Source organism: Vanacampus margaritifer, chromosome 3, assembly GCF_051991255.1.
Source record: "Vanacampus margaritifer isolate UIUO_Vmar chromosome 3, RoL_Vmar_1.0, whole genome shotgun sequence".
In the NCBI taxonomy this organism is placed as follows: domain Eukaryota; kingdom Metazoa; phylum Chordata; class Actinopteri; order Syngnathiformes; family Syngnathidae; genus Vanacampus; species Vanacampus margaritifer.
The window spans coordinates 11,179,139-11,315,145 of record NC_135434.1 but is presented as its reverse complement, the minus strand read 5'-3'; the positions used below and the strand labels follow the sequence as shown (position 1 = coordinate 11,315,145).

The following is a 136,007-nucleotide window of genomic DNA, read 5'->3' as shown; positions in this document are numbered from 1 at the left end:
CCTCAAGGTTCCCTTCTCGGACCCCATACTCTTGTATTTGAGAATGTTGCTGTTTAGTATTGTAAGTATGCAGATGGCATGAGTGTTTGAATAATAATTTACTAGTCAATTTAACAAATTAGGTGGTAGCTAGTTAGGCTTGGGTAGGTGCTCAAAGCATTTCTTGTATTGGGACATGGGGAAGTTATGCCCAGTATTGTTTATTTTGTCAACGAAAACTAAACAGAAATATTTTCGTCAACACACATTTTTCACTGAACTAAGACTAGAATAGACTAAAACCCTTAATAACTGGGAATAAATAGTGTCGACAAATGAAGATTAGATGAAAATGTACTTCAAAAACTGAACTAAAACCTATCGACATTTTAGTTGATGAACAAAAACTAGACAAAAGTTACATGATTTTGTAAACTCTTGTCTCTGCTTATCTGTCACTGTGAAATTGTCATGTGACACACAGTGACACCCCCCCCCCCCCCCTTTCAGATCTGCAGCTAGCGAGTGCAACATTCTCAAACACGTGGGACACACAGGAGGTGGAGTCACGGTAAATGGTAAAAAAAAAAGAAGGGTAAATTATAGTTATAATGTAACATTAATACAACGGCTATAACGTTCCAACAATAATGTTAAGCCGAACGCTGACTAATGCTAGCTAACTTACTAGCTCGTAGCATGAAAGCACAGTAGCCACTGTAATTGTGTGTGAAGTTGTTTTTCATCAAAAAGATGAGAGAAAATTTTATGTGAAATAGTTTTAGATCTGAAATTTCCAACGTTATCTGCTGACAAAAATATATATACAGGGCTAAAATGATTGTCCCGACTAAAACTAGACTAAAATGTTGCCAGTTTTTGTGGACTAAAACTGGACAAATAACAATGTTTTCATGGACTAAAATAGAGACTAAAATGCTAGATTTCTAGTCAACTAAACGTTCACTTAATAAAAACAGGTTGAGGTTGACTAACTACCGTATGTTAAAAACTAACAAGAGTGAATGAAACTGGACTAAGACTGAGACAAAATTTGAAAAGGGCGGCTAAAATTCACACTAATGCCCATTTTTATCAACTGGGCTCCATACCCCAAAAATAAAGAAAACTGAAATGATGAGCAATAGTTTTCTTTATCTCCACAATTCAGTGCTACTTAATTCACACTCATTGTACATTTAAAGTAATTATCTTCAAACGTGTAATTAAATTCCAAGCAATTTCTTCACTTTATAGAGTCTTTAAGTGTTATGGAACCATTATACTGTATAGTTAGATGTGACATTACAGTATTGATTTATGAGGCTGGGAAATGGCTGTTAGTGTTTACTAGTCTCACACATACTATTGCTTCATCCTCAAGTGAAAAAAAAAAAGATTCATGGTGATCTAGTAGTGGTTACTTAGTACATCTGTCTCAGAATTGTGAACTTTGGGAAGTCCTGTTCGATTTAAGGCCATCACCACGAATAAAATAAGCAGTATAGAAAATGGATGAAATAAAACTTACAAGACTTTCTGTACACATATTACAATATTCCCGCCGAGTCTGTTGCTCCTGTATCAGGTATTCAGGAGAAGCTGCAAAACAAATGCATTTGCTGTGGTTTTTCCTAAACAAATCTACACTTCAACACAAAAATTGAGATCATTTGTGATGGACCGCTAATGTTTTCCACATTTTGCTCCCTTCTGTAAATATTTGTAAAGGTCATATTGCGATTTTTATTTTCACACTAGGCTTTTTGTTCGAGCGTATGTACACACATAAACAGACACGTGAGTGAGCGCACACACAAAATGAAAACACATGTTTCCATTTCAGCGGTTCTCATAGAAAAACGGCGTTGCTATTACGAGTCGACTGGATTGAACTCATCTGTGTTTTCCCAGCTCGAAGCTCACTTTGGCTTAGCGTCAAACTGTCGCGGTCGCATTCTTTTGCGGAAGATTCTGGACACGATTGGCGGACAGCTTGAGTTATCCCAACATTTTATGTATATTTCCTCAAATCTATCGCTCCATCAGAAAACACTTAGAGCGAACACTTTGGGTTGTTTTTGGACATCCCACATGAAAAGGGCAGACGTTTCAGTGATAAATATTGCGAGGTTGACGCGCCTGTCAGCATGTAATAAACCATTTGGGCTGCTGAAATCTCACTTTGTGGATTCAAAGACGTCCATTGTCAGTTAAGCCTGTCGCATTCCTCACCGGGTTTTGACGTGTGAACGCCGCTAAAAGAGACGAATCTCCAGGTCAAGATGGATTTGTTGAGAGCCGACGATTCCTGACGGTCTCTCAGCAACATTCTGGCTCCTTTTTCTCTCCCAGGGACTCCGCGGACCACCTAGAATTTCTGGAAAGCCCCCTGCCTACCTATCGCATCCTTTACAAACACGTGTCATTCAGCTCAGAATGAATATCTTTCACTCTTTTGCACTCCGAAGAATGAATTCTGACTGCTGTTGTATAGGAAGGAAATAGTTTGACAGGAAAAATATTTACATCTCGACAGCTTTAGTAATGGAGACATCCAACGGACTCCCTGTTGTGTTGGACTTGAAAAGCGGACCAGAATATGTTTTGCCTGTATGCCAGCTTTCTGCAGTGTATTTTTTTTAAGGCCATTGCATAATGAACTTTTCATTGATGTGTCTGTGTTGTAAACGGCAGCATTGAAGAGCACTAATTAGACCAACAAGTGGGAATGTGTCTTTTTGCACATCATCACTATTCACAATAAATATAGCCCGAGGCGACATAGGTGCATTTCCAATAATTAAGGCAGTTTTACCTTAAAAGTGCACCAAGCATTGCCAGGGAATTTATATTTAATAGGTGAAGTCCAATTTTCTTTGTATAATATTTGAAAGGGCCACACTCAACAGGAAAAAAGTAAACTAATGGGGAAAAAAAAGTCTTGCAATGAAAGTCTTAATGCTATGAAAAAAGTTGTATTATTAAAGGGGATATTTAATTGTTTGAATACAAATAGTTAGGTCTTGTATGTGGGAAATTAAACCGCCAAGTAAACCCTTTGGATCCGTTGCACTATAAACCAAGTGTAACATGATGGCTTGGTGACTGAAGTGCTGACTACACTAGTGAAAATGCTGCTTTTACTTGCTACATTGATCCTCAAACTAGCCGCTCGCCTAGTTGATTTCAACTACTTTGTTCCAACTACTACTCTAAGTGATTGAGAAGAAAAAATCATGCAAATTGTATTTTACAAAAATAAAATAACATTTAGTTCATTTTAATTTTTGTCTTTTTTGGGGTAAAACGATACAAATAATACAAAAAATATATAATAATAATAATAATAATAATTCCTTATTCAACAATGAAAAAAATATAAAACCTAATTTGGGCCTTTTCATATTATTCTTGTAAAATTGCTTTTTTTCCCCCTTTTTTTCCCTCATATATTTTCAACCTTATTCTGTCTTTACTATTAAAGTTTTTTTTTGTTTTCATTGCCAGTGTGGCTTTTGCACCTAATATAGAATAAAAGTCGATTTAAGTTTAAAATCTAGAATGTCCTACTTATGCTAAAGCAGTACCTTTAAAAGTCAAGACTCCATTTCTTTTACAAGATTTTGTGTAACTCAGCTATGGATATGCATCCCCTCACCCCCTCTTGAATTTTATGGTTCTTTCCGTCGTACCCCCGAGGTGCACGTCGTCTCAGCATCCAATCCCCATTTCACTTTTTAACACTCCATGTCCGAAATGGGATATGTCACTTCCCCTCTGTAAATCTGAGTGGAACACTGGCTACCCCTGGAAACACATGTTTTACCTTTGCAGAGCTGATGACGGTTCGAGCCGCTCACTCATCATAACATGTTGCCCCGTGACATTCAAGCGCACGGGAATGCAATTTTTCATGGACAAAACCACGTTGACACACACTTGCCGCGCAACAGCTTTCAAGTCAGCAGGAGCAGAATCATGTGTGAGGGCAACAGGTTTGAGATGGCGCCCCGTTGTGAGACTGTGAAATGTTATTATTTAGTGCTTGGCCAGTGGTCTGCGACAACATGAAGGTCAGATTTGGGGCCTATCTAAGGCCTCGCTTAACTCATTCACTGCCATTGACGGCTATAGACGTCAAAAATTCATTTGAACAATTTCTATTAGTTTCACATATTTTTCCACTTTTGTTAACAAGAGTATGAAAACCTAGATTTTTTTATTGTACATTTAGAACAGATATAAAATTTGTGATTAATCGTGAGTTAACTATTGAAGTCATGCGATTAATTACAATTTAAAAAATGTATCGTCTGATGACCCTCATTTTTAATAATCTTTTCGTTTTTCTTAATTAGGGGCATCAGGCGATTAAAATTTTTAATTGTAATTAATCACATGACTTCACTAGTTAACTCAAGATTAATCACGAATTTTACATCTGTTCCAAATGTACAATAAAATTTTTTCGTAGGTTTTCATATAGTAATAATAATATACAGAAAAAAAAAAACTGATTCCTAACACGAATACTCACTAAAGTCACTAAACAAATAGCTATACATGATTGAAAATTGATATTACTCAGACGTTTACAGCTTCAACTTGGTGAAAGTCATTGTGGGAGTATTCAAATCATCTGAGGAAGTGACAAAGTGACATCATCCTTTTCAGCGCATTAACTACTCGTGTGTCCATAAACGGCAAGAGGAAGGAGAGAGATTTGTGTTTTCAAGCTGGAAGTACAGTAAATATTTTCAGTTTGTGTCAGCTAAAAACAAGAATATTACATGTTTTTTGCTTCAAATGGTGGACCAAGTCAAGGTCTTGTGCGAACAAATGGTAAATTGCCATAAAATGTTTTTCATAGGCCGCTGTCATAATCCAACCAAAGCACTTATTTTCTGGAAAACGCAACATGGCGCTTTGTTTCAATGTTTTCAAGAGATTTTTTTTAAAAAGAATGAATGGGTGGATGGAGTATATTTCTAACCTTCCAGAAGTCGGCACAACACGTGGCTTAATTAGGAAGTAGGAACTCACAGTCCCGAACTTTCAAGATAACCGAAATGAGAGCTCAGTACAGCCGAGCTGAACCTTTAACAAGCCAACAAAGACCAAATCGATGCTCGCAGCAGAAAGTGTGGACGCGTAAAGAATGTGTCAATCACGCCGCTGGCGAGCTGTTCTTGCGCGAGGGTGAACAAAATCACTTTTTTTTTTTTTTTTTTACTTGAAATGTGCATTAAACTTGTTTTGATTTGCGTGGAAGTTAGGCTTCAGTGAGAGTTGGAATTCAGTCAGAGATGCCGGCTTTATTTCAAAATATTGTATTTGTCAGCTTTTTTTTTTTTTTTGTAGGCATCGTAGCCGGTTTAGTGGATATTTAAGTGTTTGGTGAACTTTGTTTTCAATTTTATGTACCTGTTTGAAATGGTGTCAACTACTCTATCCGAACTTTTGTCGCTATTGATTGTAACAGGACCTCATTTCATAATATAGAGAGTCGTCGAGTTACGGCTGAATTCTGTTCCTTCAAATCCCTTTAAAATGGCATGATTACTGTGGGAAATTAACGGAAAAGGTGTTACGGCTGAGACACGGGCGCCGTGAAGTCGAAACGACGTAGGTACTTCCTGTAACTCCACTTACCTTGAACATACTGACCATTTTTGGTCAAGTGACTTTGCTCAACTTTTCTATCGTGTGTGTGTGTGTGTGTGTGCATGTTTGTGTATGTGTGTGCATTCGGGGTCAGTGTTGCAGCACTGAAAGCAATATGTTGGCTGTTTCATTTCCCTACAGCACAATTAATGATTTTCCCGCCACGAGTCAGGATTATACATCAGAGAGCAGACAACCTGTGATAACCGCCTTATCTCGTACACACCGCCTTGTCAATAAACTCTATTGGCATATTTTCATTGATCAGTTGGAGGCCACTGTGTCCCGATAACAAGGGCTGCTACGGACACTATGGATTTCAAGATGAGACAAGCAAGGACCTGTGAGTCCTAAATGAGGACGTCTACAGTGATCGCAAAAGATGCACACAAAAAAAGATGATTTTCCCCAAACATTTTCGAGTTCTCATTAAGTGGTGACGCTCGTACGTATTTCCGCAAAATCCCATCTTGGGGAGTGCAACTGCATCAATGCTGATGTGACTGCATGGCCTCGAACACCTGGTGAGTGTCCTAGAAAAGACAGAAAACACCATTTTGTTCTGAACTGGGGATACTGTGGCCTCTTTCTGGGAAGACAGAAGGAATCTTATTGTGCACTCACACAACTCAACGATAGACGTATTATCGTTGTTTCTTTGTACATTGTCTAGAGATGGTTATTGACTCGGATGGATGGATGGATGGATAGATGGAGAGATAGATAGATAGATAGATAGATAGAAATTAATGATAGCAACATATCCGCTAACTAGATAGAAAGATAGACACAAATAATAACACAATATCAGTGTCCTAGCTAGCTACCTTGCTAGCTAACTGGCCAGCTAGCCGGCTAGCCAGATAGATAGATAGATAGATCTTGGTGGATCTGCATAATGTATATATTACCGGATAGCCGATAGCCCATACGCGCCCGTGCAAGCCGTTGAAGCCACAGGGCGGCCATCTTACTCCTCCCATCTCACGAGCAGACCACTGTATAAACTATACGTATACGTACAGATTAGACATAACATATACAGCTTGTAGGGTCTAAGTATAGGACCAGGGGGCTTAGGTGGGGGGGTGGTTGTTCAAGTGGTCAATATTTATTTAACAAGTGGATGATATGTGCTGCTTTGAACACCCCTCTTTTTCTTTTATAGCTCAGTTCATTAGACATAATATTAGATTTGGCAGAGGCATCTTTTGTTGAATTGCAGGTATAATTCGTTAATAAAAAACTACGGCTTCAAAAGTCTTGGCCTATCGACTATCCAGTAGGTCTGTCTGTCTGTCTGTCCGCCCGTCCGTGTTTTTAGTTTTGTGTGGAGAAGAGGGACTTGCTCACCTCAGTTAATTCTACTAAACAGGTTAGCCTTGGATCAGTCCAAAGGGTTCAAGTGTGGAAAATCAGTGTTTTATTCATTTATTTATTTTTCATAGAATACCGTATAGGAGGTTCGGTCGCACTAAGGATTGACACATCCACTGGAAGCTTTTTACAGTGACACGGAAAGTAGAGCGTGCACTCTTCTAGACCTCGCATTACCTCCATTGCAACAGAGACGCCAGATACAGTGAAAAGACAATACGAGTGGGGTGTAATTGAGATCACTGGAAGGAAAAGTCGTATTCCCTGGATGGAGCGTATCATCTGAAGTAAAAGAGTAGTTTGTGGTCTACAGAGAGAGCGAGTTCTCCCCCAAAGGAGCTTATTATCCACATATAGACACATCACTTTCCTTCAACGACATGGCGCGCTGGCTACGGTAGAGCGCACACACACACACACACACACACACATTCACATCCAGTGAAAGCAGACTCACGGCAGTTTTCAGCACTCTGCTAATCTAAGATGATGAAGTGTCAATGGTCCTCTGTTGTGTAAAACGTGCGCGCGCGCGCGTATGATGGTACCCATTCTTAGCACTTTTTTTTTTTTGGTCCATTTACTGACAGGCTTCAAATGGACCTCAAACGACTTCCGTTGGAATGTCGGATGCAAACTTTTTTATAGTCCCTTCCGGGAAGGATGTCGGGACCAATGACCTCGACCACGACCTCTGCGGCCAAGCCGAGGGCGAAGCAGGTTCTTTCCAAAGTCTGTACTTTCTTAGATGGTGGAAATGATTTTTCCATATGGATGGTTACAACATCGTTTTGACAGTCATTCAAGATGCCCTTGGTTTGTGTTTTCTCTCTAAAAAAAAACCTAATTTAAACGTTCACATTGACTGTGATTTGCAGATTTCAGCAAATCTTTCTTTTGCATAGGAAATAAGAGTTTCTATTACCCACGCAACAGGTGGAAATGTTCAGTGTAAATAATGATGATGAAAGGATTTATTCAGAGTTGTTTTAAAAAAAAAATCCAAGGTATCAAAACACAGAAGGGATTTAAAACGCATTTTTACATAAGTGCTGGCATATAAACACATCAAGCCATGGAAACTTCACTACAGTTGCGCAAGTGGAAGAATATCAGTACTGTATTCACCTCAAATCAAGAACCTTGTTTGAACTTATGACATCAGGTCTGAGTGCGTTTTTCACAAAAGATGACTTACCTTTGCAGAATAACGACACATCCTTGAAAAGCAGTAATTAAATATGCGAGGCAGCTTTTGCGCAAGTGGATTCTGAAACCACATTTCCAATTTAATTTCTATCAGGATGGGCTTGGTCTGTGGTCTGGAAGCCCAAAAATGTGAAAGCCAGGATGCAGTCTGGTAAGAACGTGTCTTTGAGGACATGACTTGTGGTCTGGAAGGGCACAAGCTTGAGAGCCGAGGCTTCACTTTGTAAGAATGTTAAGCGCTTAGCTTGAAGTCAAGGAAGGATAAAAGTTTAAGACCATTGAAGAACTTCTCTTTAAGGTTTGGCGTGGGAAGTTTTTGAAGGTTAATGTTTGGGAATGGGTTCAATCTGTACAAACACACAAGGATTGACTGTTGGACTGAAAAGACAAAGGTTTGCGACTAATGATTTAAGATACAAGTTTAAGAGCAAAGATTTAGTCTCTTGGAACTCAATTTTAAGAATTTGGTCTGTAGGCTGGAAGTTCACAAGTTTGAGAGCAAGGCTTCATTCTGTAAGAACTTAAAGGACTTGGATTGGTGGACTGGAAGACCACAAGGGTGAGGTTCAGCCATTTTGAATTTGTCTTCAAGGACTTGGCATCAAAAACACAAAACAACATAGAGGAAGATACACTGGGGTCCAATTAGGAAAGAGGGTGCAATTTGTTGCTGGACAGATGCCGACTTCAGTGGTGCCTTTTACAAAAGCAACCAACCTCCAACTGCTTGGATTGAGACTTGCAAAAATAATACAGTAAGCAAATCTTTCCATTGATAAGTTGATAGCGTCCCAAGGTTTGGGGCACTATTTTCATGCCCAGTGCAAGTCCGGCGCAAAATGCAGTCTTGCTGGTGGAGGTGGAGTTTTCATTCTTTTGGTATTTTGGTATTCGGTTAGAAATAAGCATTTTACTTGGTTGTGGGAGTGGACACAGTTGGCTTGATTCTGTTGAAGAAAATAATCTTTTTCTCCGCGTGTTCGTTTTCTTAGTAGTGAGAATGTTGGTTATCCGAATGCAGGCTGGAGATCGATGAGCAGTCACTTCGAAGCTTTTATTTCTACAGAATATTCCGGGCACAAATGAGATCCAGACAATTGCTGCAGCCTTCTCATTAGCGCGAAGTTACAGCGGACTCACAACATTCTTATACTATTTTGAAGGGTGGTATCATAAAACCCCCAAACCCCCAAGAAACAGCCCCCAGCGTTCACCAGACATGAGATAAGACTTTTACAGCATTCTTCAATACACATTGACTACGACCACAGGCAAATGTTCTATTGAGGAAATAAGTAAATTAAAACAGTTCTGACTAAATCTGGGCAGAAGACCGTTTTCAATTCCCAGCCAATGGAAGCAGCTCCCCTCATTCCCAGGAGAGGTGCGCAGTCTACGTCATTTTTGGATCCCCTTGCAGACGATGTCAAGTTGGCCGGTGCAAAGTGGACATGTGAAGACCAACGTTCACCCTTAATTATGCGTCTGTATGCGGCAAACCCCAACACTCACATCACTTGTGCCGCCGTTAGGGGTGTGCTTGATTCCTATATATTGAATTATGATTAAAACATGACGACATCAACCACTCATCGCAGAGGAGCGCAGAATCGTTCTACCTGCACTGGATCAATTCCACCAAAATTGTGTTACACAACCTGCGCCCAAATTTAGACCTGGTCTAAAGTCTCGTCAAGTCATAGAAATTACCCTATCATAGTGCTGTCTGTCAAATTCCCAAACATGGTAAATTTGACTTTTCCCAGCACAAAATGAAGATGTGTCCGTTTTTATGCACAGCGTACGTCTGTCAACGAAAATGGGAGCCTTGGAGTGACAAACAACATTTCAAGTTGGGTCTTCTCATGAAAATCTTCCATATGCTGTAATGTATCCACCTATGAACCTCTGTTAAGATGGAAACATTTCCCTTTGGAAGAGGACAGCATGAATATTTTCCTTTTGGAGCGGATACCACGGTCAGCGATGTTGAGTGGTCTCTGCACATTGTCCTGTTCCAAGAGGAAAATATTCCATTCTAACACCTCCATAAACGGGTGTAGAAAAGATTTGAAGGGACAATCACTGCCTCCCCGTGCTCTTCACTTGATTAAGCAACTCACAAAGCATAGAGTGAGTGAAAGTACCGTTTTCAATTCCCCAAAGACCTTCACTGTTTCCCCTTTCTTGTGTTTTGAACGTCTCCAGTCTGCTCGGTTTAGTTTGGCCATCAGTCTCAATTAAGCAACCCTCTCCACTTGTTTCACTGGAAATGCGGCATAGTTAATTGGCACTAGCCCGGGACTACAGGATTACATTACGCTAAGTAGCACAAGATAGAAATAAATGAAGTGAAAAGCCCGTTATTGAAAGTCGGAGATTCAAATCTTCGAGGCTGTTGGATCCATTATTACAATGGGGGGAAAAAAAGAAAGAAAAAAAAACACTTTATGTGACTTCCTGGGCTAAACATGCAGTAATGGTGCACATAAACCAAGGATTAAGGACCAGGGCTGGGTTTGGACTGTTTGTGATTATACCCCACGCAGTCAGCACAGCCATAACGTGTTAAAACACTTCATTGAGGGTTGCCAAGGACGCCCTGGTTTCCATCATGTGCAGTCATTTAGGCTTTTTAATGCCAAGCTATAAAACAATCGCATAAACTCCGTCATTTTAAAGGCTGATACAATTAGCTCCGTGGAGGTCCTAAATATTGAAGTAAGAACCCTTCTCGTTTTATTACTGTCAGCTTATTTCAGTGGTAACCTTAAAATTAAAGCTACATAATGATGAGTCACGAAGGGTGATGTAAGTCAGATCGATATTGTGCAGAGCTGAGGGCGAAACAATATTCAGCATTTGAAACATTAGTCCTCAGTACGGTACTTTGTACCATAGTAAGGTTAAAAGTGAGCGTAAGTGAGGTTTTTCTTCATATTGTAAATACATCAGCCAAACTTTCTCAGCTCCAATTAAAGTGACGCAGAATAATAACATTTATTCTTCTCTTTTGTCACATAGCAGATAAATAATAGAGTAAATGTGAATTGCTTTCTGGGGAAGAAATAAGGGCAAAATCAATGGGACTATTAAAATGTAGGGAATGAGCATTATTTAGTGGAAGACGTGAACATTAGTCAGCCGCCCTTTGGGAACGAAGCCAGATGATATCACCGAGCGTCGCGTCGGCATCGCCATTATAAAGCGTCGGGAGATCATTGGTGGATTTCTGTTTGTATTGCTGCAAGATTGAGAGCTCTCATTTCCGACATCATTATTACATTTTTGTGTTTACATTTTGTCAGAACATCGTATGTGAGATAAGCAAAGCGGACACGCACGCCTCTGTAGAAGTTGGGATTTTGTCTGTCACTATAACTTTCTGTAAACTTTATTTTCTCGTTTTATGATTTAGTAGAACTTTATACCTCATACCAACAAATAACCTATGTACCATGTTCTAAAAGGGGAAATACAGCAATTGTAAAAAGAAAAAGAACAACTTACAAACAAGGAAAAAACAATAGTAGGAGGGAAAAAAATACAATTACAAATTTACTCATCCACCCAAATGTTATGTATCTGTTATTTAAAAAAAAAAAATAATACGTCGAATTACCATTGTGTAGCTGGCAAATACATTTTAATATATTCACAAATATTATGTATGGAAATTTAATTAAATATATTTCGCGTATTTGCAACTACATTCAAACATACTTGCAAATATGCTCCAACAGGCTTTTAGGCTAATTTCGAAAAACTTTTTATTGGCCTACATTATACCAATACATTAGAAAGTTAAGTACGTTTTAATTAGACATTGTTTATCCATAATTTTGACAAGTTATTATGTTTACAGTGCATGATTGCCATTTGGCATCCCCCCCCCCCCCCTATAATGCCACAGGGTATGAACATGGGTAAGCATCGAGCCTACAAATGCGTTCCAACTTACTAGCATTTTCCTGTCTTAAACATTTACTCCACATTGGCAATTCCGCGCTTCCGTTTAAAAACGAGCTTCCTGTTGACCTACCTGATAACACAACAACAAGCTTTACATCTTAAGCTTTAATTATAAATGTGCCTACCCGAGATAATCATGCACCACCTTTATAAAAGCGTATTTAACTGTAAACTCTGTCATCACTCTGCTAACAACCATATTCTCGCTCGCTCGCTCACACACACACACACACACACACACACAAACACACACACACACTCCTCCTCTCCGCCGCATTCCAAGTGGGTCAGTAAATTTAATATTCTGCTTCTAGTGGCTCTCTGGTCTTCTCCGTCCTTGACCCTGGTTCTACTGGTGGTCACCTCTAACTGGGGGGGGAAGGTCGGCCTGACTGGCATATTTATAACTGCACATAATGACGTGATGACAACCAGTGGTTTACTGAAGCGGATTAGGTAATTAGGTAGGCCTAATGAAGGTTTAGTTAATAAAGTGAATTGAACGGGACAAGCACTGTGTCAAGGAACCACAGTAGTTATATATTTTACTGTAAATCTTAACGTAGGTATGGACCGAGCTCCATAAAGTGAGAAAATGCATATGTTTATTTGAATGGCTTTGCTAGGGTCGATTGACATCCTATATTTGTGTATGAAGCCTCTGCCGAGAGAATGACAGCAGATGAAAGAAGAAGCCATGGACAGAAAGTAATCGAAGAGTTTCCCTCGGAGAGCGAGAACGAGCACCCGTTCACCCGAGTTCAAGTGGAACGCTAAGTAACTCTGATGCACTCCTCTAGTTCATGGTGTTATCTTCTTTTATTATGGCGAGAGAGAGATTAGTCATTATCATTATCCTCAATCTGTATGAAAATTACATCTATTATATTACCATGGATGCTGTATATCTACTAACTTTATCTGCAGATTCATAATGAAAGTTTATTTTATTGCTCGTATTTTTGCAAACATTCACTGCCATTGACGGCTATAAACGTCAAAAAATCATTTGAACTATTTCTATGAATTTAACATTTTTTTCCACTTTTGTTAAGAGTATGAAAACCTAGATTTTTTTTATTATTATTGTACATTAAGAACAGATATGAAATTTGTGATTAATCACGAGTTAACTAGCGAAGTCACGCGATTAGTTAGGATTAAAAACTTTAATCGCCTGACGCCCCAAATTTTTTATAATCTTTTTTTTTTTTTTAATTAAAAAAAAAAATAATTATAATCTTTTTTTTTGTAATTTTTTATAATCTTTTCTTTTTTTTTAATTCATTCACTGCCTTTGGCGGCTATGAACGTCTAAAATTAATTTTAACTATTTCTATGAGTTAAAAAAAAATCCCCACTTTTTAACAAAAGTATGAAAACCTAGATTTTTTTTTATTGTACATTAAGAACAGATATGAAAGCCACGCGATTAGTTACGATTAAAAACTTTAATCGCCTGACGCCCCAAATTTTTTATAATCTTTTTTTTTTTTTAATTTAAAAAAAATAATAATTATAATCTTTTTTTTTGTAATTTTTTATAATCTTTTCTTTTTTTTTAATTCATTCACTGCCTTGGCGGCTATGAACGTCTAAAATTAATTTTAACTATTTCTATGAGTTAAAAAAAAAATCCCCACTTTTTAACAAAAGTATGAAAACCTAGATTTTTTTTTATTGTACATTTAGAACAGATATAAAATTTGTGATTAATCATGAGTTAACTAGTGAAGTCATGCGATTAATTACAATTTTAAAAAAAATCTAATCGCCTCTTGCACCTAATTTTTAATAATCTTTTTTGTTTTAAATGAATTTATGGCAGTGAATGAGTTCAACTTTTTTTCAGGGCGAATTTTGCCTTCATTCTTTTAGTTTTCCAACTTATCTTTTCATCTGTCCTTTTCTCTGCAGCGTTGTCACTGGAGCTATATTTAGACTCTCATCAAGTAATGCGGTAGCTCAAGTGGACCCTGAACACTGTGTAATAATTCACTTTCTTTTTCTCCTTATATTGTATTTTGCCTATTCAACCTAAAGTCATTGCCATCAAATGAATGAGCTCAACAAGCAATAAGAGGCTTATCACAATGACATACCAGCTCTAGATCAATGTGAAGTCTTTGCCCTGCAGTTGATCAATTATCAATAATAATTTTCTCATCCTGTTACAACAACAACTTTCTCCTTTTTCTTTTTGCCTTCGCGGCTTTTGATTTATGCTTTTAATATTTTTGATTTAAAATAGATGGACGCTTGTGTTATTATGGTGGTGATGGAAAGAAATATTGTCACGATTAATTTTCCTTTTCGGTTTTAATTAGTTTACTTTTCAGTCCCATCGATCATTAGTGCTGGAAATGAAATACAGTGTTGAATGGGCGAGAGAGCGAGCGAGCGAGAGAGAGCGAGAGAGAGCGAGAGAGAGAAAGCTCTCGCTATGTTTTACACTTCACTTTCAAAGAGAAATAAATGTTAGCTACATTATTCATGAAGTTTTCCATAACTTTAATCGGATTTTCTGTATTAAGTCTCGCGTTTGCTGACAATATCTCAGTTCACAAAGCCTGGCCATTTCTTTCATTTCTGCAAATGTGCGGATGCATTAACAGAGTTGCCGCTGATATTGTGGCATATTTCATTGTGTTTAAGAGAAAAGGATGCAGAATGTAATATTGGCTTGCTTTTTTTGGGGATCTGCTCGCGGCACTGGCATCACTTCTTCTCAATCCTGTGATGCCTCGAGTGACACTAAACTATGAAATAAGAACAACACCATCCAAAAATGTGACCCGAGCAGTCATCAACAATCAGAACAAGACGAACACACCAAAAGAACTATTGTAAGAATTTGCCTCAAAGGTCAAATCAATTGAGAAGTGCCAACTGTTAAAGTTATATTACATTTATATTTTCATTTCAAATGACGTGTATGTTTGGATGCATCTCAAGTGTGTGAAATTTTCCAAATGTCCAAATGAAGAGTCGAACCTTCCCCATAGTGATGTGATGAACAGATGACGAGCCCTCAGCGTCTCGTCATAAAAGATGAGCTGTAAGATTAGCAATTAAAATTAATGGACGACTCAGCTGACACCGAGAGGATCTTTTCCATCGGAGTTGTTACGTCTTGTCCAAACCTTCCGCAAATTTGAAACAAAATGTAATGCACAGCAATCACCATCAACTTATACGACACAACCCTTAAAATGATACAATTCCGGTGATCGTTTCTTATAATTGTGGATGTTTAAATTGATGGATATGCCAAGTAGCAATTGTATTTGAGATCTATTACGGGAATGTCCAAATGAAGTCATAAAAATTATAATTAAACAAGTGGTTATTATTACATGCCATTACACTTGAAGCGCTAGCGAAAGGAAAGCCAAGCTAATTGGGCTTATACGGCCCTTAAGCGTTTATTTTTCTTCTTCATTTCATCTTATCATTATGAAGGGGAATGAATATTTGCTTTTTTTTTTATTATTTGATTAACGCTGCTGTCCGGCGTTTTTCCGTTGCTGTTTGTAAACACAACATTGAAAAAAATGGCGACAGCAGCCAACTAACAACGAGCGTGAAACCAGCCCACCAATTAGGAGCGGGGTTCGAACGGCAACATTTGCATATGCCACTTTCCTCCATGGCTTGGCTGGAAAGAAAAAGTTGAGTCTCCAACCAGAAATCCAGAAGTCTCGGAGAGGCCAAAACAAATCATTTGGACGACACCTTTAAGTCAAGTAAAAAAAAAAATCTTTATCATAATAATGAATAATAATTATTCTTTAAAAGTTAGATTCATATAGCAACTTTCCGAACACCCAAGGACGCTCCTTTTGTTTTGGCTTAGTTTCACAAGTGCAAATGAGCCGCCAGTTCAAACTATGAAAAGCTCACTTGTGCATGCGTTGAATATTCCGCGCAACACGTCTATCGGCGTGTGAATAAATGTGTCAAAACATGCAAAGCGATGACCAGCATCTTTAGCACATATGCTGCAGTGACGCGTGACTACTTCTTTTTTTTTTTCTTAATCAACATTAGAGGATAAAGTGATGTTGATCCTCAGTCGCCAGCAGTGCTCTTTGGGCAGCCTCTGTGTGTTGAAGCAGATATTTGTAGTGGCGTCACATTCTCTGGTAATCCTCCTCTGGATTGTCTGCGGATCGTCATGGCTCAGCCCTGAAGGTCATCATGTGACGAGCATCGGTAAAAGGCGCTGTGACCTGCCGCAAAACCACCTCACACCTGAGGAAGTATCTGCCTGTGCTTGTAAATTGAAGTGAACCAACAGCACGCCTAATTGGGAGAAAACCTTCATATGAACTACTGCAGTGATACTTGAAGTGGTGGTATGCGGGCTCCCTCTAGTGGTATGTGAAAGAATTACTTCCTGGGTACAGTTCAGTTGTATTTAACTTTGAAGTAGAATGCAATTCATCTTTAACTCTTTCACTGCCACTGACGTTTAAAGACGTCAAGTAAAAACCTACGGATCACTGCCAATGACGTCAAAAGACGTCATCCAATGATTTTTTATTTTTTTTTGGAAACGGGTAGAGGAAACCCTTCCGCATGTCTGGTGAAAGTTTCCAGTCTGTCTGTTGTGCCTAATGACTATTTTTGGCCCCTAGAGGGCAGCGATGACTCTCTTTTGACAAGATCGGGTGGGCGTCAGTAGAGGCGGAGCTAGAGCGTCGAGCAGGAGATGAGAATGGAAGACAAAGGAAAAATGGCGGCCGGTCGCGAGGAGCTCACGCCCGAGCCGTTTTTTTCAAAGACCAAAAGCATCGCTGAAAGAGCACATTGTTGACGACGATGATCATCATCGATGATGAAGATGAGGGTGGTGACTCCGTGGTTGAGAAGCATTGACGCGGCAGTAGAAGACGTTAGATGGAGCTAGATGGAGGAGGGAACGGGCAATGGCGAGCGTTTGCAAGCAGCTCTACACTTCCAAGACGAAAGGCATCGACCAACGCTAAAATAGTACATTGATGACGACGGTGATCATCCTCGATGATGATGAAGATGAATCCGAGCTAGACGGCGAAATTGGAACCGCTGACGCGGCGGCTATGACGGTGTCGTAACGCGGAACACAACCGAGCACGCACAGGCGGACGTTCGATCGGACGACGGAGAGTGCCCCGAGTCCAATGCATATTCATCGGAGGAGTGTGTACAGTCTGCTACTTGCTTTTTATTCCCCGGAAAAAAAGGCCGTCAAGAAAGTGTAACGTCTGCACGCGAAACGGACCAATGTGAAAGTGAAAGTAAACTGTTGTGCGAGTCCTGGCGTCTCCTTGCACGCAGGAGAGCGTTACAAAAGGAAAAACTGTATTTGAAACATCCACATAATTGTAAGTAGTACCACAGTTGCACACATTTGTAAATAGTTTGCGAAATTGTTTTGTCAAATTGTTACACTGTTGAATGGAAATAAACGTATTTTGCAATCAAAAAACACTTTTTCATTGTTGGTGAAAGCGTTTTACAGAAGTAAAGCACTATTTAGGTGTTTGTGGCATCATTCATGGACAAAAAGAAGTGTACAATTCACGAGAGTGCATGAAATAACATCGTTTCACAAAAAGCTCTTTTTCTCCGTTTTTTGTTTCAAAAGAGAGAATTTCGGTGAAAGTAACCATTTTCTATTGTTGATTACTGAAGAACGGAATAAGGTAGAAACAAACTTTTTTTTCTGATGAAAGCTGAGAGTCCAATCTTTCATTTGGTAGTATGTGTGTTTCCATAGTCCAAACACAACATTTTCTGTGGACCTTGAAAGATCACTCTACTACTAGTACTAGTGGCCGGAAACGGGGCTGATGTGTGAAACCCGGAAGTCGGAAGTCCTTGGCATCTAACCCATTGTCACCAAAATTTATAAGTATAGACGTGTGAAAATCATAGTCTGAAAATATTAGATGATGATGAAGTACAAAAACGTACTGTGGTACAATGTGCATTACTGCCACCTACTGGACTGGAGTGGCATTACATTTAGTATTGAATGAGTCTTCAAACTTTCCACCAGTGGGCAGTATTAGGTGGGTTGTGGTGGGGTGTGTGTCTTTTAATTATACTACAAAAATAATTTAAAAAAATGTGTAAATCTAACGAAGTTTTGTTTTGGGGAAGCAATTGGGTTTACATGTGAAATTATTAACTCATTCACTGCCATTGATGGCTATAGACGTAAAAAATTCATTTGAACTATTTCTATTAGTTTAACATGTTTTCCCACTTTTGTTAACAAGAGTATAAAAACCTAGAAAACAAAATTTGGGGTACATTTAGAACAGATACAAAATTTGTGATTAATCGTGAGTTTTTTGTTTTGTTTTTTAGTTGATCAGGGGCAGACAAAACTAGTTTTACTTCTTTCCGTCCCCTTTCAGTCTTTTGCTTCACTTTGAATTTGAATATTGCTTTTTATTGTCTTTTTTCTTTTAAAAATTAATGAAATAAATCAATTGACTGAGTTAACAAGAGAAGTCATGCAATTAATTATGATTACAAATTTTAATTGCATGACGCCCCTAATTAAAAAAAAAAATTAATAAAAAGAAAGAAGAAAAGATTATTAAGAATTAGGAGCGTCAGGCGATTACATTTTTCCGTAATTAATCGCATGACTTCACTAGTTAACTCACGATTAATCACAAATTTTATATCTGTTCTAAATGTACAATAATTTTTTTTTTTAACTCTTGTTAACAAAAGTGGAAAAAAAATGTAACAAATAGAAATAGTTCAAATTAATTTTTGATGTTTATAGCCGTCAATGCCAGTGAAAAAGTTGTAATTTTTGTGATTAGGTGTAGCCTACCGTTAGAAAACGAATGAATATGGGGCTGTTGTACTCATCGTTTTAGTTGGGTTACAAAACTACTAATGTACCCTTCACATATAAATAATAAAATAAATAATATACAGTACTCAAACATGTCCACTACACTCTATATAAGTATCAATTTGTATATATTTTCCCAACGTGTACGCTTTATGGGCCATTTTTCCCTCTTTGCAAAAGTTTGTACGTACAAACTTTGCATACTCACAAACACGTCATATAAAGCTTCCATTTTGGTCCTGCTACATTCTTGTCGGTTTTCCTTCTCCCCCCACAACGTTCCCTCACTTCCTCCCGCCATCCTATGCTGACATGCGACACGCCAAATAAATCATACAATCCGACCTTGAATCCCATCCTGACGAGTGCGAGCGGGCCTGTAAAATATATTCCGCTTATCGCCTATTTCTGGCCCACCACCTCGCAATAAATACGAGGTTGGCAAAGTTGATATGGCCCGGGGCTCCCCCCGCCCCACCCTCTCGCAAATATCTATTCATAAAGAAGGGCTGCATAATTGTGTGATTTATGACCTTTTCACACCACTGGAGCGATTAAGTGAAGACGTCATTGGGAGCTGTCAATCACAATGCTTGGAAAGAAAACAGCACGCGGCTTTAAAAAGACTTGAGAACGACGCCTTCAAAGGAAAACCTTGACGTGTCCTTTCGGGAATGGCGTCGGCTGTAACGACGCACCTGACGGAAAGGCCACCGCCACCGTTGATGTGCTCCTGCGTTATGATCCTAACTTTACAGTCAACCCCCGTTTATTGCAGGGATACTTTCGACATGCTTCTACAACACTGAAAATCCTCAATATAGAGTGCGCCAATGAAAATCACACCACAGTAGACAATGTTTTATTCAAAAATATATTGAAATGTAAACCAATTAAAATACAGCAACTGCAAGGAATAATTAGAATTATGATAACAGGGGAGAGAAAAATAACGCAAATGAATGATGACTTTAGAGAAGTTAATCGCATCAATTATATTCCCAGCATGATCATTTTTCTTTCATGATAAGAACTGGATTGTTAATTTATTTCCTATATGCAAAATCATCTTTTTGTTACATGAGCAGATGTAATCAAGTGCAAGATGAGTAGCTCCGTTATTAAAAGTTGTCTGTCGCAATAATGAATTCTTCTTGAAGAGTGATCAGTCATTTGACTTTTTATGAGTTTCAATTTGCCGGCAGTCTTTTTTCCATATTTTTCATTGAACGCAGCCACTAAACGGAACATTTAACACAAGGCAAGGTACAACAAAATGATGCACAACATGTAAGTACAACAAGCTTACAACTGCTATTACACTACGGGGAAACACAAACAGCAATAAAACAGGTATTTAGCTACAATACAATGCCCTGCCGTGGCCTGGGGGCCCTGGGGGCGGTGCTTGCCTTGCCGGGCCGAGGTCAACGTCTCCCCTCTTTGGTGGAGGTTTTCATGCATGCCAGATCCACCACACCAGCATCTACTGAAATTCTAACATAATTTGCTTCTCCCTCTGGTCGCTGAATCAGTGGAGGCTTTGGTTTGTGGATCTCACTGGGCTTCTTCTATCCTTCCTTCCTTTCTTTAGTCTTTCCTCTGGTCTCTTGAGGTCTCCCCAATGTGTTGGAATTTAGTTTCTGGGGTTGGTGAAATATTCTGGTGGTTGGTGCTGAATTTCACTTGGTTTCATCTTCTTTTCTTTGATCCTTCCTCTGGTCTCCTGACAGCTTCACAACTCAGGCGGGACTCTGAAGTATCCGGTTAAGGTGACGGGTATGGGATTTCAGGTGACTTAATGAGCACAAACCCACAAGCGCGCACACGGACACACACGCACAAAAAGAGCAATGATGATGACATGTTGACTCGGAAATACAGAGGTCTCAAAAGGAAAAAAAATGTTCAAAATTCATTTTTACTGGGCTGGCAGTGAATGAGTTAATTTATTTCCATTTATTTTAGAAAGCCCTTGGGATGAATCCATCCCCAAGAAATAGCTCGGACTTAAAAAAAAAAGAAAAAAAAAGAAAGGTTGGTGACCCCTTTTATAAAATGTCCGGTTTTGTTGTCTTTGGCTAATTTAGTAAACCATACGTCAGTTCTAATCTACAGCCCACATTCCACCGTCAAAAGAGTTTGTCTGTGTCATTAATCCGAGGGACAGAAAAGTCACTTAATTAGCCATGTTCATGTGTCTGTTTTTGAATAAATTTACCTGAAGCAATTTACCTCAAGCGATGTCTTCTCTTCGACTGACTTTTCATAATTCAAACTACGGCAGTCGTGAATAAAAGTAAAATCCTCATTCAAGCCACTAACCCTTTTTTCTCAATCCCTCTTCCTTCCTTCAAAAGACATGGAGGAGTTTGTTTTTGCGATGAGAATGTGACACAATTGTAGAAATGTTCATAGAAAATACTGTACTGCAAAAGAAAAAAAGGTCTGTGCCTGTGTGAGTGTGAGCTGTGGCTAACAGCAGCTCTTGCATTAGTGTGCTCATTTACTCTTCTCACGGCTCTCCTTTCCCAACATGCAAATATACAGTAAAAACCTATTTGAAAAATCTGCAATACGAGAATGACGAAGTGCGATATAGCGTGGGAAACATCTTGAGATCAAACTACGATTCGCAGCCAATGTAAAGATTGGGTGCGAGCCGTTTGTCTTTATTGGCTTCTCTGTGGAGACGCACCTGCATCTCCACAGATCCCAGCAGGAAGAACAACTTGACGCTAATTGGCTCATCATGTCGAGTGTCTCCGTGCATAAAGTGTCGCTTCGGAGGCTCCGAAAGGGCGCCACATTTTAGGAACAAGATTGAAGAGGATGGCTTCCTGTGTCATTTGGGGGACAAAAAAAAAAAAATGTTAGCATGTTCCAATCCTGCCCGGGAGAAGAAGCACTTGTGCCCTCTTCTTATTTTAATCAAGCCTTCCCTCACCTCCCCAAAAGAAGATTAGCGTGAAGTCAAATTGCATGAAATCATCAAGACAAGGCTGGGGCCCAACCGGGTCCATCACCCCACCCCCCCCCCCCCCTTCACACACACACCTCCCTCATTTTGGTCCTGTGGGCTCACTGGCTTTCAGTCTAATTAGCAGAGATAATGGAGGGTGACGCTAAATGGCGCTGATGGGGACCAGCAGAAGGTTATTAGGTGTCCTCATTAGTGGCCAAGCAAAGTGAAAGGCGCTTTAAAGTCTTATTCTGATCCTGATGGATGGGCGGCGGTCCCCCACAAGTCCGTCTTAGGAGACCTGCAAATCTGCACCGTGGACAGCATGTGCGTGTGTGGCACATGCAAAGACATAATTATGATGGAGTGTCTGTCTATTAGCTGGAATCTTGGCTGATGAGCATTTGATTTAATGGCGGAAACAAACGCCAACACATGCTCCCGATCAACAATACGGGACGTTTTTTTATGTGCTAAATCATTAGTAGGGCGTCGGCTGCTGATGTCGGCCATACAGCAGGAAGTTTGTGGTCGCACGACTGTCATCTATCATTCATTTAGCAGATGTCAGTTTTAGTTGTTGCCAGGCAGAATTTGGGGCGTACGATCGTAACCAATAAAATGGTCATGCCCACACGGCTGATTTGAATGACACATGTCGGGGTTGACACTGAATCACTGCTCGGAATTCAATATACTGCTAAATACATAATAGGGAAAAGAAAAACGTCACCGATTGATGGCCAAATTTTCTGCTTCATGTTTGTCCTTTATTGTATTATTGTACAATTTCCAATTATATACTATAATTATTACTGGTTTATAAATACTGTGTATGGTATTATTTGTATTAAAAAAAAGAAGCAAATTCTTAAAATGTTGTTTTTATTTTTTCCACTAAGTATTCTTTTTATTTTTTATACTATATGCCAGGCACATGAAAAATACAGTAGGGATGTAACGATATGCTAACATCACAATAAGATATTATCACGCTATCATGGGGAGGATAACAATCAAATAAAAAAGACCACAATATTGTAAAAAAAAAAAAAAGCTTATGATATTTTGGGGACACAATATTATGTTTTTGTGCATAATAACTGTAGTGACAAAGAGCTACTGTCCACCATCTTGAATGACTCTGTAAACACAAACAGCGCACCGTGTGTGTTCTGATTGGCTCAATGGCGCAAAGTATCGTGGAAGCGGGCAAAAAGTCGTTTTTTGACGGAGATGTGCTGCTTTTAATATTGTTAAAATGACGCATTGTGGCAATTTTAATACGGAGGTATTGCCGGCCCATTATTGTTCCATTACTAGTATATAGTGGTTTCATTCATCACGCGATTAAGGACAACTTATTTTATTGCTTCTTTAGACGTTAACAGCAGTTTACTTCCTTTGTTACACTTTTGTGACCTTTAAAAATATTAAAAATGTAATGAAGTAGTCAAAGTAGTAAATGAATACCAAAAGTAGTAAATATGGACTGTTATAAATGTCACGATTCAAAGTTAAAGGGAAATACTGTATACAATTTATTGTTTTAACAATAAAAATAGTTCATTCTTTTTTTACCCTGGTTTGACTGAGAAATATTGCAATGTCATGAAAACATTGCCTCTAAAGATTCTAAAGGTTTTATGATATTTACAATTAATCCTATGGAAGCGTGGAACTCGCCGATGCGGAATAAACATTTTTAACTGGAAAATACGTCCAAACGTATTTGCAAATTTGTTTACTGAGTACGTATTTAAATACGTTCGCAAGGATGCTTAAACATATTTGCAAGTATGTTTAAAACATATTTACAAATATGTGTTAAAGTATTTACAAGTAATTTAGTAAGTATAAACATATTTGCTAGTATGCATTTGCAAGTATGTTTGAATTTACTTAAACATTTATATATATATATTATTATTATTTATTTTTCTTTTTTTTTCTAAAAACAGTATCAATAGTGGACCGATCCACTTTATGGGTCAATTTGACCCAACTTTCTGGGTTGTTTTATACAAAATGACCAAATTTTATGACCCAAGTAAAGGATCCGACCAATATTTACGAGTTGTTTTACACTAGAAAAAACATTTTTTGACTCAAAGTTGGGTCAAGTAGAGGATCGGTCGATAGTTGGGTTATTTTTGACCCACCTTTTTTTAGAGTGTGTTTAACTCATTTATGAAAATATGTAAATGTATATGCAAGTATGTTCAAATGTATTTGCCAGTCAGCAATGTTTACTCCATATTGGCAATTCCACGCTTCCGTCCAATCCTGAAGCAATATACTTCTCTAAGCTATATTCCAATTATATTCAAAATACTCAATTCCCTAGAATGAACTGAGTTTGATGTGTGGCAACAGAGTGAATAAAACAACAGGCATGTCATGTTTTTCAGTTTTATTGTATTACTCATAGATGCTCAGACACGTGTATATACAAATACAGATCTTTTTTTCTCGGCTTTTTTCGTGGTTTATATACTGTAAAAGAGCAGGTTTTGGAAATCTTGCTCCACTGATGACAAAGTGAGCGCAGGGTACAAAGAGGAAGGACAGCGTGTGATGCGGTGGACGCGACACAATCACCACAAGACAAACATGAACGAGGGCCACGGAACCTGGAACCACGATACGCCGGTCGCGGCGCGGGTCCTTACTCAGGAGCGACATCTCGGCCTACGCTAGATAGGGGCGGCGGCTTGTTCAAAAGGGGAGGAGACGTGAAGGGCCCTGTTTTGTTGACGTGTCAAAGCACAATGGTGGAGAGCGTCTAAGGCATGGGAAACACTCTCGGCTGCCAAAAAGAGCATCGTCGCTTCCCATTCACGGCGGCAGCACCACATGAGGAAACACACACACCAAACTCAAAAGGGCTCGTACATGTTTTCGCCACACTGACAAACCTCCGCACGTATGCGCTCCTCCCAGCAAGTACATGGGATGAATCATCAGATTTCTCCAAAAAAAAAAAGAACGACAACATGGCCGAGCCCCACTGCAACTACACAACAACGTTTGGTGTTTTTGTACAGCACTTTTGTTATCTCGTCACTACAAGGCTTGATGACATCACTCGGATCGGAGATGCAAAGCAAAATGCACGACGTGAATGTGAGCTAAAAAATCTAACACACCGTAAAGAAAACAAGCAAAAACAAACAGAAAAATAAATCCCAAACTTTTTAAAAAGTTTTTTTTTTTCTTACATGTCATTAAGTTCATGCGCATGCCACACATCGTGAAAACGGCAAGTTTCTTCCAGATTACGTCCAGTTCTTTCTCTCATGCTTTCTCACACTGAAGGCCAAAAAAAGAAAAAAGAAAAAAAAAGGTGTCCAAAGGAAATCAAGTCCGAAAGATCCTCACGTGAAGAGGTGGCGAATGTTGTCGTCTGTCCACTGGCACGCGTGTACAGCTCCGACTTTTCACGTATGAGCTCGTGAGGCATTGAGGATCTCGGCGCACAAAAAGCTTGAAAGCGCTCAGCAAAACCCAGAGATATTACCATGTTCTTTTTTTCTTCTATTTTTCTTAGAAAAGACATAAGAACCAAATTAATACCTTAATATCAAACACTATTTACAACAAGGAGTCTTCCCTAATAATAATAGTTTTAATCATCATCATAACAGTAATAATTATACAGTTTTAACAATGTTTTTTTTTGTTATTATTTTTTTATTTTATTTACTTTTGTCCTCCAGAAGGTACAAAACAGATGCTATAACCTACCAATACACGTATGATGGTTGACTACCTCAGGATACACAGTATCCAGTTTTGGAGTTGATCCTCATTTCCCAGGTTAGGCTGTGGTATACAATAAAAAAAAAAATGCTAGCAAACAAACCAAAGAAAAAAAAAAGCAGGCAGTAATATTGGTAATCACAAAAGAGGGTCAACTTGAAGCTGGTTTTCTCATAAGAATGACAATAATGTCCGTTTTGACATTAGTACCTCATTTAATGGCGGTTGCTAGCACGCATTGTTAGCATAGCAAATAAAATAAAAAAATCTTTGATAGGGCAAACACACGTGAAAAATAAAAACAAGCAAACATGAAACAGTGCATGTCTTTTGTTTGAACATGTATGAGGGCCACAGGGAAGAAAAAAAAGTGAAACTGAGAATAAAGTCATAACACTGGTCTGCATTAAAAAATAAACAAGAATGACTTAAAGGGCTTCAAAGAACATAACATACTGTATTAGACCACTCGATAAAATTTTACCTCATTATTTATTAGGGGTGTGAATTCATAGGTCACGATTCGATTAGATACCGATTAATCATTATACGAATCTATAAGTCGATTATTGCGATTTATAAAAAATACTAATCAGTAGTGATAGACAAAAGAAGCTTCATGAAACACTTGTGATATTGTTTGACTTCTCTAGATGGCACTCTTGGTTGAAATGGACCAGCTAGCTAGCTAGCGAAACGGCTAACCAGACAGACAAATAAAGCTTTATGAAGCACCTGTGATATTTTTTTGCTCTTCTAGATGGCACTCTTGGTTTAAAAGCTAACCTCAAGTAAGATGTTTTGTTGAATATTTCCATCAAAAATGTATGTTTAAAAATCCATTTGGCCGCTTTCTGAGCTTTAGTTGCAAGCTGGAGGCAGATTTTAGTGGGCAAGCATTCTTGGTTTAAATTGCAGGTTTTTCAGCTTTGTTTTGACATAATAACAATCAGGTATTATATTATATTATTATTATTAGAGTTTACACCAATCTGATCAGCGGGATCAGACAATATTTAGCATTTTATGCAAAATCGGTGAGGTCCTAATTTACCCGATCGATTAATGATGTCATTGATCGGCTTCACAAAATAAGACATAACAATGTTCTATTTCATATTTATCAAACATTTTAGAAGATTCCTCCCTTGCATTTCAATTGATGTCAATTAACATATATGATTATCCCTCCAAGCAACGGCGGCAGTTGACTGTATGGTAAATAGATAAATAGTTTTTAAAATATCCTTGCATAAAGCATTGTTATTATTATTATTATACTACATAAAAAAACAGGAGCATATAGAGAAAAATGAATGAGGCATTTTGTTTCTACATTTGAAAGAGCCTTAGAAAATGTTGTTGGCTATCTTGTTTATTTATTTATTTTTTATTATGCAGACCAGTGTAATATTGGGGGGGGGGGGGTAATTTAAGTAGTTAAGAACGTTGTATCGTTAAGCAAAAAAATAAAAAAATCTCTAAGGAAAAGTTACACTATTAGGAGAATTAAATCAGATTTTGTTTTTTAAATCAGACCAATGTCATAAAATTAAAGTCCCCCCCCCCCCCCCATGGTTTTCACTTTCTTTAGAAATAATGACTTGATTCTCATAGTACTTTCGTTCTTTTCCGTGTGGCCCTAACACACGCACGTCTCTACTTTGAAGAATGAGCGACTCAAAACTGAATTCGCAAAAGAGTGTGATGGATTTGTATCGATTTATTCGTTTCACGCCGGGCACACGTATCAATTCTTCTACCTTGAGCTACCTCACGTCCGAATACTCTCCCTCCGGATTCCATTTCCGTCACTCACCACTTCCCTCAAACAGCAAGGTCACCGGTGCCTTAACCCCCGCCCCCCCACCGCCCCCACCCCCCACACACACACAAATGAAATCTACACCCCTTCTCCTGAGACCCCCCCTTTCTTCAAGCCCTGTGCCGTCTATTTTTAATAGCAGAAATAACCCCCTTTGCCGCAACATGCCTGTCATTTTGAACCTCATTAAAGAGTCACTTAAACCAGTAACAGAAGAGCCGACGGTGGACATCTACTTTTTTTTTGTGGGGGGGGGGTTCTGTTTAGCACATGACAGGAAGTCACTTTTGGGAGATTTTAAACACCCAGTGACCGTGTTATTGATTTAAGTGCTATCTCTATAAAGCCAAAAGGACAGAACGACCGCACATGGCTTCGAACGAGGCAATGCGTCAGCGCTGTGTAACTGCAGGTCGGCTCATTTCGAAGCCGCTGACTAATATTTGACCCATTACCACCGGCGAGGTAAAAAGGCTCCTTTTTTTTAAGCTTCTAACAATGTCAAATCTTTGGATTTGGATTATGGATGCCAGCGTTAAGTGGATGGAGCAAAGAGAAGAGTCCTTTGTCCAGCTCAGTAAACACAAAATGAGCGTGACTGTTGCCGTGAAATTGCGACTCCTAAAAGACATCGATCCCGCATCGAGTGGCGCGGCCCGCAAAGTGCCCGCAAGGAGTACGCAGGAAAACACAACAACCTTTTGGCTTTCACCAGGGATGGGCTTGATAATCAATGAGTTGATTCATTAACAACTAAGATTGTTAATGAATCATAACGATGGATTTTTCTGTGCATGAAAACTGGATCATGCTGTAAAGTAAATTTTATAAAAAAAGAAAAAGAAAAAAGAAGTGATTACTAATTTCCCCCCTTTGTCAATCATGGGAATTTTGTCAAATGCCCACCCCTGGTCACGTATGTACAGTAACTTATCCTCCTTTAAATTTGGGGAAACAACTGGACATCATTAGGTTAAGGTGCAGGCTGAGTACATTTTGTGTCCAGTGCTTTGGCTCCCAAACTGCCAGTTGTTTTCCTTCATCTTCATGTTTTTGACCTGATGGGTCAAACTTTATGCACAAAGCAGAACACGAAGCCAACACAACGGAGAGAGAATTCCCACATGGTTATGTACAGTCCTTCCTAAGAGTCTACAGTCTTCACTTTCCTACTCTGTAAACGCTGCTACTGAACACAACATGGTAAGAACAACAAAACACTGAACAGATTGTTGAGTGTGTGAGTGTGTGTGTGTGCGTGCGTGCGTGTGTGTGTATTGCATTTGTGTGTGCTAAACAATGTCAAGCGCTGTAACAGGAAAGTAAGAATCGCTAAGTGTCAGAAAAAAAAACAGATTTGGCATCTTAGGTTTGCGAGGGTGGGGGTTGTCTCTCCCGCTTTTTCTTCCCCACTCACAAACGGCGAGCAACTTCAAACTTGGGGAAAAACAAAAATTCAGGGATTCCTTGCGAAGCCTGCTGGGATGCCCCAATCAAGCAAAACAAGCCCCGCCCTCAAATCCCGCCCCTTTTCCCTGCAACCTCGGGCAGATTCAGGCCACACTGGGTGTAAAGTGCCCCTCCGGGACAGGTGGGGGCGCTATAAGGTGAAGAGCGCCGCCAGGCAGAGCAGCAGCGAAGCCACAAGCGGACTGGATGCGGGCGGGTGCGCTGCGGCGTTTGTCTCCTCGCTCCGGGAGGGCTCGGCGGGTTCATGGCTCGTGTCGTCTACACGGCGGGGAACAAAAGGAAGCCATCTTACATTCCAATATTAACAATATTTGCACTTTTAAAAATGAAAGCCTTCAGTTGTTTGCCATGTTAAGTGGGAGTCTAACAATAATCAAGGATTACTGGCTCAGGTTAACAACTTTATTAGACATTTTGGATTAGTGGATTCTGAGTTGCCATATGAACTTGGGTTGCTATGTCTTACTAGTGTATTGGTACCTTCACTTAGGAATTGCATTTGTTGTGCGACTAAGTTCATAACGAGACGAGTAGGGACCGGCCAGCGGATAGCAAAAATCTGCATATAATTGACACACTGAATCAAGCCCCCCAAGTAAATAAATACATAAATAAACTCTAGCCAAAAGATCCACACACACAAAAAAAAAAACACATAATAAAATAAAAATCCACAAATAGGTAAAATCCGCAGGTGCCGAACCTCAAGTCCACTCTAAAATCGGTTGGGTAGAAAAAATTCCCCAATTTGGGTAAAATGGACTGATTTACTACTTTTGTGCCACACAACCGAGCTAATTAGGTCATTTTGTGTTAAACAACCCCCCAATAATAATAATTGTTTTTTTTTTTTTTTTTACAAAATAACCCAATTTTGTATAAAACCCCAAATAATTATTTTGTAGAAAATAACCCCAAAGAATCGGGTAATTTGTGCAAAACAACCCAGAAAATTGGGTCATTTTGTGTTAAACTAAAAAAAAAAAGAGGTTACTTTGTATAAAACAACCAAAAAAATTGGGTAATTTCGTGTTAAACAACCCTAAAATTGGGTTATTTTGTATTAAAACCCCCAAACAATTATTTGTATGAAATGTCCCAAAGAATCGGGTCATTTTGTGCAAAACAACGCAGAAAATTGGATCATTTTGTGTTAAACAACTCTTTAAAAAAAGGGGGGAAAAAAGGGCTTATTTTGTATTAAAAAAAAACCAAATTGGGTCATTTTGTGCAAAACAATCCAGAAAATTAGGTTACTTATATAAAACAACCCCCACAAAATATTTTTGTATGAAACAACCAAAATATTGGGTCATTTTGTGTGAAATAACCCATAAAATTGGATTGTTTTATACAAAACAAAATTGAGTCAAATTGACCCAGGTAGTGGATCAGCCCATTTTTGACCCAGTGTATGCGGGGGTCCACTGTAATCTTGTATAAGACCCAAAAAAACAAAAAATTTAGTCAAGAGTTTTTAAGAAAGCATAATAAGATAATTTGTTACAAAAATTGCATGTAGTCAAACTATATAAAGTGTAGTTTTCATGTGTTGGATATGTACCTAAAGGGGCGTGGCCTAATGAGTGACATCAGAAGCTCGAATCGGTTATTCTGCATGTTAGCATCTGGATACGAGTTGTGACGGACAGCAGCTCTCCGTGAGTCTTTTCATTTTGTATTTGTGTCTTTGATTGTTTTTTTGCTGAAGAAATTGCATGTGGCTCTCCTTGCCCACATATGAGGGCATTACAGTACCTTAATGACTTCATTTTTTTTTTCACGTCAAGCGGTGGTTTATTGCATCTAACTCGAATTTTGGTTCGCAACTTACAGAAACTTTTTTTTTTTTTTTTTACCGACCAAGAGTCAGCTTACAGCTTTTGCATTCATAAGTCAAGGTACCACTGAGCGTAGTTTGTTATTTTCCGAGGTGGGCACCTTCTATGAGCAGGGAAAGGAGCAGGACCATGCAAAGGGGCAAAGCAGACATAACAAAGCTCGTGCACTGCAGGGGTGGCCAGGCACTGTTTTGCTGATGTTTTTGAAGCAAGCACAGCAGATGACTGAGGCATGCAAAGTGTAGACAGCAGACGCAGGCGCGACAGCGGGGCGGGCGAGAGGCAGGCCAGGCGCAAAGAGAGGAAGGTAGGGCGTCAATAATGTCAAAGGCCTTTGCACGCCTGCACGCTGTCTTTCACATGTCAATATGCGATGCAATTATAAACCAAAGTCAGGATAACCTGTCGTGACGACTGCAGCTGCTTGTGTGTCCCGACATAAGAACGCAGGCTCATGAGTACACAAACGGAACCAATGAACAAGTTTGAATGTGTTAAATGAATGACAGTATATTTACAGTCGAGTTTCCAGATAAATACAATAAAATGCAAAAGCATTAAATGTGATCATGGTGGACATGCAGCTGGCGGTGGACATGTTTCATTCTCACAAGTATATACAATATCAGGGGTGTAAATGCTGCACAATTGGTTTGATTGATGACCTTTTGTTTCCGTTTTGCAGCAATTAGCATTAGAATATAGCTAAGTTTCATCATTATTCACCAATCTGTTTAAAACACTGGGGGGGGGGGGGAAGCTTGATGGCCCTGGTTGAGCTCTTATATTCTGCTGCCACCTGCTGGCCGTTTTTGTAATAACTACCATTGCTTCATGCGTTCTCTTCGGTTCTGGGGCTGCATCAAAGCCAAGTATGCACTAGCATTAAAACCCCCACAAAAAACGTATAAATACGTGTTTGGGAGGATGGTGATATTTCAAATAAAATGTATTTATACGTGTTTGGGAGCAAATGAGTTAATATTGGCACCTTTGAACATTGGACATTGGTTTCTGGTTAAAACATGGAAATGATATGTTCTCAACCAAATTATATTTGGGAAGAATAATTACCGTTTTACACCCCAAATAAACAAACAATTTGTCGAAACAGAGGTGCTTGTATGGGTCTATGTTGGACTTGGGGGGAGATCATGCGGGGGGATGTGAGAAGATCAGACAGCGTGGCAAGAACAAGGCATGTGGACAGACGTATGAAGAGAGTAAAAAAAAGAAGCAGGAAGCCATACTAACCTCGTGGTTCTAACGTATTGTCTACTTTGTCGTTTACATCAAAAACACGGTCATGTACACCTATAGTTCTCACACAGCTGTCTACAAACACAAGACAGGGAGAATGAAATCATCATCATTAGAGGTAAATACGCCACGTAGACATTTGAAGCCCCCCTCTCAGCCCGGATAGTCAACACGTCAAGCAACAAAGCTCATGGCAACATTCAGATGAAGAGCTGTCCTCATAGTTTGTTTGTTTGTTTTGAAATCAAACATATTCTTAGCGAGTAGCAGCAGTTTGGAGACAAATGAGAGCGGCGGGTCGGTACAGCGGGCAAAAAGCTTCGTCGTGAAGTCGTGAGACGACATTGAGTGCTTTTGTTTTCAACACGCCAGCTGCGCACTTCAACAGGTTCCATTTACAAACTTACTTGATGGTCGGACGAAAACTTTCAGCTTCAGGCAGGTTTTCTTCCCGTTCTCAGCGACGGTGGAGGCTGAAAAACAAAACATATGCAAATTGGATGAGGGGGATTCATGGAGTACATGATGCATCGCACGCACCGCAAAAAAAAGAAGAAAATGGAACATTTGGAGAATAGGATCATGTATACCATGTCAAAATTAAGTTCCTCTACAAAGACGTAAACACAGGTACGTTTGCATGTGCCTAATATACTGTATATATTTATTAAATCATGACTACTTTCATAACATCGTGTAAACGTATCATTCTTGTATTGGAAAATAAAAACAAAACATCTCTGAACATGTCATCTTTATTTAATTCTTGTGAATTCTTGAAAAATGATGGTGTATTTTGTCCAAAGTAATTAATGAAAACATAATTAATTAATTAATCAAATCTTCTTTAAAAAACCCCCGAAGTAAATTCTTCAAAAAGTAAGACTTAATTCTTGAAAAATCCTCATTTAACTCTGAAAATTATTCATTATTCTCTGACAACTAGAATGTTGCTCTTGGAAAATTAAAACTTTTTGTCTCGTAAAATAAAAATCAATTATTGGAAAATTTGGACTATTCTTTAAAAATATCAACTCCTTTCTAAAAAAAAAAGTAAAACCAGGTAAAGGTATTGGTCCGATACCAGCCTAATTTTTAGGTATCGGGTACTCGTGGAGGCCACCATCATTTTAGGCAAAAATACTGTGACATGGATTAAGTAGTGGAGTAGTTTGTTTTGAGGCAGTTTGACACATCGGCAAATCATCATGTGCATCAGTTAAAGATAAATGTAATTATATATGTCAAAATTCCTATAGATATCAAAACTTATTTAACATCACTATTAAAAATGTTGAAAATGAAAAAAAATCATTGGAATTTTAAATTGTTTATATTTTTAACAAATAAATCATACAGAACTATTTTCTGAGAAGTACAATATTTGTTTTTCTCAATTTTTTTATTTTATTCTTATAAAAAATAACTTAAAATGACTGAAAATTCAACCTTTAATTCAAATTTTTTTATTTTTATTTTTTATAACTCAGAATGACAATTTTACTCTTAAAAAAATGTAGCCATCTTATGAAAATTACTGTTTTATTCTTGTAAAATTACAACTCTATTTTTCATGTTTTACTCAATTTGTGTAATTTTGTTGTATATTATTTGTATTATTTGAGTGTGCAATATATCAAATCATCTCTTCAAATGGATTTTTGGTTAATCATCATCTAGAAAGGTGTGCTTTGACCACTGTTCCATTCCATTGTTGACATTATAGACTAACATTTAAATCAGGATACTACAGCATCAATAACATTTTAGATAAAAAATTCTTGTGTTGGAGCTCATGTGCATCTAATGTTGTGTCTTCTGAGTATACATACAAAATGTGCACTCACAGAAAGTGTACAGTGTGCCACATGTGTCCTGTAAGGCAAGAGAGTGCTCTTAAAACCCCTTGTGCGACTACAACGCGCATGCTGGTTCGCCACTAATGGTCATGTAGTGAGGCACCAGGTGTTGTCTCCTGTAAGACGAGGGTGGGGGTCAAACACATGTCAGCGGGAGTGCGGGGGGGGAGCACGACGTGTGCATCCATCACGGTGAGCGCTTTAAAAATACACACGCCTGTCTTGAGTCAAGACCTCGCGTTTAAACACAAAACAAGAGTTGTGTGTCTTCACGCTGCGCTTCTGCATGTACTTTTACAGCTCGCCGTGAGAACGCTTGATGTTGTGTGCCGATCAAGCCGCAGCTGGAGCAACGAGGCATTGAGAAAGTTTCCGAAGGCCACCATTTGGGATCTGTCATCTCTTCCACGGTGAACCTTCACCTCGGCCCTCCCTTCTCTCCCGAGCTCTCTCACCTGTGTCCCCGTCTCCTTTCGACCGTCACCATCCACACTTCTCACCAGTGCTGCCACATTTAACTTGAAAAAGTGACTTTACTCATGACTTGATTTTAAAAGTACTTAGTTACATTCCGCAGACATCGACATGGTTACGTAGAAAGTTACTTGATGAAACAAGTCTTTCTGATAATGCCTTCTCTTTTTCATAATTATATCAAATATATTGCATGTGTCCATAAATTGCTGTCCACCCTGTCATTATTGGGTAACATTTTTTTTCTTAAAGAAACCCTCTAAAGTTTTTATACTCAGAATTTTGTCTTTTTCTATGGAGACTGACATCTTCCTAACTGAACTCTGTTGCTATGTGAATGTTGCACCATGTGCTTATTATTAGCAACATGTCCACCCTGTCATGGTCCATTCTGTCAGCAAGCTCACACATTTTGCTGTTTGCATGTACAATATCTAATTTGAAATTTGAGAGCTTGACCAAAGTGCATACACTAAAATTTACATAAGTCTGAATCCATCTTATAGAGTTTTTGATCTTATTGACTAACATTCTGTATGTATGTGGCAGTCTGCAATGTGCTACATTTACTGCTGGTCCAAATGACTGATTTGGCTTTGGCGGAGGTAGTTACAGTACACTCTGCTTTTATCTCTCCTGCAGCAGTAATTTTCAGTTCCCATTGCTTAGGGACTAGGAGTAAAAACCTGCTGCTGACTTGCATTTTCTAAACGAATATAAGTTCCTGAAGACGTTTTCCTATCAAATGCCCACTTGTTAATTTTTGTTCCTCTAAATTTCCACAGCTCATCAAGCCTCCATCTTGCCGGCGTTTTTCCTCTCGAGCGCCCTGTTAGCGTTAATGTTGCCGCTACATCAGCTTTTATCTATTCCTCGGTCACGTGTCAGCGTGCACGGGAGGTGACTGGAGATCACAGAAGAGAGCCCTTATCATTATTATTTCGCTACACACTAATGAACCTTGGCCATCCTCGCTTTTTGTCCTTATCTTCTACTAATATATTTGATGCATACATGGAGCACACACTTACGCACACACACAGCCTCCAGATGTCTTATCTTCATCATCCTAACCATCGTTGTGGGCAGATCTGAGCCCCGGCCATCGACACGAGCTACTTAGTGACGGCAGCTGGTCGTGAGGGAAGTGCGGCTGTCACGAGAAAAGGCAAAGAGCGCGTGGAGGGGTCTCTGTCGTGATGACAGTGAAGCCAAGCTGCTGGCATATTTAGACATTTGTTCACAGCCGCACATGCTCTTCAGCCAATAAGTTTGGAAAACATTACATGAGCTACAAGAGGGATCTTTTTAACGATGCATGCATGGACGTCGAAGTCGCCCACGCTGCAAAAACTGTTTACAGGTGCGATTAGATACTGTGAATACAATTAGAAAACAGTAAAAAAAAAAATATATAATAATAATAATAATGATAATAATTATAATCATTTTAATAATAATCTATTTAAGTAGTTCAATTCAAAACATGAAAAAATAACTTTTGAATTTTGTATATTCAACCACATGTTATCACATGCATAATCTTACAATGGCTGACAGAATCAAAAATGGCCATTCATTTCATACAATTTTAAGGAAAAATGCTACAATGCAATACATAGATCTTTCTTTAAAATGATCTGTTATTGTGTTTTGGGGAAAGATTTATGTATTAAATGTACTATTGGTATCGGTTGAGTCCACGTGCTGGAATCGGTCTGGGGAAAAAAAATGGTAACAAACATCCTTAGTATTTATTTGTTAAATAATGAAGTGCAAGTGTACCTAATGTAGTGGCCAAACACTGTTTATAGGGATTAGCCACTTTTGGAATTTGGCTTTGAAAAGTCCGGCAGCTCAGTTTGAATGTGCCGATGTCTGGGATGTTCCACATGACTGAGGTGTGTTGTTGCTTCTACAAAGGAAAGATGAAGTTACGACTACATGCTTGTCTTGTTAGCAAAGCCTCAATCTCTGATGAGGATCCCTCCGCCCTGGCCCATGCGACCGCATGCCTGCGCCTGTTTATTTTGGATTAACATGCTGCGTAGGGCCGGCTTATTGTTCTTGTACGCTCTAACATCAACAACTACTATTCTGGTTCCCATCAGGCCCGCAAGCCTCCTCCATCAATCCACCAGAATGATCAGAGGGGCGGCTATGAGAAATAGTGTCCCAGAGATGGGCAGTAGAAAAGGGAGGAGGGTGCGAGGATATTTGGTGGGTCAGGACGCCGGGTCAGGTTACTTCTTCAAGCCCTGTCCCATAGTAATGGCCGATCCCTGCAGTACATTGCATTATGCATCAGCATTAAGGCAAATGGAATGAAGCAGAATCCAATTACGGCAAAACAAACAGGTGGGCTCAATGCGGCTTAGGTGCTGTATTGTTTCAGTCACACACACAGCCAAACCTTATTGCAACTGTAATGTTATCTGCAAAACACATTTCCTTGACCATTCCGTTCACAGATACGTTTTTTGCGGTGTACGGAAAATATTGTTTATATTCAAAATTCATGCTAGGGTAGAATGGTGGACGAGTGGTTAGCATATCTGCTTCAATGAAACCTAAAAAAAATGAAGACAAAATTTTTTTCTAATGCAGGGATGTGATTTGACCAAAGTGAAATTATCTGAAAATTTAGCCGGGGGTCTGGGGGCCGCTGGCACCCAGCTAGGTCCAGGGCAGTGCCCTGGTGGGGGGACAAGGGGGGAGGAGCCCCCCGGAGCTCATGGGTTTTCCGTGTTTTTAAGTACAAAACAACAGCATAAATTTTCAATGTATATTGAACCATCCCATATAAAATGGCAGTCTTAGTCAACTCAAAATCAGTCACATTCAAAAACATTGGACTGCCTTTGCTTTTAAAAACTATCACTGAGAATATCATCATATCTAACTAATGTGATTACTAAGTTAACACATAAATAATGTTGAAGAGTTCAAATTTCATGAACAAATAATTGTATCATGACCAAATGAAAAGTAACTCATATTAGAGCATACCACAAATGTCTGTTATAGCAGAAGATGTTATCTGTCGGAGTCATGTGCATACACAATGAACTACTACTACTACTAAAAAATAAATAAATAAACAAATCAATTAATAATAATAATAATAAAAAAAAAAATCTGATTTTTTTTTGGGGGGGGAGATAAAAAAAGCGGAATTCCGCGAATTAGCGGAAAAATCACATCCCTGCTAATGTCAAGTTGTGGGGTTGATATCAGCCCTGCAAGTCATTTTACATGGTCCGTGAAGGCTTGACATTTCTTTTTAAAATTAGTTATCCGTCATAAAAATGATAATATTCAAAAGCAGGGGCAATTATGTAATATGATGTGCTGATAATTAGGGGTCTCACAGACCATATTAAGTGTAAGTGCCATACGCACTGGCCACAAACAAGAGTGTGTAAACAAATCCATTGCAGCTCATTAAAGCATTATAAACTTCAAGTTTGGCATTTGAATATTACACCGGCTGTGATAGTGATGAGGATGATGATCAGCGTCGACATTTACATGCAGAATTCACATTGAACATCTGCTGTTCTTCAATGTGCAGCATTAACGATAACGGACCTCCATATTGAAATGAGGAGGAGGCACACATCCAATCTGCTTTCCCTTTCATTTTATTTCCTGCATTGCATTACAAATATGGGTGCAGTTTGGGTACTACTGTTTGATATATTGCTTGATTCAACTTTTTTCTTTTTTTTTTTGAAATAGGATTTTAGTCAAAACCCCAGCTAAACCAACACGATGTTCTAATGTAGTAAAAGTAGGGGGTGTCAGGCGATTAAATATTTTTAATCGTAATTAATCACATGACCTCAATAGTTAACTCACATTTAATCGCAAATTTTACATCTGTTCTAAATGTACAATAAAATGTACAAAGGTTTCTTACTCGTGTTAACATCAAAATGGAAAAAAAATGTTAAACTAATAGAAATATGGCTGTATCTTTTAGTCATTGATACAATAATTTCATAATAATTCATTAGTTGGTCATTTTTCTGCCACTAGATGGCATAATTGCATTTGTAAGACTTTGGTGACAGCTCAGTGCATTTTTCTTTTCATATTAAGAGCTATCTAATCTTGAACATGAAGTAGCTTGTGAAATTCTGCACATTTTTAAAATTGTAAAATACAACTTGACCCCAGGGTCCACAAATATAGGCATTATTATTGAATTAATTACTGCTAAATGTTGACATGAACGTGCCTGCTGCGTTGCGACTGGAATGACCTCAGTACCGGTTTCCCAAGTAAGGGGCAGTCATTAATCGCACGTTAAAGGAACTTTAAATTAACACAAAATTAATTAAAAGATATTGTGAATGAAAACTTCTCCTCATAGAACTACTGATACTGATCATTATTACTTGCAGATATCTTGTACACAATGTCTTGCTTGTGATGTCTTGTCAGCATAGTGCGGGTTAAACAGAACATTGTGGATTCCAGTACAGAACATTCCAAACCGGGTAGCACTGCCAGCTTTCTGGTGAAAGGAACGTCGCGTTGGTTTTGGCTTTGCGAAAATGCATTTGTGTTTGGGAACAGCAGATTCCAGGAGTCTGGGCTTAAATAAACCAGCATCCAAAAGAGAGGGTGACATTGATATATACACACAAAATGTTGCTTTGGAGACCCTGTTATGTGAACATTTCCATTTACTAATGAGACATTTGCAAACTTTGTCTCCGGGCGTGGAAAAAATAAAGAGCGGACTTAAAAAGTTACAAGGCAGGCAGGCATTCGGAGATGACTTTTAGATAATGCATCCAGTGTCAACGATAGCAGCTACATAACAATAAATAGAGGAACAACAATAAAAACTACAGATCATCACTGAGAATCTACATGCATGCTTGTGCTTGTCTGCAAGCTGTGCCAGAGTGAGAAGATGGAAGAGCATCCACAGCGCCGAGGCCCATTAAGCAGATGCTACTGCGGTGAGCGCGCGTTAGGAAAGAAATGATGAAGTAGGGAAACAGAAGGACTTGGATACACGCAGCTGTGGAGATATGTCCCAATTTCCCGGCATCTTCTAGCATCCGGCCTATGTAAGCCATTATTACTATCATAAGTCATTACATAGGCAAGTATTGCCAAGGTGAAGAGGTCACATCAATGGAGGTCGCCTCGGCAAACTAAACACTACATATTTCATTTGTGGAGTTTATGTATGATTGTTTACTTCCTGGTTGTCATTGTCGAATTATTTACTTGCACATGCGTATTCTGATTAATATTGTGTCTGTGGGATATGATTTAAGCAGCAAAATCCAACGGCTTTGATCCATCTTTAAGGGACGTCCATTTTGTCACTTGCTGTTGACTGAAAATGACATCACAGTTACGCAGGGCTCAGGAAACGACCAATCACGGCTCATCTGTTTTCTGAGTTTGGTCATGTGACGACGTTTGCAAGCTGAGCCCTGATTGGTCGTTACATGAGCTTTGAGCAACTGCGATGTCATTTTCAGTCGACAGCAAGTGGCAAAATGGCCGCTCCCAGAGATGGATAAAAACTGGTGGATTTTGCTGCTTAATTCAAATTCTGCAAACACAATATTAATAATCAGAATGCCGTTGTTTGGACTAGTGGGCTGCAAATATATATATATATTTTTTTACTTGAGTTCTCTTTAAGTATAAACACATATTGGACGACAGTCCCCCAAAAATGAGCTACACAGATTAAATCCGAATTGGACAGTAAATCAAGCCTTAGTGACATCTGACGCAATTAGCCCAAACTGAGGTCAAAGGTCTACTGGTTGTAATTTCAACCGATTTTCCTCACCCATAATTGCGTATAACTGTTTTATTTAGCCTCCACAACAACAAAATGACGTGTTGGATTATAAATCTAAACAGGATCTAGAGTTGCATCAACACGTTCACGTCTTCATATTCAAATCACAATAAACTGTTGATTTACGGACGCGAGGTGGAGTTAAGTTTTTTAAAGCCGCCCCACTATAATAAATCACAGTACATAATGTTTCATTGCTGCACTTAGTCTATCTCCTAGAATCATAATATTGTTGTTATGGCCAACGCTAAAAGTGCAAGCCTGTGTGAGTGTGCATAAATAAGCATAATGACAGAAGAGGAAGGGGGGTGAATCAACAATTGCATGGAAAATAACCAATTAAGTGTAATAGGTAATTATCAGTACGGGTCACAGGTCAGCATGTCCTTGTCTTCATGATGGTGAATCATGATCAGCTTCAAAACACCACCAGTTGAAGCATGAATAATCGCAATCGGCAAAGACGGACACACGTAGTGAATCAGTCCTCACCTGCATCGGATCACCTTTCGTATGATGAGCACCTGCATAATATAATGAGGTCCGATACACTTTGCTTGATATTTAATGTCCTCTTGTGTAAAAATCTTCCTGTTCCCTATTATTTACGTGTACATTTATTGGCCAATAAGGTTTTGATTACAAGGGATGTGTGATGAAAATGGAGGACGTGAACTTGATGTGCTGTAAAAAATGGAGTAGCACCAAAAGCAGTGCGAGGTCTGCCCATCTATCAGGATTACAATAATGCATTCTAGACAGCGTGTGGCTACTACCCCTGCATTCATGTGCGTGGAAAATGCGCTCATGCATTCGCATGCGTACGTGCGTGAAGGTCCGAGGCACGTAACGCCATGTTGTCAGGTGACTTGTGGATGCCGGTGACAGGCTTGATTCTTCATATAGACAGATGAGAGGGCCGTGTTATGACGGCACCCATATGCATCCTTGTGCCGCCAATGGAACGGCGCCAGCTCTTTGTCACCATTAGTCAACCTCCCACAGTGCTAACAAAACCGACTCTGGACGCCGACCCCCTATTTAATTTGTCCATAAAAGCCACGTACATTCCTGCTTTGGCTGTGGTGTGTCTCTCTGATCTTTGTAGTAAGAGATGCCAGAGGAAGCCTCGCAGTATGAAATAAAAATTGATGCTTGATGAAATATTGAATACGAATGCTGAGGGATGCTTTCACCCAGCCGCAAAAATTCATTGACTGATGACAAGCACGGTGAACATTGTGGTTAGCATGTCTGCTCACAGTTCTGAGGTTCTGGGTTCAAACCTTGGCTCCAGGTTTCCTATGTTGATATTGCGTGTTCTCTCCCACATTCCAAAACATGGACGTTAGATTAACTAAATACTATAGCTGTCAAACGATTACATTTCTTGATCAGGTTAATCACATTAAAAAGGCTTTTTATCGTTTTTTTGCATGCCAAATTTAAAGAGCACCTGTTATGTGATATTTATTTTGACATTTAAAGGTGCACTGTGCCGTTTAAATAGGTAATATTAAAGCTTTTTCTACATCATGCATGCTCCACCAATGCCCAGATGAGTACGAAGAGCCCTGACTGTTTTACTATGACTGCACCTATCAGCTTTTATAGTAGAGTGTGCGGACCCGCAGTTTCTTGGGGAGGGGAGGGGTGAAGTTTTTCTTACCTCATTTGAAGTCATGTCTCATGTCTTCGTTTGTCAACTGCGGCTGTCGCTTTAAGATCGTACTCGCACGCGCACCATGAACGAGCCTAGCACAGATGCTGCAGTTACGCTTTGGGCCAGAGGTGGCAGTCATGAGTAAAAAAGTGACAAACTGCATAAAGATCCTTTAATGTTATGAGGACGTCTTCAAAAAATTGTATCCACTGCACACACTCATCCTCCTCTTTTTCTAATAAGTTAATTACTTGCATTATTTAAAATGGGAAAAAAATGACCCCAATAGTTCGACATGAGCAAATATTCTGAATGTAATTCGCAAACATTTATTAAATGCTTGAATGCATGTAGTTATGTTTATTGCTCAAACTCAACCTGTGCTAGCTTTAACAAAACCATCCGCTGTCAGCTAAAGGATAATCTGCGGTCAAAATTAATAGTGTGATTAATCTGCGTTAATAACTGATTAATGGGATCATTCTTTGTGATAAATGAACTAGTTAACACTTTAACTTTGACAGTACTACAAAATACTACAAAATGTCCGTGACTGAATGGTTGCGTGTCTTTATGTGCCCTGCAATTGGCTGACCTGGAATAAGGCATGGGTCGATTACCGGTTTGACGGTTAGTTTTAAAAAGTTAAGGTTTCTATAACCGCTAATACTGGCTGTCACAGCAAGAGCATTCTTAACGTACAATTTATAATCGAGGTTTTCAACAGATATCATTCCACTTAGCAGGTCTTTGAGAATTACCACACGAGCACATCAAGTAGCCCATCCAGTCAGCTTCCTTATCTTTTGCGATGAGCTGATATTGGATGGATCTGCCCTCTTTCAGATTAAAATACCTCAAATGCAAGATGGTGTCCATAATATGAAAAAACATGCTTGCATCAGCATTCTGGGAGATGGCTTTCACTTAAACCGCCGCAGCCCTGTGATCCCTGGACCTGAGAAGTGCTCCTGCTGTCCTCGCTTATCTCCACTGTCTGTCCAAGAAACTCACTCACTCCTCACTCTTAATGCGAGCTTTTGCTGAATTGCTTATGTATGCGCTCAGCGCTAGGTTTGAAATCCCCGTGTTGATTCTGACACACATTGACAAAAACCCACCGCAGAAGCCAAGATGCTTTTGCAGGAAGGGGATTCGACGAAAAGCTCTTAAAAAAGCACATTTGAAATGGACTACTTTTTTTATGTGTGGGTTTCGCAACTAACATTTAATGTTTAGCCCCAACATTTTGCATGGGACCTCAGTGTCCAATAAAGCTCCAATAAAAAGGATTTACAGGGGGAAATTCCGAGGTAGACCACAATCTGTTAGGGGCTGTTGGTTGATGTCAGATTTGTTCGTCCTGTATTTCGTAACATGTCACTTGTCTAATTATTCCAGTTCAGTATCCGTACGATATGCTAATAAAAATTCCTAACGGTGACAAGACACTGATATTAAACAAAACTGAAGAATGATGACTTCCATCTGAGCACATTCCCGCCGTCCCGCTCATGCTGATGAATCTCTTTCGGTTAGCAGAGCAGAGAACGCCGCCTCGTCTTATTTAATTTCTTCAGATGCAACAAAAATCACCTCTCGACCCGCAGTAAACTGGAGGGGCGAAAACATCATTAAGCGGCGCTTTCTGCACATAAATATGATGTGATGTCTTAATACTAATCTACAAACAAGAAAGCTAATCAATCATGCCCCTGACGATTCATTTTTCATCTTGCTTTCCCTCAGCCTCCGAGTTTTATTAGAGATGAGGAACGGCCGATATAACTGTTTATGCATGCATGAATTATATGTATACCATTAAGGCCAATTTTAAATAAATACATACCGGTGGGAAATATGGGGGAAAGAGTGATTGGCAAAACACCCTAAAGAGAATTTCGAAATAATACATGCAACGTGTGAATCCTTTAAATGATATACTGCTCCCCATCATGTACATGGTCCCAGTATTTATGAATAATCTAGGCGTTCAAGGATAGTGACCTCGGTCTCAGGACACATTGGCATTTGTGTCTGGTGCAGGTGTGCAGTATAGCCTACTTGGGTGGCTAATGATGCATACAATTTTCTCTGTTAGCTACGCAACACCACACTACACTATGCACTAGCACAGTGAAGGCAATTGTGCTACAAGGTCACCGTCTAACTGCTGAGTCTGTGTTGAGCTGCACCGCCCGTCAACACTTTACACAATGCAAATGTGATGTTGTCTTTATTTGCGGAGCCAAGGCAACGTTATATATTGCAGTGATTGGATTTATTTTCACCGTAATTACTTTTCCTGCAGGGAAGTAAAAGCCAATTTATTTGCCCTAATTATAAACAACTTGTTCAAGCATTACACTTGGATGACTGATACGTAGATATGTTGTTTTTTTTAAGGGAATTGATGAATGGATGGATCTCATCTGAGTTTGGGTACTCTCACTGTTTTCTGTTGTGAAACCCCACAGGGATCATGTTTAGGGCCCCATTTTTTATATTATTCATTTTTCCAGTTTGAGTAGTTTAATTGATCGGTTGGGCCACGGCGGGCTAGCGGACATTATTTCTGTCTCACAAATGTGTTTTGATGCTCAGTCTGGCCTCTCTGTGTGGAGTTGGCATGATCACCCTGCGTTTCCATCAAGAGTGATTATGTATTATTTTGATGATTGTCTGGATGTTTGCCAAATTGGCAGAATTTTGCAAAAACTACACAGTCAATTCCCCTGCAATTTTGCAGATGGATCACACAGGACAGACTCAATGAATGTATTTGTACTTTTTGATGCTACAGCCCACATGCATCGGGGTCGTGTTGGGCTGTGACGACCCAAATCCAGAAAATGGAGCTGCAGCAACAGGGTCAGACTGGCACGCAATGGTCATGCATGTCATAAATGTAACAACTCACCAAGATAGACTTGCAATAACTATTTCCACTACGTACATTCACACACAGACAGTCATGGAGTAAGAAAAAAAAGTAGCAATTTGTTGTTCAGCACCTGTATATTTTTGCCAAACGTTTAACCCTTCATTACCCAACTCAAGTCTTTACATACTTTATTAATTGACTTGCCGTTGCTATTTCTCTTTTGTGAGTAATTATTCTGGTACCAATTAATCCTCCTTGGACCAACCTTATATAGCTGATCACATTACAACGGGCTTCTTGTTTGTTTCAGAAATGAAGAGTTTAATTACAGAACTCAACATGACGCCGCGACATTAAATCTGCAACATTTACCCCCCAGTCAGAGCTCTTAGGAGTGGCTAGCAAAAATCCATCTGCTTAGAAAGGCATTTGGGTAATGTGGCATTTTATATACAAACCTGACTTCATGTCTGTTTACCTCACTAGACTGATACAGACATTGAATAATGAGATTTCAATATAGAATCCAAACACAGGGGTAACTTCAACTTTCAATGTTAACTTTAGTAGTTATGACACTACAAATCAGCAAAGCTACTGGCAAATAAAGAGCAATGATATCACATCTTAGCATGAATAAAAGGTATAAGGTTGGCAAAACATTTAGTTATTCTAGTTGAATTTGTGATGAATGTATAACATATTTCTGAGTTTTGTCACCTGTTATTTGCAGTTTAGCAACAGTTGGCTCAAACGCTCCCTTGTTAATACAATGAACCAAGCATGTTAAGCACGCTGCTCACACAGGAAATGGAGAGTGTCCTGAAACAATATTTAACACTCCGATGACCATAAAGCAAAGCCACCAGACCTGTTGGTGGCACACAAACAAGATTAGCGAAAGATTTTCCGCAGCTGTGGCATTCAGTTTTGCTCTTTTAAAAGGATTAGAGATAAAAGATTAGGGATAATCAAGTCTGAGCCGCTGTTTTTTTTCTCTCTCATGTTTTTCCACCATCTTAACTCCTGAATATTCACAATAACGGCATATTAAACACAAACGTAACCTGAGAGAATAGTTGTAATTAGGTTGCCCGTCTAGTGCTTTAATTTAACTGCCTCAGTTGAATACTTGTATTTATCACTGGATTATTAGAACTGCGTTGGAATACAAAGATGCAGCCTACTGCAGTGATGAGAAGAGAAACACTGCCTGATGGTCGTGATGATGATGATGGTGGAGAACGAAACAAACACAGCAGATGAATGAATGGTACGAGTGTAGCTGGCGTAATGCAACTACCCCTCTATCTTCCTTCAGTTCTACAAAATGTCCACCAAAGAGACAGCCCAATCTGTCAGCAGCCGTCCCGCCTGCTTTTTATGGACATTGGAGTTGGACACAATGGCGGTGGGAAATCACATGTCAGACGACTTCATGGTAGATGACTTTAATATCCGCCGTGCTAGCCAGAGAGGCTGTATGCTAGAATCATTCAATAGCCAATGAAGCCTCGGGCCACTAAACCAATACGCCGTGCAACAGCCGATTGCATGTGTTCCATGGAAGGCTTGTCGGTCGCTGGGTAATTTAATCTGGCCCTCAGGACAAGCATCTCTCAGCAGTAAAAAATAAACGTTACAAGTAGCGACATGAGCAAGTGGAGGAGTTGCGTAACCCCCCGCTAACCCCTATCGAGCTCTCGACCTCCTCTCATCTTCATTAGAATGACGCTGAGTGTAATTCGGGTCTAAATGACAAGGAGCATATTGCAAATTTTGATAAAGACAAATAGTCACATGAGTGCAAGCCCATATTTTCCTGATAGTGATTCAGCACAGTAACAACAGCAAACTTTGCGAGTGTCCCATTAAGGTGTGGTGGAGCAGGACGAGGGAAAATGTGAAAAGAAATCTGGATAAAAATCTAGGGTTATGCTTCGGTTAACCGCGCCATAAAAAGTTGCCAATCGAGAAAACACATCTTCGCACTCAAAGCCCAACTTAGATGACCCTTTCTGTGCTGTCGCTTGGGGAGCAAACACAATAAAAGGTTCACAAGCAAACTCATATTACAGTGTTAGCCAAAACTTTTAACGGCCCAGCGACTGGACAATTTGGAATTTGACCAACATTTTTTGGGGAGGTTTGAATCATCAACATACTGCAGCATTAGAGCATTGACTCTTGACTCTCGAAGCAAGGTGACGGTAATACACACCAAAAGTTTCCCAATAAATGACAGAAGGAGAAGACACAAGCCTGTTCTAAAAGAGCGAACTGAATGACTTCCCCACACAGAAATCTACAGTCCTTTACCTGCTAGTCCCAGGAGGCTATATAGCCATTATTGTAACTTGTTGTCAAGTAAAAAGTAGAATATTTTATTGATTCAACACTGGTTAACTATTACACTTTTATGATATATTTTATGTTAAAACCATGAGGACTTGCCTATGTAATTTGTTATACTAGTTATCGGCCTAGTTTGAAGAGCGCTTTATGTTGAAGTAGTTTTTAGCTCATTCTAGCAATGAAAAAAGTTAATGAAGGTTTTAAAATTACTGTTTGGTTCTGGTTCATTCAGTTTCAATTAGGGGTGTTTGAGTACTGATACTAGGTATCGGTATCGGGCCAAAACACGGCCTTATTTCCAGGTATCGTACTTGTGACGCTGCTTGTCAGGAACTAGAAATTTGGAGACTAAAAATTGCCATAAACTCATTCATTCCCAGCCATTTTCACTGAAGCAACCACATTTGCTCCTGGCTGTTTTATTGTATTTTGACTGATTTTGCAAGGCCCACAGAATATTGTGTTCTATTTTGTATTTTTTTAATCTTCTTATGTATAACCGTTTTAACTGCCTGTTGGCTTTTAAGTGTTTGTATTTTATTTGTTTGTAAAGCACCTTGTGATGTGTTGCTTGAAAGGTGCTATAGAAATAAAATTATTAATACTATTATTATTATTATTATTGCTATAAAAACATGGAACCTACCAAAAGAAAGATTACAGACTCTTCTGTCATCAGGAAAAAAAGTACATTTCTATCTGTTTCCGTTTTTGCAGAAATTAATATAGCTAAGTTTCATCATTATTCACAAATCTGTTTAAAACTGTGGGGATATTAAAAAAAAAATCAACATGGCCCTGGTTGATCTCGCTGGCCATTTTTGTAATAACTACCTTTGCTTCAGTCGTTCTCTTCAGTTCAGAGGCTGCATCAAAGCCTTCTGTATGCTCTAGCATAAAAAAAACATATTAACACGTTGGGACCATGGTAATATTTAAAATTTTTGGGAGTTAAAAAACGTTTTTGGGAGTTAATTTCATACAATTTTACAAAATATGCTATATTGGGGTATATAGGTCTTTAACAATTATCACTTAGTGCTTTTTTCTTTTCGGAAATTGTATGCATCAAACAAAAGTACTAGTTGTATATGTACCTGGTATCAGTGACTTTCCAAGCGTTGGGTGTTGCGCATCTTTACTATATATATATATATGTGTGTGTGTGTGTGTGTGTGTGTGTGTGTGTGTCTCACAGTAACTCAGTATGCTCTGAAAACGCACACAAAAAAAGATCACTACTATAAACGTCAGATTTCTGCAATATAGTGAGAATTTCTGTGACCAATAAATGCGTTCCAAAATATAAATCTGTGATACAGCAGACTGATGAAACACAATATAAAGTTTAGTGTTCCTCCAAGGAATCCTATTAGGATTATAATACCAAGAAGGTTTTGTTGCAAATGTGTAGGGCATGGATTTGAGAAGAATACATAAAATGTTGGTGTTGCTTCAGGATATAAATTGCTAATTTCCCAGTAATGCATCATTTAGCGATGATGCAAATTAGTATTGTTCATCCCAAGCAGAGGTCTGCCATTCTAGCCATGTTATGTTTGAGTGTTCAGTTAATTTTGCCTGCAGAGAAACTTGTTTTTCCTCATTAGCGCAAAAAGTGCACAAACCTTAAAACTTTTCCTCCAAATAGCTGAATCAATAATGCATAAAGCAAACATGAAACTAATGGCCCCCATTCCAGAACATAAATGTGCCATCAATTTTCAAGTTCGGTATTAAACTTGTCATATGGCGGCGACTGCGCCCACTTCTCCATCTCCCAAGAGAAACGAGTCTTTTGTGGGAGGACTTCCCTCAATCATCTTTTTTTGCTCATTAAGACATTGCAAGTACCTGAACTATATCTTACATGAACAGACTTTTTACATTAAAAGTAGATACTAACATTTATATAAAATATGTTTCTATATACAGGTGCATCTCAATAAACTATAATATGCTGGGAAACAATTATTTAGAGTATATTCATATTTTGCCACTGTCCATTCACTAGTCAAATGCAGTGGACTGATTTGTCTTTTATCCAAGAAAATTTCCTCCTTCCATGTTTTTAACTACTTCTCGTGTGGAAAGTTTCAAAGAGAAAATCAACTGGTTTAATTTCATTATGGTAAAAATCCCTTTGAATATCACAGTAAGGGGCAATTCTAAATGTGCAAACTATCACTGATTCATTTTATTCAACATACCATATGCCATTAAGGATGTATTAAAGGATTGAAGTTCATTTCGACTTTTCTGAACCCTGCAGCCATTCCTCCTGACACAGATGAGCCTCAGAGGTTTCGGTGGCTTTAAGCACCCTTCAACTCGAGATAACCTCAAAGTGACTCGCTTCTAATGCTAAGACGCAGACAAGTGAACATTTAACATGAGATGAAGAGGAGCATGATGGAGGGTATTCCTTTTGAAGACTCCAGGATAATGCAGCTGGAGAATCGAGCAATAACTTTCGAGCTGGGCTCATTATGACCCCCACACCCTCTGAATGCCTTTGCCATTTTAGGGGAAAGTTTTCCACGAAAGTGTCGACCTCAGCGCCTGGTGTGAAAACACGGCTGACGGATTGTGTTCTTGTGCTTCAGGTATTTTTCATTTGTTTCACACTAAAATGATACTATAAACATTACTTGGATATATTTATAGTTTTATTACAGCAAAAGTTGGATTGCTGGAACAGATTAATTTTATTTCAATGATTTATTAGGGGGAGCAAATGAATTCTAATTCCCTACAAACTCCTAGAGTACACTGTGTCTTACATTTTAGTGCATGCTTTATAAGAAATAAAATCATAACGTAAGTATTCATTTTGTTTCATGTATGCAAGTTTATGTGCAATTTTTCCATAGAATTTAACAAATTACCACAGGTGTAAGCAGCACATGCGCCTCTTACATTAGGATTGCAAAATCGAATGAACAATACTGAGCTCTAAAAAAAAAAAAAAGATTGCAATGGGGTGGTAAGAATCTCGTTTGTTCTCTCTCTTTCTCTATTTTTTGGTACACTACTGTTGCAGGTTGTAATGTGGTCGGAAAGTTTTGAGATTAGATTGTATTTTTTTAGGGGTGTCAGGCTATTACATTTTTTAATTGTAATTAATCGCATGACCTCAATACCCACGATTAATCATAAATTTTATATCTGTTCTAAATGTACAATAAAAAGTTTTCATACTCTTGTTAACATAAAAGTGGATTTTTTTTTAAACTAATAGATGGCTGCATCTTTTAGTCATTGATACAGTAATTTCATAATTCATAAAATTGAGTAAAAATTAAAAAGATGTACTGTACTGTGTGATATTGATTTGTGTTGAGGTCATTTTTCTGCCACTAGATGGCATAATTGTATTTGTAAGACGTTAGTGACAGCTCAGTGCATTTTTCTTTTTATGGTAAGAGCTAATCTAATCTTTAGCATGAAGTAACTTGCGAAATTCTGCACATTTTTAAATTTGTAAAATGCAACTTATACGCATTATTTAAATTTATTACTGCTATATTTTGATGTGGACAGGTCTGACTGGAATATATAATATAATAAATATTATATTATGGAATGAATACTTACAGATGTAGTAATATTCTCTTCCGGGTCTGAACTCGAAGCCCAAAGAGAACGGGGTGAAGAGCTGAAACTTCTCTGAGAACTTCAGCGGCCCGTTGGGCGAGTGCGGCCGGTTGCACTCCCAGCGCTTGAAGCCCTTGAAGGTGTGATCGCACGTACTGTAGCCGTCGTAGTTGACCATGTAGAGGACGTAGCGTTCCGTCCTCTCCTCGGGCACTGAGTCCGCATAATGCGGACAGTAGACATCCAGGTAGTCATTTATGCACACGTCGATGTGATAGTCCCCACGATGGAATCTAGAACACAGAGCAAAAAAAATGTCACATTGATGAAACAGAAGCCTGAACAGTCCCTCAAATTATAAGGGACGAAATTGATAGAATTTAGCACACATGCAGAGTGCAAGCTTGACGCTCTCTGCACGCTGTCAGTGTGGCGTTGAAATTTACTGGCAGCCGGCTCTCATCTTCAAGCTTCAATAAATTTCTTTACGCGAGTTTGTTTATATCTATAAATCTGTCATTGCGGCGCATACTTGCACACACATCTGCACATGGAGAGAGCAATCAAGTGTGGGAAAAAAAATGTTTCTCCACAGAAGAAAAAGCACTTGAAAATCTTTGCAGAGCGAAGGACAAACGCAGACATGGTACAAAAGATCACGGGGGTCCAGATGAGAAATGTCATGATGAGAAAAACAACGCGCCCGGTCCCTGATGGCCGTGCGAGAAGAGGCCACATGGGGGTCAGAGGGCTTTGATACATACCGATTCATCAGATGTCGACAACAAACCTAAACACGCGCTCAACACACCTCATCTGCTGATGACAGATTAGCTCCCACATCTGCGGAATGCCCAAAATTAGAGCACAATTGCCGTGAGGGTCTGCAGCGGCCCAGCTTCAGGGTCACTGAGAAACGCCTGTAAGAAATGCTTGCATGACTTTTAACACTCTCTTCAAGCGCTCTACTCAATGTGGCAGTTCCAGCCACAAAATTGCACATGGACACTCATATGCACAGCTGGTGCCAGTGACTCATTTTGCCCGCAAATCCTGCCGGAGAGGCAGCTGGACCACCGATAATAATTTGGGAAATATCGCAAATCTGTCATGTCCAACTTCAAACGACAATTGTGGATTTGCAGAAAATGGTAGGGCCGAGTGCATACTTAGAGGAGATGGTTGCAAGCTCGTAAACAATTGTGGTCCAAACAGACAAGAGCCTGAATGATGAATGGCTTGATTTGGGGGAGAATAGAAATGGAAAAAAAAAATTTAATTTGTAAAATAAATCAAATAATACTGTAAAATCCCATGAGTAACACCCATTTTTTTATGCAGAAAAAATTATCCTGAGTTTCCCCCAGTACTTTATGCCGATGAATAATTATCACCGCATGTTGCTGGGCCAGAGTGCGCACTCCCTTCCCCCGTTGACAAACAACAAATAGGATTCAGAGTAGGGCTGCACGATATTGGAAAAACATGTGATATGCGATATTGTTGTTGAATACTGTATTTGCGATATTGCTATTATTCCGATATTTAAAATGTACCTAAAGAAATATTTTTTTTATTATCTAATGAAAAGCATAACAGTTTTTTTCATGTGGCAAAATAAGCAAGCTCAATGTATTCTTAGGTGTAATTATTCTCAATAATGTTCATTGGATGGTGATTGTCCAAATTCAGATAAAAGCATACAATTCCATATTTAACTTATTGCATGTCTTTGCAATATGCATATTACATTGGCCAATATCGCGATATTGAAATGTTTTCGATATATTACTCCGCTCTAATTCAGAGCATGTTGTTAGTCGTCCACAACCCTCCCCATCGACGAATAGGATTCGGAACATGTCGATTGTCGTCCCTCCTAACGCCCTGGCCCACACCCCTCGCTGACGAGTATTTTCCCGGGCCAAATTTTATTCCCAGTCCATCCCTGACGACCAGGCTTAGCAACATCCCAAATCAAGGAGAAGTATTATACAGGGACTTACTTACTTACTTTGACGTTTACCAGTACCTAGGGCTTGTAAAAAAAAAAAAAGATGACTAACTGATTTATAGCACATTTCATACCGTCATAATACTGCAATAATTGCAATATGCTGCACATACTGTTAAATTAAAAGTGATGTACATCATTTAAAATCAGTTGCAAACTAAGTAAAAGAGATTTAAAAGCAAAGTATAGAAGAAGTAAAAAAAAAAGATTGATTGCCGAAAAAACGATTTTAACATTCTTTTGAAAGACCTTAATCATAGGTAAGGGAAAAGAGCATAGTTTTAAAACTAGCTTTAAAAGCATTTACATTTTGCTTTGAATCTTTATTCAAACATGTCCAAAAAAAAAAGAAGCTTCTTAAGGGTAATTTTGAGGGGGCGTATTACACGGGTACGTGTTATTCGTAGGATTTTACGGTTTATAAGGTAACGGTAGAGAGCATGCAGCATCATTTCTTAATTGAATGGATGTTTTCACTTACCAACAAGAGACATTGGCTTTTTGTCAAGCTAGAAGTTTACTCCATTACTTTTCAATCTGATTGGCCTATAATGGATGTGACAGGCAGAACCACCATCTAAACACAGTTATTTTTTAAGCCCTTGCCCTTTTCCCAATTAGTTTCTATTCACTCTTTCCTTGATGGATTTGTGAAACAAACCATCTGGCATGTCGGCTTAGATCTAGTCCGTAAAACTGGACCAAACTTTTAATTGAAAACTGCAGGGTTTCCTCGAGAACCCCAAAAAGTATGAGGGCTCAGGATTAACATATATAAATCGCGGTGAACTCTTTCTCTGTTCCTTCTTAAAACTGTCAAACAAAGCACGCAGATATTTTGTGTGATCCTCTTCTATCCCCGTTGTGCGATTCCTTTCTCACTTTATATGCTCTCTATTCAACTCTCTGTAGTTGCGTCATGGCGGAGTTTGGAGTTGCGACTCGAGGATGGATTTTGTCGGATCAAGTCGCTGCATATGTACTGGAATGCTGATCCGGCGTCTGCTGCACTACGAATCCACAAAGTGGCAATCCCAACACACATCACACAAAGGTTTTTAAGCTCACATAGCAATTCCGGCAATCTGCTTGGAGCGCCTTCGCTTGTCACTTCGTTTGAGTCGGTATAATTGAATGATTAATGTCACAATAAAGTGGCAAATGTACACACAGCCATTTCCCATTACAGTGTGCATCTGTGTCAGCTGGCTTTACTTTGTATACTCATTTATATGGATGTGTGAGCATGAACAAGCATGTTGCCCCTCCGAACCCCACCCCCCACCCCCGCCTATGTTTACTCTTGCAGGGTAAATACCGTTGTGAAGCGTTTACAAGCAAAGCATCAAGCAGCTCATCTGTAACATCTCATTTAAAACATGTTTGCTGAGGTCCAGGAAAAGCCATGCTTTTCTCTTTTAAAATGATTTTAAAATGTCACTGACTTAATGGTTACATCCTTTTCCATCAGCCTGCGTGTATGTGTTGGAGAGGAGATAGAGAATATGTGAATGTGTGTATATTATGTATGTGTGATGTATGTTTCAACTGCCCTTCTCTTCAAGCCTCAGCATTCACAATGGTGGCGACTGGCCATGACTGTAAATGAAGCCGAGCTTGTTTGGCTTGGTGAGCATGTAAACTCAGACACAAAAGATATCTGTAATGTAGCACAAACATTCAAGAAACACATTTCCAATTCCAGGCACACTTGTGTGCCTGTGTGAGGTTTGTGCTAGCATTGCAGGGCGCTTGGCAAAGGAGCAGCAGTGCTGGCACCAAGTGAGAAACGGTAAGGAACAAGGAGGGATGAAGGATTTGGTTCCAAAAAAGTGAAAACTTACAAAGAGGAAACAACTAGCAGTTTCAACTTAAGCTTCCAGTGAATCTTTTATATGACCTGACATGAGAATGAGGATATCCTGTGTTAGCCAAGGAGACTCATTTTACTAGTGAGCTACCAACAAGTAGTTTATTTCACATTCTATCGGCTCGCCACACCCGACTCACTAAACACTAGAAGTCACAATGTTCTGTCCAATCACCGATCTGTTCAAAAGTGTGACTTGCCGATCCCTATTTTTGCCGACCCATGACAAGCAACGTACACCTTCAATGTTCCAATCTTGTTTTATTGTGAAACATAGAACAACATCAACAACTGTGACACAACAAAAATGGTTTGTTTTCACTGCACATGAAGTAATTCTCTCAAATAAAAATTAAACGCCTATTAAGTCATCTCAGAAGACGAGGACAATGGCAGGCCTCTGAGGAGGGAGATGAGATCGGTGGACAAGATCGGATTTAGTTTGAGAGATCGGCCAATCACCAATGACCCAAAATTATGGAAATCGAGGCCACTTGATCACGGCCTATTGATTGGTGCACCCCTATTAGAAATACTACCTCGTTTTACAAATGGTTTGCTGCCGTTGTCCGACTATTCTCCAACTGATTGTTTTTCCTGATCACGTCATGTTTGAACAAACGTTTGTTGGCCCACAGAATTCCTGGAGCAAAATCATTTGCCAGAACCAGATAGTCCGACGGAAACAAACTAAGAAAATTAGCATGAAAATTAGCAACACCTGAATTAAATATGATATGTTTATATTCCACTCCAGCATCCAGTGTCCACAGGGTCCATTCCAGTTTGGTTAGCAAATCTGCCTCACAGTTCTGGGGTTCTGTGTTGGAATCTCTGCTATGGAGTTCCTATATTAAGTTTCATGTACTCCCCAGGGTTGCCCACAAAATAGATGGCGATTCACTGTTGCAATTGAAAGAGTATTCTGTATTAAATTTAACATCCAAATGAGAAAAAAAAGAGGCATCATCAGCTGGATCTGTGCCTTGTGCTAGTGATGGCATCTTCAATCGCCTGCGACTTTTCTTAGTATTCTGTCAACTGGATCTCGGCAGGGAGAGGAACAAAATGGACATGTTCAAATATACATCAACATCTGTATGAGATGCGCCAGCAGAATTCAAATGAAGTGTGGCAGGTAAGATGACTGAAATGGAGGCAGGGGAGATATGCTGTAGTAACACCAACGAGCTGGGGGAGCTCTAGAAGTTTTGTGAGTATCTTTGATTAAAAAAAACTGGAAATGCAGTTGCGGAAATTCTCAGACGTTTTTGAAATTACTTCTGTCAATGAACTGAGGTAAATCAATCTATATTCTGTCACTTTTTATTTTGTTCGTGAAGCGGTGGTACACCCTGGACTGGTGCATGTCTGTTTCTCTCTGTCTGTGTCTCATCCTCTCCCTCTCTCCTAAAAGTTAATATTAATTTTTTTAACATATACTATTCTGAGTGACTAAGACATTTAGCGTTGGATAATGTGAAAATGTGAAATTTGTAATTCGGTGAATCTCTCACAGTGATACTGAAAGCTGGCGAAACGAAGCTGCCCAGATGGAGTTGTTGTGGAATAACTAAGCCCCAAACACACTTGACCAAGCCATTACAATCACTTTTCCATTTTCTAATACACTTCCTCACAATTGACTTTTTTTTCCCCTTTTGTTTCTTTTTTTGTGCAAAGACATGGAGAAGCAAGTCAAGGGAGGCTTTCTGGCACAAACACAGGTAATTAAGGAACGGAGTTAAATGGTAGGCTAATTGTAAAATGGTGATAATAACATGTCTCTGTTATGGTGCAGCTGTCTCAGAAGGCTGCGAGTCGCCAGTCAGCCAGGCGAATTAGCCCAGACATGGTAGCTTAGGGGGTCCAAAATCCGTCACAAACTGATACCAATAACACTCCAACATAAGGGCTCAAGAGTTGTCCACACACACACATGCAAACAAGAGCCTAAATTTGGAAAGAACACGGGGCAGCGTGACTCGCCATCACAGTCTTTGATTGGCTCATTTCCATTTCAATTACACACTCCGGTGACACCGCAGCGAGACAAACGCACACCTATGTACACACACACGCCTTTCCCCGCTCGCACGCTGTAATGAACTCCCATCAGGCACCTTTTGAGACTGTAAAGTGGTCCAAGTCCTCCAAATCAAATGAACAATTGGGATCGAATAGCAATTTTTTGCTAAAAGGTGCAGTCCAGTAGGAGTGTCAAGATGGGATTACAGTACTCCTCCACTATATACAGGGTCATTATTGGCATCCCTGCTATCACATATATTTTGTGGAATGCTATCTTTCAGTCTTTTGCTGAAATTCCCCAAATATCTCCTATGTGTGTAGCATACGCTGTGGCGACCCCTGACAGAGAAAAGCTGAAAGTCACTTATGAAAGTCACGTTATATTAAACCGGTCAGCAATCATTAAATAAAAAACAATTAGGCAGTGTATCGATACCTCTGTCGTTACTTTGCTGTTGGCTTCTGACACCGCCCGAGAACGAAGGGAGTTTGCAAACTTGGACGCGAGACCAGAGAGGAAGCCTGCTAGGTTAGCTTAGCGCAAGCTAGCTAGTAACCTACGACAGACACAATATGGATGGATGAGACGGATAGATTTAAAACTTGGTCAAAAGCGCAAAAACATCCTTGGTTCTGCCGTTGGCAAGTGTACAGCAATGGAACCTGGATGTTAAAGTAAGTTATTTTAACCTAAAAAAGAAAACTGTAGATTGTCGTAGGTACGGTAAGTGCATTCCATTTTACTGTGATTAAATTGGACTTTTCACTTTTTCGACTATGATGTGTATTTTTTCTTTCAGAACAAACTACACTAGGAATTTCCTCTCCTTGGTTGCTGAGACGTCCCGGTTATATCGCAGAATTCACAATGCATGCCAAGGCCACACAAACACAAAAAAGCTGTCATGTTGACCTCATGTGTGGCCAGCAAAGGAAATGTACACAGACCAAAATGCTTTTTTTCTTTTTCTTTTTTTTACTGCAAACAATTCATACTGCATGACAGCCTCTCGCGTGAGCGATATCTCTTCACTGAGCCCAACAGGTCTTTGCAGCTACCAACGTTTTCCTTTTATTATTCAATTTTTACGCCTACCTGAGTTCTTCGCTTCACCTGCTTTGCGCGTGACCTCGATTTAGATCTATTTAAATGACCCCACCTCTCCCTGGTCAAATTCATATATCTGATTTTCAATTCTATATCCTCTGGCACTATTTTGTTTGCCTGATAAATCAAATCACAAGCCAAGAAAGTAGAAAAGCGTGAGGACCATAACAAGGAAAAAAAGGTGCAATGGTTTTTCTCCAAACTTTTTAGTGTGTATCTTGTTGAGTGTTTGTATGCTTGGGAGCCTGCGCGTTTGTGACGTGAAGGATCATTTGTTGATTTTGGTCCAGAGGGAAAATATGTCAAGAGGGGATGAACTCTGACTGAACCCGGATTTGGATTACCCCTGCAAAATCTATCCAGGATCTCTCAACACATTTTGTATGCTGCAGATGCACAGCACAAACACTTTGTGGTCGTTTGTGCAGATGTCTAATTACGCATCGCCAGTGTGATAGAAGAGAAGCCATGACAGATCGTGCACATCAATCTGTTCTAGCATGGTGGTCTAACAGATTTGGGAGTTGGAAATTATTTTTCCCATAGGAAATAATGTGCAATACAGTGAAAAGTGTTTAGCATATCTGCCTCACAGTCAGGAGATCCGGGTTCAAATCTCAGACTTGTCAGTGTATAGTTTGCATGTTCTTCTTGTGTTTGCAGGATTTTCTATGGATACTCCAGCTTCCTTGATTAAAAGCATCTCAATTTTCATTTGTGCGAATGATTGACTTTACGTGCCTGGTGTTTGACTGACGACCAGTCCAACGAGGACCCATCCCTCATTCTGACCCAAGGGTTATGAAAAATTGATGGTTTAAATAACTTACTAGGCATAGAAAATTACCACAAAAAAAAGACTGCAGGAGATGACTTGTCAGTGTCAGATTTTGTTTGCCTTAAGTATCTGTGGCTCGTATCGGCAGCCTCAACTAATACCAATACTTTAAAATAAGGCTAGCATCAGTCCAATATTGATACCTGGTGTCGGTACTCGCCCATCCCTAGAATTTTCATAATTTTAGAACGTTCTCATACAAGTGTAAAATATGTGATATAGGTATTGGTGCCGATATCAGGCTTATTTTAAGGTATCGGTACTAGCGACGGTGGCAGGAACCAGTATTAGTCGCCCCCTTGTGGCCGTTTTACAATCAGGAACCCAAAATTAGAATTGAAAATTGCCAGTAAATTCATGCAACTTAAAGGAAAAATGCTATATTGGGATATATGGGTATTTTGGTATTGGTGACTACTCCTTGTACAGGTACTTGGTATTGATCTAAAACGTATTATTGAACATCCCTATTCGTAGTAAAACAAAAACAATACAACACTGTTGTAACTTTTAGAATGGTGTTTGACTACTTTGAATGTGAGTCAGCTCAAATCACGCAACTTTTGGTGTTTTTCTCATGTTAGTCTCCTCTTAACAACCCACATGTTGAAGCTGCTCCATTTTTGGAATATGCCAAAAGTTAAAGCAAAACACACATACACATTCATTTGCATGTAATGGCAATTTAAAATAGTGTTTGACTTAAAAAGGTTATTTTCCCCCCACAAATAATTTCTAGCTCAAGGGTGTTCAACTGTATTATATTTCTTTGAGATTGTAGCTTTCCAAAAAAAAGCTCTTCAACCCTATGTGATGTTCATCTTGTTACGTCTAATGGCAGGAGACTGTAATGAAGAGCAAGGAGAAGGTGAGGAGCAGATAACTGCATGCAATATTTCCTCTCCGCAATAATCTTTGCTGTTAAATTAAATTCCTCTCACCAGCTCAACATTTCTGCAAGTCTCTTTCCTTCAACAGCTCAGAGATGGAAAACATGTTTTTCCGTCCTTTTTGTCCAAAGGACCGACAAGAAATTACAATACCACCCTCTGTAGTAGTCATATAAAAGTCCATAACATAAAACAGACTTTCTGGACTCGTCTATCACACCAAACGGCGCTTGGGCTCAGACAGGTTTCCGTGGGAGATAACAGCAATGAGAGGAAATGAATATTACAAAGGGTATGATGACATTTCTGCAACAAAGTCTGTCAGGGAGAAAAGAATTACAGGCACTCTTACCGGTTGTAGACAAGTTGATGGTTTGACCAGATGGCCGAAACCCAAATACTGGTCCCAAACTCACACAGCGCAACAGTATTTTGAATTAACTGCACTATCGATCACATTGGATTGGCAGGAATCCTGCTGTGTCACCTCACAAATCCACCTTGAAATAGTTTATATAGATGCAACTGAAAAAAATGAAGGTCACCAGAGTCCTTTCAAGGTATACAGATGTCAGGTAGGGGTATAAGGTTTTTCCGTATGAATAAGGCAGAGTACAGACTCTTGAATTCGTCAAGTACAGACTTTTAGAACATATGCGAGAACGTTCTTCCTACGAACATAAGTGTCCCGATGCATTCTTGGTTTAAGCTAGCTGGCAAGAACAACCTCTGGGGATGTGGTCTTGGTTTAATTGTACTATCAACTGGAACAGTACTTGGGCCACAACTGATGACGTTTCACAAGATCACAACAGCTAAGAACGCCAAGAGAGAAACAGTTTCTTCCTTGGTTTTTTCATTGTTTGTGTCCTGTCTTGTTTCAGGTTGTAAGTCTATCCCCATTTGTTTGTTTGTTATTCGAAAGCACCTTATTTTCTTATTACATTTTTGTAATTAAATATTTTTTTTAGAGCACACCTGCCTTGCCTCCCTGTATCCTTGCATTTGGGTAACTAACTCCGCCATATGAACCATGACAATCCTGACAAATTCAGATTTTGATGCGACCCTTGGAACGGAACTCAGCCGTAAACCGACGACTCACTGTATAGGTGTCTGACTGCAGGTGTTTGATTATACAGAAAATAACCGCTGCGAGGTCCCTATTGTTTTTGTAGGAATTATTATTATTATTATTATTATTATTATTATTATTATTATTGCTATTATGATTATTATTATTATTGCTATTATGATTATTATTATTATTGCTATTATGATTATTATTATTATTATTGCTATTATGATTATTATTATTATTATTACCATTACTATTATTATTATTAGTTTATATAGCTCATATTTTAACAAATTCCTCCTACAATATGTATTTGGTCGACTTCAAAATGTGGATGTTGCATCTAAAGACGTTTAAGATGCACAGTTATTGTAAGCTTTTCATTTTGTTGCACGCTGTTGCCGTGGCAAATGATTTTGTTTTTCAGAGTCTAAACCTAGGCGAATACTCGTGAAATTTAGCACACACACTAGGCCTGGTAAAAACATGATTACTTTAGAGGTTAATCTTTTCCCATGTGCCAGTACCCCAACGTTCAAGCAACGTGTTCTTTCACAAATGATTTCTGTTCACTAAATGAATACTAAGAAAGTATGTTCAAATAATTTGAACAATAATCATTTCTGTGATTGACAATGACACAAGCTTAACTTATCGTTACAGTCTACGTGCATCGGGGCCACATGGGTGTAGTGCCACATGAGACCCAGCAGATGGTGATGCACATGCAAAGTTGGCGTGGAACAGCATGGTTTTGGATGATTTATGATTTGTAATCAAATGAATCATACAGACACGTTTCAGATGGTTTGGCCTTGGCATAAATCTGTAAGGAGACCTCGGAAAGCTCCGAGGTATCAAAGTACTGGAACAAAGCAGTCGTGGCAGGAGCACTAAAGTCATAGGCCTAGCATGCATGAGCGTCGCTTGTTACACGAGTTGACAGATGCATTCCTGCTTGGCTAACAGGCCGATAGGTTTACGGTCTCAGCGGGAGTTTGGTAAGAAGACACACAGACTTAAACTGTATCGTATATTACCGCTAATGTGGATGCACACGCAGGCGGAAAAATGTCTCGGATGCTTTTAAACGGAGACGTGTTTTCTTGGTTATTGCACGTATACGTCGTAAAGAGATGCTTGCGCATCATGGTGCATTTTACTGGGTACATGTGGTGTTGCTTTATTGGGGGGTGGGTAAGCTGAGAGCAGGTGGTCAAGCCAGTATAATATAGTGTCTGTCAGCAAAGAGAGGCACCTTCTCATGCATTCCTTCATCCCGCTCACTTTCATCAAGCCTTCTCCTCTTGCTCCCTTCACTCTTGTCACCAGCCTGCAACCGCAACCCGCCATCGCCCTGCCCACCACCGTCACCCTCAACTGTGATCTTAACGATATTCATTTCTGCCATTTATGTCTGTCAGTGCTCATTTCGCCCCAGGGAGACAATGAATTAAGAGCAGCGACAGACAAGTTCTTGCTCTGTTCTTCTCGGCGCTCGGGCGAGTGTTTGATGTCGTCCGCATCAGCATGCCGTGGCTCAAATCTAAATCAGAGATGTGGAAAAGAATGAAAGAGAGACAAATACTTCCACTGAGCTCTAGCACTCTGCCAAACAACCATTTTTATGGGTGTGATGTGTGGAGACTGTATACAGTATGGAACACTGTGTGTGGGGGGGGGGGATTTGTGTGTGTAAAAGGATTTCTTTATGTCTCCGCCCGTCACCAAGGGAGTCTTGGGAAAAATGACACATCCCCCCCACAACATCCTGTCAGCCCCTGGGGCCATCCTCGTGAATTATAGCCTCCCCAAACCCACTTCAATGCCTCCGTAAATACTGTACACTGTGTACTGGGACGAGAGAAGAAGTGTGTTCATTGTATGCATGCTCACAAGCAGTCCATTAGTGTCAATTAATAGTCAATTGCATTGGAGACAAATTGGCTATTAGTCATTCTTTCATAGCCAGAAAGAATAGCACTGAAATGGTCTTCTACTAGGGGGGCACGGGAGGGGGGATACTATACTGATGTAGAAAGCTCTCTCAATATGTTGCCTGGAGAGCAAGCTTGTATTGAAATTGGCAGTTACACATATCTACTGGAACAATGTAGTGACTAAATTAATAGTCACTTAAGTGGATGAAGCTGTCACACTTTAGAGGAGGGTTGGGCGAGAACAATACCAGCTATCAGTATCAGTACTAGCGATGGCAGCCAACTTTACGACCCGGAACTAGACATTAGAAGAATAGAAAATTGCCACTCATTTCATGCAATTTAAGGAAAATGCTGTATTGAGATACTGTATATAGGTTTTTCTTTAAAATGATCCTTAATCGGTTTTAGGGGGATTTTTTAAGTAAAAATTTACTAGTGGTATCGGCACTGAGTCTCGGTGACTACTCAAGAGTTAGGTAAACATCCTGGTACAGGTACTGAAAAAAAAAAGTGGTATCGAGCGAACACCCATAGATATCACTATACTAGATTGTGCAGGATTGTACTCGATTGTACTTAATGGAATGTCCAGTGACGCAACTAAGTACCCGCTCTAGACCTTCAAAAATAGCCTCTTCCAAAGTGGAGAAAGTGGTCAAACTCATTGTCTTTTGAATTGATGTGTTCGGATTGTGAAGTGCTGCACTCGTATTAATAATACAGGAGAGCGACTAAGTAGACTTACATCATCTGTGCAGTATGAATCTCTCTCTCGCTCACTAGTTTTGCCTGAAAGATACTTTGTATATATAGGGTCTGTCTACAGTGCTCTGTTAAGGCACCTTTCTTGTAGAAGTTGTCTCAGATCAAAATGTGGAGAGCTAAAAAAAAAAAAAAAAAAAAGCCTTTATAATATTCTGATAAAATAATTTAAAAAAACTAATAAAAAATAATAACAATACTACTACTGCTACTACTAATAATAATGAATTGTGGTAAAGAAAGTCAACAACAACCGACTTTGGTCAACAATAACGCACACTCACACTTTTCACGTATGCACTGACATATATTGGGATCCCCTTAACCATAGACTTTACTTGCTCGCGGACAAAGACACTCTGACCTTCAAGGTAGGTTGCCATGGAGCTGGTTCTGGATGTTATAATGTCACAGCTTTCATAAAACCATGACCCTTTCACAGTTCACAAACTGCCGCCAGTATACTAGGGTGAGGCTCGCACACTCAAAAAGAGAGCTAAACGATCATTAAAATGTGTACGGATACTTTAGTCGCAGAATTCGTGTTGAATGAAGAGCTGCCCCAACGAGAGGATTGGATAAATACAAATGAAAAGAAGGTAATCAGCTCTTTCACTGTTTTTTCTAAAAGAAGAAGAGAGGTTACAATTTATATTTTTATCACACACATGCCAATTACTGCAGCGAAATACATTCACAGTAGAATCTCGTTCCAGTACGCACTTTTGTTAGGATTCCAAAACAATTTTTCCAATAGGAAATAATGGAAATAGAAATAATATATTCCACATATTAAACAAACTAAACGAAATAAAACTACAAACAAAAACGCAAATGCATGACCATGAGCGAATACTTGTCCAACTGTTGTCTGAAATCTAAATTGTAAGCATTCAACTTCAATCGTGTATTCAACTTGAGATGTTTCCACTGCAAATTGGAGAAAAGCGCCCACTGAAAATGACTACCTGGCAAGATCTACAGCTATTATTTCCGAGTTTAGTTTTCCCGAGCCATTGGCTTGTCTGCTGCCATCCAGTGATGATAATATTTTACAACATCATGTCACGCTAAGCCTCCTATTATCTGCTAAACTGCACATCGTCTCGGTCGGAGCATAGTTTACGCAGTTTGGTAGGCAGGGTTGACGTGCCCATCACATGAGATAAAAAACAGCAGTATTTCCTGATAGCTGTCCGCCCACCAGCTTTCAAAGTCTGAAATATGTCCCTCCCAAAAATAACGAATAATGGATAGTTTCATCAGAAGTAGGAGAGTGCTATCACAATCAGGTTACACAGGCGGCTATCATCTCGCTAGACAGATTTGAAGTGGACAGTTTTCACCAAAGAAGAGAGAGGATTGGGCACATTTTAGGATTGTTTTGAGATAGTTTAGGAGATAGCACAGATGTCCTCCCTAACAACTGCTTTGTGGTACATATCTGAGTCTTGGGTTAGCCATATAATGAATCTGATTCTGATTATTGTTATACAATAATCAGAATCAGATTCATTGGCCAAGTATGTAAAAACTACAGCTGTCAAATTTAAAGCATTAACTTTAGAGATTAATTTAAATATATATGGAGATAAAAAAAAAAAAAAAAGTTTACCTAATTTTATATACTTACTGTGACAGCTGAACTTTGCTCACTTTGCAGCCAAATTTAGAGAGTCACTGGCACGAAGAGAGAAGACTCTGTTTGGATAATTTGTTCCACAGTTCAAGGATTAAAGAAAGGTATTAGAAGTCTTTGAAATCAAAATATACCTTGTATTTGATTATTTAACATTATTACCAAGATTCCAATATTTTACTCATGTTAAAAAATCTGTTGCAAGCTTCGCGCTTAATTATGGAAGACTGTGAGATTAATTAGTTCAAAAATATAATCACATGACAGCACTAGGAATTTCAAATTCACAACACGTGCGGAAAATAAAAATGACCAACAGAGGGAGACAGAACGGGAAGCCTGGCGGTTCACTAATTAGCGCCCTGACTTTCTTAGATTGAAAAAAGGAAACAGAGTAGGGTGTGAAATGTGTAGAATAAGTCTAAGTAAATACAAAGTTGAGTCACTGGTCACAACATAATTGCGATTGTGGAATTGCGTAGCATCATTCTGTATCTAATATTTATATAATTTAGCTGTGTAAGCGGGGCAAAAATAATAGACAGAACGCTCAGTAATTACACAACAAGCAACAAAAACAATAAAACTTCAACCATTATTGAACTTTATAATTTCCAAGTGTCTAGAATTTCAAATCTCATTCAAATGTGAAGGTACACTTAATGACGTGCCTTGTAAGTATTTATAATGGGAATAACTTTGACGTTTTGTTGGGTAATGCAGAATGCACACACACAAAAAAAATAAAAAAGATGAATATTTTAAAGGCTTCAGTCTGCTTGGCTTCCTGCTTTATAACACCCTGTCCGACTAAGTGCGTCTGCATATATTTAATGACTGTTAATGCACACATGCACGTGTCTTTGCGGAGATATATGGAGGCAGGAAGACATAGTGAGGCCGCTCAAGATGACAAGGCGAAAGCTGTAACTCCAGACGGGACAGCAAAGCTTTTGTCAGTGGTGATCCCATACCTCATGCCTGTCAAAAAGTTATGTGTGCCTTTAGCTCCAGCACGCTAGATGTACAATGTGTCTGTGGAGACTGGGAGTCTGTATTAACGCAGCAGCATGCATGTGTGTGTGTGTGTGCGTGCTTGGTATGAACATAGCATCTTACAGGACCTTCTGGGTCAGCCTCCCATGGAGAAGCTGTCAAGGTCCCAGGCGGAGGGTTAAGTGGTGTGTCGGGTGCTTTGACTGCATGTCTTATTGCGGACAGTGCCTGCATTCTACAGGGCAGCAAAGGTCACTTGATAATATAGACACGGGCATGTATACACTCAAAAACATACACGTACATGCAATTCTTGATGCATACATATAGGGATGTTCATCACATGCATGTGTATTTCACTCAAGTTCATTTGCACGGTTCAGGGCCAGTTTGCAGTTATCCTTGTGCTGCTCTCACTATGGTTGTCTTATATGCATGAGGCCTTGCCTCATGTTTGTGTTTATTGTACAGACAGGCCTTGGATGCTTTGTTAAGACTTTGTTGGGTTACAGAAGTTAAGCAGCAAAAAAAAAAAAAAAGCAGTATTCTCACTGCACCATGACTAAATTGGTAACAATAATTCAATACTAAACCAATAAAAGGAAGCTCGCTGAAAAAGACACCCTTATGTCAACAGCATTTTTGCCGACCTTAACTTGAATAAGGTGAATTTGAAAGTAAGAATAACTAGATTAAGACGTGGCGGTTCCTGGAGTCACAAGCAGACAACCAAGAATGCACACACTGCAAAAAATGAGCTTAAAAAAGAAGAAAAACAATGAAATGAGGAATATATTACTTACTTTATGCAAAGTCATCTGCCAATAGGATAGGAACATTTGACTTGGCAAAATGTATTTAAACATCGCTAGCCTCAGAAAACCCTACGATGTGTTTTGGGGTTTCTTATTTTAAGCTAAATTTACTCATAACCAGTAATAAAATCACAAAAGCAAGTTGAATACCTTCTTAAGATTTTCAAGGGGAGAAATCTAAAACTGTAATGCAGACAAGCACATTTTGCCCTGATTTGACTGCTATTTAATCTTGGTTAGATTGTAGTACTAGCAAAATTGAGGGGCCAATACTAGCGAGTGGTTGACTTGGCTTCCTTTAATGCAGCTGGAATGGGATCAATTGTCAATCATCATGCGACCTATCCAAGCAAAATGAAAATGTTGGATGGACTTCTGAAACGAGGAAAATTCATGTTTCATGACATGAAGTTCAGTCTTACATGTTGTTGGTGACATGTAAAATGGGTAGGGAATACCAAGTATTGGGATCCAGTCAATACCAAGCCTTAATTCAGGGTATTGGTATTCGTGATGGCGGACGATATCAGTACTGGGCCCCCCCTTGTGGTCATTTAGCGACTAGAAATTAGAAGAATAGAACATTGCCGTTAATTAATTTTTAGGAAAGAAATATATTGGTATGTATAGATTTTCTTTCAAATTATCTGTCATTGGATTTTTTTATTTGTTTTATTTTATGCGTCAAAAGTACGACTGGTATTGGTCTGAAAAAAAGTGGGCTTAAATGGGCTATGAATTGAATAATCAATAATCAACACCATGATGGTAAACATTCAAGTCAAGACATTGAAGTACATCTTACAATATACACCACACATTCTACAAATATTGTAAAAGATATAACCATTTTATAAGATCATCAATTAGATAAAAAGGACTTTATGCTGTATGAGATTCAATGGTTACAATACAGGTAAGTGGCTCTTTTGCCGTCCAGTGTCCCCGAGGGGGCGTTCCCATGAGGGCTGTGACGTCACGTGCGAAAGGTCAATAGCGATGATATTTATTGGAGGGGAATATTGACACTAGTTAGCTCAGAGACAACAGCAAAAATCAACTCCGCTCGTGGGACAGCTTCGTTGAAGAGAAACAAGCGCTAGGCTACAATTAATTTCAACAACTACATTCAATTTAAGGTAAAATGGTGAACTGTACCTTTAATCATTTGTTTTTATTTTATTCTATGCTGGTCTGTCAAATAGTGTCATTGTAAAGTTGGTCCATAGCGGAACAAAAGAGAAAAAAAAACGGGGGCTGCTGATCTATAGCATGGTAGGCACAACCCTTTTTACTGATGGAAATCAAAACATGCATTTTGAGCAAATAGTTTGGATTAAATTATTTTAATGTTCTTTAAAAAAGTACTTATTGTACGCGCAAACCAGAAAATGTGGTCTTTAGAAAGTAATTTGCAATGTTGACAAAATGTAGTAGTTTTGGGGAAATCCTGCAGAGTCATGTCATGTTGTGCTTCTCTCTAAAAAAAAAAAAAAGAAGCTTGCCATCACTTTTGCAGTCTAGAGGCTAAATGTTTTGGGGCGAACTTCACATGCACATTTAAGGCTTTGATCCCAAATCAGCCGTGTTTAAAAAAAACACTTTTGCCTTACAGGAGTTCTGTCATCTTAGTAGAGATTTGTGTCATGTCAAACTTGCTGCTGAGAGTCAGCCATGCACCATTTTAAGCATAAACAGTGACAGGGGGCGGGTGGTGAGTTTACATATAAATGTTCATAATGCAGGTACATATATATGTGATTATCTGCTACTAACTAGGAGCGTCATTGTCTTCCTCTTAAAGGAATGGAGCAATACATATCTACACTTCTGCCTGATGCTATTTGTATGTTCAAAGAAAAATGCCACTGATCGCAAAAAATACCTGACACAAAACGAACGGCAGCTGGAGCATAAATTAAAGCTCATTCTTCACATTTTTGTTTGCTAGTTCATAGTCATAAAACAATCAAATGAAAACCAGTAAGCACAGCAAGAGTGTCTTCTTATGCGGCTTGACAACGTATTGTTATGCTCCGGAGCAAACTACTGGTTGTTCATCTGTTTGTAACTTCGAAACCGCATAAACCGCCAGAAACCAAGAGTCAAATGCAGTCAACTAAAAAAAGCTATCCAATCTTGTACTAGAAACAGAAAGTGACACCCACACTAACACATATGAAATCAGTCCCTCCAAAAATTGTCTGATAATTGAATCGCTTGGTTCTCCATTCAAACTAATTGACCCGGTTCAATTTTCCCTTCGGAGTAAGACAGTTTTTTGTGGCTCTGAAACAAGGTCTGCGGGTCACGTCCGTGCGGGCCACAAGTTTACGCGCTCATCACACTTCCAACTGTGAGTTCATGAACCTTTGAACTCGCCAGGCAGGGCAGGAAATTGACACAAGAAGCTCCTGGAAAGAAAATGAAATATCAACAAGAGGAAGGATTTGCTATATTAGCCGATAATTGTGGTCCCTGTTTATTCATGAGCTCGAGCCGGGTTGGGCAAACAGAGAGATGTGCACACCCTCACAAAAGGGAGGTGGGGGTGCGGTGCGGTGCGGTGCGGTGCGGTGCGGAGCGGGGGGTTATGAAAGCACGTGTTGACACGCTCCGGACAGGTTTTGGGACTTTTACCAACATGTGTGATCTAAAGTTAGAGCACTTGGAGAATGCCGTCCATCCTTTTAGTTCATCCATCCTCGGACACTGTCTCGGACCCAGCTGTCTCCTTCATCTCATCCTTTGACCTGAGCTGTCTGCCACTGCTTGCTCGCAGCATTTACTGCAAAACATGTTCACTACTACAAGAATTTGGACTACTATATTAGTAAGCATTCAAGTTTTCGCTGTTGTTGTTTTTCTAAAGCTTTAAAGCAAAAACACAATTGACAAATTACAGTGCTGTCCTAATCCAGCAAATGCCTAAATTGGCGATGCAACCTGATTTTGTTAGTAAATTGGAATGTGTTGCAGTCTATTATCAACCTACACTGATGCAGTAGTAAAGTCGAAATTACAGAAAATATATGCATGAAAAAGAATCAAATGGAAAAACTTCCAAGAATGGTGGTAAAGTGTGTTCTTCAAATGTGGTGTCTCATCCGGGAGAAGTGCTCAATGACTGACTGGTTCTGAAATTGGACACTTTTTCTTTTTAAAGATTGATTAAATCCTCCTCATGGTGCTCTGAGCAACTAAGCTACATATTTGCACGGTGTCGTGGGATTGCTGAAATATAACTCAACATATTACCCAGCCTTGGAGTCAATTCATTTATTTAAGGTCGGGAATCAAAATTTTTTTTTAGCACTTCCGAGTGAGTTGTAATTTTCTAGGTTGCATTAATAGTCTACAGCTGGACTTGCCAATCATCTGAATAATTAGCTTGTCCATCACTTCATCTTTGCGTGTCTCTCTCATCACTTTCTCGGCCAGTGTGTTGAAAGACGATGCGCCTGGCATTGATGTCCCTATCAGGACACAGCAGGGGCCCCTTCAACAGGAGCAGCCAAAGATATGCATTTGTGTCGAAGATGTTTCATTCAGAGGTGTGCTTCACCCCACCTCCTTAAAAATGTCATGGGTCAATTCAAACTCAATTAATTCCATGCACTAATCCCTCTTCATCCCTTTCACCTGCATGCTTGACACTTTCCCAACACCACACAGCTGCTGAGCGCTTCCGTCATATCTTCGACTTGTTATTCTTCGGAAAACGCAGCCTTCAAGCGGCCAGATAAACACGCCGATTCCCATAAATACTGCTGACCTTTTGTTTCCCTTCCAGGCAAAAGAAACATCAGGCGGTGTTTTTTTATTTAGTTTTTTTTGCACTTCAGGATAAAGACGACATTATCCAAGACAAAGCTTTTATTGCCGCCATGAAAACAAAACATCATATTTCAAAGAAAAGCAAGGGTGTGACGGAAAGAAATGTGATTATAAAGAGGGAGCGAGCCATGAGGTAAGAGAATGAAAATCGTGCTGCTATCTGCATGGCCATCTCTGAAGTTCAGCACATCAGCATGTGGCATAGGGAGTGCGTGTGGATAAAGGGCTCCGGTTCGATATCAGTTTCAGACTTTTCAGGTTGTGGTTCTGTTCATTTCAAACAGGCTCGAAGGACAAGTTATGGAGGCACGGAAAGCGAGAGCGAGGAAAACCACAGAGTGAAATCTTGTTTAAGCAAATCTGACACTAGACAATGGATGAAAGTGACGCCAGAAGCAATCAGCGTCTGGCTAAATACTACCAATGATGAAGCTCGCTGACTCGGGATGTTAACAGCCCTTTTCACCGCGCAAACACCACAGTCCATCACCAGATGAAATGAAATTTAATAAGGAATATTTGAAGAGGAGACGTTATGAATAAACATCAGAGAACATCTTTGGCTGGAGAAGATTATTTATGAGCAGAATGCTGCTCGCTCAGGGAGTGGAGCGGCACCTGGGATTTGGTGAAAGGAATTGTGGGAAATATGTCCACATGCCTCTTGGTCACAGTTGGTTGGACATAAATTAAACCAGCGGGCCGGTGAGCAAATAAACATGCGTAATAAGTTAAACAAATGAGTGAAAACACATCACCAAGTGCCGTCCAGTTGATTGACTTTCATCATCATAGACTCCAAGGGCACCCAAAATATCCGACAAAAAACAACGGGCTTACATGTTGGTCTTGGCCGTGGCGCGTGCTCTTGCATAAAACATCAAGCACCTTAAGTGCTCCTGTTGTAATCATAGCAGCCCCCGCATCGCCATCATCTCCGCCTCCGTACAAGTGACTGAAAATCCATTTAGGACGTCCAGAACAAAAAGCATTTCTTAATCAATAGACAAGCACGTTAGGGCTGTTTGCTGCCGTGGACACACTCTTAGGCAGGGTAGGATGATGGGAGTGATGCCGTGGATGGATGATGGTCAGTAAATAATAGCATTTGCTACCCTTTAGTGAGTCAAAGCACATATTTCACATAAGAAAAAGCTCCTAGCGCACCCCCAAACAAATATAATCTCAAATGTACTTACTCAGTGGGTGCGTATCATGACTTACTGAGTTGTATGAATAGCAACAGGCGTACTGAAGACAGGTTAATTGAACCTTTTGCATATAGTGGAAGGGCATTTAACTATCCTGCCCATCACAAAACTCACTGACATGATAGACGAACAAAGATAAAATAATTTAGGGATAGACTCAAAACCGGCCTGGCCGATTATCGGCGCTGTTATTGGGCATTTTGACAAATTGAAAGAAAGAAATGTAAAAGTTCAAGATTTCAGGTAGTTTTAAATTTTAGAAAAATAAATATCTACTGTTGAAAACTATACAGAGCTATGGTATATACTTTTTTAAGTTGCCATTCAACTTTTTAAGACGTACTGATAACCTCAGGAGCTCCCTGAACATTTTATTAGAAATTTAAAAGGACGTCTATTGTCTAAGATTTAAAACAAAACTTCTACTATTTTGAAAAGTCTAAAAAGTTGTTCAACAAACATGCTTTAAGACATTACAACAAAGAATAGATAAATGAATATTGGCTCCAAATATCGGTTATGGACTAATAATCGGCATCGGTATCGGCCCTGAAAAAACATTGTTCTATCTCTGCAGTAGTTGTAATAAATAAATGATCACTTCTGAACAAATTAAAATAACTTGGATAATCTCTCACAGTACACCATAATGTTCCATCATTGTGCAATCTAAATCCGGTTTTTGGTCTGGTTCACCTCTACTGTCCTTGGTCTGGGCAGTCTTCCATGTCAAAATAGTATTAGGTCAGCAATCGACAATGGCGGAAGACCGATGTTTAACCCACCAATTACCTTGATTAGTAGACTGAGGGCAGCAAGAAAAAGCGGTCTGTGGCAACAAAGTGGAACTTTCGGCATAGAATGCTGCTTGAGCCCATAGTAAACAATTGTTAGCATGTGTTTACCATTGTTTCGAATCTGCCCAACTAACGAGCCATCAGCAACACGATGGAATTGTTTTTGTGAAGACAGTTTTTAAATTGGCTACTGCAATGGCTCTCATTAGAATGTGTAAATTTACCCAATGAAAGTCCTGGGAGTGTACGTCCACACCACAAACAATGTTCAAACATGCATGAAGGTCCGGCTTAATCAAGTGCTTTTTGTTGTGTGCGTGTTTGCTAGCGCGCATGTGATCGAAAACCACTAAAAACCGTTGAGGGATGCCCCAGGGAGCGATCCTTCATGAGCCATCAACCGGACCGACAGGCAAAACTGTGCATACACATCCACACACTTACAAGCACTCGTGAAGCCAAAGTGGTTCCCTAATGAACCCTTGTCAGAACAAAGGTTAGAAAGGAAGGAAGAAAGGATGTAAAAAGGAGAGTGGAGGTAAGAATGGAAGGTAGAGGAATGGAGAATGCTGCGATCCTCCCCGGACCGCTTTGGCCTTGAGATCGATCGCTTATCACTGTCACCTAATCTGCCCATCTCTCCCTCCCTACCCCCCCGGCTCTCTTCCGTTCTTCCTCAATGCCCCTCTCGTCGTCTCTCTCTCTCTCCGATGCAGAGAGGTGTGGAGAAAATGAAGGGCAGACAGAGATATAGGGAGACAGAATGATGGAGTGCGCACCTCTCATGAATAGGATTAGAGAGGAGAAAGAGGGAGAGGAAGTGGAGATGGAGTAAAAAGCAAAGGCAAATAAAGACCAACAGAAAGTGAAGTGGAATGACTGAGGGAAACAGGGTGTGTGGAGGGGTTCGTCGGCAAAGGGTGCAGCCTACCTATAAATCTACAGTAAATCTGTCAGAGGCACAACAGCAGACGTTGAAGATACGAGACCAAAATAATAAAAAAAAGATGATGTAGGCTCGTGTTTAGAAATATTCCACAAAGCAATTGATGTTCAGTTATAATATTTCCCTAAAACCCCATAACATGGTGGTAAAAAAAAATCCTATGGAAACTGAATCAGCCAGTTTTGCTTCTAAAATTGTCATCATCTCAAAACCAAACAGTTTTAATTCATTCATTAATTTTTTTTATTACTCATATTTTCCCCCACCCCCAAAAAATTAAAATAGATTTTAAAAGTCTAAAAAAAAATGGGAGGAAATATCCTGGGGAAAAAACATTAAAGCCCAAAATGTCAGATAGATAGTAGATAATAGAAGCCAGCTGCAGTTTTAAGTTGTAATATTACCAATCACCAGTAGATGGCAGACAGGTCTAAGTTGTGTTTTCACCGGGTCTACAACATTATATACTACAAAATGAGTAGGCCTAAAAAAAAAAAAAAAATTGACGAGTGAGTTGATTTTTGTGAAAATAAATAAATACTGTGGAGTAAATTTTTATCTAAACAGAGTCTATTTGGTCCCACTCTAAACAGAATAAAATTTAAACTTGGAAGTTTCCCATCCAGGTGAATGTTTAAAATAGCTTTTGTTGTTTATTAACTAGCGGTGGCTTTGTTATGTGATAACGTACCTGTGTTATCGCAACTCTAGCACGGTTAGCTACCATTGGGAGTACAATTTGAAAAATGATTAAGTGCTTCCTGCCTATTTAGGTCAGACTAATTGGACAGGTTCAGCTGGCCACGAATGGTGAAGTCCCAAATCAGGGAAAGGAATCAAAGGGTGAGAGAGACGCCAAGCGCATCAGCCATCCCCAACAAACTGCCCTGAGAGCATATCGTAGTCTTACACCATGTAAGACACAAAGAGCATCAAATGCCACAGCTGTGGTCTTTTGAGTAGCCACAGCACAGCAGGTGAAAACTATCACTGCCTTACTATGACTACACGCCCGCGTGCTTCCTCCAAGATCGCTTCCTCCCAGCTTGTTGTTTGGCGCCACACAAGAGATGAAGTGGAGGAAACGAAACAGATGCATGGGGGGTGGGGTGGGGGGGGGATTACCTCATACATAAAGGACAGCACAGTGCAGAAACAGCCATCCACTGGCTACAACTAAAGTCTGTTACTCATCTAGGAGCTTGTGCAGGATAAACTGAATCACGGAGATAGAAAGAATTATTTGGTGGTCCACTGTATTTCCCCAAGGATCACTTTTAAACAATAAAGGGCAGATTACAGTGAGAAGAAAAGACTAGATGACGTTCGGAATGTGATGAAAGCTCCTGTGTGGTGCCTTTGCTCACTTTAAGGCACCAAATTAACACTGAACACCTGACCCCCTTCAGGGTGGGAGCATGGGATGACATAATGGGGAGAAAAGTGATGATGATTCAAAGGGCCCACGACTGACAAGGACCCAAGAATAAGTATTATCAATTTGCAGCACTGAAGCAGCGGGGGCCAAAAATCGTCTGGCAAAGCCATAAAATGTACCAAATTTCTTCTGAAACTTCAATCAGTTGAAACTTGTACCTCAGCAGAGCTCAGTTCAGCAAAGAATTAACTCTCTTTGGCTTTTTCTCTTTGCTACTAGACAGTTAGCAGGAAGGAATGACTATGTTCTGTTTTTTTTTTATGTCTGTTGCTTTGTTCCTGTACTTCTCACTTCTCTCCAATATTTTAGGGTCTGTATTTGTGACTCTTATTTTGTCATATAAGCCTTTATTCTGTCATATAGACTTGTGCATTGGCCTGAATAACACTTGTCAGTACGTTGAGGTTTCGTAGCCGATGTTTTCTCTCAACACGCCAAAGTTTCCTATCCCTACTCTTCCGTTCTATTCTGTTCTGTTCTCTCCATGTGTTTCAGGTTGCTTCCATGCATCCAATCCTGCTCTCTCAATCGAGGTTTCTCACTCAAGGTTTCTCCGTCAAGTGTTTGCTTTGAGGCCATCTGAATCCAGCCCTGTTCTCTGTTGTTACTTTGTATTTTTTTTATATAAAGACTCTTGTTTCCCAAATCCCGTCTATGTTTTGGACCAAATTCTGCACCTCAAAAGCCTTTGTTTTTTTCTTTATAAATGTACTGCCTACATTGTGACTCCTCAACAGCTCATTTGCAAGCACATAATTCAGCTTTGTTACATATTTTTCCGCAGCTGTGAAAAACGACCTTCCAATCGTTACATCTACCCATATAATTGAAAATCGAAATATCTGGCCACCCACAAATACAGCGCAGTTAAGTGGTGCATCTGCAAGGAGATTTGCAAGAGGAGAAACACGCACACTTTAGTCTAAAAGCAGTGCATGCACTCACTCAGTGCATCTTAAGCATCAGCGTTCATTAAATTTGTGGTCTTGATTAAGTGCAATGACAGCGGCAGGCGAGATGTGTCCTCGTCTAATTACCTTGCCGAGCTCATGACCTCAATCTAGGCGGTCTGGTCATTAACAAACATGTGTGACATTTTCTTTTGTGACCATATTTTAAACTCAACGTTCATTTTCAAGGGTTGTCGTCCTATTTTCCAATACAGTACAGTATATAGTACAATCATCAAAGCTCAGTTAAAAGGCAAATGTCATCTACAAGAAATTACAGTTTCCCCAAAATGTAATGAATTAAAGGTACAAACCTCCACTGGGCCCATTATACATCAGTCTGTCTTTTTTTTTTTATTATTATCCTGCTAATACAATGACAAAGATAAGAATAATCACGGTTAAATAGCATTATGTGCTAATCTGTGTTGTGGCAATAGATGAATAAACACAAGCTTGACGGGAGGAGCATGAGTAAATGTTGACATTGATAATTTTTTAATTGTGGCATCATTAAATGAAGGCTTTATTCGTGCCGCCAGACACATCGCTAATCAACTTGTAGGATGCCACAGAATCACACCAATACGCACAATATATTTGTGGGATTATAAATCTATTTCTTAACTGATTCCGCATCACATAATGGATAAATCTCATTTTAATTTTTTTTCGCCCCCAATAGTTGACAGCTCATGCGTGGTGGTGGTGGAATTGACATTAATGCCAATAGAGCACAGTCAGTCATAAGCGCAACCAGAAGTCATGGTAATAAATGTACGTGTTAAATGCTAACACAACACATCTGTGCTACATCACGTCTTGGAACGAGTGCACAGCAAAGTTCATATAAGCGAGGCAAATAATGCTTTGAACAGTCTTGTTCACGCCAACACTCGCGCTCATACAGACCCGGGTAAAGTACGGCTCGGGGGCCACATCCGTACCGCCCGCAGTCTCTAATAGGCCCTCACAGTGGCCATTAAGCCAAAATAACATGTAAGACTTTTGTTTTGAAAAATGTGCTTTTATTTTATGTGCACGTGTGGACTTGTACACGCGAGGTTGCGAATAAGAGCTACGACTTGCGTCTGCAGTGTTGCCAACCTAGCGACGTTTTCACTCTTATTTACCGAAATGTACGACCCCTCCAGCAACTATTTTTAAGAGACAGCAAGAGTCAAATGATAATGTTCCAGGTGGAATTTAGATTAAATCGACGCAACTAAATACCAATCAACAAGAAGTCAAACTAATGAATGTGCGGTTTAAATGAACACGTTTTAGAATGAGAGTGTGAGAAAGTTCATGTAAAGGAGTGCACATAACTTTGATCAGTTTTTTTTTGTATCAAAATGTGTCCTGGCCGGTCCACCAGTGTAACAGACCACTAAAGTAGATGAGGTGCTAAGACAACAAAGAGATGTCGTACTCTTTATTACATTCAGTGTATCTTCATTTTGAAGCTGTTATTTTAAAGTCAAATTTAATACATATTGTTGGTTTAAAAAGGTGGAAAATGAACAGTTGTGTGCTTATTGCCGCAGAGGGACAGGACAGAATGACAGACAGCTGAAACTGTCTTTTATTGCATACCTCATAAAGTCCCTCACATGTGTTTGACTTGTTTCGACATGTCTGCTTTGGGGAAGTCTGCGGTGTTGATCCGTGTAAAACACGCATGACACAGCTCCTGTTTTCCCATCCCTTATAAACAGGAATGAGGGAGGGAAAAAGAGATGAGGGCGACAGAGAGGAAAACAGACAAGTATCCTTTTGGGGTTGGCGGGGGGTGTTGGGTTGTGGCACCACCACCATCTGCATCATCCATCTAATCTTTGGCTCGTCGCGTTCAATCCATCCTTGGCTCCTCTTAAGCCCCCAGCAGCCTCCAGGAACGCTACGTGATAATCTGTTAGCTTGTTGTGTTGTGTGACAAGCGGGCACAAACATTTGGGCAGGAAACCTGCAGTTTTATTTACAAACTCATCCAGATGAGGTTTGGAGCGATGTCGTAGACAAGACACTGTGTTGAAGTGAGTGTGACTGCTTTTGCATTTGAGCAGCCAAGAGAATTGGAAAGCAATCAGACACAAAAATGAAATGCTACACTTAGCTACTTTTAGAAATTGCCAAGAAATCTGGCAATATTTACCTGCACGTTTTTCTTTTTTTTCCCCGTTTTGTATTCTGTAGAAAAATAAGACCTATTATTCAGATACATCCCCCAATCTGGATAACTGACAGACAGAACAGAGAAGGGCTGGCTGTGAACTTTTTCATAAAGCTGGAGCATTCAAATGCATGAATTTCTTGCCAGTGATTATTAATGAAGGAAAAGCCTGGATTGGCCCCTGATAACTGAATGCAGAAATCCTACTTCCACTTGCTTTCCTTGTCCCAATCCTTCAACTTCTTTTACATTTTCATCTGTCACATCACACATCATTTGACTTTTTTTTGCTCCAGTGTTTAGCGGCTAGCAGGACTAGCTAGCAGCGCTCAAGTGCCCCATATATAGACTGGCCAGAATCATCGGATTACTTTTCAAAGGATGGCAAAATTGCTGCTGTGGTTCTGGAGTCCATTCATTTCATAGACCAGAATCTATGGGGCAAAATTTTTCTAAAATCCCAATACTGTTTCTAGAGGAAAGTAGTGTGTTGCTACCTAAAATCAATTTGATTTTAAGGGCAAATAAACAATAATCTAAAAATTAAAACCATTTTTTTGTTCGGCATTAAGTGGAAATGTGTTTTTTGTCTTCTGCATTTTTATGTTCTTCAATCAAGCAAAAAAATATTATTTTTATTTTTATTTAAATACTTGATTATTCAATTAAATTTTCGGTATCCTCATACCAAAATAGTCGATAGCTGCAGCCCAACTATGTAAAACTCCCATCGCCATTATACAAGAAAATACAGAAATGTTTTTACTTAATATTTGTATTCATGCTCAGCTATTTTCTAGTGTTCTCCTTCCGCCTCCCTTTCCCCCCGCAAAATTGGTTTAGATTGGGTTTAAGGAGAGGGATTAGCAAAAACTGTCTGCAATGTTTGCTTATGGTGCAAAGGACTAACAGGGACTGGTAGGTTTACACTCTTGCACCGTTGCCATTCACCTATATGTGTGCAGTGCATTACAAAAAGACACACCAACGCATACACTTGAATGAGTGAGTCACTGAGCCCCACAGTTTTGGACTAAATCAGCATAATCCCTTCACACTCTATTAATCAAGAAAAGGCTGTTGTGTCACACACACATTATTTTCACCTTGTGTGATTTGCCAATTTTAGCGTTGCTGAACAAACTCAAACAAAATGACATACATACTCTACAAGGGTCTATTCTTGTGAGTGTATGCGTGTGCATTAGACCCTTTTTGGTTCATGCTACTGAAAGCAACCTATGGTGCAGGGAGGGATATTACAGTATGAATGTCCTTGTTTACGCTGAACAGCAACAGAGCTCGGCATTATTGAAACATTCAATATCTCTCAGTGACCTTCTCCACAGAGATGATCGTGAGGCCCACACTCGAGAATTTAATGAAGAAATTAAACTTTTGAACACTGGTTGCCCACATTATTGGCACCCTATGAGAGGACTGCAACAAGCTGGCTGAACTGTGCAGTATGTGTCAGCCACATCACTCCTCACTTTGCCTATTACAGCTCAAATACCCCAGCTTGAGCATGTGCCAGGTGCTTTCTCATGAAAAAAAGCATTCAAAGATACTTTGTGAACTTTTCAGCAAGGCTGGTGTGCACTGAGATTTTAGGTTTTGTGGGCTGCATGAGGCTCAATTATTTGGGAAGGGTAGTATACAAAAGAAGTGGACGATGTCAATGTGCTGTCACCTCAATGGTTTGTGGATGAGAGGGTGGCGATCCTCCAATTCATGCTGCTGTGGAACAACTTCAAACATATACTTAAAAAAAATTCTAAAAAGCTGGACAGCTGGGCTTGCACTGTACAATTTTAGGACTATTGTTTTCAAATTCCTCTCACTGTCCAAGTAAATCATTTGCGATGAAACGTTAAACGTACCACCCGAAGTCTTCTCACTGAGAGCCACGACAATGCATGTTTGGTGCTGTTCTACTCAAGTCCTGCAGATGCCGCTAGTGAACATTTCAAACTTTGGCCGACTGCCAGGCCAGCACAATTCAAGAAGAAGACAAAGACAGACTTCTGAGTGGGCCAACTTAGAATCGTTGGGTGTACCCTGCTTCTCACCCAGTCAGCTGCGATTGGTTCTAGCCCACCCGCGACACTTGGAGAATAATTATCTAAATTGGATGGATGGATGAAAGACTGCATATTTATTTAATTTCCATTAGAATAAGCTACAGAAATGATTGACAGAGTGTTTTTAAGAAGAGGAAGATCTGATCACAGATGTTCACCAAACATTGCATTCTCATAACAGGTGTGAATTTAGGAACAGTGACCACTTGTGTGCGGACCACCCAAGGTCCGTGCAGGGTCAACAGGAACAAAAGAGAACGAAAGCTTTCAAATCTTTGCGGACAAAAGTCCAATCGGCTTTAATGGCTTTCACAAGCTTTACGATGGACTGACAACAAAGCCAATTAAAAGTGGTGTGACTGAGCGCAAATCCACTCATGGTGGAGCAAAGTAGGGTGACAAATGCCGGCATCAAACCCTTCGAAAACATGCAGAGACAAAGTTATCACATGAGCTCCCCAAGGTAACTTTCCGGCTTTCATTAAATGTTTATCACCATTGAGTGACTGCGGAGGAACAATGGAGGGCCAGAGCGCTGTGGAAGCAATTTTGCTTACAACGCTTCTCCGGCAAAGCATTTACTTACTCTACCAGTTCTGCGTCCAGCGGCATCATATTACTTCATATGGCAAATTCTAAACTCATAGATACAGTACGTATAGTGAAGACTGGCATTCCACTTGTAGTTTACTAGCTGTCTGTACGTGACACTTCACAAAATTATTTTATACATTTTCCACAACAAATGCTCATTTGTAGGGATGTTTGATACCAGTTTTTTTTTTCAGACCGATACCTGCACAAGTATTCACTCTGAGTACTCACTTACACGAGTATTTCCTCTCGTTTTTTCAATTAACACAATGACAAAAAATTGTGACCTCTCTGACACAGATAATTTGTCGATGTGTCAAACTACTGCAGGTTAGAGCAAACTACTGCAGAAGAGGAGTTATTTAATCTTCAATTATTTTATTTATTTATTTTTGCCTTAATCGATGAATGGTATCAGCAGTTAACTCATTAACTGTCATTGATGACTATTGACCTGAAAGATCGGCTGAAATTAAGTCAAATTGCTAATTCAGGACGCTAAAAAAACTGACTTAATTATGCTGATTATACGGTGCCTGTTGCCAAAGTATAGTGGTGGCTCCAGTGTTACTGGCTTTAGCGTTAGCGGCTAGCAGCTAGCCGGTAATCAAGTGCCTAATAGAGCCTGCCGAGAACAGTTGCCATTCCTATTCCTAATGATCACTTTTTAACACACCAGGTTTGCTCAGATGAGTTGCTTTAGCCGGCTGATCCCTATTAAGGCTCTAACATCGCTTTACCTCATATACCAAAATCGACGGAGACTATTCTAGAGAGGGGAGACAGTTTCAATTTAAGTAATCTAAAAATTAAAACAAAGTAATCTAAAAACTCAAATTGGAAATGTGTTTTTTGTCTTCTGTATTTCAAATTTTTCTATTTTTATTTTTAGCAGAATACTTGATTATTCAATACATTTTTCAGTAGGATATCCAAATATCAAATATTTAATAGCTGTATTGTTTATCATCGCGTGTACGCCAATTAGTCATCCCTCCCGAATGGGCGGGGCTCCCAGGCTGCGTTTGTCAGCGGTCCAGAGCAGACTGGAGCAATCTAAAGCTGGTGTGACCAGGAATCCACCCCTGCACTGCTGCTGAGCATTTGATCAGCTTTGATACGCAGCCCAGTGGGCGAAGAGCCACCACGGGGGGAAGGACACGGCAATCAGTGAAATACATGCACCGCAAGGCCAGATCGCATAAGTACACATTTATGTGCTCACGGGCCGCAAGAAGTCATATAAATGAAAACGGACTGATACAGTGAGTGGGCAGAAAAATAAATACTGAGTTAGTGGGAGCACAAACCAAGACAGATAAATAAAATAAGCAAGGGAGGAGGATGGGCAAGGTAGGAGAGAGACCTTGTATTATTCCCCCACCCTCACTCGGGCAGGTGTGTATGTAGTTTTTCGAGACCCCACTTGTAAGTCAGCGCCAGCAGGCAGGGAGCACAGCAGTGTGGGAAGGAGAGGGGTGTCAGCTAATCTGGCCATGATTGATGGGAGACTCCAAAACTGATCAAACTTTAAATCCGCACAGGTTTATGTAACAACACAGGGACCCTTCATGTTGAAAAACACAAGCAGTGGATGAGATTTCTTGGAAGGCCGAACCACACTATTGAGTGCTCTTCATTAAGTATTTGACTCATTCTCTTGATCAAATGTTTGGATTCTTGTTAACTCTTAATATTACGTTATTCAGATGGCAGAATCTCTGAATGTTCTTAAAAACATCTGTACCAGTGGCATAGAATACAATAGGGGAAATGTCAGGCATATTGAGCTGAATACTGCTGCATGGTTGGACATTTGCATGGTTGCTGATTTTGCCAACGAACGTTATTCTTCAACAATCCCACTCAATTGAAAGTTTTCTCAATGATCAACTAATGGATTATCATGCCCATCCCTCGGGTCCATAATGATGAGGACACATCTGGTGGTGAATTACATGAATCCCAGGACTACACTGCAATACGTTGTCAAGTACTCAACTGTTAAGAGTCTCTAAATATGTTAGTCGATTCCCATAGATCATTTTCCCCATTTGAACCCACCAAAATCTGGTTAACCCGAGACTGCTCCCTATTTCAACTAACTGACCTTGTAAATTGCTTGAAAAACATAAACAGTGACGGCCATTATATCATCACGTGTGCACGTTTGAAGCTATTTAGACTTAAGAGTTATTGGAAACTGTCAAGTGTACGCCAAAAGGTATTCTTCTCGTTTTTTTAAGACTAATGGCCAACATAACAGTGGCCAGATGTGGCGCATTGGCTTGACTATCAGCTCACACTACCAGTGGAAACGAAAAAGCAAGCAAAGTCTTCTTTCCAACAGGACATTAAACTGCACGTTTTATTTCAACAATCACACAAAAAAAAAAAGCTAAATCAGCGTAGGTCAGCTTTTACTACTCATGGTTCAAATGTAACCTGGGTAACAACTTAGCACACAAATATACCCTTCCTGGGCTATAAAAGTGGTCCTCATAAATGCTGATGTCAACTCTAAGAAGACACAATTTTCCCATGCTTAGTCATTAACACGATCTTTACTTTTAGTTTACTAAAATGTTACAGTTGTAGCTTTACATTTCTGGGTCACACAAGCGTCATTTAAACATCCGACATTGTGATAATTGAAGTTAACTCAAACGAGTTGAACCCAAATATAGCTTGGAATGGGTTTCAGGCAGACTACTACCTACTTGGCTTGTGGAAGCAAAATAAGAAATGCAAATATAATAACCAAATAACCTACCTTTAATCACATCCACAGCCAGAAATTGTCATAGTAATTTGTTTTCCTGAATAATGAAGTCAAGACATTTTGAAACAATGACCAAGCTGAAGCTATTATTTGTTCAGGTGAGGACACCAGGTTGAGTGGGAAACGTGATTCTCGTCACATGCGGCCGCCGCGCAATCTTCCAAACATTTGCTAGAGACGGTTTTCTTGGGACATTTTTTTACAAGTGACATTATGCAGGAATGTCTTTGTTGCCAGTTAAACTAAATTGAGATTCCCACATACGGACATTCAGGAACAACAGAGCTCCTCTTTCCTCCTTTCCCAATTAAAACTTTTACGGGTTGGCACACAACAAGGAGGCAAACGCAAATCCCAAAAGGCGCCTAAACAAATCTTTGGTCGGTCCCTACAGCCAAGAAGCCTGCGTTCGGCTCCAAATAAAAAGTGAGCGACATTGACATTCCGCACAAGCGTTGTTGATGGGGAAACCTTGGCGTGTTCTGCTCTGCTGGGCTGTAATTCTAATGAGAAGCTATTTCTCCAGGACAGACTGTCATTCCTGGAGTGTTTTACAGCAATTCAACTAATTCAAATTGAGTTTGGTAGGGGAAAAGCAGCGCTGTATTCAGAATGCAAGCATACAAACGTGTTGACAAGGCAAACAAACTGACGACCTGCTCATCATGGGATGCTGAATGGCAGAATAACAACCATCCAGGACTGGAATGTGAGCAAAGTGTCCCACTTGTGGTACAATGAGTCACAGGAGTTGAACTACTTATCTACCGCCCTCTATTATTAGCACCAGATTTGGCAAATCCTGGTCCAAAAAGTGAAAACTTTGCCACAGTTTGGCTTTAGGCACATGTGCTTCTACTCAACAGCTTGTTGAACTGTGGCAGGGTTTGTACTCTCTGGACCTGGATTTGTCAAATCTAACTAACACTGATAAGAGTACACCAACTACTTTTCTGGTCCTTTTTTTGCAAGCGTTTTTTTTTGTTTTGTTTTTACCAAAATGGTAATACTTTGTTTTCAAATAAATGCACTGGTAGGCCATGTTCATATGGAAATAAGACGGAATAAGAAGCCAATTTGATATAAACGTAGTCCCAGCTGATCGACCAAGATGGTTGTTGGCAGGACATAATGTTCTCCATCTCCACTTGTTGCTAATGTTGGTAGATTTTTTTTTTGTGTGTGAGTGACACTGGAGGTAATGTGTGTGAAGTGTCTTGCCCAAAGACACAACGACACATGACTCGGGGGAGAGCGTGGATTGAACAGTCAACCTTCCGGTTACTGGACAACCATCTCTACAACCTAAGCCACGGCCGCCACAAGATTAGATTATTTCTGACGGTATACTAACCGTGAGTAAAACTGCTACGGTATCACGGTATTCAAATTACAGCTCTAAAAATACATTTTTATGTTTTTTTTTCTCTCATTGAACACAATCTATTTTATTTTTAAACAAACTATAGGATATTTGGTACAGAAGAAATGTGTACCATGTTAAGGTTAAATCAATTAATAAATGTTAACTTTCTTCTTCTGTTTTAATTCTTCCTAAATCACAGTAGATGAGCTATTTTTAGAGCAGACTTGTGGACTACTCATGTTGTCTTTTGGGCTAACTAGTACCTCCTGGCACAATTTTTACAAGACAATGCACATTAATCAACAGAGCATTTGTTTGCACAGTGTCTTTAATATTGCTCCATCCATATGCCAGCTGACAACAGACTCTTCACAAGTCAATTGCAGGCTATATATAATAATCAACCATCTACGATCACATTCACACCTAAGGACAGCTCATAGTCTTCAATTAACTCCACTCTGAAAATAAATAATAAATATATTTGTATGCATATCGAAAGTGTGGAGAGGCTTTCATCAAAACCCCTGATTGGTTCTCGTCAGCTTCCTTCCTGCTCTCAACTTCGGTCCTGGTGCAATCAAAGTAATTACCAAAAACCTCTATCTCGCCCCTTGGGACAGGAACGAGAGCAAACGCTATCAGGCCAGAACCCACATGCACATGCACACACACACAGAGGAGTAATACTGTCCAATTTATGCTCACGTTCCCTCACCGGCCAGTGAGTGACAGTCTGCTGACGGGCTAATTAGAATCTGATTCACCCATTTAATGGGGGGAAAAAGGAGATGGAGATATAGTAGCTGGGAGACAGTTATTCAGTTTTCATTTACACTTGCAGTTTCTTTGGGTGTGTTGCACCTTTAATCGAATTGCTTTCAAAATTAAATTACACATGACTAGAAGCGAAAGTGTACACATTCAAACAGCCCCATCCCAGATTCTATACCATCGAAAGTCCTGAACTTCCACGCCTAACAGATATGTTGTTTCACTCACAAACTGTTTTGTGTTTCTCTATCCGATTGTGATTGGACACAGTCATTTCATTTAGTCACTGGGGAATTCCAGTTCGTGGTTCTGATGAAGTTCGAAATCATTTCCAGAGAAAACCCGCTAACCTCTAACATGCAAAGACATGAGAATTTTTTTGTTATCACTGCAAGGATTTCTTAAACCTACATGTGAAGTGGCTGTGAAAACGTAATTTAGTTATATCACAGGAATGGATGAGATGAAGCTGCTATGGATAATATGTATTAAGCAACGCATGAACCAACCCTGTCACAGTTGATGGTTTAATTGTTAATCCTGACTGGATTTAAAAAGATCCATATTGTCATAGCAGATTATGCAAAACAGTGCCAATGTGTTTCAAGCAGTGAGTGAGGCAGCGCTTTTCACTAGAAGGATGAGATGGAAAAATAATACAAGCTTTGAAGTGGCTCAACCATGCTGCGTTTTTGGGTCCAAAAGGCTTAAACCAATGAATGATCCCTATGTGACAACAACTCTAAAACATATTTGTACTTGTTAGAAAAATCACCTGAGCACTGCCGATTTTTTTTTTTAAAGGATCTGTGAAAAGATGTCAGATATCTGCTTATAAGGTGGCCATCATTACAAGACGATTGTACAATCTTTGAAGAAATAAGTCAGAATCAGATCAAGGATACCGTTTTTTTTAAATGAATTACAATAGTCAAAATGAGCAAATCTGCAAATTCTTATTATGGCTTAATATTGCATAAAATGTGCATATAGATAGTGTGCCACAAGCTTCACCCTATTGCTCAGAAGTGCAATTGGCTTTTAAAACACTGATAACTACCAATGAGATGTGGTCAACTTTGTGGTAAGCCACACATCCATAATATAATGTCTATTGATAAGTACGGTATCGTTTGTACAAGGAATACACACAGCTCAACATACTGTACAATAGACCTTTTCATACTGTATATTATAACAACATACAATATATATGGAAATGAATGAGTATTCTGGAAATCAAATCATCAGAGTCAGCTCACAAAAGTAGGGTGTTGCGCAAAACTATGCATTTTTACAAAATTAAATCTAGAGATAAACTGTTTGTTTTTTTCAGGACAAATACTGATTATTAGTAGTTGTGAGGCTGATAACCGATATTTGGAGCCAATATTCACTTTCACTAAAAGGGAAAATATTGTAATTAAAATTCAGCCGGTAATCGGTCCATCTCTAATTAAAATAGTTTTGGGTACTTCAAAAAGCTTGATTTTTGTTATTGATAAGGATTTCATTGCAAAATATTATAATATCTTAATCATATCCATGTTTTCTGCCTTGATCAGTGGAGGAAATATTGTTATGAATTTAATGAAAAGCCTAACTTTTTCTTTTTTTTTTTCTACTAAGTTGTCCAAAAGAACACCTCGAACAATTTCATTTCTCAGCTTTGTTAGCATTCAAGACAAGCTGGAAACCGGAGCAGTCTGCTCTCAAGGACCAACTCGCAGCTCGTCCTCAGTAAGTTGATGGAGCGTTCACCTTATGCCTCATTGCGCCCAGTCATAGTAGCATTGCAGAGGATACAGCATATGGGAGAAAATAAATAAACAAATATCCCAAGTGTCCTCTCACCATCTCGCCAGTATGTCGACTCACTGCCGGGGGCTGTTTACTCCACCAGCTCGCTCAAACGCACACATGCGTACATTCAGCAGGTCAGGCAGCCAGTGGGCTGCTGTGTTGCGGATCTGCCACTGTGCATCATCAAGTTGGATCAAGCAGCACCCAGATGCCCGGAGTGCAGGCTGTCCGCATGCGCCGCATCTCGAAGAAATCTGTCACACTCGTCTGCCTTTTCATGTCGACTCGCCTTCTCTTTCACTCGCTCTAGCTATGCGCACCTCAAACAATGTGCACCTTCTTTGTCATGCCCTCCGGCGTGCTGTCAGGTCTGCCTCATGCTGCCAAGACGACTAATACGATATCCAAATACACACAACAGAGCTGCTAGGCCAGCTGGAAGCCACGTTGGCTCTTTGGTGCGCGGCGTGGACGGGTAACTAGGCAGTTGTGTCCTTGGGGCAGCTGATTAGTCACTAACTGACAAGAGGTCTTGCATGTGTGTTAGTGGCACATGACAGGTGTGCAGTTCTTTCCTCGTTACTAGCCGGGACTTCATCACTGCTTCAATGCGTTCTTGTAGATTCAAGAATACGACTTGAGACCAGGCAGTATAGCTCAACTCCAACTTTGAAACCTGCCCCAAGCGGCACGCTGGATTCAAGTCACAACTCTGAAAGGGGAACGGTAGATAAAGTAATTGGCATGAGTGTGTTTGCAGTAAACAAGAACAAGAGCTGGCAGGCTATTACTCAGGAATGCACCATGCTCTCATCTTTAATTGTCTTCAGGTCAATCAAGACCTCCTCAAAACACTAACTTGGGACATCTGAGGAAGGTATGTGCTTGGTGGATGTGCAAAAATAGATGGGACACTGAAATCCAAACATTTTCAATGCAAACAACACTGAAAATAAGATTTGGTATTGAAAAAAACAACGTCATTGCTGGATGCCCTTTCTCTCACAACTAAGGTTATTATAGTTAATGACAAGTAACAAAATAACTACAAGTAAAACTGATGTTTCTGTTGAAGTAATTTTTAGAAGTTTTGAACCTAACTGCTTGAGACCATTAACCCTGATGAAAAACCAACATTCAGTACATTTGAAAACACTCGCAAGCCTTTGACTTTTGCCATGAGCTTAATCGATTGTGTTGGCGTATAAAAGCAAACTGTCTGAACTGTACATAGGGTTTTTTTTTCTGGTGCCTCTGCAGTTAGCATCTCCTTAACAAGATGCTCTCATTTGATCTATTTTAGCAACATGCTACGTGCTGTCAGCCAAACACTCACCACTCTTTTCTTTCCTGTCCTCCCATCCTTGTCATGCCGCTTGATGATCCTGAATTTATGGGTGGTACGTGATTATGTCAATCTTGAGATATGTTCCAATCTCTACCCACTTAGAATGTCTTCCTTCCCATCTTGTCTGCCGCATGCCAGCAACACAATTTCATCAATACATGACACACTACGGAGACTATTTTGTGACTCCTTTGAAAATTGCCGTTTGTGTTGATAAACTGCTGCTTTCAGGGTAAAACTTCCCCATGCCGTTGGAGTCCGGCTCCTATCCACAACGACTCCCTCAGGCTAGACGAGATGGAAAACACACAGAGGGATCTCGCGGAAGCTCACTCATACATACAAGATGGGTTTTCCTCTGATCTCAGAGCTTGTGGTGCCCCACTCGAGTTTGCTTACTCTCAGTTTGGATTATAGAAACATTGAGAGCTACTGTAACAAAAACACGTACAAATACAGACACATCAACAAAACCGCATATCTGAGCCATGTGTTGACATTTTCTTGGCGAGATGCTGATCGTGTTTGCTTTGGAACACAAACACTTGAAATTATTGGTTTGTTGCTGTCGAGTGATGCAGAATACCTGATATGGATGCTCGATACCTGAAGACGGTACAAGAAAATGGGAAACTAATCAAGGAGGCCTTCATTCAAAATGCTCGCCCTCCTTCCAACATTCCTCCTGAGCCTTTACCGTTTTATTCTGACTTATGCATCATATTTGGGTACTTTACGAGATCTCATCTTACGAGATTTGTGTTGCATCAGTAAGGTAGTTGATAGAGAAATGTAGTGTACGTATGTACGTATTATCTACATTTTTGTAAATATGACCTGTGACTCAATATCTGACCTCGCCTTGGGAGCTTTGAACTTGACTGATTCATACATCACAAATGGATCATGTGATTGTACCGCTTTGTTACAAGTTCTACATCAGTCGGTTCACATTTCTTTGCCCTGCGAGGTTGAGGACTTGACAAATCCAACTCTGGTCTCGCAGAACTTGGCCTTATTCAAATTTCTATTGCTACATTTCCAAAATAGTTTTCTAAATGTTTGAAAGTCTTACAGTTAACTCTTTGACTGCCAAAAACGTTAAATAACGTTTAGTAAAATCCTATGGAGGAGTGCCAAAGACGTTAAAAGACGTTTGTTTCAAAACAGAGGTGAAACTAACCATTTTCTATTGTTGATTACTGAAAAACGGAATAAGGTAGAAACAAACTTTTTGTTCTGATGAAAGATGAGAGTCCAATCTTTCATTTGGTAGTATGTGTGTTTCCATAGTCCAAACACAACATTTTCTGTGGACCTTGAAAGATCAGTCAAAATGCTTAAATCAGCTGGCACTGGCGACAACCCGTTTCTGAAAACGTCTGGCAGTGAAAGAGTTCAGAGTCAACCGTAAAAAACACAAACTTGGAGGTTAAACTTTGGGGCAAAGGGCAGAATTTAAGCATCTTGTAAAGACGTTAGCCCAGTTGTGCTTTTTCTTAAGCTTCTTTCACATTTAGTACACAGCTCAGTTTACGCAATGATCCTCAAGAATGTTACAAGTGTAATTAAATTGATCACATATATATTTCAGTTAATGGAGGTTTTATGATGGCATCAGTTGGATCACAGAATAAATTATTTAAATGTTAATTTTCTATAGGAATTTTTTTTTCCTGAAAAGAGGCTCAATGTACTGTACGCTAAATGAGTTAGTTTTCATAGTAAATGAAACCAAAGTCTACAAATCAGTGCATTTCCCTCTTGTACTTTGAAGGGAAATCAAAGAAGAAAAGAAAATAAATTCATAGCTGGTCCTGGTTGCTAGGCTACTCCATGTCCAAGCAACACACAACTGTTCTGCAAGCTATTTTATTTACTCAATTACCCACCCCCTTTCCCTTTTTGTATTATGTTCAGATTCTGTGTACCTGTTTATTGAAGTATTATTTTATCCCTTGCTGTCTGAGAAGCACAGAGAAGGCCAACATTAGAAGAGGGTGGAAATTTAAAGCTATGAAAGAAAAGGAAAGAAAGGAAGTTTTCTTTATTTCGCCCCACCTTTTTTCTCCTACAATATCAGTATTTATTTTCTCTGCCAGCTTTCTTTCCTCATCTGTCTCCACTCCCCCTCCCCTCTGGTCACCTACAGCCCCTCCTCACTGTATATTATTCTGTCTGACAGCAGCACCAAGGGGCTAGTGTGGGGAAGGGGGTGGGGCAGTTAAAGAGAGCAGTGGTGGCCATTAGCCATGCACCTCTTATCTGCCACAGGCTGGAAGGATGAATGAGGAAGAGGAGGATGATGTAGTGTGGCTGATCCGAGATTATCTCGCTTGCATGTTTCCTCCCCTGTTCCTTTATGTTTCGTTTTGTCCTTTCCCTGCATGTTCCTAATGGTTTCCTAATGGCAGCTTGCAGGCATCACACACCCTGCCATTTATTACCATCTAGACAGAAACACCGTGTGGATGCGTGTGCATGTGAAACTACAGTTTGAAAGATAGCAAAGACAATAAAAAGCAGATGAGACTCATTTAGATTGTGCGCACACATGTTGCATTCCATTAGCTTAGTAAATAAGATGAGACTTAGTTTATCTTAACACCGCAGGCTATATTAGGTGCAGAATTACAATCTTCTTCTTTCCTTCAACTCTCTTAAAAGGTGATGACAAACATACAGCTTGACAACAAATTGTCAATATTGCATTGCTACTTGTTAATGGTAATCTTGGTCTGTGTCTGATCAAGTAAAGTAAACGTAGATAAAGCTTAGTCTGCATACTACTGTAAAAGTTGCTGCAGAGGACCCCAAACGTAGACGTTGATCCGGATCCAGACCCAGACCTAATATTAGATCCTGACAAAAAACTTGTCATTTAACCAGGCCAACATTTTGGCATTTGTCAATGCTGTAGTAAATGTGAATGCACAGGAAATTCAAACACAAATACAATCACTACAACTCTTAAATCTGTTGGAATGATAGTTATTCATCTTAACTATACATTCTGGACAGTTTCCACATTGTGGGAAAGGTTCACAAGGAAAGATCCATAAAGGCATGGTTGGATGGGTTTGGTGTAGAAGCACTCTGACCAAAAAAACACCAACTGGGATGTAGCAGAACAGAGGTTCATTCAGCAGACCATGTGTATAAGAGCCAGTGACACCCGGAAGACAACCCCTGAGAAACTTCTCGTGTGGACACAAAGATTCAGAGAGACAAGACACTGGCGATTATCCAAGACGCGTAGAACAATAATTACATATGTAACTGCCGCTCCAGTTCGTCCCTCCCGACCGCCCGACAAGGTGCTTAACAGCAAAGAATGACTAAAACCAGCAAAGTCACGAGGAATCCCAGAGGCAAACCTTATTGAGAAGCCTCAGAAGCGCCAAAGACCATGCCCAGAGGATGGGAAGTGGCAAAATCCTGTTGTTTTAAGCCCAACGGTTCAACATCAAGAACCACTGAACTTTCATATGCTCTTTGGGACGAACAAAGGCAAACTCCCCCTGTCAGGCAGAATATTATATCTCTTCCCAGATTCTCAAGCACAGGATTTCCTGTGCTTGAATAGTGTCCAGTGCCACAATGCTTTTGTTCACATGGTGTATCTCCTCAAAAGACGCTGATTGGTGCAGTCATCCATGAGCGTATCAGTTTGAAACTTAGCAAGATGGATTGGTGCGATAACATGGCTGTATTACGTCACCAAGTCAAACAAACACAATAGTGGTCACATCATTTGTCAGAGGGTGGGACAAAATGGGGTTGTAACATGGGTTCTGTTCAACAGAAGATTCACAAAAAGCTAATGTGCAATCTTTGCCTAGAGCAGGAATTGACCATATGATCCCAGTGTTGACAGCTCCTAACAGCACATCATCCTTTTAGTCTATTTTCAGATGAGAAAAAGCAAGTTAGTCGAGGAAGAAAAAGGTGACAAGAATGAGGTGACAAAAAAAAGGTAAGGCGAGTCTGCAGGGAAACCGCAGGAAGAAAGTTGAGAAGGAAGACGGGATGAAAAGAGACAGGGTGTCAGACAATGGAGGTAAATGGAGAAGCTGGCTCATCGTCACAATGCACGCTTCAAACGCATTGCTCCAAAGGTTGGGAACGCTGCAGCAGTGAGATTGGAAACTTAACCTGTATCTTCAAAACACAAGGCAACACTGCTATGCACACCTCAGCAAGGAATACGAAAAAGGGCAAGACAAAGAGGAAGGGCAAAGGCAACTATGATGGGGTGTGTGATGGAATGAAATGGGGCATGCAGATCAAGTGTGCTGTTGTTATGTTAAAGTTTCTTTAGTTGTGTCAGCTCCTCACATTGACCGTCTAATCCCCATCTTCTCTTTCAGCTTTAATTCACTTAACATGGCAGAGATGAGACAAAAGAGCTGATAGGTGAGATAATGGAGCTGACTCACGGCCCAGCTATACCAGGCGTAGAAATTGATCCGGCGCTGTACATCCTCTTAAACCCGAACGCACACAGACGGATGCTGGTGGCGGGGAGAGATGAGGATTGAGAGGATAATGAATCTGCTTCTGACCCCGTCCACTTATGATGCCCCTGTCCATTACCCAAATGGACACCACTCTCTCCTATTGATCACAGCCCTGTCTTGTTCGCTTCTCAATTGCTCTTGTCGTTTCTCATCTTGTTACCTCTTTGCTCATCTGCATCAGTCCACTGATGGCTTTGTGGGCCATTCATGGGACAATATATCAGGGGCAATGCCGGCGATTATCAGCACAGAGACCAACTAAGCACACACTTCTCGACCCTAAAAAGCAAGAATGTGCTCATTCGGACCTCCTAAAGATGTGGACGATGGCTGTCCAGTTGGCACACGTCCTCTAGCTATGCGCCACCTTTTCACCCAAAAAGGTTGTGGGCGAGTGTCCGACTGAGGAGTTATGAGATCAGTAATAGAACCTCCCACTTCTGTCGAGGTCCTCAGCCTTCCCAATGTCCCATCAGCCATGAAAATGTCAGCCATGATGTAGAGGGGCTGGAGCAGGTTTATGACATCATCAGTGAGCTGCCACCGCAGAGATATTGCACACTGAGCTCAGGCCTGTCCGATCTATCCAAAAGGTCTTGAGTCATGCAAACACTCCCAAATTGTGGGGAACGGGACGTGTTCGTCAAACCTTCATTCTTCCTCAAGCAGAAGGAAACACTTCAGGAACGCAAGCAGAACGGGTAGAGGTTTCAACTCAATCAGAAAGTTACACTTGGAAAACCAAACAGCAAACCTAGCAGTGCGTGGCGGTGAAGGCAGAGGGACACTGGATATATGCATTTTTGTCTGGTGTTTCTTCTGCCACTTACATGTGCCACTTCATAGTGCCAACTCAAGCAAACTAAGGCTGTATTCGGGCCATTCGTAGGGGGAATAATGCAATTGCTTATCGAGACACTGAAAACTATTCATAAAGAGGAATGTGCCCACAGACACTTGAACATACAAACAAAGAAATCCACAGACGTACACATAGAGCCCAATTTCCAAACATCTGGTTCTCTCCACTATATCTGCAGTACAAAAAGAGGCTGAGCTTTTGGAAAAGCTGTTTCACTTGCTGTCAAGGGATTAACCTAAAGGCATGTTCACACAACAAGGACTAAAATCCCTAAGGAGATTCGATTTATAGTTTCCTTGTGTGTCTTACAAATGAGGTTGTTATTTCACACTGTACAAAAACCTTGTATGCACGTATTGGAATTTGAGGAAGCACACTCGAATAGACATTTGACTTCATTTCCTTGATTGACTTTGGGAAAAAAATTACTTAATGAATAGTCACTTTTTATTAAATTATTTTGGATCGCTCTCTAATTGTTCTGAAGTCTTCTTAGAGTGCCAGTTAAATTAGTGTGACCAGACATCCCGCTTTAACTGAGACAGTCACGGTTTTAAGTCTCCTGGCAGATTTCACCGGCCCCATTGTTTTTGTCCCGGCTTTTACGAATGTCCTGTCCTGGTGTCACAATATTTTTTTTGTTTTTTTTAGTCCAGTTACCAAGCCAATTGTTTGGGCCATGTGTGTGTGTCAATCACACAGTTGTCATAGAGATTCATATGACAAGTCCAATTACATCGAATCACTAACAGGCATATTTTTATTAAATATATTATATTTCGAACCACTTCCTGCTTCTGTGTCTAAGAATCATGGAAAATGTAGTCCTACTAGCCTAATGCTGCGGTCGCTGGTCTGACCTAACACAAGCTGAGCTTCTCTGGCCTATTTCCAATGTTACAATGCGGGACCGGTTCAAGGTAAATGTCACCACCAGCTTCCAATAGCTGCCGAGACTAAGCAAAAAAGGTTGGATAGTGGCGAGTACATTGCTTGTTTAGCGCTGCTGAACTGTCAATTACGATAGCAAATTTGTTATGAATAGTTACTGGTGAGAATGTATTGTGTATTTTCAGCAGATTTGTTGTGCCCCCGTTTTTAGAAAATCTGGTCGCTGTAAGTCTGATTAATGTTGTGTTAAGGAATTGTGCATTGTGGATGTAGTTCAACCTCCAATAGTTGATGTCATGTTCTTCTTCAGAGCCAACCTATTGAGATGAGATGTGTTTGTGGAATGTCTTGTGGCACTGCAATTACGGAGTGCGTCATTTGTGCACAGAACTTGCACAGATGCAGTGGCGCTCATGTTATATGTAAAGTAAATTTGTGTGAGAACACGCTGCACCGTAATACTTGAATGCCTGAGAGGAACTGCAGGTGGAGGAATAATGATGGATGGAGACTGGAGAGATTAAAAGGAAGAAGAGGGCAGACAGAGATGAGATCAAGCAGGGAGAGCGCAAGGGAGCAGGCAGTGGGGGAGGAGTAAAAAGAACGTTATGTGGATAGTGGTAAATGATAGGGTATAACTAAATGAGGGTATGTAATTTGGGATGTTTAGTAATTATACCAGTTTGACGGAGGTCTGTCAAATCTACCCAATTGCTTGATCCCCCTTGTGCTCCAACGCCTGCTTCTTCGCCAGCATCCTCATGTTTTCCACATTTAGCCCTCTTCTCAATCCGTCTGCCCCTCCCGCCCATTCCTAGGGTTTTAAATGCTCCAGTCTGCAAGCATCCATCAGAAAGTTTTACTAGCTGCACGTCCCGTCTACCCACCTCTTCCATTCGACAATCCTGATACTTTGGTGGGAAGTGCACATAGATGTTTTGTCGTTGCTAGCCAGGACTATGAAGTGCATTTATATGTCGCTGGAAGGTTTGCCAAAGAGTTGACTGTGAAAGAGTGTGTGATCATGCAGTGATTTATTTTACCCCAAAAGCATATTAGTCAGAGGCGTGAATGTGTGCAAGAGACCAAAAACTGAAGCAACAACTGCTTCAAGGAGGACTGGTTGGAAATCTGTGCAAAAAGGAAATGTTACTTTTTTCTCAAACATCAATATCACACACTGAGTTGATAAAACCCACATTAAGCCAGGCAGGAAACCGGCAATAAAACACGACACATGGAAACAGTCAGGCTCCCGCAACTTCACAGTCGAACATAAGCTCTTGGATGAGTGTAAACCGTGATGATTAAAGCCGAAACTGAAAATAAAAGTAGGGTTGGGATTTATTGAGACATAAAGATGGAGGAATATTGCATGAAATCGCAAGTTTAATTTTCTTGGATCCAAATAACATCAGATGTCATTGAGCAACGGGCACATGAAAATATAAAATCTAGTCTCCTGTTTTCTTTTGTTTTCTTTTGTTATTCCAATCAAACACAGTGGAAGAATTGAAATGGCCTAATAGTCCCTACTGGAATCATAACAGGATAAGATCATATTTCTCCGTAGTTGATGCCAATTGCTAGCTCAAGAGCACCTCTTCTGGTTGCAGTTGAGTACTGCACTCCATTTCAATAAAATGACTTGAACAGACTCAGTTATCAAAAATCTGTTCCAGACAATAGACGGAATACTTAAATGATCACTAACCCTAAAAACACAGTTGTGGAATAGAGTGTGTGCTGTTCTGGTGTAGGTTAAACCATCCCTTTATTACAAAAGCACCATTTTTTTTTTCTTTTAACAACTGCAAAAATAGAAGACGTATGCATTATGCTTCCCAGTTCTATCTGACTGCCCAAGGTCCCTGACCGTGTATGAACCCTGACCTTGTCACATTCAAATGAGTTTGACAGGGGGTTGGGTGGAATCTAGGGGCTTCAATTTTACATGGAAGAGGTGACAGAGAGCTCGATCTGCAGACAAAAGCCTCACTTGTGATGGGTGTCTGCAGGTCACGATCGGTCACAGCGGGTCAGGGTTCAGCCCTATAGCCTAACCTTCTTTCTGTTGTTGGCCTTCTTCTCTTCCTCTCCTCTAGCCATCTGTCTTTCTAAATGGTGGGGAAGATCCAAGGAACAATGACGGTCATCTGCTGGCCCCCATCGTCTCAACAGTAAAGGATGCATACTTAACCGGGAGCCAAGAGGCCCCTTTTTGATACTTTGTCTATTTTCTATTTTACTTTTCACATTCCCTTTATTACAACCACATTTTATTTTAATCTGGTGTGGTTTCTTTGACCTTTTCCACACAGTTATCTAGGGACTGAACTCACTCCTAAAATCTCGATTCGCCAATTGCAGAGATGTCAGCAAACAAATTCTGGTTGGATTCATAACTTAATATAACGTGTTTGCTTTAAAATGAATCAAAATTTACCTGAATAGTACATGAAGAAGACTTTATCTACAATATACAGTGTCCAAAGCGTTTTACAAAGGCCAACAATCAATTATTTGAATAATCAGACGCATTGCTGACAAATTGTTCTAACTACAGAAGAGTTGGCTTACCTGAAGTAGAATTTCGCATTATTGTGGCCAACAGTAATATCTGTTGGTGGATGGGTTGGTCTGCATGCTACATGGTACACTAGCTAGTTGCGGAGACCATAAATGGTAAATGAATGGACTGCTTTTTCATCAATTTCTCATCTACACTATATGGTGCCCAAAGCGCTTTACAAAGCTTCACATTCACAGATTCACACATACATTCATACAACAATACTTGGCTGCTGTTATGCAGGATGCTGCCAGGTCCCCTGGGAACAAATTAGGGTTCAGTGTCTTGCTCAAGGACACTTCAACGTGGTCAAAAGGGCAGAGGATCAAACTGACAACTTCCCAGTTGGGAGACGACCACTCTACCACCATGTCACCCCGTAGATTTATTAGCAATAGAGCAAGCCACATGTTAGGCTACAGCAAGTTCATTAGTAATAGAATTCTTTAGCAATTTTGATGCAAATTTGTTGGGACTTGCTCATCACGGCAGCCGCTTAGTGAAGGATCGATGTATTGATATTTATGCCGATGGCCGCTTGCCTGAAATGTACGAGTTTTGCTTCGTTTTTCTAAAAGATTGCGTAGCCTTTCAAAATGTTGCATTGTTGGCGTTTGAACTAAAAACTATGAAGAAAAAAATCCCCAGAATCAACATGCGCATTTTGTGTTTGCTTTACGTCAAATCACCAGAGAAAATTGTCAGAGCATTGTCAAAAGAACATGAGGTATGAGTTACTCACGCAAAAGTTACCACGTAAACAAAATGCCGGTTCCGATGACGTCACACTATCTGATCCAAGTATGCAAATTATGATTGTCTTATACTTGCCATGCCCACTTGAACGAATGTCCGAATTACCACTCGTTGTAAGATGCTGCACCTCGGCCTAATTTCCTACAGCCCCTATTGCTGCTCTCCATCCCACCACTGTCTGCTTTCATTCATTGACTATATTCTAGGTCCTTCAATCTAGAGGGCCTCATAGGCCTCCTTCTCCAGCTGGCACTACAAGCTAACCCTTGCCAGAGCAAAACAGCTCCAATGCTTAACTGTGCACAAAGACACTGCGACATATTCAAGAAGATATGCGGCATACAAAATGACGGCCTTGTTCTCCTTTCAAATAGAGGTTAAAGTGAAGCCTTCCCCCCTGTTCTCCACTTGGCCCTCCATTTTGTGCTCGTCTGACCCGTCGAGTCCTTCCTGTCACACCTTAGCGAGGGGGCTCTCGCTAAACAGTAGCGGCCGATCCGGGTCCAAATGTGATTAATTTGCCGCATTCACTGCAGTTGTTGTGCTCACACAATAGAAATGGACTGTCGGGGAGTCCATTAAAAGCCTGACGAGCCAGAGGGCCCCCATCCCAGGCACTTGGCAACGAGCAGGGGGTCACTGGCTGCCATCAAGTTGTTTTAAAGTGTGTGAAAGGGGTACGTACTTTGGTTTTTGAGCACCAGGTGAAACAATATTTTGTTAGCCCAGCACTTCAGAATATTGCACTCTTAAACTTCATAAGAAAAGGTGCATTCTATGGCCCAGCATGAGCCATCAAGTCCTGATGGAATCAATCATCAATCATGTAATCCCAAAACAGGAAAATAAGTAGCAACGCAACACCAGAAAATACTTTAATTGGTAACATTTGAATCTCCAACGCAATTGACTCAAAAGTTTAACCTTTGAAGATACCACTAGGAAGGAGTGTTTTTAAAATGTTACAAATTAACAGTCAAATAATAACTATAATTCATTTTTAGGCTCAAGATGAGACTTTATATTATATGACTAAAAGCTTCACTGCTTGTTCTCTCTCTCCGACTGACTCATTTGCCGGAAAGAGTGGTGTAACAATGTGATAATTAGCACTGATTGATGTAGCATATTAATCAGAGCACTGAATTATGCTACTCTGGCTACTCTGAAGGTGAATGATGTTACTGACCCAAGCAAGCTTGTGAGCTCATAGAAAATAAAACGCATGAACAAACCCAGAGTGGACGGAAAAAACAATGTTGTTTTATTAGAAGTTGGAAAATAAATTATCGTTATGTGTTGAAATAAAAGGTCAACAGAAGTCAACACTAAACAACATCGGCAGCTCCTGCGAGGCAATCGTTTGAAGCCTGCAGACCAAAAAATACCTGTTGGCTTTTTTGTCTCTGCCTTGGAGGATTTTATAAACATAGGGGAGCGGACCCAACAAATAAGTTAGTTATTATTAGGTCACCAATTGATGACTAAGTTAAATGCTTTTAGCTGTTTGATTAATTTGTGCCAAACTAATTTATGTTGGAATAAGATCTAAACTGTGCTTAGCAAGGTGTTGAAAAGCAATTTGTTTGTATTACAGTATATTGGGGCTGCAACTGGCGATTATTTCAGTAATAAATATTTTTTTCAATTAATCGATGAATCTGATTTTTTAAAATATGTTTTAATTTCCATCCCTTTATTCAAAATCAGTATTTTTTTTCACCAATTTTTATTTTATTTTTATGATTTTATCAGTTTGGTCGATATCACAAAATTGACTAAAATATTGATCATTGATTTCCAAAGTTATAGCAGATGTTTGTCTTATGTCTTATTTTGATTCAACACAATGATAATCAGTCCGCTTTCATTGAGGACTAAAGAAATCTGAGAATATTTACTGTCGAGAGACAAAAATTCTGAGGATTTGGGCAATTGTAAGTCTCTAACTGATTAATAGATTAGCAAAATTAATTAACGATTAATTTGATTATCGATTTGCTGTCGATTAATCATTACCGTGACCTCTACAGTATATTTTTTACTTCAGTAGAAGACAATTATTTCTGTTTGGTAAAGCACTAACAAGAAAAAGTCGATAGTGTAAAATATTTTTGTTATTACTGATATAGAGAGCAATATTTCCTGTAGCCTGTGAGGAATACAATAAAATTCTAAGCACAGACAGGAACATGAAGAAAGTTTGCTCATCAATTTTCTTTGGTAAAACATAGACACATTCTCAATTGAGGTTTGCACACAGCAGCCCCGATCCACCATGTAGTGGATATGACTAAAAATCAATCATGTTCTTGCTTTGAAATATAACAATAATCCCTCAAAGGATTAGTGGAAAAAGGCAAACAATTAAGCACTGAAAATAAATCTCAACAGATGTGGCTGGCTGAAGCTAAACCAATCACATTGCAGACTACAATAAAAATATCTGCCATAGATGTGGCATAAGAACTATGTAAGCTATGCATGACATTTTCTGAATGGCTCAAATGGTATTTAGGGGGGATTCTTACGTAAGTTACATCGACTCAAACCAGGTGCATTTAGTCATTCTTTTTCATTTCACAGGCATGTTTGCAGCCTATCATTAGGGTTTGAGAATATAAAGCTGACAAAACGACGTTGGGAAAAGTCTGCCCATTGTAGACTTGTCCATCACGGCTGAAAGTTTACACCGCGGCTGTAGAAGAAAGCGGAGAAGATTACAGGGTGCAATTGTGCAGCTACTGAATGGCGCTTACCATATCAGAGTGAACGCGCTGTGTGGGCAAACAGAAACAAGCATACATTCACGCTGTTTTCCTTCAAAAAATAGATTCTCTGCATTTTTGCCTGCATGAATGACTGCGTAAACAGCATTGTGTTGGTGTTGACACATTGTTAAGCACATAAGCCGCACTTGCAGCAACCAAAGGGGTCAATTATCCATCATTGTTTCTAACAGTGAGACATATCCAAACCACTGCAACCAAGTGTCACATCTCCGTCCAGCTAATGAGAGGTAAAGGCTTTATCTTTCCACGACCATACATTGGCGACACAATAAAGTCGTGGACTAAACCCTTTATTTTTATTCTGTCGCTCTCTGCCTGTTTCTCCAGCAGAAAGAAACCTTGTGAAAGTACTGCACAGTCTCTGAGGCTTGCAAACCCCTGCGAGGGCGCCCGGTCCGGCAACAAGCCCAGCCTGGGGGCTCCCCACCTGGGGCTGTAGGCTTTCAATGCTCCCCTTATGGGACCGCAAAATGTGCTGGAAGAAGGCCGCGGGGGGACAAACCCGGTAACTTTTAAAACTACAGGGAGGATTTAAGAGGTGAGCGTGGTAGAGAGACATTTGTTTCCCATGTGGGTGAACAGTGATCGCTGGGCAGGATTCCTAATATGCAAATGAGAGCAAGTGAATAAGGCTGATTTCATTATCAGAATGGACTTTAGGCAGTACTTAAAAGGACTACCACTTTGAGATATGCATAGGGACTACTCTGTAGGAGTGTGTGTGCGAGTACAATGGCATAAAACAAGGGTTCTGAACCAGTCTGTGAAATTCTTTGGCAAACAAGGAGAACATTGAAAACAAGTTGACTGCATTATGTTGAGATCAGAGGTTATGTTAGTTGGCATATGCCAGCTTCTGACCATTTAATTACACACATGTCCGACGATAATTTACACCGCCAGCCGCCCCGTCTGTTGAATGATACAGTAGTGACCAACAGTCACTCAGTTTGTCTGGAAGATCGGGACCCAGCTGTACATTTCGGCCTTCGAAATAAAAAGGCCAAGTATGCCCGCATTTGCTTTTGATAATGCATTTTTGTACAAGTGGTACTATAACTTTAACTTTAAAATAGCTCAAAGTCTTTGGTTGATACTACTATATTAAAGCCACTATTAGGCAGCGTTACCTTGAAAAAGTTACTTTACTGATTACTTGCTTCAAAAGAAACTAAAAGTAAGTAATAAGGAAATTATGAGGTACTGACCACCCTGCTTAACATAAAAATGAATAATTGGACTTTTGTTTTTAACAATGACTTTTAAGAACTGTTTGTTTTTATTAAAAGTAAAATAAAGACCATAACTTTTTGACTTAACAGTTATAAAAAATTTTTTTTAAAAAAATCATTAACCTTTTCAGGAATTCCATTTATTAGTAAAATAAAGATCTTATTTACTTGACATATCAAATAGCAGTTAAGAAAATGGATGGATGGATGTTATAATGGCAAAACTTAACATTTAAATTATATTTATGTCTATAAATAGAATGATTAAATTTGTGGACCTCCTGCAGTCACAATCTTTTGTGACTATGATTTTTTGTGGGGGGGACAGTGTTATTGAAGCTACAATAACACTGTCGACTGAACAGCGACATCTTGAAAATGTGAATCCATGCAGATGTGAGTCTCAATGCGCTGAAAATTCACTTCCTCAGATGTGAATATGAATTTGAATACTTACACAATGTCTTTCATTAAGTTCAATACCAGAATTTTCCTTTCTTACGTGTTCTTTAATGAATAGCTATTTGTTTAGTGACTTTAGTGATAGTGTTAGGAATCAGGTGTCCTCCTGTATTTTATTATCAATCATTAGTTTTCAATAAAATATGTGCGTGTCGAGGCCTTGTAAGAACCCATTATGGGACAGGTGGGACTACTACTGTACAGTTGCAATGACTGGGCGCCTATCTGGCTTCATCCCCCATGTGATAAACACACAGTACATTAGAACCCTGCCTGACTGAACTGAGCTCAGATTTACTCTATGGAATACAGACCCACCAACAGAAAAAGGTCAAACTCCTCAATATTAACAGCTGAGTCAGGTCGCCATGCTGATTACGCTACAATAACCATTTTACACGCCCTTGAATACATGCTCTCCATGCCTACCACCCCCGCCCACACAAATTTCACACTACCCTTCCTCACACGTCCATTTGGAATTAAAACCCACCCTGAGAGCGAGCCCTGTCGGCGCCCCATCCAGACATACATAAACACATTCTCACACAACCCTCCACAATCACGAGCCTTTATGAGGGTCTTAGTATACACCCAAAGCCCTCAGAGACCTCCGGTCCCCACGCGAAAGCACACCCGTGGAAATAAATGTTATGGTACAACGTGAGAAAATGGTACACAAAGCGCGCACGCAAATCGGCGACGAGCAGAAAAGCAAAACTCCACTAACGCTCCAAGAATGCCGTGGGTTTACGTTGGGGACTTGACCTAACCTCAAGCCTTGACCCGCTTTCTCAATTTCTTCATGCTATGGCAGATCAGGGCTAGATTAGATTAAAATCTACACTGCTTTAGCCCTCAGAGTCCTGTAACCTTTAACTCCCCGGTCCAAAAATGAAATAAAAAAAGCTTTGTTCTGACCAAGCGTCAGCAAAAAGCAGTGTGGGTGGGAAAAGAAAAGGCTTGAGACAATGCTGTGTCTGACCACAGAGAGAAAACAACTGAATATGTGGAATGTTTAAGGCTGGGATAAATGTGTAAAGACTACAAAAAGCAAGACTATTACATGGGGTTAAAACTATAAATAAAGAGCCTCTAGTGAAAATATTTTTCTGCCGTAGTGGAGTGAAGTTGTATTACTGTTATTAAATGACACCTAGAGTGGCTGAAGGCTCCAGCGCTGCCTTTCTACTGCACTGAATCTCATTCTAATCCCCTCTAATGATGTAGCGCTAAACGTCTGGCTTTGACGCCGACAGCGCCTTACACGAGCCTGGTCTTGTGTTCTATTATGTCCTAGAGCCTGCCTTTCCATAATGGAATATGGATAGAAACATAACACAACTAAAGTGTGTAACTGCTAAGCAATCACTGATTAGTAGGGAGGAAAATTGTGGGAAAGCTAACGGAAACAAAGAAAAACTGTACACCTAGCTAACAGTAAAAGTAGTCCTGTTTACTTTACTTGACTTTTCACGGCCATGATCAAATCTTAAACATCTGCTAAGAATTCTCCTCACACCTTCGTCCACTAGCGTGTGCGTTATGGCCGCCTGTGCTGATTCAGAGTCTTTGACAGTTCTTCCGGATAAATCAGTGTTAATTGTGAGTCTGACTGCTGTTCCAAACACCGCCAAACAACATCTCTGTGAATAAATCACATTTACCACCATGAAACACTGCTTACCCGCCCCGATCCGGGAGCATGAAAAATGAGCGGTAGGCACAAAAGAGGCGAGTGGTGACTGATCTCCTCCCAAGTCTCATATCAGCTCATGCTGTGATTTGGGGCATCCCTTAGTGACGGATGAGAGCGCCGTAGAGACGCTATGTCATCTCGGCCACAGAGGAAGTTGCAGGTCTGATAAAGAGGTTGATGGCGGTAGAGTGTAAAAAAGTAGAATGGGGTCACAAAGTCGACACTCTGCATCTTTGTCAAGCCATAATCTCTTGTATTAGATCACTGTGTGTATCTCATTAAGTGGTCAGTGTGAGTATACCAGTTAATGATACAAGGAATTACGTTTAGAGATACAGCAATATGTTTGTTTTTTCAGGGTCAATATGAAACCAATTATTAGTAGTCAAGAAAGCCAATAATAACCAATAATACAGGCCGATATTCATTTTCAGTAAAAGGGAAAATATAAGCGTTGAAATTTAAAACAAAAATCCCACATTAAATATTAAATCAAGTTTGCCAAAATTTCTTTATAACTGAAAAGTGAAACTTTTGACTATTTCTGTAACCAAAAAGTGCAGAGAGTTCCCATGGTCAGCAGCAACTTTTATTAAGTTATCTGAAATTTTTGTAGTTCCCTAAAGTTATCGGCTATCAGATGTTTTTTTTAAAGGCACAATATAGGCACTAATAAGCGGAATAACAATAAATAGTTAAGTTCCAGACACACACGCAAGAGGTGAAAATCTGCAATATAGAGACAAGAAGAAGAAAAAAATATATATATATAAATAAAAGTAGAGTACTCATCCTGGTATCGGTCTGAATAAAAATTGGTATTGAATATCCCTAATTTAAACACAAAAAAAGTTACAAGAATGAACACAATAATGGAATTTTAAAAATCAAAACATTTCTTTGGGAAAAAAATAACCAGCCCAAGGCGGCATGGTGGCTGACTGGTTAGCACGTCCACCTCCCAGTGCAGAGGACGTGAGATCGAGTCCGGGCTTCGGCCTTCCTGGGAGAGTTTGCATGTTCTCCCCGTGCTTGTGTGGGTTTTCTCCGGGTACTCCGGTTTCCTCCCACATTCCAAAGACATGCATGTCAGGTTTGAACATTGAACACTCCAAGTTGTCCATAGGTGTGATTGCAAGTGCAGATGGTTGTTTGTCTCTGTGTGCCCTGCGATTGGCTGGCAACCAGTTCAGGGTGTACCCTGTCTACTGCCCAAAGCCAGCTGGGATAGGCTCCAGCGCCCCTTGTGAGGACTAAGTGGTTAAGAAAATGGATGGATGGATAACCAGCACATTGAAATTTTATTTTTTTTTTTTAAAACACATCTAAAAATTTCTTTAAAACATTTCTTTAAAACATTTTTTTTTATGTATTCATACATACTTTTAAAAAAATTGTAAATTTTTCAACAAAAAATCTGCGATATAGTGAGACCTCAATGAGTGAATCCTGAATTAATAGGTGGTTTTCAAACATGGCTCATATGGATGCACATGACCTCTGCAAGACCCCATTAGGCAAATACAGGGTCAGGTCATCGGCAATATGCTGCATGAAGAACACACAATATGAACAGGTGATAAAAGCCTGCGGCTGAATAATAGTCCTCTGCAGGTTTGACTCACCGTCTAATTTTCCTTTCAAATTAATCATTGTGGATGACATCATTAAGTTGAGTGGGACAGGAGCAGAGCGTCTTATTTATCAGAGTGACTGTAATAAACACCTGCATGCTCCCTGACAAAAAACTGCATTTCACTCAACAGGCAGTCAGTCAAAATGTTGTGTTTCGAACTGGGGCTAAAGCAGATTTTCAAAGGCTAAAGCGCTCAAAGCCTAAAGGGGAAGAGGATCATTTTCAGCAATCGGTTAGCTCATTTTATTCCCAACTGTAACAGAGATAGAGTGAGCCAAGGAGCCCCAGGATACGCCACAGTGTGATTCATGATGGTTTAAAAAAATAACAACAAAAACATTGCAGCGTCATCACAGCTGGAGTGAGGAGAAGATACTGTAAAACAAGACAAGTCACTGCTTAGGCTGTACTAACTACAGTATACCACACTAGATTCAGAAAACTTGGGATGTTTGATAGCACTTTTTTCAGACAGATACCAGTACTCAACTTTTGAGTTGTCACCAATACAGATAGTAAGTACAAATACCACTGGCACTTTTGATAAAAAATACAGTGCCAAAAAACAATGCCAGAAAATTTTAAAGAAAAACATATAAGTCCAAATATAGCATTTTCCTTAAATTGCATGAAATTGATGGCAATTTTCTATTCTTCAAATTTCTGAACAAGTATCGATACCTTGAAATAGGGCCGAATATCAGTACACGCCCATCCCTACATAAAACATTAAAGCATCCTATTTACTCGTCATACAATCTTCCTTTCAAATGTGCACACACATCCAATCGAATTACACTGGAATCACTTAAGTCAAACATAACAATAGGGATGTCCAAGTCACTTCATTTTGACTTTCTGCTGATCAGAGTCCTGATATAGAACCTCTTAATGCAATGCCATGTCATGAAGAATTAAAATTGTCAGAATTTTTTTTTACATTTTTTATATGGCAGCAAATAAAACAGCGGTTCAAATCAAGTAAAGAACTGAAATAAAATGACTTAAAATATTTTTCAGCCACTACCGATCAGTTGGAAATCGCGTGATCTGCCCCGATTTCTTATCATATCAATCGGATCGGGACAACCCTTATACCTTAGGCCATAGAATTAAAAAATCAACTAAAACCTTCACACATTACTCAGGAGTTCAAATCACAGTTAGAGATTATATCAATTTTTTTTTTTTACAAGAAGTGAGTCATTTGAGGCTGATGCTTTTTACAGTCTGACAGTTAAGATTTATTTTTGCATGCTCAGGTTCTATGATGACAACAGTTTGGTTGGTTGGTTGGTCAGAGGTTTTGCTACAACATGCATGCTTGTCCTTCCTTCTGTCAAAATGTGTATTATTTTTGCTTCATTGAAAACAAAAATCATTAAATGGGCCAGATTGATCGTCACGAAGAGCGAGCTAGCAGATAAAAAAGGTTGCTGCACTTTTGTCATGCTCAAATCTGCATCAGATTTGAATTACTGATTATTATTTGAATTTGCCTGCCCCTGATTAGTTGCTTATGCACATTCCACCTTCTGGTTGCTAAGGTAACCCCTTTTGTATGCTTCCTATCAGTTGGTAAACAGCAGCTTTTTGCGATGTATTTCGCGCATGCTGCTGGATTTCACGATTCCTTGTCATCACTTCTGAGCCTCAGTTTAATATTTGAAAGGAGAGAGAGCGCGATCCTGTTATCTCCTCTCCACTATCTGACCTCCATACAGAATCAGGAACCAGTCATAAAGCACAAGGCCCAGAGAGAGTAGAGGTTCCCGGGTTAGCCTTTCCACCCCCACAAGGACCCTCCAACCAGAGTCCCCTGGCAGGAATAAAAAGCAGGAGACAGATGAAAGAGTGGATGACTGCCCCCTACGATCCCCATCCTGTCTTCTCCATCACCCTCCCGCAGGAAAATTTAATAAAGTCCACATACCATGAGCCACACAGGACAGAGAGAAGGGAACACATGAAAGAAATAGATGGCAAGATTGAGCGAGGAGGCGATAGAGGGCAGGCAGTGATGACTGACCCTCTCCCACCGAGTCATCTTAAACCTTCGCAAGTGTCACTGAACCCCGGAGGAAGGATGAAAACAACAAACATGAACAATGCCACTCACGTCCGCACATACAAACACAAACATTAACACAGCTTCTGAACTTGGGTGCAGGGGTGAATCAAAATAGGCCATGTTGGCATAACAATGCCCTCAGACAGATATGTGCAAACACACACGCCATAACATTAACATGTGTCCTCTTTCATAGATGATTACTCCCAGCAGGAGGATGGGGAGAGCGCCAGGGAGGGGGAGGGGGACATAATTCCCAACAGACTTTAACATTACTATCAAACAAAACAGAGGGACAAGTTGATACGTTAGGGTCGAAGTAAATCAGAAGCATTAGGGGATAGCACAAAAAAAAGATGTGTGAAGATGTGTCACTGTTGTTTAATGTGTGTGCAATCAGTTTGTGTCTTACTAAATGTTCACCAACAGATGGTGTCTAATCTATGGAGCCCCCTACCCAACAACCCCCACCTTTTTCCCTCCACCTCCTTAAAGCACAGCAGGAGCTAAGGACCCACTTATTAAGCACAAATGAACTTCCTCTTTCAAAACAACAACACGGACTCTGAGCTGACCCGCTATTAACACATTAGACCAAATCCAAGTTGCACAGGTTAGTTGACATCTGATTAATGACCACCTACTACTGGAAGGTAGCATTTAAAATTCGAAATATGAAATGTATTTGCACATAAAAGGGTGTTCATGTATCTTATAATGCATAAATTGATTTGAAGTGGCTAGCGATGAGCACAACTTCCAGCATGCATGCTAATGTAGGTCTGACCGGGGCATGACTCACAGTTTCAAACATGTCAAAAGTCTGCTAAGAAAACATAATCCGTGCTTGCATTTTTCTTTGGAGGTATAACAAAGAAAATCATGTTTTATTTATGAGTTTTTAGAAAATCCGCCTACGACCTAAATCAAATGCAATTCAATAAAGGGTCAATTTTTAGATGCTGCTCACACATAAACACCAAAATTCAACATGAATACTTCCTACCATAAAAGCATTGCAGACAATACACGGAGACTTCCATTTTTGAGCTAAGTGGCTGTCTGAAATGCATTTATATATTCTTTTTGATTGTTTGGCCTGATGTTTCATAACACTGTCATCTTCAAAAAACAAGTTCAAAAAAGTATGCAAAACTAATATGGGATGTAGCAAAAAATGGAGGTAGTGAATGGAGGTGATTCCAAAGCCAGAGTTCAGCAGTTAAATCACTCCTCTCCAGACTTAATTAAGTTGCCTTGGGTGACTTTTCTCAGGAGTTGAATTAGTGAAATACATTTTGTCATGAAATTGCTGCCACATCCAATCTGTCACAAAATGAGGAACAGCATTTTTCGCTTCTAAGGTCAAATTAGCCTGAATGAGCAAGCGAGAGCTGAACGAAAAAAACTTTCTTTGAGCACAATCTATTTTGACACTGTCCACACAGGTATCCTAATGTGTGTAAAGCTGTGCAAGTCGTGTCCATGCTGAGGCTGCTGTGAAGTTCAGCAAGATCGAACATTAGTCTTCATACATGTCCACAGTTTGGAGCTGCCACTCTCTAATCAAGCACATGGACTATATTATAATAATATATGGCTCAAGGCTAGAAATAAATGGTTTTGCATCGCAGTGTGCGAATCAGAATTTGTATTTTGCAAGCTATTTTAACACATTGTATAGCAAAACTGAGAATCAAACACCTAGACAACCCTCAAAAGAAAGTAGAAGACAAAAACACCAAGATGGGCCTAAAAAGTTTTGCTGTGCTCACGCTACTTACCACGGAGGGAAGCTCGGTGCGACTTGCTCAGAAGCAGCTAGCTAGCAACACCTTTGGCTGGCTAGTAGTGCGCCTAGATGTGTTGTGGAGTCGCTCCTCCATCAGACAGTCAGTAATCATCATGGCAGCAAATAAACTACATTTTCGACAAGTGTCATACTCACGAAGGGACGACGAGAAAAGACGGAGAAGCCAGTGCTGTGCTAACCTAAGATTGATATAGCTTTGTGGCTATATATTTGTGTTTGAAAATGACCTTCTCTAGCTTTGAGTAAAAGGAATTCATGGCCACTCTGGAAGGAACTCATTGTGTTCTACATCATGAATTGTGATGTGTGTATTTTTGCTCTTTTGTTCTTACCGTCGACTGTTATAACCGCTTCAAAATTCAGGCCAACTAGGCGAGCACTTTACCCAATTAAAGCCTCCTTTAGCCCGCCCCCAGCACATCTGCCAGCATCTGATCTGGAGACACGGGTCATTTGTCATTAGAGAGAACACGAGGAAATAGTGAACCCAGCAAGGGAGCAGCACAATGGCCCTGACAACCCTCCATGCTGTTTCACACAACCACTCAATGTAGTCGGGCAGGCGATCAGGGATAGAGCTTGACTGATACAGCTTTTTATTTTTTAACCTAGCACAAGGCTCATGATACTGCTTTGTTGCGACGTGAGTACAGTGTCTCTTTGGCATGATTCTGTCTTCAGACTTTTTGTGGGATTTTGTACCAGACTCTGAAGAGATGATGTTAACGTAAAGGCCTATTCATAGCCATATGGGTATCTTGACACACCTCCAACCAAGCCTCCGCATTGAGAATGAGAACATTCCCAGCCTCATTACAAGCCATCTCAAGGATGAAGAGGCAAAGAGTGGGAAGAGGGCGACTGTAAATGCATTTTCAATCTCTTAACTTTCTCACCTTGCTGCATTACATCTTTGCTGTGATGAGAGCAAGCTCGCATGGACAAGTAAACTGATTAAATTCACAAAGGGTGGCGGCCGAGGTTAGACCGGATAGACTTTTTTTTTTTTTTAGGGGAGCGGCGAAAAGTTGCATGGGGACAAAGAGAGAGTGTAACAAAAACAAGTGAAAGGTTGAAAGAACGAAAAAAGGCTGGTTTATTTTTTGAGATTGTAACAATAGTTTGCAATGATAATTTTACACATACATCCTTTTTGTACAGCGCTCATCATCATTAGGGTTGCAGGTGTGTTGGAGTCTTTCTTAGTTGACTTGAAGTACACCCTGGACTGGTTGTTAGCCATCCAAAGCTGCCCAATCCAAATTTGTCAGTACTTAGTTTATGAAAGGGGAAGTCAACCCAAAACAGTTTCTTTACACTGATATGTTCCATGAAGCCGCTCCAGTCTAAACACGGCATTCTGATTACTGTTGCGCTTGTGGAATTTGAGTTAAGCAGCAAAATCCACCCATCTCATTTTGCCACTTGCTGTCGAATGAAGACGACATCACTGTTGCTCAGAGCTTGGGTAACAACCAATCATGGCTCAACTGTTTAGTGAGTTTTTTCATGTGACATTTGCAAGGTGAGTTGTGATTGGCCCTTAGTTACTGTGATGTCATTTTCAGTCGACAGCAAGTGGTAAAAATGTCCGCCCCCTCAGTTGGATAAAAAATGGGTCAATTTTCCACTTAATTCATAATGTATAAATGCAATATTAATCAGAATACCGTGTTTAGACTAGTGGAGCTACATGGAACATATTGTAAAGATATGTTTTGTGTTGTCTAGGCGTTTAAAACAAAATAAAATCGATTGGCTTTTGTCTTGACGGTGCAATGACTTTTCATCAAAACAAACAAATCAAGCAGTGAGTTGTGGACCAACCAATAAATATGGCATATACCACGCTTTCATTGAATGATGATTGATTGATAGGTTCAATGATACCGTACCATGAGATAACGACGCAATATATCTCAATATTGATATTTGACCCACCCTATATTTATGTCTAGCTGACTACAACTGTGGAACTACTGGGTGTGCTTGTATTTTATCCCAGCATACATGCAGATACTGTATCGATTCTTACTGTGAGGGCTCAGCAGTGGTGGAGGGGTATTAAATAAAAGAAAGAGTGGGGGGTTAGGGGGGGCAAGAAAATCTATTTTCTTTAGAAAGAGAAGAAAGAGGGGATAGAAAAGAGGAATAAAATCGAGGACCGTTCCAGTCTGTTCATGGTATATCTTCTTTCTCTGCAGCCTCCGCCTAAGCACACAGCCCTCGTCTTTTGTTGCTGGATGCTCTGGTCAGCACATTCTGCCTCTTGGCCTGCAGAACCTTCACCTTGCCTTCTGTTGTTGATAACTGTAGCACAACTACGGCTGGTGGAAAGGCACGCTTGGACAAGCAGGTTTGCCACTCAGTGTCTGTTAATGCAGTCTACATGTAGCATTCAGGACATTGCGTGCCAAGAATCTTGCAGAGAGATCTTTGTGGAGTTCACCACATGACCTAGCCTACATTGGCGGCGTTCGCCAGACGTCAACCACTTATCTACTCCTCCTCACTCCAACCCAAAGCCCATCAACAGCACAAGACCAGGCAAGCATGAGACGATAGACGCGAAAGGCGGCACGAAATGAAGAAAGGGAGCCCCTCGGACCCGCGGCGCGTCAATCACACAGAGGTCTCAGCCTTCCAGTGTGGTTAAACTGCTGGCATTCCACGCACGAGCAAGAGGCAGCTGTTCTTAAGAGAGACGCAATGGCTGGGCTGGATGGAAAGAATCTTCCTGGTGTGAGAAGATGGCTATTTCACCTGCTAATATGTTCAAAATAGCACATGCATCTCTCATGGCAGAATACAAATGATGCACACGGGGCGCATGCAATAAAATCTACACTAACGATGCTTTAAAGGCATAATTCAACCATGCAATATTCACCATCCTTAGGGTTACTAAAATAATAAGAAAATTACATCTTCATGTCTGCGGGTGGGTTTGGATAACCTTTACATCGGCGGTGTGCGCTGATCTCCTGCTAGTCTGAAACGCGTCCCCCTGACCTTCCAATTAAAGCTCAGTACGGAGCAGAAGCAACACACTAAATCTTCCCCGGGCTGCAGGTTTGGACACTGGTATAAAACAGCCTGCAATAAAATCATTATGAGACGGTAAAACACTGGAAAAATTCCCAATTAAAGAGGCCAAACACTCGGAGTAAACAAAGCCAGAAGGTAAGGAATTATTTGGAGTCCAGATGTGCGTGAGTATTTGCATAAAAGATACAATAACATATTATCAAATGGGAAGGTCAATATAAAGAATAGTTTTCTTAAGATCTGAGTGTTTTTGAAGACGTAGACGTTCAATTAACCTACACATGGCGCACTTACAGAAACCCTTAGCTGCTAATCTGAGCTTTGTGATGACATTTATTTAACTCTGTCTCGACTTAAAAATTGCACATAAACAACACTTGTTCAGATAATTGTACAGCCCGAAAAAAAGCAGTTTATCCTCAATCATCCATCAGCTGGTGGTAGTTAAACTAAATGGCATCTGCTGGCTTCTGCATGGCATTTCTTGATTAAACTCTCGCCGGCTAATTGCACTAAATTAGCCTTAAATGTGAGGGTTCATTACAGTACAGAAAATAACCACATTTGGAATGCACATAGCTTGTCTATGTTAATGCATAGCTGAAATATGGCTCCGTTTAAATATGCAAAAACAAGTAAAGCAATTAAATGCGGTCGGCTCATCTAGCTGCTGTACAACGTAATTAGTGGCACAGTAATACGCTATTATGTCACACAGTATTAATTGAGGGCCGTTGTGATGAGTGAGGTTTGGTCAGCATGTAAAAGGTTGAAAGTTGAAAGTATGCTAGTGCAGGTCAGAATGCAGGTTTAAGACGTAGCAGGAGGATTTCCTCGATTAACTTGGCCGTGAGACACAATCCATACCTGCCGGCACTGATAGCGCACCAGGATTGGCATGCAGAGCCACGCTGTAAATAAATTAGCATAGGAGCGCAACTAAGCGTAGTCGCATACTCCAAACAGCGGATGACCGAAATTGTATTTCACACAAGGCTGCCTGCATTGTTTCCAAGCAGTAATGATAACTTGAGTGTTCAGTTAATTAAAATTATTTTGAAAACTTAATTATCCCTTCTTTTACAAACAAAACATAAAACAAACACATTAAAAGTCCTCACAGGGTCTCTCTCACTGAAAAAGCTTTAAGTGTTGAATGTGGATCCTAAAAAAGAAGAAGCTAAAAACACCTATTGAGGTGCTCGTCAGGGAAAACAACTCAATGCCGCATTTAGCCCGCAGGAAGAGAACAATAGCATAAATCAATTGTGAGCTTGTAAAACGCCGCAAATTTGAAAGGAAAAAGGAGAGTTTAATTAGAAATGAACGGGCAAATCTGAGATTAAATGGACCTCTATCGCTTATCGATCCACATTTAATACTTTTAAATGTGTGTAATTGGAAGGAGTTTGGTGCAATCTTCTGTCTACATCTTTATAGGGCAGCTCGGGTAGGTGTATAGGCCTTAAGTGCACTCGTAAATTGCTTTTATGACTTGGTGAGACATATCGCTGTTAATGTTTGTCGCCGGCTTCATGGTTATATTGGAGCAACTACGGTGACATATATTTTCTCATACATAGAAGTGCTATTTCAAATATATACTTTATATCAAGTCGAATGATTATGGGGTTGTATCAATTTATCAAAAATACCATGGTACATTAATGGTATCGGATAAGCTGCCTGAACTCCTGTTTCTAGCCAGTCTCACATCATGTGGATGTAATTTTGCTTAGCATTCCATAGCTGACTACATGTTGTGCTTCTTTAGACAGCAAAAAAGTTGAGTAAATTAACAGAAGTTCTGCTTCTGTCAACCAACCACTATACACAATCAATTCCAAGCTTTTACAAATGTATTCAACAATATTGATTCAACGATTATCATGTCCAAACGTGGTACTGTACGAACAACATGTACTTTTAAATTTTAGGTTGAAGAACTTACCTAAGGAAATGTCAACGTGGAGTAAACAGTTTTGACTGGGCTATGTCGTTCACTGAGAAAGTCATTCAAACATACTGCAAATTTGTTCTAACATGTTGATAAATGCTAAAAACATTTAATTTTCCCCATAATGCCACTTGGTATTGACTTGTGCATCTGGAATTGTGACATTCCGGCAAAATACTCTATGGCATTATGGGAAAAATGCTTTTTAATGTTTGGCCTACAATTTACCAATACAGTCGAATTACTTCATCAAAATGTTCAAACGACTTTGTCAAAACGTTCCACTGACAGTGTTATGATTTTCTGCACTAAAGTCAGAAATCCTAACACATGAAAACATGTGATATATGAATTTGAAGCATGGGTTTTTGAACACAGTATGACATATCAAGGATAAAAAAATATGGCACTCTCATTCAATTTGTTTCTGATGCATAGTCAGCATGCTGTATTTTGGTAGTGGTAAAAAGTCAAACACTAACGGGAAAAAAATCATGGCTTCCTGTAATTAGTGACGCAAAAGCGGTTTTTAATCACCAAAATCAGGAGACGCTCATAAAAGGGCCATAACATGATACCTTTGGTCTTTGTCTGGGAGCATTATACTGCACACTCCCTGTATTATCCTACGCATGTACTTCCACAGCTCTGTAAAAGACAGGAGTCATTCATGGTTGTGTTCTACTTGCCTGTGACCAGCGCCATCCGATCCTCGCATCAAAGCAGGCCACTTTGCCAAACATGATCCCCGCCCGTTGTGTGTTGGTTTGGTTTCGAGAAGCGGATTAAACAGTTCCCACCAACTCTCTGATGTGGTGGACCCTATCTCGGGTTTCATTTCGCACTACCGGGGCTGTGCCGTTATTAGAAGCTAAAAGGCTTTGTTACGGAACACAAAAGAAAGGGCTCAGCGGCAGTTAGTCGGGCTTTGTTGAGGGTCAGAGAGGTGTTAAATAGACTACACCTGGGGCCGTGTTAACAGCTTCACCTGAGACGTTCATTGGAAGGAGGGGCCATTTAACTAACATGTAATGGGTTTAAAATACACAGCATATTTACAAAAGCATTGGTCATTATACAGAGAGGGACTTAAACTGGAAAAAAAATTCTTATGTATCCTACAAGAGCTTCCGTGGGATGGACATTTGACATAACTTCATCAACTACGAAGAAACTTCAGATGTCAAGGTTTGAAATGGGTGGTTTTGCATCACAGTTCACAATTAAAATGTGCATCTTGTGATACTTATTACCACATTTAAGAACAAAACTCAAACTCAAAAGAAAGTAGAAGAACAACAACCAAACGGGTCCCAAAAAGCTTCATTGGGCTATGTCACCTACTGCGGGTAGTCGGAAGTCGGGGAAGCTCTCTTCTATTTATGCAGAAGTAGCTCACTAGCATCGGCTTCGGATGGCTACTAGTGCACCTCAACACATTGCGGAGTCACTTTGAAGTCAGTTATAATCATTTGTGTGGCGGCGAATAAACTACATTATGTCAAGTGTCATAATCACAAAGTCATGACAGGAAAAGATGGAGAAGCCATGCTAAATGTTAAATTAAGTAAATTAAATGTTTTAGTGGATTTTGACTGATTTTGCAAGCCCCACAGAATACTGTATTCTATTGCTATAAAAACATGGAACCTACCAAAAGAAAAAGTAGTCTCTTCTTTCATCAGGAAAAAAAAAGTATATTTGTATCTGCTTCCATTTTGCAGCAATTAGCATTAGAATATAGCTAAGTTTCATCACCATTCATAAACTAGTTCAAAACACTGGGGAAAAGAGCTTGTTGAAACATGGCCCTAGTTGATCTCTTATAGTCTGCTGCCACCTGCTGGTCGTTTTTTGTTATAACTACCATTGCTTTAAGCGTCCTCTTCAGGTCAGAGTCCTCCAGCTTTCTAATCTCGTTGACATCAAACTTTTCTAGTAAAATGGGGTAATTGAAATTCTTGCCCGACCTTAGATGGGTTCTTTCATTAAGTGGCATCTCAGAAGTCTTTAGCCCATAAAGTCTATTTTATGGAAACAAATATCAACCTTGAAAGAACATTTTAAAAGTTAAAGATAGGTGTCTGTGGTCTTGTCGCGTATTTAAGAGGTCATCTCACTCGATTTATACTTACTTAGCCTCTCTTTACTTAGGCGCACAAGGGCAATGAGTGTTCTTCCTCCAAGGTTGCTCTTTATTGATGCCACTCACCTGCACGAACCAGCAAGTAGAAAGTAGCGAGAAGACTCCATTGTGTGTCTACCGCGCAGATAAAACGACAAACTTTTCCAATCACCGTCAAATTCAGCTGGCTTAAATGTTATTTTCGCACACAGCTGCGTCCCATGCAGCCACTTTTGGGGGCAAAACGGACCACATTCTCGGCCGGCTCAGCGTCAGGCCTCGTTACTCTGGATCCCCGTCTCCCTCCCACCTCTTTCATCCCCATCTTATCCCCCTTTTATCCCCCTCTCCTCACCCCTCTTTGCTCGTCTAGTTGGTCTACAAACGCTAAAGCCCCGCAAAGAACGACACAAGCTCGGTGTAGAAACTCCTATAGGGGCCCACCTCCATCAGTACCCCGCCCTCTTGCCTTCTTGTGCTGCCTGACTACACTTTCGCTTCGCATTACTTCTGCTATTCTAACTTTTCCACTCCTGAGCACTATCAATTATGCACTAAAATAACAGAGGGGCCCGGCTCGGAGGCAGGACATAAAGGCCGATTATGAATGTGAATAATTCAGCCGCCTCTGTGCCATGTTCCTCCTACTAGTGATACAGGGAAGGCAGGAAAACGTGAGTGTGAGTATAGTGAATAACTTGAATTCTTATGTTTTTGCAGACCTGGTCAATTAATACTGTCAATTTGTTTCCCAGAAACCTGATGAAAATCTCTTGGTTTGATGTTTACATCTAAGTCGACAAGTAAAAACAACAAACTCAGACAAGCTACCATAATGTTCAAAACATGTCTACCTGGACTTCATTCTCCACCAATACCGTGCAATGGTTTGCAAATGCAGCTCCGACTCAGACACCACGGACACCAATGAATATTTCATCAGGCCGCTACAAGACAAACATTCCTTCTATAATCCAATACAACAAATAGGATGCATCTCTTCTCCCACAGGCTAATAACAACAACATCAGCCCTGCGCCTCATTAAGAATAGTATGGCCGAAACATCTGCAAATCGTCAGGTTTTTCCCAAAGAAAAGGTACAGGAGGCAGAAAGGCTGTTTTGCATTTTGTGTTCCTGAGTAGAGCCACCGCAGGAAAAACGGGGTGGGGAAACTTTACAAGCAGTGAGGAGGAGATGAATAACTTATTTTATCAATGGTAATTTAAAGACAACAAATATTTGCACATGGAAAAAGGTAAGAAATTAATTATATATATATAAAAAAAAAAAAAGTAAAATGCTATATGTTCACAGTTGGATTTTTGTGTGTGACAAATACTAAAAACTTTAGTAGAACAAAAATAATTTGACATTGTTTTAAAGGTAGTCTCATTATTACTCAATGCAAAAAAAAAAAATCTTGCGTTTTTCATTGGACATCAATAACTGATGGACTAACAATGAGTATATTCATTTTTATTATTAGTTATCATAATACTTGAAATATGTTATTATTATATTATTTATATTATTAATTAAAATGTTTAGTATTTATTTATTTTGTGTATTTAAAAAATTATTATTATTAATGGCCTGAAAATGTATATTTCTAAAACATATCGGGGATATCCCTAAAGAATCACATTTAATTTCTCCAGAATTTGGTCCAAGGTCAAAGCTTTAAAAACCGCAAAACAGCCGGGCCAAGCACAAAGTCACTTGGGGGGTTGGAAAGAAAAAGAAAAAAAAAAAGAAAATCCCCGGCAATCCTACGTATTTGTGCTTCCGTTTGTCATGCTATGCTATAATCCCGATTGGAATGTCCAACAGCCCAAAAAAACTGAACAGCAGGTGAAACTGAACTCTCGGGAGACTCCTGTTGCCATTGTAGTTCTGCTGTACACTTGTGCAGGAAAAAATATTGACAGGCTGTAAATATTGGCAGGTTATTGGAGACTAATGATTATTTAATTAAGATAAGAAAGCTATAGTTCTTATTTTAATTATTGCTGCCAGTTTTATACATACAGATTCATAAACATTTGATTAAAGTAATTTTTTAGCATATTCAATTCATAATTGTCTTTTTTGTCTGGCTCCATTTCATTTTGCACATATGCTTGAAGTCATTTCGGATATGAATGAACATGATTTAGATTAAGAAAAAAAAGTGCAGGACAGGAACAAATTGGGTGCATAACAGCAGGCAGTCGGCATGTGCGCTAAGTAGCTAGGCTGCAGCCACAACACTCGGGCTTGGCAGTGGCCATGCTGGGTCACCTCAGCAGGACCACCAGAGCCGATGACAAGGACAGTCAAGTTAAAGAGCTAGTAATCCTTAAGGCAGGAGTGCGGGCAATATGGTGTGAGGAGCAAAAGAGCGGGAAGAAACGAAATGGCCTATATTGCAGCGATCCATGACAGGATTGAGACTTGGGGCTGAGGAGGAGCGGCAACGCAGGATAAGAACAAAAGGAACGATGGAAAATGTCAAATACACTGTTTATTTTTTATCACCATAACCACAATTATGACTATATATAATTTGCATTTTTATATAAGGAAAAATGCCTCGTGTCTCTTAACATAGTTAGATGGCACATAAACATGACAACTGGCGTGTAAAAATAACATTAATTGTGAAAAGCCCTAATCCCCCAAAAAATCGAAATGCTTTACTTACCTTAAATTTGAGTTAAACTTGAGAATGAAAAGTGACTTTGGGGAGTAATGTGTCTCCACTGATTACAGTAGTCACACTTAGCTGTAGAAGTGTTTTCATTGAAAGAGTCCTATATAACGTGATTTTGGGCTGCAACTAACAATTATTTTAATAATAGATTAATCTAATTTTGTTGATTAATTAATGAATCCGATTTTTAAAAACAGGACATTATTTCAATTTGATAGTAAATAAAAAGCACCAACATAAATGAATGATGCTTCTGTTACAGGTTTGGTGTGTAACATTTAAAAAAGAAAAAAGAAAATTCAAAGCAGATGTTTGCAAATGTCTAAAAAAAATAAAACCAACAACAACAACATCATCATCAGTCTGCAGTCATGGAGAAACAGAAATAGGTGAATATTAACTGTTGGGAGGCTGAAATTCCAATTTGGATAATATCAAACAAGGAATCTATATCTATAATTTGACAATCAATGAATTGATTAATCGTTGCACCTCTAAAGTGATGATTTGTTTAGAATGCAAATGCAAGGATTAAAATGAGCAACTTCGGAGCATGTAAGAGTGTATAGGTGGTGATGCACTCACCCAAGGGCGTAGCACTCATCACATCTGTTCATTTGGAGGGCGTAGGCCACTTTAGGGACTCCCCTTAAGTCTCACTTATCTCATTAGGCCCCAAAAACTGATGAATACGAATGCCAGCGAGAGAAATTCTTAAGAAAGAAGGGAAGACGTAAAAGAGTGGAACGGGGAAGATTTTAGAGGAATGTTTTTTTATGTGGGTGTCTCAGGACAATGAGCTGATGGCTTTTTAAGCCTCTCAGTGGCTCGGGGTTAATACCCCGGGCTGCAGTCATGGGATAGGGCACAGTTCAAAGGCTCTGCAGCTTGATGCTCACTGGCTCGCGGCGAGAAAATAAACAAGCAGGAAAAGAAAAACAAAGAGAACGTCTCTTGCAACTTGAACACATCACTGAAGAAATAATGAAGTGCGCCTCCTGAACCACATCACATCAGTGTGTGTGCAAGTGTGTTTGCGTGTCAGTGTGTGTCTGAGGTTGTTGGTTTGTGTTCATCGGGGTGTCATATTTAGTTATGCAGGGTTGATATCCAGACCATTGAGAGCAGGCCTCAGATGAGAGGAGAGGGTGGAAATGGGATTCATCACACATTCCGGGGATCAGCCGTGTATTCCCTCTCAGGGCGAAAAAAAAATCTACTATCATCTGCTGTACATAAACAATGAATGGCAATTACACACAGAGCAGACGCACACAACTTCACAAAACAGGAAAACTAGAAAAACACTCTAGGAGGAAGAGCGTGTGGAGAATTGGGTCAAAAAGGGTACATACAATAAAAAAAATCAAATTAAAAAGGGGGGGGGGGGGTGTTATGCTGGTCCATTTTAGCCATTCCACTACATAAAGTGTTTACAGATTACCTGTTGGACAACTTGGCATGTTCAAATAGACTCACACTGCAATCATCATATAACCAAAATGCACCAAGACACACATTAAGTCAAAATATAATGTCAAAAAGTGGTGTGAAAAGACAAATAGAGAGACATTCCCGATGAGGCACACACAGTTTGAATTACAACCAGGCATAATTAGCCGCATTATTCATCACGATGACTGTAACAAGTCCGTTTATGACCTTCACTTGCAGAGACACTTTTGAGGACAAAAACAGTTCACTGTTATTGCGCCAGTCAGTCTCGTCAGATGATCTATTGAAATATATAGTGTTTTGGCGCCCAGCCATCCATTAAGGTGCTACATTATGCACGCTGTGATATATGCGTTTTAGAGGCAAAGGCAAGGGCACAATGCAATGTGTCACAGTGGCTGCAAAGCTCGATGCAACTATCGTGCCACAGCACCCCCCCTGTAGTAAACATAAGGCATGTGCGAAGGAAACAAAGCTGAACCTGAGGAGGCTTAATCCCGTCTCTGCAGCAAATAACCCCCGGGGTCACTAACCACAAAGACGACACCTCCACTGGGTGAGGAACCCGAGTCTCCTCCCCTGAGGGACCACCACCACAAACTCCTCCAACCTCTGTCACCACGAGGGAGGCAGCCAGAGACACGCATCTTTAAATCTTGCCAAGGACAGACAAGGATGGAAGCGGAGGGAGGATGGATATGGCTGGTTGCAAATGAGGGAAGCTGCCACCTCTCTACCCCCCATTCAAGCTGGCCTCCTCACCCCCAGCTACTACAAGCGTCTCCCCCTCATGTCTGGCGTTGACTTTACTCCTGTCCCGCCGTCTATTTTTTTCCCCCTCCTCCTCAAAGCTTACTACAACTCGGGCTCTCAGTTTCCCTTCACTATTCTCCCTCGCTCCCCTGCCTTCTTCGCTCCCTTTTTCTGCCTCTATTTAAAGTGCATGCATTACTTTCAGCCCATGTAAAGTGGACAGGGAGAGCGGAACAATGGCTGCCTTTCAGCAGAACGGCCCAGCTTTGGCGATGGAGGTGGTGGGGGCGACGTTGGCTGCTTGTAGTTTTCTCTACTCAAGCAGGCAAAGGCAACAAGCTTATTATTGGCCAAGAAAAATTGTGCAGGTTTTGCACGCCCATTATTAGAAAACATTTACTACACACACAAAAAGTCTCATTTTAAAACTAACTTAAAACAAATTAAATTATTTAATTATGAAATGGAGAGATATGAATGTAATGAATTGATTAGGTCATTAATATGCCAATTAGGGATAGACTGGTTATAGTCGACATTTTGACGAAAATCAACATCAGCCTTTTTGAAGAATCATACGGCCGATAATAGGACAATTTAAAACTTTGTTATTCTGTATTCATTTAAATTTTACGTTAACTTGATAAGAGATGCCACTGATCCTGGGAACTATATGCACCTTCTGTTTTTGTTTGAAATTAAAACTAAGATAAGTAAAAATTTAACATTTCTAATATTTTGAAATTTGGCCAAATTTCTTTACTGTAGAAAGTGTAAGGAACTATTTACTTGTTTAAGTTTTGATTTAACTTTTTAAGACATGCTGATGACCCCAGGAGGTTCCTGCGCTTTTTGTGAAAAGTTAACAACAAAGACGTGTATTTTTTTTTTTTTAACTCCAATATTTTAAAATCCTAAAATGCGTTCAATAAACATATGCTTAAAACTTTTCCACAAAGAGTTGGAGTGAAAATGAATATCCTTGACTAGTAATAATCTGAGCCCCTGAAAAAACCTTATCTGTCTATCTCTAATGTCAATCACTAATTTAAATGATCTATGAAACTGTAAAATTTACTGATTGTTTGGCACTACTGGAAGTGCATGGAATTTGGAATTTTAATTTCCATATGATTTCACACCACATTTTTGCAAGACCACATATTATTGACGGTTTATTTTCACCAACATTGATTTGCTTATTCACACTGATGTTTTCCAGTTCATTCCCCTGCAGGCAAAGTGCTCATGACAAGATGCTCAATTTTAGAATGTTATCTTTTGGCAACTGTCAAAGTCCCGATGTGAGAAACAGCAAAGAGTCGTGTTCAACTTCTAAAAGGACCACATAAAAGCGTGCCGCCTGACTGTTTCCCAGCCGGTCAAGACGAATAAGCACACGAATCATTTACAACCCGGCTGAAACCCATCAATTAGGTCTTTATTCACGAGCTGGAGATGTGTTCCCTTCTGGGATCTATTCTCCACACTGTGGTCCAGCTAGAAAAACATCCAGTCACTACTCCCCCGCAGACCCCGAGTTAAATAAGGAAAATGCTGCAGAAAGGTCCGAACGCAGCCAACCATGACCGGAATTATCTGTGGAAAATAAGTCTGGTCTTAAAAAAAACGTCAATCTCAGTTGCTCCGCTCACATTTTCCAGCTGGATGGTGACAGTAAGTAAAAAAATAAAAAATAAAATTGGAATCCATTAGTCCTTTTGGCCTTTACGAGCGGGTGTGGTTCCTGTAAAGGCGATGGAAGTCAGACAGTAAATGAATTTAACAAGGTCAAATCACCCATAGCAGAAAGAGCTGCTTAAAATCAGCAAATGGATTTAAAAGTGCGCACATGAAGTGAAGGGGGGGTTAAGAGCAGAGGTCCTATAGAAGCTCCCTCAGCAGCACCGCTCTCTGGTCAGGGGTGATAGCTCAACCATGCGTTACTGCAGGAACAGCTGCTTCTAGGCCACCATCTTACAGAGCCCCAGCAAGCATACGCCAGCGCCATTTTCCTTTTTCAGCTACGAGATTCCTGGAATGGTGTTTTGGTTCTTATCAGAACTGGCAGCAATCCTGTTAATGAAAACAATCTGGATGGAGTTTGGCCAAAATTACACTCATGACTGACTTTTTTTATCCTTTTGTCCATCCCCATCCAGACAAGTATGTTTTGCTATTATCGACGGAGATCTTCAAATATGCTTCAGAGCCAAAACACAACGCTTGAGGTGGCTTTACCCACAGCAGCAAATCGACCTTAACTCATTCACTGCCCATGGCGGCTATAGACGTCAAAAATTCATTTGAACTATTTCTATTAGTTTAACATTTGTTCCCACTTTTGTTAACAAGAGGATGAAAAACAAGATTTTTTTATTGTACATTTAGAACAGATAGAAAATGTGTGATTAATTGCGCGTTAACTAGTGAAGTCATGTGATTAATTACAATTTAAAAAATGTATCGCCTGACGCCCCTAAATTTTAATAATCTTTTCTTTTTTAAACCGTGTCAGGCGATTATTTTTTAAAAATTGAAATTAATTGCGTGACTTCAATAATTAACTCACAATTAATCACAAATTTTATATCTGTTCTAAATGTACAATATTTTTTTTCTAGGTTTTCATACTCTTGTTAACAAAAGTGGAAGAAAAAAATTAAATCGAAATAGTTCAAATACATTTTTTACGTCTAGAGCCGTCAAGGACAGTGAATGAGTTAAGCAAATGTAAAGCAACTGTGCGGCGCTTTGAACATCATTGATATTTTGAGAGTAACGTAAACCAGTGAGCGATGCAAAGCAGGCAAGAAACTTGACTAAGTGACTAGTAGCCCCCCCCCAAAAAAAAAGAGTTGGGGTAAAATATATTTCTTTGGTCATTAAGCTGTTGCATAAGCCAGTTAATTCGTAGCAATGCTTCCAAGTTCTTTACAAAAGAGTTGAATGCAAGACAGATTGTTCCGCTGATAGCAATGTTTCAGCACTCTATCTGACCTTGAAGCGATTACTGTGGAAACAAAAACCGGGGCATTAAGATCTGAGTACATAGACATTCAGCAGTCACAACATTACAGTATATACACTTGCACCATCTAATGATACAATAATTTTTTCTTTACAGACATAACTCCATTGACAGTCAGTAAAGGAGAGCGTTTTGTGCTTCCAAAATCCACCTCCTACATTCGCATAAACTATATAAATATTCACTGAGGAATTCAAGAGAATGTATAAATAAATATCAAAATATTACGTTTATCTGGATCGCTACCAAAATGTAAAAGACTTCTTGTGGAAATAATATGGAATGTTTAGGTATTTCTGTGACAAATGCCAGGAAAAATTCCGTAGGGAAGGTAAAAGTGATTACTTTTTATTGACAGTTTCAGAGCTGTGTTCATTTTAATGAGTAAAACTGTGTTTGCACTTTGCCGTGGTCCTGAATAGGCCCACATCATATCATTTTATTTAGCTAATAGCAGAATTCTAAAATTGCCATAAATTTCATGCAATTGTAAGGAAAAATACTATATTGGCATATGTAGGTTTTCTTTAAAATTATCTGTCAGGTTTTTTTGTTTGGTGATGTATCAAAAGTACTAGTGGTATCGGTACTTGGTATCAGTTTTGGTGACTACTAAAGAATTGAGTTCTCGTACTGCATCACTCTCCAAAAAAAACAAACATGGATTTTTTTTTTTTCAATTACTTTGCTAATTATACTATTAGGCTAATTATATAATTTAATTTACTAACTAAAATTTTAATACAACCGAGCATTATTACAAAGGCAAAATGTTGGTGGCAAATTTCAAAGCTGCCTTTACTTGAACCGGGTTACATATTCCTGTCTCACGCATGATGAACAATATTTCTTCAGTGTGCAGTGTAGCAGCTCGTCGAGGGTCACGGCCAAAAAGTCCTCGCTCTCTTGCGCCGCCACACAACGAAAGAGCAGCTGCTCTGCCAAGCACATTGACTGCTGCCTGCCTGCCTCATTTTCTTGTTTGATAGGAAAAAAAATCTAATCTAAATGGAAAGTGCATTTACAGGTCTGTTGAGAAAACACAATGTGACATCTAAACCTTGACCAAAGCGAGAGAAAAAAAAATTCTCATTTAAATCATCCCTGCTCGCAAACATTGTTTTTGTTTTTCTGCCTCCTCCTCCTGCTCGCACTCTGTGTTGCCTCCACTTTTGGACCTCGCAGCTCAGCTGGTGGCTGCCGGACCCGCAGGCGAAAGAAAGACTACGGCGCAGGGGGTCATTAATGAGAACTAATAAGTCCTCAGACAGAGGAAAAGAGTGCAGAGGAGAGAGTTAAAAAAAAAAAAAAAAAAACTCAAGTAACGGACAGGATAGCTCAGCAAATTAGCATATGGTCAAAACCTCACTCATTCATGCAAGCAAAGCTCAATCAAGTCAACTTGATTTTTAAAATGTCAGATTTGCTGTAAAACAGTGATATTGCAATAAGTCTTCTTATTTCCACTTTCCACGTGGCCCACACTAACATTTCATTCCCTACTGGTGTGCGACAGGTAACGAGGAGCCCAATGGAGAGAGTTGACATGAGTCTATTTATCTAGGAAACCAGCCCTGCATGACTCACTGGCTACTTGCAACACACACACACAACATAAGCAGTGACCCCCCCTCCAAAAAAAAACAGACATTGCATGCACCGTAAGCTTTCTCTCTTAAAACATGTCGAGTTTAACTACAAATGTGTATTCATAGAGGACCGCAACATATCCAATGGGATGTTCTATTAAAAATAAATAAAGAGTACAATATTTTAAAAATGGAATATAAAAGCATGTTTTTATCATTAACACCACTCGAATATGATTACTTTCACATGGGCTCGGGAGGAAAACATAACATTTCTGGTGCAAATTCAATATCCTATCATTGGCAGACATTTTAATCCTTGATATTTTTCCACAGTTTGTAATGTCGCCACCTGGCGCGTAGCCATCTTCCGTGCACTCCGTTTTTCAACATTTCGCAACTGAATTGTTACATTCATCTGTTTAACTGTTTAAGCAGTGATGTAGTGTTGTTGCACAAAAAAAAAACGTTTGAAGAAGTGCGAACTCCCACGCACTTTGAGCTAGCTCTGTTGTAAGCCAGCTCTAAACCTCAGCATTCCACTCAAGTCCCAATCAGGTAAATAAACGTTTATGTCCTATGGCAATAATGAGCCAGCTAAAAAAATAAAGTAGTCCTCTTAAGACAGTTGGTCAAGTATAATGCATGCACACCGAGAGAGTATAAGTTCATGACATTTGAGGTAGTGTCTTCCGCAAATGTTACACATTCAATATACACAAAAACATTGTATTTTAAAAATTTGCTTTACTCCAAGATAGTATTGAATAGTATTTTATTAAATTTTTAGCTTTGATCAATTAAAATTTTTTCACATTTTAAATCGTAAAAAAATCAATAATTATTTAAATACTTACATTTTGATACATTTTTCAGCCATTTCGCCAAGCCTTATTAAGTACATTACGTTTAAAAGGTGTTTATTTAATCTTTATATTGACCAGTTTATTGACTTTTCATAATTGTGTTGACCTCGTATTATAAGGTTAAATACTGGTAAAATAAAATTACCAAAATTCAGCGCTTTTTCTCTCTGTCTATATTTTGAATAGTATTTTTTTTTTTTATCAATGATTATCCATATTAACTGATATGAAATACTTATAATTTGATATACTTTTCAGCCATGTTGCCCATCCCTACTACATAGTATTATTAATTTGTACATTATACAATTTAAAAAGTACAGTGCAGCAACAAGTTGCCCGAAATGTGTCTACGTGCTAACTGTCATAAATAACACCTTCAAGGAGAGTTGTAAACTTTCTGCATTCCCGTCGTTTGACCTCTCGGAGTCATCCTGACCTCTGAGAGTCCACCATTGCGTGCGGAGGGACTCTCCAAATATCTAATTGTATTCATTCATGTTGCAGCGCCGAACAAGGAGATACAGACCGAGAGAGAGGCGACGAGGGAGAAAGGCTTAGTGGGACATGTCGCAGAAGAAAGGGCGCTAGTCTGTCCTCTCATTAGAATAAATACTCACAACCAAAGACAGCCGGCTGAATCGCAGAGGGCAGACGCTGCGTGAGAGAAATGTCCCTTTATTTATAAGACGTTGCAAGCTGAATGAACCCTATGAGGACGCGTATATTAAGACTTCTCCAAACACTCCTCTACTGGCCACAATGCTAAATGAAGAAAAAAAAGAGAACGAGAAGTGGTTCAATAAAAGAGTGAATTTAGTAAAGTTGTTTTCAAGTTCTTGGTCTTGAATTGAATGGTCTTGGAATTGGTAGACAAAGATGGATTGAAGCCAAGCAAACAGCCAGGGTTTTTTTTTTCAATTCAAACTGGCGTCAATTTTTTTTCAAGGATAAAAAGCATAAGGCTCCCAAATTGTGGAACCAAATGCCCGCCCATGTAAGACTTACCCCCGTTCGAGCAGTTTTGAAATCATTTCTTAAAACCAACTTATTTTCCTTTCCATTCCCTAGGTTGCGAGATTTGCGACTGGTAGTAAGAGTTTTATTTATCTTGTATAATGTTTAATTGTTTTTATCATCTGAAATGTTACTTTGTTTCATATTTTCTGTGGCTGAAATAATTTGTAGAGCACTTGGGTCGACCATGTTGTTTTAAATGTGTTCTATAAATACTGTGAATTGGATTGACATTGGACAAATAGTTCCACTGTGAATGATCACAATTTAGTTGCAGTCTTTTTTTAAAAGTGGTGTGAAATTCTAGTTTACGTGGATGTGTTTAATAAACTGACATTTTAAACCAATACTTTAATTTTTAGGTAATTGTGATCACATTGGAAATATAAATATGTAGAGATTGTGCGGCTTTCTGCCTGATAATGAAGTTGGAGCATAATATGACATAGGACGTGATACATCCAACTTGGGCATAATAAATCAGAAAGCAAAGAGATTTTCAGACAAACCAAACACATTCAGAGTGATTAATTCCCTCAAACTAGTAATTTTCCAGCCGGGAGAAACTGCGGTTTTGTCGGCTGGAAATATGAATGACGGCTAAACGACTTCTTCTCCAAGAGTCAGTCTGAAATGATGTCAGCTTAACACTTTTTAAGTCACCTGCTGCATTATTTAGGACGCCTCGCTTCATTAAATTGGATCTCAGTGGACTCCCGGAGAGACGGGATCACTTTTCCGTGCGCAGTGTTGACACCGAAATAGATCGGAATGGGCTCAAGAACAAAAAGCAAGAGCAGTTTTCACCAATTACGCACAAAATGGCGGGCTAGATGTTTTTCAGTTGACTGATCAACAGGACAAGCTTGCTGTGGGAGAAGTTAACATTACTTGGAGAGGCGAGAGTCAAAAAACAAAGTGAAATTGCATATGGACCAACCGGTATTAGCAACCTTACAAGACTTTTTTTTTTTTAAAACCCGTTTCCTTCCTCGAGGCAAGACACAGACTTTAAAAGACCGTCAAGGCTTAAAGCTAGGCTTAACTTCACACTGTGAATGTACACATCAAAAAGAAGCAAAACATGAAGCAAGCTTGGTGTAAACTTCTCATATTCCCCTCCTCTCCATGTTAGCGACTTTTACTTCAATTTGGTTCTATGAGCTGAAAGTGGGAAAACCTGTCAGCACATCTGGAAAAAATCAAGTTAACAGAGCGTCCAGTCGAGTCAAAACTTTCTCGCTGAAGAAATGAGAGAAAACAAAATATAGTCCCGTGAAAGGATGTCTATCAACAGCAGGAATCAAGATCAAAATTATAGTGAGAGAAAAATAAAGTCAATAACGGCAGGTCGGCTAAGCGACCGCAAACCGTCGTCAAGTATAAGGATATCAACGACAAGATCTACACACGCCGTTGGACTTTGTAAACTTGACCACTAAACTGCTGTTAGAAATGACCCTCGTCTTTCCAAACTTCAAGTGCAAATACAGGAAATCTTTTGACAAATGTCCCATATTATAAGTTATAGTGTAGTGTATGCTTTTTTTTTTTACTCAACAAATATTCATTTCCATTCTCCATTTGAGTGAATAAAACTCTCGACTGGACAAAGCTGCTCAGTCGGACCCCAGAAAGGGAAACGCCTGACTAATATGTGCAGCACAGCACAATAGAAGAGTAGTCAAGGTCTCTCATACAAAATTCTTAACTTGTGCCTTCATGCCGTGGATAGACTGCGAGTTGTTCACATTCTAACTTGAGAACAATCTGACTGCTGTTTTAAGAATTAGGAAAAACTTTTTTTTGTTCTTTGGCCCGTCACAGAGTTATTGTTACATTCCGGGCAGTGGTATTAATGTGTGCATTAATCCATCACCAGTGTCAAAAGAAGGCTAAAATGCTAAATTATAGTTTTGTTTTTACACAGTAAATGTTATGAGAAAAGTTATGAAAGTTTGCAGTTCCATGTTAGGACTGTAAAAATCAGGTTTGTGGTTTTGTACTGAGAACTTTTACGCAGTTTGGTAGCCCACGTACGCATTAAAAAAAGGTTAATAAACAGTAACTCTACAAAAGAATCAAAATGTTTTTTGTTTCTCAAATTATTTTTTATACACGTGTAATTGCATTTAAGATGGAATAGAAAGAAATTTTCTTTCTTTTTTTAATATATATATATGTTGTATTTAACTCCCCTGCCGAAAAGTGCACTGAAGTAAAAATATCACTTCTTGGTCATTATTTCGTAGCAGAAATTATAATCTAATTATATTGCTTTTCTGCCATAAAAAGACTTTGGAAAGAAAAAAAAAGGTCAATTTTGTCCCACATTGAAGTTTTTGGTAATTTTTTGTTATTGTTTGTATAAGTTAGATTTAGTGTAGTGTTAATTATCTGGGCAGAGACAAATACGCTGTGCATCTCAGCCTGTAGCAGCTCCTTTCGGTCGGGTTCTGCTCGGATGGTTTAAACGGAAAATTGCCAAGACTTTGGACTGTCCAGTGTCCACTACACAACCCACGGTGGCCACACTGCAGAGTGATCCACACCCGAACCCGGACCGAGACAGGTCAGCGAGCCTGAGCGGGGAAGCCGGCGAGGCGACTTACTTGGCGTTGGTCCGGTTCCAGAAGACGGCGTAGCGGTCTGCCACCACTTTGGAACTGGGCTCCTGGCTAAAAACACACATCCACAGCAGCAGGCAGACGGCGAGGATCATTTCCACTTGCAGCATCACTACGGCAAAAGTTGGCCACGTATTCCTCCTCGTTGATGTGGTGGCAGGTGAGGGGGTCTCATTCACAATGCTCGCTCGAAACGGGAGCTCGGTTCGGACCGGTCCAATGTGGCGTGTGTCCCTCGGAGCTGGGGATATATGTCCCCCCCTCCCCTTCTCGCGTTGGATCTTCAGGGGTACGTCAACACGGTGAATGACGACGAGCGCACCCTTGGGTGCTCGGGGACGAGTCAGTCACACGCACAAAACGACCGAGGGAGAGGGACAGCCACGTCAGAAATCCATGTAGTCCACACAACTTTTGTCACTTCGCGAAAGGTAAGGGAGGGGAAGGGAGGCGTGAAGACCAGATCAATCAATCCAAATGACAAGCGAGCGACCAAAAAAAAAAAAAATGAAAGAAAAAGCGCGGTACCTCCTCCGGTCTGTCTCGGCGTCCGGCTTGAGGAGCTTGAGTTAAGAAGAGACACTTGTTTAGGTGCGCATCCCGCCGCGTCCTCCTCATATAGGAGCCATTTTGCCAAAAAGGAACAGAAAAGCCAAACAAAATGCGTCGAGTCCTACGCGCGTGACCTGCGTGGCTCTTCTTCGTTGTATGTATCCGGGCGTGTGCGTGTATGTATTCGAATGTGTCTGAGTGTGTGTTGGGAGCCTCGGGAGAGTGCGCGCAGCGTCCAGCAGCATGAGACGCCGACTGAGCGAGTGGCTTTGCTTTACTGCGCTCCCATTGGCTCACGTTCCTTGGCCCCGCCTATGACCCACCCCCTCCCCCCTCCCCCCTTCCCCCTTCCCATACACACACACACATACACACACACACTCCCGCCCACACGCCCGACTCTTTCCCACATCTCCGCACGATGCTCCTCAAACCCAACTACACTAATTCAATTACACAGGTACAGTTCTTTTTTTGTATTCGTGTTATTGAGGTTGTACGAGAGATAATAAATAATAATAATTTATAAATACATGTAAAAATAATAATCGAAATTAAATGAATCTGCCAATTATTATTTTCAATCAGAAAATTGAAATACATGTAACCAAAATGGATTATAATTTTTTTTTTTTTTTTTTTTAAAAAAGAGCACTTGAATTAGATTTAATTCAGTTGTGTTGAGCAAAAATTCAAAGTTGTATTTTTGGCAGCATAGTGATCTATGTGCAGGGAGCACAGCTGTAGGGCACACTAGTGTGCCAAGAGTGAGAGATCATCGCTGTGACAAATTAGCCACTTCCACTAAATTTGAACAACATTATTATTCATTCATTACAGATATATATTGCTCATCTGCCAGCAACATATAGTGACAGAACAATTTAATGCTCTTCCATTAGATGGCAGAAGTTACAATAAACCTGTGTATCCACCTGTTGCCACTCATACAACACAATAAGCCATTGCTCCCCTGCAAGTATATCAGCTTTGTGTTCAATTAGCAGGCCTGGATTTCACATTTGGGAATAAATCAAAACCAGATCATCATTATTTCAGTTTTTTTTTTGTGCTGATCCATGAAATTTTTATTCTGTAAAATTAGTCTTGGCTCAATAAAGTTTGGGAAACACTGGTCAAATTAAGTGATTCCCAAACAGTGAGCCTGGTAGGCATGGACGGGTATCTGATTCTGACAGTTGGATAACTTTGGGCAAAAAATATCACAACATTGCAAATAAATGTCTTCTTTTTTTGTTCCATTTGGGGGGAAACAACCATTTTTCCATTGAACACAATCCATTTTATTTTAAACATCATATAGAAGAGGGGTCAACAACGTGATGCCCGCAGACTCCATGTAGCTCACCACTGACGGGGCGTTGTGATTTTACTTTAAAAGTGATCATTTGAAAATGTAAACACTGTCAAAAATTATATAAATAAACTATTGCAAATTCATATTTAATCTATTTTTCTAATTATTGTGAGAAACCATTTCTCCACCATTAACATGATCAGTGTATTCCCATACCATAAAATCTAAATCATTGATGAATAATAACATTATTAAAGGTCATTTAGGCAAATTTGTTAGCAGAAACGATGTGATGTTAGTAATGCTAGTTTTCTTGCAGCAATACTAGTAGCAAGTCCTAGTATGTATTTCACTACACTAGCTGGTTGCAAACATTCATTTAAAGACAGTGTTATGTAAATATATTGAAAACAATGGTCGAGTGGTTAGCATGTCTGGCCCAGAAAGAAAAATGAGAAAAAAATATATATTTTTTATTTTTTTTAAAAGGAGAGCAATGATGATGTCAAATCGAATGAACAATACTGAGCTCTCCTTAGAAAAAAAAAAATAATAATAAAATAAAAAATAAAAATAAAAAAAAAGCATGTCTGGCCACCAGTCCAGGCTATACATCGCCTCTCAGCCAAAGTCAAATATAAGGCTCCAACTCTCTAGAAAATCCTCTTAAAAAAATAATCACATTATATAACACTTACTGTAACGTTACATACTCAATATTATTCAGTCCTTATTATAAATTACATTTATTTGGAAAAATGTACACATTTATACATGCTTTCAAAGAATAATCACTGTTGGTGAAATTAGCGCTGAACTATGAAATTGTTCTTGTGTGGTTGCATCATTGCAACCTACTGTAACCTTTGCAAATAAACATGATTTGCAGTGGGTGTTGAATAATTTTCAGTTAAACTCTTTTTATGTTTCTCTATTGTTAAATGAATAATTTTACATCAATTACAAGTGAGCATTCTTATCTGTGCAATGGCAGATATTTTCCACACAGCTCACAAAATGGATATTATTAAATTAAGTTAAATGTAGTGAGGGGGTCATTGTAATATTTTCCTTAGCTTATTGAGTTACATGAGTGAAAAGGAATGTAATGCCTTTCTGCACTGCTGCAAACTATAACCACATTGTAAATATATCATTAAATTATTACCTCCCCGAACATGTCAATCAAAACTGGTTCTCATTATCTTTGTAACGGCAAAATATTTGATCCAGCTCTTTATATAGGAGTGCATTTGCAGGTGTACCTAATGTTGTGGCCTGTGAGTGTATCGTATTAATTTGTCATCTAGAATTTTGCCTTGACACACATTCCCAATTTAAATCAAGTAAAAACTTCAACACCAAAAACCTTGGACGTTATTCATAGGCCACATGTAATTACTCTAAATTGCTTAAATAGCAGCAACTAAAAAAATAATATTCTTTATTGCTGCTCATTAAAATAACACTGAATAGACATACTGTAAATAATGTCATTGTAATTCTGTAATGTGAAGGTGTGTGTTTGTGTGTGTGGTTGGGGAGGGTTAGGGGGGATCAAGCATCGCTCCAGCGCCGAGACGCCCCGCAGTGGCGACCAGCTGGGATCGCTGACTCAGCCGGGACCAAATCCAACTTTTGAGTCTGCATCTGTCATCGACTTAAATCAAGACCAGCGCTCCCTAACAGAATTTAGGAAACAAGCTGCAGCCCTCAATCCCAAACAAGGAATACCAGTCGCATGAATTCATACTGTATGGATTTGTGGATATACTTCATATGCAGGAGGTCGACATGAAAAATGTATTTTACCCAAAATAAAGGCCTGCGCTGTTTTTGAGCTAATGCATTCCAATGGATTCCAAACAAGGTATTTTAAGCATATTTCCATCCAAAGTTACGACATCTTTTAGTTCTCGATACTGGCCCTTCTTTTGGAACTGCAAGATTACCACGGATGAAATGTTGACAATAGTTCCCACAGTCCAAACACACACACTAGTCCTACAATAGTCTCTAGCTCTGGACAGAGTTCCTGCAGTGGAGATGCACTGTAAAAAAAAACACATGCATACACAATGATAATTGAGCTGAATTTGGGGATTTCCCCACCTTCCGATCAATGTCTGCAAAGGATCAATCATCAGATGTCTCTAAAATATTATTTTGAGTGATTATCCTGTGGTGTGAGGAAAGATTTTTTCCCCGTCCCTGATCTGCTCAGAAAAGGTTGAATCGAGGAAACTGGACTTTTCTCGTTTGTTGAAGGTGTTTCACCTTTAATCCCAAACAGGTCTTCAATTCAAAATTCTTTCGAAAGGAGTTTGTGATCATGTACCCACGCCCTAACCCCCTTCTGAGAGCCAAAAAAGATGATAAATTTACTAACTGGGCACGCTGATAATCTCAGATTAACATAAAATAAATATTGTGAGGTTTCTGTGGCATTTGTTGGTAGAGATATCTCAACTATAAGAGCAGTGAGAACACTCAGGATGTGTAGTCTCACATTTAACAAATCAGTTCACATGTTAAAAATCGGTACAGACGCTCCCCTACTTACGAACATTCGAGTTGCGAACAACGGTACATACGAACATTTCTGCGCGTACAGTATGTCGAAAAATGTTTGGAAAGAAATGCTGTAAATTAGATTTTGTATTGCGCGTAGTGCTTCTTTCCGCCGCTAATACCGACGATTGGCGCTGTGAGAGCTCA

The 136,007-nt window shown here is 39.8% G+C and overlaps 1 protein-coding gene across 2 annotated transcripts; it reads right to left on the bottom strand.

The window, feature by feature from the left end:
- Positions 1-24,429: 24,429 nt before the first annotated feature.
- Positions 24,430-132,211, bottom strand: efna5b (ephrin-A5b). 2 transcript variants are annotated; one of them, XM_077561855.1, is made up of 6 exons: positions 131,948-132,211; positions 131,405-131,839; positions 50,864-51,156; positions 32,597-32,662; positions 32,184-32,264; positions 24,430-29,346 (listed from the first exon to the last, which is right to left on the bottom strand). In XM_077561855.1, exons 2-6 carry the CDS (start codon positions 131,527-131,529, stop codon positions 29,219-29,221), a joined length of 693 nt encoding a protein of 230 aa, XP_077417981.1. In that variant the 5' UTR covers positions 131,530-131,839; positions 131,948-132,211; the 3' UTR covers positions 24,430-29,218. The 2 variants fall into 2 exon arrangements, with proteins under 2 accessions (XP_077417981.1, XP_077417982.1); XM_077561856.1 differs by lacking the exon at positions 32,184-32,264 and having other exon boundaries at positions 131,405-132,211.
- Positions 132,212-136,007: the final 3,796 nt, after the last annotated feature.

Excerpts from the sequence above, each read along its gene's own strand:
- efna5b (XM_077561855.1), bottom strand. The coding sequence starts at position 131,529 with ATGCTGCAAGTGGAAATGATCCTCGCCGTCTGCCTGCTGCTGTGGATG. Across the intron at positions 32,663-50,863 it reads AAGAGAATATTACTACATCT|CCTCCACCGTCGCTGAGAAC; the intron begins GTAAGTATTCAT and ends TTTGTTTTTCAG. Across the intron at positions 32,265-32,596 it reads AGTTTTCGTCCGACCATCAA|ACAGCTGTGTGAGAACTATA; the intron begins GTAAGTTTGTAA and ends TTGTGTTTGTAG.